The sequence below is a fragment of the Micropterus salmoides genome, unplaced genomic scaffold (genome assembly GCF_014851395.1).
Source record: "Micropterus salmoides isolate LMB-PRFRI ecotype aquatic unplaced genomic scaffold, ASM1485139v1 Ms_hic_scaffold_18, whole genome shotgun sequence".
NCBI lineage: Eukaryota > Metazoa > Chordata > Actinopteri > Centrarchiformes > Centrarchidae > Micropterus > Micropterus salmoides.
In genome coordinates this window covers 12,647,515-12,789,996 of record NW_024040928.1, presented here as the reverse complement: position 1 = coordinate 12,789,996, position 142,482 = coordinate 12,647,515, and the positions used below count along the sequence as shown (strand labels likewise).

Here is a 142,482-nt window from a genome sequence, read left to right as displayed (position 1 = left end):
GAAAGCACCAGAAAAAGCTAGTCAGTAGACCTAGAGTCAAGACTGTTTTGTCAAATAAAACCATAGTTGAGATGATCTGTCGTCTTTATGTCACGCTTTTGAAATCAAAACATATTCCAGTTACGTTTCTGAATAAACATGATTTCCACATCCTTACACTTGTTCCACCATCTACCACTGAGAAAAACTTTGAGGGCTTAAGGTGTCTGTGCTGGAAATGAACGAGTTTGTATGACATGTTGGCTTCTACAAAAATGGCCATCCTCAGTTTCAGTATCAGGAAGGTGTGAGGTTCAAGCATACGGACACCATTAGTTCTGTTTGACATTTGCATGCACCTTCACGTATATTAGTGTACCTGTGCACCTTAAAATGCATTTCAACATCTAATTCTATTTTAAGTATATTTCACTTCTCAGTACAGTAAGTAATTCTGATCTGTGTCCAAATATTTGATGGTGCATGTGTCAGTGCAATAGAATGATTGTTAATCACATCAACAGGCACTGAGCTACAAGGTAAATCAATTTGAAAATGCATACATTTCAGAGGTGCTCCTGTCCTTTCGGGCACCTCAAGGGTATTTAGCAATGACGAGCAAATTCAGTGAAACATTTTGTTGTGAGCCTCTGAGGGTGCGGTCAGTGTTGATGTAGAGGGTGTCCTCTGCGTCTTGTGTTGATTTTGTGTTGCTTCTTATCCAGGATGTGTCCGTGTTTGAACAGAGACGTCTCGCTAACATAGCCAATAGCAGATACGATCATGTATTTGAAGGCACACACACCTCAGGGTACAAAAGCGTTTGTGTTTGAGGGTGGATCAGTGTCTACTAAATGCCTTCATTTTACCTTCAGTGTTTGCGTAAGGGAGTGTAAGGGGTACATATATACAGTTTATACACAGGCATAGCTCAGTAGGCTATTATGGCTACATACAATACTAGTATTGAAATGGAATAGTTCACTCAATAATTAATATATTGTTCTACTTGGCCTCCTATTAATTGAAATACTGGGGAAGCTTTAATATAAAACAAAGTGAGGATTTAACACAGCATGATGTTATTGTAGAAAGCTAGCTGCACCAGCCTCTTGTGGTAACATAAGTGTTTACCAAGTGGAGATTAATGCATCACTTGATTTACACAGGTTGCACCACACAAACTATTGTTACATATAGATTAACTTAGTTGTCAATAAAAATGTATGACAAGTAACTGCCACGTGTGCTGTTGCTGTTAACTGACACACAACTGGCAAAGCTAATGCTAGCTGACATATAGCCGTTTAGAGTAAAATGTGGAATTTAGTTGACGAATCTGACCTGACCCTTGATAAAATGCTGTTTAATATTGATGAGAACTAAATGAGATTCTCATATTACATATAACCTAGTGATAACTTCAGCTCGGATAGCCGCATTGCTAAATAGTTTGAAACTAGCTTCAGCTAGCGTTCAGCTTTCTTTATATTCTTTGTGCATTTTGTTTTTATTTTCCTAAATGGATTTATGGTTTGGAACTTGGACTGCCATTAGTGTGTGTGTGTGTGATGTGTAGGAGCTTACACGCTACCACATATATTCAAGTGCATGCAGAGGCATACGCCACAGTGAGCGGTCCATTGCTCTTAAGTAATTGGCAGTGTCGGCATGTGCGCAGAATGATTTATACTACAACAACCACAGTCTCCCCTCCAGGAATTCACATGAAGAGAAGGAACCCATGATGGAGCAATAGTGTAACAAGAGCAGAAGGAGAGGAAGGGATGAAAGAAATTCGATGGGAGTCATATAAGCGGGGGGTGCATGTTCAAGTGAGGGATGAATAAGAAATAGTGGAGCTGAAATGGAAAAGATAGAGTGGAGAGTGAAGTGAGGTAAAAAAGTGTGAAAGAATGATTTGCTGAAAGCAGAGAGGAGATTGCTTAGACCTGACAGGAATCAGAGCTGAGGCGAAACCTTGCTTTTTATCTATAGGCTTCTGGATTGATGGTTTGGATGAATGGATGGATAGTTAGATAGGTAGATGAAACAAGAGGAAATAAAGAGGTAGGTCTGATTGGAGGGACTAATAGAATCTGAAGAACAGCATTGGAAGAGTTGCTAGAATAATGGAATGAGAAACTGCAGGAACAGGAAGCTCAGTTTAGGGTTAAAAAGGAGAAAACTACCTATTGTGTATAATGTGTATATTTTCAATTTAAACAAATGATCAAGAATATGAGGAGTATTTTACCAGGGTAATGGAGCTGAAAAAGGATTCAGCAACAGCAGCATAGCAAAGGACGACTATAAATAGCGAGAAAAATCAAAAGGGCAGGAAACAATACATAAGACATGGAACCCCACCTGCAGAGGATTATGTGGCGAGGCTTGCTGTGATACTCCAAATAAATTCCTTGAGCCCATACGCATAGGGCTCATTTTCAGAAAATAAACCTGCTTGGGCTCCTCTGTCCCCTCTACCTCCTGGGCCAGAAATCTTACAGTCGATTCTCATCAGGTAGGCTGGGCTCACTGCCCATCGGCAACAGTGGAAGCAGGCTGCATCCACTGTTGAAACTGTGTGGTATATACATACCTACCTACCTACTTACATAGCCACCCAACAAATATTTATATTCCCAATTAGGTATATTTATATTTGTAATAAAATAATAGTTATTGCGCAGAAAGCCAAATGACAGACATATTAACATCTGAGAAATAAAAACACACCAAGCTTTGCAAAAGACTACTGGCTTGAGCCGCCATCTGTGATCTGAGAGCGGACCGTGATAAATGCTCCCTTCCTCCCAGACCACCATCATTTTCCCTCTGTGTCCCTCAGCTGTCTGCCTTCCTCTTGCTTACTTCTCCCTGTTGGCATTGTCTGAATCTCTGCTCTTCCTTCTTTTCTCATCATCCTCTCCCTCCCTCTCTCTCTCACTCTGTCATTTTGTCCCCCTCCTCCTCCCTCTATTATTTCCCCTCCTCTGTCCCTCCCTTGCACTGTCATCCCTCACCGTGTTAGCATGTTCAATGTGCCTTCCTTGCATTGTGAACAGGGAGATGAGATTTTTCTTCTTTTCTTTATTTTTTTTTCTCTTCACACATTTGCATCCTCTCCCATTCTCTTTCTTATTCACACACGTGTGCCCATGTCCCTCACTCATACCCGCCGCTCTGTGACACACACAGATACACAATCACACTCACATCTCTCTCTCTCTCTCTCTCTTTCCCTGCAGATGTCAGCGAGCTAGCCAGCTGAGTAGAGGACTTCCCTCTCTGCCCGTGCTCTCCACCTGCAGCCATGAATGGTAAGAACACTTTGTTTTTGTCTTGTATGTGTGTATTTTGTCTGTGGGAGGCAAATATGGACTTTGGGAAGAGGGGTCAGGGTGGAAATTAACTTGAATATGGGAGTAGATCGATAAAGAAGAAAGCAGACGGAGACGACCAATAACCAGCAGATGTGTCACGCCCCTTCTTTGAACCTGAATCTTTCCCTCTGGTCATCTTCCTGTCAAGAATTAAAGGGGCATTTGTTTGAGTCTGTAATGATGTTTTGATCTATGAACTGTTTGAATGGGATATTGATCTGGCGCTGGAGTGAAGGATTAGAGGTTAAATGAAGCATCTTTAATCCCATCTCATTTTGAATTTCAATTATAGATAATTCTATGTATTATTATAAGAGCTTGAAGGAATATTAGATTATATTTTTAAATAAATTTAATGCAAATCATGAGCTAATTTGGTGTGCGGATTTTTGTGGGGGACTGCTTCTGCTTCTGTTGTGCTCAGTGCTTGAATATGATATGGACAGAATTGCTCAATAGCGTGCGTATACATGTGTTAATCCTCTTGTTTCCAGCCTTTGATCAAAGAACAGTTAGTTGCTGCTCCTTGAGGGCCCCAATGGGGAATGCCTCAGAGAAAGGGTTGTGTGTGTGTGTGTGTGTGTGTGTGTGTGTGTGTGTGTGTCGGATGCTTCTTGTCCACACTACTAATTCTGCAGTTTATCAAAGTGCCAAACCCCACAGCTAGACTCTGCTTTAATCCCATTCAGTAGATAGTCACGGGAGAAAGCAATTCAGACACACAACATCAGTATATGACGAGTTTCTCCGTTGATACGTACTGTATGGGAGGTTGAGCTCCGCTGTGTTATTGCACAGTGAATCTGAAATGAGGCAATTGTAATGTCATTAGTCTGTGAATTTGCAAAACAGGTGGACTGTATGCAGAACTCTCACAGACAGGGAAGGTGTGTTTGTGTGTGTTGACTAAAATGCTGCAGCGAGCAGACACTGTTAATGCACTGTACCCATCTGAAACACTAACTTGTCCTCCCCAGGTGAAGCGTTTGATATGTAAATAGTTATGAAAGCAGTGATGCGGTTTCCCCCCAGCAGACCGGCGCTGGGTGTCTGGAGGTTTGACTCCAGCGTCTCCTAAGGACTGTACAGCACCTAGACAACAGCACACAGGCTGACAAAGGGAAGAAAAACCACACAAGGCAGAGGCTCTTTGTGTCGCAGCTGCTGAGGAGGTGAACTGTGCTACAGTGTGTTTAAATTCTGCACAGGCGTTGTTGCTGTGGAAGCTATTCCATGAGTATACAGCTTTTTTTCTGTGGATGGACTGTGTGTTATATTGTCTCAGTATAAGGACTCTTGTGTATTCCCTGACAAGGTGTTGTCGGTCGCTTTGCAGGAAGCTGTTTTTATATGCTCAGTGCATGACAGAATTCATACATGTAGGTTACGGCGATAACTTTTTTAAAAGATATTTTAGAAATATATGTAGCCAGATAAGGAAGAACAAATTCTGATTTACATTGATGTAGTGCTGGGCATAATAATGATAATTATCGCAATATAATTTTCGCAATTTAATGTTCAGTATATTGTCAGTAAATATTTGGTTTAATTCATATGAATGAACAAATTAGCACTTAATTTTTCTGTTAAAATATTTATTTTGTTGCAGAAAAGGGACTGAAAAAGATTTACTAATATTCTAGTTTAGTCATAATACTAGTTTTGAATGTTCTCCCTCAGTTTTGTTAAGTGATTCACTGTTTAGCATCAAGTGTTTCTTCCATTCTGACCACAAAGAAAAGTTTAACCACATAATTAAAATCTGGTTTCTTAAATTTTCAGTCAGGAGCAAAAATCAGCCTTTAAACTTGAAAGAACTAATGACTTTACATTTATCGTGATAATTATATAGATATCGAATGATATGAAATGTTATTATCATGGTAACATTTTTGGCCATATCGCCCCAGCCCTACATTGATGGCCTGGAAGAGTCAAAATGTTAATATAAACCTGCTGAAAAACTGAGACAAGAATGCTGGTTTGCAAAAGACAGCAGAAGCCACATTTAAGAAATGGGGAAATATGTATATTAACTTTCCTGCCGAGAGTTGGATGAGAAAACGGATACCTTTATTAGCACATAGACTAAGGGACACTCTCAAAAGTGTGGTTCAGGAAGGAAGTCAGAAATATTAAGATATTCATATTCACACAACCCACATTTTGTTGTTTTTAGATTTATGTGGGCTATAGATTAGCTGTTAGGCAGATTTCCAGCACCAGGCTAGCTGTTTCCCCCTGTTTTCAGTCTCAATGCTAAGCTTAGCTAACGCGTGAGTGGTTTTGACAGTCTCGTTTAACTCTTAGCAAGAAAGCAAATAAGTGTGTCTCCCAAAATGTCAACAAGGTTACAGCTAAACTATTTTAAAGAATATGTAAAACAATTTAAGTATCAAACAACAGCCCTTTGTTCATGTCTTGGAAATACTAGTTAGTTTAAAAAAACAAAATTTGGCACCTCTTTATCTTCGTCTCACATTAAGTGGCCATATCTTTCCAATAACAAGTGTCAAGCCACAGAAGATCCCTAAGGATTCATTGCTGTGTAAGAAGCTTTGCAATGCCCCACTTATTCACGGAGCATCCTGCCCTCCCTGATACACACGCCCAATCAACTGACAGGCCTGTGGATGTGGCCACGCTAGCTACATGTCCCAGTGGCGCTGTGCTAAATATCGCCTCCCTTTCTCACTTACAATAGCTTCTAAATGAGGTCTGTCAAAGCTAACTAGACAATGTGAGGAATACTCACATCTCAGTGCGAGATTAATTACTTTCTCCTTTTTATGGCTGCATTTTGCTGACAATGCCTAAAACTAGGTCGGGCACTGCGAGCTGCTAACATTGGCTTTGTCAGGGGAAAAAGCATGTACTTGAACAGGTGTTGCTGTGGTGGTATAGAGTAGAGGGAGTTTGTTTGGATATTGAAACCAGCTCAAGGCAATCAGCCTGAGTGTTTCCTAACACACATCTCTGTGAAGTGAGTAGCTGGCAGTTTTCAGTTATATCTGGTCGCACATTTTGGAAAAAGGTTGAATCTTCCTGCTTTTAACTCTGTAGTTGCTCACATTTAATCTTCTGGCTGCATACAAGGGACTGCTGGGCTGCAACTTTGTGTCAGTCCTCAGGGATATGTGTGTGTGTGTGTGTGTGTGTGTTTGTGTGTGTGCGCGTGCGTGTGTGCGCGTGCGTGCGTGCTGCGGTCAACAAGAGCCAGTGTGGTGTTTGGGTTAGCGTAGGGGAGGAAGTTCCATCGAGGGCAGGCTGGTATTTCCTGAAGCTAGTGAATAAATTACACCCTAGATACCATGTCTACAAACGCATACACCCATAATACCACAAAGAATAGCATATTGAGTCGAGAATATTATGCTAATCAAATAGCATTTTGCTTAAAAACAATATTACAACTACTATATTAATAAACTGTAGTTTTTGTCCCTAGCCCTGTGACTTCATTCCTACTCTTATGCATCTACCAGAGATAAGGAAGAAAAGGGGCCCCACCATCTTACTCTGCCCTGACAAATTGATTTGAGAAGAAATGTTTAGAGACAACTTCCTGTGTAAGATGTTCTATGTCGCTGGCGTCTTAGGATGAGAATCGGAGTGAGAGTAGCTTTATACATATCTCAAGTACAGTCTTGCTAAAGCACTTGGGGTATGAAGAAGGAATGTTACATCACCATAAATAAAAGCAATCACATAATAATTTGCAACTATCATATAGCAAAAAACTACGTACCAAGGCTAAATAACAGCCATAGATTCAGCCCTTACAAAGAGCTGTGGGTGTTTATATGCTTTTGACACAGATTTTGTGACAAATATAGACCTAACTCAGGCACCTCTTGTTTGATTTCATCATTTGATAAGTATTTTCTTGAATAAGGGACCAGTGTGAGCTTTAAAACCAACGATGAGCTTGTGATGATGGGAGGCGAATAATTTGGATGACAAATTCTCAACAAGCTCAGTGTGTTGTCTTTATTTCACACTGAAGTCACTGTTGTGAGAAAGAAATCTGTGCAAACATTTTGTTTGTACAACCGTGATCACTATGGCAATAGCCAATGGCATCAGGGAGGGCCCGTATGTCGCTGAAGGAGCAGAGGAAGATGAGCTGCTTAGGAAAGTGAACTCCATAAGAACTGATAGTTTGCTTGTTTGCTCCCGAGTTGACTTCCGTTTGTAACATTGCAACTATCGCTTTTTACCCATGTGTTTCTTCTGTCTGTCTGTACGAGGATAAACTAGTCCGCCATTCAGCTTCTCTAGTGTGAATTCATCTTTTGTGCATCACTAACCCTTCTTTATCTCTGCTGCCTGGACTCATTGTCTGCCATTGTCTCCTTATCTACATCTCTGACATGCAATCACTGCCATATGGAGAGACCCATCTGTTCACAATGTCCATACAGTCAGTACTTTTCTTAATGATGGCTTCAGAGCTGTCAAGTTATGGAGCAGAAATGTAAGCCAGGAGGCACACCCTGGTCGTGTTATGATTAGATTAATTTCATGGATTCCCTTATGATTAATTGATTATTAGCACAGATGATAATCTTTCATCCCCCTTTTTTAAAAACATCTTATGAAAATGAGTAAGAATTGCATTTCATACCCCTCACACAGCACATTTGACATCATATTTAATTCATGGCCAACCCTGAACTTACCTTGAGAAATCCAAGAGTGGGGGAAGAAAAAGCTTACTGGACATTTTTATACATTAATCATTGTCGGGAGTTGGTTAAGAGTGGTTTCATCTGAAGGCGAGATCTCATTAGGGATGGAAATGATGCCGACTTTTTGGATGGTGAAGAAAAAGACTATATACTGAATTTGACATTAGCATTTCTGCTCTGGGAACTTGAAATGTGTTGCTGCATTTGTGTGTGTTGAGGAGTGGACCATTGCCCACACATTATGGTTCAAAAATGTAAAGTTTCTTCTTCTACGTAGAATGTTTTTTGTCCTAAGAAATGCCATATTTCTGAAAGTTTGGACCTCCAAAAGGCAGCTGGTATTTTAATAAAGCAGGAGCTTTTAGTATTCAAGTACCTTTTTAGATCCATGTACCAGTAACAACTGCACTTCTACTACAAGTTCTACATTAATTTACAGAGGATCAGTTCTAATGATTTTAGTTGTCCCCTGACTTTTCCTGTAATGCCACCATGAAGGTTGATTTATAGGTAATGCGGCATGATATACACAAGTTAATATTCTTTTACGCAAGTTTAGGGCGTGTACGGATGGTGTAAATATATCCCTGTTCAAGCATATTGTATACCACTTTATACTGCGCACTTGGCGTCAAGTTATACAAAAGCAAGTCTACAGAAACTTAAAGTAGCATGCAACGATGCTATGAGAATATTAATCAAGAGACCAAGATGGTGTAGTGCAAGTGAGATGTTTTTGGCTGCAGGAGTAAGCGCCTTTCATGCTGTCTTAAGAAATCTCATGCATAAATTCATGTGCCAGGTTAATGATTTAGAAAATCAAATAATTTTGGGCTTGCCAAACATATTCACACTACCAATCTTGTATGTGGAAACACTGCTACAATTGTTTCCTGGTAGGACACTGATTGTCTTTATATTTTTTATTTTGTTATATTTTCTCTTCCTTTTCTTTAGCTGTGTAAAGCATGATTTATTATGGTGGGTTTTTTATGTGTGTTTGCATGGGAGTATGTATTTGTGTATTTTTGTGGGTTAGATCTGGACCCTGAGTCTGTGATAGAGATTTTGATTTGATTGATTGTCTAAGATTAAAATGTGTTGACAACTATTGGATGGATTGCCTTGAAATTTGATATACACATTCCTGTCCTCTTCAGTATGACATGTAATAACTGTGGTGATCCCCTGACTTTTCATGCAGTGCCACCATCATGTCATGCACTGTGAGCAGGTTTTGCATTGTTAATAGCTCAAAGTACCATTGTGCCAACAGCCTCACAGAACAGTTAGCATAGCTATAGATTCTTACTTTTGTTTTTATGTGTTTTTAGATTTAAAAAATCTTTTCCCTCTCTTTAACCTGTTTTCTACACATAGACTTATTTATCAATGAATGACAGAAATGTTTTTGTATATCCTTCTTATAAAAAATCCTCTTGGCTGTCCTGTTAGTTATTACTTTATGCTGCATCAGCATTGGTAAATGATTTTATGTTAACTTTGAACAGCATATACACCAACTTTAGCAGGCAAGAGGATCTTAAGATTGTTTCTTGGTTTTGTCCAGGTGGAGCCAGTGTCTGGGCCATCGCTCCAGAGGAGAGGGGGAAACATGACAAACAGTTTGACACCCTTGCTCCCGTCCTCGGCTATGTTTCAGGTAGGCTGTTGTCCTAACAAGAAGACTAAATACTTGTGTATGCAGAACACCTAGAAGTTGTCATGAGAGGTTCTGAACCCTAGTGATTTTTGTCTGTCTTCAGGAGAACAAGCCAGAAAATTCTTCCTCCAGTCTGGCCTGCCTGCCTCTGTCCTGGCTGAGATCTGGTAAGTACTGACTGACCACTGCATCCTAAATAATGTGTTGTTAAGCCAAAACAATTAAATCAGCAGATCCAATCTTTGTTTTTGGGCAGTTTGGTCCTCTTGACCTGCTTTAAACTTCCTGTTGAGCGCTGACTTCCTTTACAGCCTGCCCCACCTAGTAAACTGTGAGTGTAAGAGTGGGGAGAAAGTGTGTGTGTGGGTGGGTGTGTTTTGGTGTTTGTGTGAATAACGCCACTGGAATTCAATCCCACTAGAGCCTTGTCCCTTGTGTAGCTCTCGACTTTCCTATTGTCTCCATAAAGAAAAAAAAATACCAGGAACGCAGAATTTGCTATAAAAAGATCATATTATACCTCTCTCTCACCTCCTCCTGTAGGAACTTGGCTGACATGGACGGCGATGGGAAGATGGACAGACTCGAGTTCTCCATCGCTATGAAGCTCATTAAACTCAAACTTCAGGGGCGGAACTTACCTTCTTCCCTGCCAGTCATCATGAAGCAACCTCCCGTTTCCACTTCTGCTCCAACTATCCCTTCGTCAGCACGCTTTGGTAAAACTTTCTCTGAGGATATTACAGCCACAATTCAGTTTCAAAACCCACTACATTTTTACTCTCTTACCACCTAACCACTTAGAAGTGTTATTTCATCCATGGCGCAAGAAAAAGAACATTTGAAGAGTTATTTCAAAATGGGAGGATTATGTATTAAAAAATAGCTGCTCTTACAAAAGGATTGATTTTTCAATATGATGGTAAATTTCACAGGCAGCTCAAGTTCTTGATTGACACAAATAATACTTTTTTGCTCAGTTGAGTTGCAGTAAATTCAGGGCATTTACAAAATGAAATGAACCCATTTTTAAATGTAACTTTTCAAGTAAGTCTGTTTTCTGAAACAGTGTTCTTGATCTCTTCGTGTTCACCTGTGTGTTTCCTCCTAATAGGAATGGGGTCAATGCCAAACCTGTCAGTTGGTCTGTCATCCATGTCAGCTATGTCAGCCATGCCCATTCTAACACCCATGCCGGCTAACCCCCACATGCACTCTGTGCAACCACTGGTGCCAATGGCAATGACTCTGCCCCTCATCACCTCCCTGGGAAACTCTGGATTCCCCAACAACAATGTCAACCTCCTCACCCCACCTCTCGTTCCCAACAACGCAGGTTGGTCCTGCAGTGGAAATGTTCTGATTTACTTGTCGGACAAATAAAGATAGATATTTATTAGTGTATTAGTACCAATTGACAGGGTCCTAAGGCCCTTGGACCCCATTGCTCCAGCTCTATGTACATTCAGTGTAGTCTAATTATAAGTTTACTAAATGGAGATTACACATCCCAAAATTTAAACAGATTACACCACACAAACTAGTTCTTACATAGAGTAAGTTTAGTTGAGTAGAGTTTAGTTGTACTAAACATTTAACTGCCAGGTGAAACTGCTACATAGCTGACTCAACCAAATGAGAAAGCTAACGCTAGCTTGCTAAGATACTGTATGACCCATTTTGAATGAAGAATAAAAGGGATATTATGATATAAGGTTGACATATTTGACCTGTCACTCAAAATTCCATTTAATAATGATGTAAACTGAGATGATTTTAAATCACTTTTCACAAAAATAAATCCATACCTTAAATTACAAAACGTTATCCAGAATTATTAAGTAGCGTCAGTTAGGTTAGCATAACTGAATATTTCCTTATGCTTGCTCCTTGGCTAATCTACATGCCTAAATTTGCAAAGGAATGTAACACATACAAATATTAGACTGTAACATATAGGTTAGCCCTAATATAATGCTACTGTATAGTTTGTGATTGGACAGTGCTACAGATGTTTCTTAGCATTTTAAACATTACATCTTAACTAACAAAGACATTTCTTAAGTTGTAATGGTGCAACTTGATTTACTATCACTAGTTTAAAACCAACTAAGAGATTAGGAAGGACATAATGCAAAACTTATTAAGTAAGTAATAGATGTGAATAGCTGGTGCAACCAGATCCTGGTTTGTGGGTTAGTTATTCAGGTCTTGCATGTTAATGGTGCAGTGTTAATGTGGTGTGGATTACAACATGAAAGGGCTGAACCATATCTACTTACTGAGGTATTGTATATTTGTCTTGAGGCATTACACAAGTATGGCTATATATATATATATATATATATATATAAAAAATATAATAAAATGTGTGTATGCATGTTGCGGTATGTAGTAAGACCTGCTTTTTAATCACCAAGGAGACGAGTCACTGCAGACTTTACTGCAGTTAATGTATCTATTAGATAAAAAACAAAACAGTCATTGATCTCAGGTGTGGGTGCACCTATATAATATAAATACTAATATCGTTTTTTTTCTCTTTCCTCTGTTCTTTTTATCTCCACTGTCTGTCATGTGGCTGCTTTCTTTAATCTCAGTCTGTATGTTCAAGCTAAATGTTTGGCTGTAAAATGAGTAATCTCTTGAGAGAGTGTAAAATTTTTCTATTATTTGGTGTTCCGGCAACCCCCCCCCCCCCCGCTGAAGAAAATGTATCCGTGTCACAGCTCTTGAGACGAACCCTCTGTAGCGCAGGGTTGCAGACAACCGCAATCACTTTGTTTTTAGCCAGATGTCAATATCCTTGCTGCTGGAGTTCTGTGTGCTGTGACTGTAAAGTATGAAGAGATAAGATTAGATGTACACACGTTCAAGGGCAACTGCACCTTGCACGTCTACAGCATGTCAGATATTGGTTGCATAAGAAGAGCACATGCACACACTGTATGTATTTACATGCATGCGCTAAACGATATTTAATTTGATTGTTTTCTATCAACCACCTGCCTCCAATCCCTTTTGCAGCACACCCTCTCTCTGGCTTCTCTTCTCCTATGGCGTTCTCTCCATCCACCGGCATGTCTAAGGCCAGCTCTCTCCTTGACCTTGGATCCAGCAGGTGAGGCCCAGAGTATAAATAATGGTATATTTAAGTTTCTCAAGCTCCTACAAATAGCCGGTAAAGACAAAATTGCTTATGTTGTACTTAAATGTAGTTCCACATTGTTTCCAAGTGTCAGGTGGCATTTCATGACGCACCACATTACAGATGTACAGCTGATCAGCTTAAGAGTCCTCATTTTAATCAGTTGCCATTTGAAAAGACAAATGCCCTCTGTCAGGATATCAAGTTCCACCTGAAACATACATTTAAATCAAGTACTCAATTTAACAGTAATGTAAGGTTTTCTAAAATGCCCCATTTATTATGCAGTGATTTTAACAGAACGGCTGGTATAACACACACTACCAGCCCATTAGTTCAGTGCTTACAAAGTAGCAGAGTTTTTGCAGGGGAGGGTTGAGGATCAGACTGCAGGCAGAGATGAAACACTAAGATAACAGTGAGAGCAGGAAGGGCATTTGTTCTGTTGGCTACCAGAGGACTTGTTTAGAGTCACAAACGTTAGAGGAGAACTGGAATCAAATGGCATTCTTATAGGAGGAGGTCACCATTATTGTGAAGTTTCCATCTATTTTTAGTAGCCATACATGGTCCAGCTCATTGGTGTTTTATCTCAACAAGGTTGTCATAAAAAGTTGTACACTTGTACATGGTTCCCAAAGGATGAAGCCTACTGAATTTGGTCAGCCCCTGACTTTTCCTCTTGCACCACTATTAAGTATGTAAAATATGTCGACATTTACTGGATGGATTGCCAAGATATTTTGTAGAGACTTCCATGCCCTCCTCAGGAAGAATTTCACAGCTTTGGACTTTGGACTCTAGTTCCACCATCAGGCACAAAGAGCATATATGCACTGTTGTTCATGTGACCAGTTCTAATGTCACAAGTGTCACCAGTGGTTACATTAAATACTAATAATGTCACATATGTTATTTGCCATGAATGAAAAATTAGATAGCGACTGAAGTGTTTCACAGTCCTACATCTACAACAGTGAAACACGCAATCTCTGTTTGGAATTCTTACAATAGTGGGAAGTAATAAGGAGTAAACAAAGCAGAAACCGGAGTCTGAGAGGTTTTGCAGATTCCCTTCAAAAAAGACAATAGCAGTATCTAATATCCTTGATCCTTCTCGTGGTGTTTTGTGTGGTTTGGGAAAAGGATAGGAGTAGAGTCTGATTTCATTTTGAATGTATTGTTTTGTGTGGCTCAGTGCTTCAGACAAAATGTCCTGACCTCAGGTGTAGGTGGTAAGGCAAGCAATAATAATGGCAGGAGGAGTGTATGGAAGTCAAATACCAGTACAGGTTGAGCAGCCATCCACATCACTTCAACAGTCATAATTGTGACATCCAGTTCTGTCATGCTAGACACCTTGTTCTTGTACTGTTTTTGTTGCCAGACCCATAACAAGTTTTAATATCAGTGAATTTTACAGGCCTACTTGGTGTCACTAATCTACACACTCACAGAGAAAAGGGAGGATTTCACATTGCATCTCCTCTTATGCTTCTTTTAGAGCTAGTGCAAGTTTCGACCCAGCTAAAATGACTGAAGAGAAATGCATTCTTCTCAAATGAGCATCTCCGACCCTGTCTATGCTTTTGCTATTCTTGCAGACGCATTGTTTATAATAAAAACAGAATAGCTGATTAGCATTGCCTGAGGGGACAGTGCTGTCTTGTTTCAGAGAGTCATTGTCTACGTGGTCGTTTGCACCAGTTTCCTCTACAGCTAATTAAGAGCCGAGAAATAACACGGGGGAGTCTCGACGCAATTACTGGTTTTAAGTCAAGGCTTGAATACAGGGGAGTAAGGGAACACTGACCACATAATATTATTGTGTAATTTCCCTTTAGGTGATATCTTGGCATATCAACATGCCTCTCTTTCTATCTGTTCGTAGCTCAAATTCTTCCTCGACCACGTCGTTGACCAGTAACTCTCCGAAGACGGGTGCAAGTGATTGGGCTGTTCCACAGGCCTCAAGACTCAAGTACCGTCAGCAGTTCAATACGCTAGACAAGCTCATGAGTGGCTACTTGTCAGGTAGGTCACACACACATACACACACACTACAACCTGAATAAACATTAGGTTCTCAGGGCTGCGTGGCGGCCCATGAGTGGTGTTCTCAAAGTTTGACAGAGCACACTCTGAGTCAGTTTCACTTCACACGCATGCACTCACGTACTCTTGTGATTGCCCTTAACCCTGCTTGACAGAACAGGTAGTCACACGTACACAAACGCGTCCACAGTTGGCGTGAGAATTCACTCGCTGTTATTTCTGATGTAATTTTAACCTTGTAGGACCTCAGGTTAGAAATGCTCTGATGGCGTCCAACCTGACCCAGACTCAGCTAGCTACCATCTGGTGAGTAAAAGGTGTGTGCATGTGTGCTTACCTATGTATGTATGATCCAGCAGGCAGCCACATCTCCGACGGCATGCCTTTTTAAGTTCATAAAAGTGTCTGTTGATCACTAGACAGACAGATGCATAATGCCATTAAATCTTAAATACAAAGCTATTTTTGCTTCTACACACCATGTGGAAATTATTTACATGATTTATAATTTATTAATATGATTTGATGCCAATTGGCTTGTCATTTAACATGGCTTACCAGTGATGAACTTTGCTCTCCAGTTTACACCACTGTAAATAAATAACAATAGCTATAAAAAATGGAAAACAAGAGTGAACATCAAAACTAGGCTGATGAATATTGTGGTTTTCTCTGGTGTTAATGCTGAAATCTGTAATGTTCCACACATTGTTCCATGACAGAGATAGGTAATTAAAATGATGTTGTTGGAATGATGAAATACAACAAACGTGGAAAATTATCCAAAATGGCACTTCTCACTTTGTCACACCTCATTTCAGTGTGTACTATAAACAGCAATCTAGCTAGCTAACTCTTTTAGCCAATTGTTGTGGTTTAGCGTTGCCTAGCACTAAACAGCAAACAGGCGAAGTTAGCAACTAGCTAGTGAACATTGCTAGTGGAGCATTTAGCAGCAAGAGAGAGAGATTTCCTTCAGGATTTGGTGGAGACCAAAACAGAGCTAAAAGGAGAGTAAATATTGGAGCCAGGTAGTCAGAAACATGACTGCAAATTAACTTTAGTCTGTATCTGCTGGATATGGTAAACTGTTTCCCATAACAACCTCATGAGGTGATACTTTTTACATCTTGTTCCCCTCTCTCCAAATTTGAATTTAAAGCTTAATCTCAATTAGACGCCTGTCCCTGGTGTGGCTACACATTTTGACAAATAAACGCAGGTCTCAATTAGAAGCCTGGTCTGGTTGTTATAGAAGTTTTCTGGATATATAAAACCTCTCAAAGCCCACTGGGTGGCCAGCTTGAGCTAATTCTAAGTTGATAAAATCGCACATATAAATATAAATGTTTAAACGTTTGTCAATGTGGACATCCACCACATCGTAAGATCAGTTAGATCCTCCGCAATTCAGACTTCCGCAAGACATACTGGTATGGTAAATAATCGAGACAAAAAAAGTCTAACCAGTAATATTCATACTGGTTGAAATAAACAATTTGATAGTAGTAGACAGAATTTCCCATCTTTGCTGAGCAAGACTTTTGTGCGAAAGGAATTAAAGGCCCATACAGGCAGAGTTTCATTGAAGCAAATGAAAGCTTGGGCTATTAATTGAAGTTTTAGGTATGCTGTTTTTAAAATGATGATATTATCACCACAAAAACTAAAGATTTGATCTTTACTTGTTTACGATGTGACTTACTGTGTTGTGCGTACATAGGACCTTGGCAGATGTGGATAAGGATGGTCGGCTACAAGGTGATGAGTTCATTCTGGCAATGCACTTGGTGGACATGGCTAAAACTGGCCGGCCTCTACCCCTCACACTGCCTCAAGACCTGGTACCTCCCTCTCTCAGGTAACACATCCACGCAGATTAGCACGTTCACTGAATTTATTAATACATCCATTATTACAACCACAGACATTCTTTTTTTTATCTCATTTCAGAGGAGGAATAAAGTCCAGTGAGCTTGTTAATGGAACAGGGCCCTACATAACTCCCTGTTTATTAGACACAACAGAGGTAGAACCTGCACAAAAGACCAAGAGCAGTGGTATGACATATCCTAGACTCTGGTTGTTGTGTTATAATGTCACTTTTAGGTCTTCGTCTGTGTCATACCTCTCTCTTCCTCCTCTTTGTAGTGTCCTTTGAGGACAAGCTGAAGGAGAACTTTGCACGAGGCAGCGCCGAGCTGGAAAAACGACGACTGGCCCTAGAGGAAGCACAGAGAAAGGAGAGGGAGAGGAGAGAGAGGGAGGAGAGAGAGGAGAGAGAAAGGAGGGAGAAGGAGGCCAGGGAGCAGGAAAACCGGAGGAGGCTGGAGGAGGAGAGGCGGTTGGAGAGGCAGAGGGAGATGGAGAGACAGAGGGAGGAGGAGAGGATGAGGGAGCTGGAGAGGAAGGAGGTGAGTGGGAGAAGTAGACTCACCAGTGAGAGGCTGAACATCGAGATTGCCCTGTCCAGTGACCACTTTCCTTCGTACTTCAGGCAGCGAAGCAGGAGATAGAGCGCCAGCGGAGGGAGGAGTGGGAGCGTGGGAAGAAGGATGAGCTGGGCCGGAGGAGAGAGGGGGAGCAGGAAGAGATCTCCCGACTTCGGGCCAAAAAGAAGAGTCTAGAGTTGGAGCTGGAGGCTGTGGTGAGACCGCACTAACATCCACAAATGTTCACAGATACAGTCTCGCAATGCCAATGAAAGCAAGGGGCCCACGCTAATAAAATTGCCCGGTCTCCCAGGGCAACAAGCACAAGCAGATCTCAGACTGTCTCCGTGATGCTCAGAGCAAGAGGCGGATTCTGAAGGCAGAGGTGGACCTTGTCAATCAGAAGAGGGACTCGCGCATCACAGAGATCAACACCTTGCAGCTTCAGTTTGAGGTTAAAGACATGTGTTTTGTCTTCCCTGTCAGATTTTTGGCATTTAAATGTTTTTTTCACTTCCCGTTCATATGCCTGTGTCTCTCTGTTTGGCATAGGACTGGCAGAGGAAGCTCTCACAGCTGGTCCCAGAACAGCAGAGGCTGACTGAGAAGATGCGAATCATAAGCCTCAACAAACTCCCCTGTGGGTGACAAACATCCGCTTAAACAACACACAGACAAAATATCGGTCCCTGAATTCTCTCGCTCATCCCTGACCTTTGACATTTGCCTTGTAGCGGTGGCTTTGACCTCTCTGAGCGAGAGCGTGACAGAGAAAGGTGTGAATTGCCGCAGGCTGAAGGACCAGCTTGACACTCTGGAGAGGGAGACCACAGACAAACTGGCCCAGATGGAGAAGTACAACAAGGAGCTTAAGGTCAGTGTTCAGCACAGACCAGATTCAGGATATGGAGAGTGGTAAGCCTGTCTCAGAGGAGTTCAGACTATTTGAATTCAATTCAACCCAAATTAGCCAAGGACAAGCCAGGTCAGGCCACTACAGAGTTGTTCAGACCACAGATTGTAGAAAAACATGTCACCCATCGATTTTTAGGGAACACTTTGTTGCTTTGAAGAAGTTTAGGCTCATTTGGTCACTTGTTGGAGACAGAAAATTAAGATTTAGAATATTGTGATATGCTAAGACACCTGTCAGTCAAGCAAACATGTCCCTAAACGTAGCCCTGTTTAAAGCAGCTTTATGTTTACATCAAAACTAACCACTGCTACTGTGTTTTAGACATTTTAATATATTTTGCCTGCCATTCTAGACATCGATTGGTTTTCGACTAAAAATTAAAAATTGGTTGAGTTGTGTAATCCATCACATTGAACATGAATGATGTATTACATTTTGTGTTTAAACTGCATTGCCACACTACGATTTGTGTAACACCAACAATAATAGATGCAAACTAGACTTATACACGGAAAATATACCACTACTACTAATGGATTTTCATGCCCTGTAGAAATGAATGGAAACCCATGGTTGCCTGCAATACATATACAACCTGTACAACTGTATAGCATACAGTCAAATTAGATCAGCAAATAAGTTACAACTTGTTAAGGAGCTAAAAGGTAGGTGATGAGTTTAGTATAACATAAAGACTGGAAGAAAGGGTTGCATGTAACTCCCTGTACAGCAAAGTGTCATTTTCCAGTTTGTGTTTGTGTACTGATTAAACAAGATATGACTTCATTAGTGAACTTTAGATGCTGCTGGAGTGTTTTTTTTTTTTTTTACTTTGGAGAGAGCCAGACTAGCTTCATACGTAACCCACAGAAACTCTCTGCAAGAAAGCAAATAAGTGCATTTTCCAAAATGTTGAACTAAACCTTGAAGAAAAAAGAAATTTAATTGGCTCTTGAGCCCTTAAACTTTTTTTGAGTTAGCATGAGTTACATTGCAGGATAGAAGTTGGGTATTTTCAGAAAAATATGACATTACAGCACAATAAAGCAACATCACTATAAGATAGATTACACCAATATTACGCACCAGAAGCTGGTTCAGCCTGATAATTCAATACCAGTGATGAATGATGTCATGCCCTCTCACAATATATCGTCAGTCCAATACTAGTAATTGCAGCATCAAAGGGCCTGCTCTTTCTCTTTTGGTCAGTTCATTTGTTCTTAACTGCTTTGTAAAGCTTTTGAAGCTTTTAACACCTTTCTTTTTCTCTTTTCCTCCCTTTTTTCTCTGCTTTCCGATACCTGGACATTTTTCTTACTAATTCACTTTCTTCTTGTCTCTGGTTTTCCATTTGCTTCTCTGAATCTTCTTTTCTTTCTGCTTTCCTTTCACTCATCCTTTTTCTCCTTTTGTCCTGATCACACAATATTTTTTTTTACCTTCTCTCTGTCCCATCCTCTTTCCTCCTCCCGTCATCACCCTGTTTATTTCTTTCTTAGCTTGGGGATATGGATGACTGTGTCCTGCGGGGCCTTCTGTCTCTGCTGGCCTGCCTCAGCCAGCTCTTCCTTCTCATCAAGGTTATCTTTCTTTCTCTCTGTCTCTCTCTCTCTCTCTCTCTACCTCCCACTGTGTAATCTTTTTCACCACCCCTCCTTTTTTTTGCCATCCCACCTCTTGTTTTCCGTTAAGCCACAATCTGCAATCTCCTTTCCTTTTCTTTCCTTGATAATGCGATCTCTTCGCTCATCCTTGCTTTTTTGTGTTTTGACACATTATTAAATGGAGCTCTGCTTTTGTTACCATGTCTTCCATTTTTTTGTTGTTTCACTGCATGGGATTAGTTCTAGTGTGTGTTTTTTGTGTAAACAGGATGCACCCGGATGGTAAAACACACACAGAATGCTTAACTTGCACAATTTGTGTTTTAGACAGAGAAAAAAGTCAAACTGTTATACATATACAGCTTATACACATACTGTATTTGCATGTTTCTGTGAATGGCTGCCAGTTTGTGGGCTGGCTCAGTCATCAGTTTTGCATGTTTGCAATGATAGTATTTGTACTATTGCATCAAACACTTTTTAAACCACCACACACAACTACTGTAGCTGCTTTGTATCAGCTGCTTTGTGGTTGGAGCAGAATTGTATACATTTGTATTGTGCTTTGTGGCTGATCATATGTGTTTCTGCATTGTTAAACTGGTTGATGTTTGCGTCTTCTGTATCTCTCTAATGGATTGCCTGTTCCGTGACTGCATCAGGAGCTGAGGGAGAAGCAGGTGAGGCAGCAGGCTGTCTTGGACGACCTGTACAGAGTCAAAGAGGAGAAAGTGAGGGAGCTGCAGAGACGCAGGGAGGAGGAGATAGAAAGAAAGAGGAGGGAGGAAGAGGAGGCAGCCAGGTGAGTGTGAGGGAATGCATGACTTATATTTGTCTGTGCTGGAGGCTAATTATTCATGATACATAACTTGAATCTGCTTTTGTTTCTCAAGACCTGTCTAACTAAACACATGTTCTCTGGGTTAAAGGGGCTTTAAAAAGTTGCATTTACTTCCCACAGACATGCAAAATTAGAGGAAGAGAGAAGAGAGCAGGAGAAGAGGGAGAAGGAGGAAGAGGAGGCGCGTCAAAGGAGGCTCCTGGAGGAGCAGAAGGCCAGACAGAGGGAGGAGGAGGATAGGGAGGCACAGGCTCGCCTCCGAGCAGCCCAGGAGAAAGCACAGGAAGAGGAGAGAAGAAGGAGAGAGCAGGAGGAGGAGGGGAAGAGGAAGAGAGAAGAGGAGGAAGAAGAAAGGAAACGGAAAGAGGAGGAAGAGTGGAGGCGGATGAAAGAAGAGCAGGAAAGGGGAGGGCAGCAGCTGGTGTTGGAGGCTCAGCGATCCTCCAAGCTGACCACGTATAGAGCTCTGTACTCGTTTGTTGCCCGAAACACAGATGAGCTGGGTATAGACGCAGACTGCCTTATAGAGGTACGAGACACACATTCATATTGTAAACACACACATTTACCCTTACAATATACTGTATACTAATTTCATATTCCTCAAAAAATCTTTCTTTTTATTTAACTCATTTGGTTTTTAAGAAAATATCAATTAAATTTAACGTATAGGAAGTGTGCAGTGCAAAAGCTGCAGGACAGAAATAGACAGTGTCATGTGAAAATAAAGAGCTGTCAGAAGTAAAAATGACATTAAAGCAAGCAGTTTGTATTTTAACTGCAATATGTCAATGTGCAGTGATCGTAATGCGTGTACATAGGCCTATTCACATTCCACTACCATGCCTTGTTTGTGTGATGGATATCTAAACACACTGCTTGTGCGTGATAGTTGTGCATTTGTTCCTGATTGGTCCAAAAGATCTCTGCAGTTGGGAACCAACATGTTTATCGCTGTCATCATCTTGTTATGTGTGATTGTGGTTGATTAGACTGTTTTCCATGATGCAGGTGGATGAACAGACCGTTGGTGAGCCTGGCTGGTTGTGCGGGAGTTACCGTGGAAACAGGGGCTGGTTTCCCCAGAGTTACGCTGAGAAATGTCCTAACCCGTCTGCTACTGACACTGCCCCTTCTTCAGCCGGAAAAACGTCCTGTCCGCCACCACCACCTAGCACAGGGTAAAATACAGGATGAAGAAGTACAGGACAGTCTCAAAGACATTTTCTCTGTGATATTTCCCTACGCTAAAAATAGTACATATTTGTGCTTTTTTGTGTTGTCTGCTAGGCTGTAACAGTCACCTTGGGCATTGTAATTTATGCCACAGTACTGTTTTTTTATTCTTGTATTTCTCCTTCCCTAATGGTTTGTCCCTCCTGTTTTACCCAGAGTCCCAGATGGTGAGGTGACGAGCGACAGCACTGTTCCTGCTCAATCAGATGCTTCACAGGTAAGGAGGAAAGCTCAGGTTTACTCTTAACTCCAGGCATTCAGTGAATTGGGTCTGAAAAGTCACTCCTAATAGGCAGATAAAGTTTAGTGACCTACTCCGGATGCAAATTCAAACCCTGTTGTGTTGCTGTGTCAGTTCAGAGATTAGCATTCACTTTCTGGATGAGTAGCCATGTTTTATTCAGGAGCAACATGGGAGTTGTCTGTTTTTATGGTTTCTGTGTTTACTCTCTTTTCAGGCATCACAAGGACAAAAAGTTCTCATAATCTCTTTTCCAAAATGTTTTGGAGCCATTAGTTTACATATAGCTCTTCTGTCATTTGATATCTACTGTCGAAAAAGGATCAGCTTTTCTAAGCTTTGAAGCTTCTTTCAGCTCATTGTTTTGGTTTTCAGTCCATAACTTTAGTTTTGGTACCCTCTCAGCACTCTCATCAACATAATTTCTAGCTGCAGCAGGCAACTATTTTCAGCAAAAAGGATGTGACATATTGACTTTATCCTACCTGACCAGCACCAAACAGACAAAGTTGGCAAACCGTTGCCAAACATAGTAGAGCATTTAGCAGCTAAATAGCCAGATATTTCCCACAGGGGTTGGTGATGAGCAAAATAGAGCTACCTGTTCATGCTTTGCAGGTCTCTGACTGAAAGCTGAAAGCCAAAAAGTGAAGCAGTGATGTATGCCTTCATAGTATATCTGAGCTAAAAACTGGCTTTGGCGGGCAAAGAACTAGGTCTGGCTTGGGTACTCGCACTGCTGCTGACACACACACACATCTTGAACAGCAGCATGGCTGTATATTTATAGTTTTTCTCTGCTGGGAGTTCCTCTCCTCTCTCTGCCTCTCTGTGGGTCACCCAGACATTTACAGATCTCCATCTCCCAATAGATAACATCAGTGTTAGTAGGTCTGGCATTTGTTGGTCACTTCTCATGGTCAGAAAGATTCAGGTGAACAGCCATATTCTAAGTTATATCTAGACAAGTAGCCTAGAGGCTAAATGTAAAAGAACTTTGCCTAATGTGAAACGTCCCTGCTCTTCTAATCTCACTCCTCAGCCCTCGGCTCCTCTGCATGCTCGAGCGGTCTCCTCGTGGTCAGCCACCTCAGAAACTCACCTCAACCTCTCCTCCGGTGCGGGTGACATCATCACTGCGCTGTTGAGCTTCTCACAGGGTGACATCATCAGCGTGCTGCAGCAGAGGGAAGACTGGTGGTTGGGACAGCTCAATGGGACACAGGGATGGTTCCCCAAAAGTTATGTCACCTTGGAGACGGGTGGCAATACAGAGTATGAAGACATACACACACATACAGAGACACACACCTCTCTGATGTTACATTTCAGTTGATCATAAGACTAAATTGACTAAGTGTTGTTCCTATTCTAGTGTGGATGCATCTGACACTTCAGACTCTGTTCAGCTAGAAGGTAAGTGTTAATCTGCGGTTTATCTCAATATTTATTCTTAAAAAGAAGTGAAAACAGGACAGGGCTCTGACTCACAATTTTGTATTTTTCCTAACCAGAGTACGTGGCCTTGTACACATATGAGAGCCCAGAGGTCGGGGACCTGACGTTTGTTGAGGGAGACGTTGTATTGGTGACAGAGAGAGAAGGAGAGTGGTGGCGAGGATGCATTGGAGACCAGACCGGTGTTTTCCCTTCCAACTACGTCCGACCTGTTGAACCAGAGGTGGGTCAAGTTGTGTTTATATGTCAGGCTGGCTGTGGCTGAAGAGTTAGAGCAGGAGGTCCAGTAAAGAAGGTCAGTGGTTTGAACCCTAGCTCTTCCATTCTGCACAACAAAGTGTCCTTACTGAACCCCCAAATAACCAATATTTTTGCTATTTTCAACTTGAATTTGAAATCTTTGTAATAATAGTTACCCATATTTGTGTGTGTATAGATGACTCTATATATTTACAATAATCTTAAACAGCATGCCTAACATTTTTTTTCATATTACATGTATTTGCCTATAATTTTGTATTTTGTTATTTATTTATTTATTAACTCATTAATTTACTACTGCTTTATTCATTTAGACAACAAAACCTGGAGTTCCAACCAAAAAGCCTGGTGAGAATATGCACAGCGATTCACAAATAGAGCACACACACACAAACACACACAAAGACTGTCATAGTCTGCTGACTAACTCTTTAATGCATGTGACATTTGATCTAAATTCATCATCAGCTACTTCTGTTTGGTCAACAGAGATTGCTCAGGCAGTCACCACCTCCGATGCCCCTACAATGCATCAGCTGCGTCTGTCTCCAGGGCAACTGATTGTGGTCCTGGCCAAGAACTCCTCTGGCTGGTGGCTCGGGGAACTGCAGGTCAGTCATTAGAGCTGCAGGGGCCCTTTTAAGCGTGTTTTTTTTTTTTTTTAAATAACAGTACAGGAATAATGTTAGCTCGCTGTTAAATGTTGAGCATGTTGGTAACAAGATTTCACTTCAGAATTTCACTTAGCTCTAAATGCTGAGGTCACCTGCCCCTTGGAGCACTGTATAGGCATGATTAATCTGTCGTAGTTCTTTTAAATCCACTGTCTATAGTTGAATATTCACATACACTGCCTTTTCTGCCTCTCTTTGAAGGAAACTAAGAAAATATACATATGAAATATTTAATAACATGAAATGTGTATTATGCATTGTTAACAGTGTTGTAGTGTTATACGAGACTTGGTCAGGTTTAATATATCATGTATATCATGTGCAAACAGCATTTAGAAATGACATGGTGTAAGAAAATAAGGTTCTTGTAGCACTAAAAAACAACTCGTACTGTTGATGTTTTTGTATCTGCTGACTTGTAAGATCAATGAACCGCTAGTGAGAGGTGGACAGGAGGTTACAGGCGTAATAATAGGGTTGTCTGATAGGTCACACATCTACAGCAGTGAGAGGTCATTCCTCACTGCCTGTTTTGTTCTTAGGCTGTCGCTATAGCTCTGGTTAAGCTCTCAGTGAACCGTTAATGAGACAGCTGTGCGGCGTACAGTTTAGACAAGACTGTCAAAATTTAAGTCAACATAGTTGGAATGCATATACAGCTCTGTCAAATTGTGCAATGCTCCCAGTAATGAATATGCGTATCTCAATTTGTATTAAGCCTGGAGACATTGAACAGCAATCTTTTGGTCATTCTGCTGACTTTAGGGTGAGCATTGGCATGATTTATGAAGGCAGTGAATATAAATTCCCAGTAAAGACCCATCATGATTCAGTATAGATTGTTGTTTGTGCTGCAGAGATTCTGGAGGTTCAGCTTTCTTCCCAACGAAACCGATTCATCGATTAATTTCTCGATTTAGAATTCAGAACTGAACCAGCAGGAGATTGATTTACTCTCACTGGCTCTTTCCCCTCCAGGCCCGAGGTAAGAAGCGCCAGAGAGGCTGGTTTTATTCCTCTCACGTCAAGCTCCTCGGTCCCTCCAGCAACAAGCCCTCCCCCTCCCCTCTGCCAGGTGATTGCTGATACACTTTTTATTTTTTTATTTTCTTACATATTCGTGGTTGGGTTTGTATCCATCCATCCATCCATCTTCAACCGCTTTTCAATCCACATTTTCTTATTTAGATTGCTGTGCTGATAAATTGCCAAGCAAAATCAAGTATAATTTTAAGTAGATAAATTGATAATTCAAGGTCAAGATTATTTTAACAACCTTGCCAATAACTGCTTTCTAAGTAGTTTCTCTGTCTCTGATTTTACACAAATATGTGTATTAATGTACGAAATATGGTGTAAATACCAAGATGCTATTAAAATTACTGTAACTACCTGTATCAGTGACTGACTAACCTTAATTGAGTGTTTCATACAGAATTATATAGTATGTCGGTTTATCTTACATTTTGTTAATTTTACAATCAAACTGCTTTATTGTCATCCATCCATCCATCCATCCATCGTCAACCACTTATCCTGCATACACGGTCGCAGGGGGCTGGAGCCAATCCCAGGTTACATTGGGCGAAAGGCAGGGTACACCCTGGACAGGTCGCCAGTCCATCGCAGGGCCTGCTTTATTGTTAACTTTACAAATAGCCAAATACTGCTGTATGTTTTTCAGTAATTATTCCAGAAAAGCTTGTATTATAAAAAGATAACATTTAACAAGACAAAGATTCTACAGTCATGATAGCGGCTCTGTGAGGGTGTATTTAGGCACAGGGGTGCTTGGAGCTAAATGCTGTCAGCATGCTAACATGCTTACAGTGACAATGCTAATATGCGCATGTCTGCCATGGTCACCATCATATTTTAGCTTGTTAGCATGCTAGCATTTTCTAATTTGCACTAAAAACACAGTACAGCTGAGATTGACGGGAATGTCTTTTGCAGGTGTTGGGTCAGAAACTAAAGTATTGTACAATTTGACTTCTGATGATGGGGCTATATGACTGGCTAATTAAGAAATTTGACCTGTTGATGACGGTAGATGCAAAGTTATTACAATTCATCCTCTGGTGGCCATGTAATGGATATTCATCCAATAGTCCAAATATCCATGATTGTTGAGATATTTTAGTGTAGAACCACCCTTAAAGCATGAATAATGTACACTGCTTAAATAAATAAAGGGAACACTAAAATAACACATCCTAGATCTGAATGAATGAAATAATCTCATTAAATACTCCTTTCTTTACATAGTTGAATGTGCTGACAACAAAATCACACAAAAATTATCAATGGAAATCAAATTTATCAACCCATGGAGGTCTGGATTTGGAGTCACACTCAAAATCAAAGTGGAAAACCACACTACAGGCCGATCCAGCTTTGATGTAATGTCCTTAAAACAAGTCAAAATGAGGCTCAGTAGTGTGTGTGGCCTCCACGTGCCTGTATGACCTCCCTACAACGCCTGGGCATGCTCCTGATGAGGTGGCGGATGGTCTCCTGAGGGATCTCCTCCCAGACCTGGACTAAAGCATCCGCCAACTCATGGACAGTCTGTGGTGCAATGTGGCGTTGGTGGATGGAGCGAGACATGATGTCCCAGATGTGCTCAATTGGATTCAGGTCTGGGGAACGGGCGGGCCAGTCCATAGCATCAATGCCTTCCTCTTGCAGGAACTGCTGACACACTCCAGCTACATGAGGTCTAGCATTGTCTTGCATTAGGAGGAACCCAGGGCCAACCGCACCAGCATATGGTCTCACAAGGGGTCTGAGGATCTCATCTCGGTACCTAATGGCAGTCAGGCTACCTCTGGCGAGCACATGGAGGGCTGTGCGGCCCCCCCAAAGAAATGCCACCCCACACCATTACTGACCCACCGCCAAACCAGTCATGCTGGAGGATGTTGCAGGCAGCAGAACGTTCTCCACGGCGTCTCCAGACTCTGTGACGTCTGTCACATGTGCTCTAGTGAACCTGCTTTCATCTGTGAAGAGCACAGGGCGCCAGTGGCGAATTTGCCAATCTTGGTGTTCTCTGGCAAATGCCAAACATCCTGCACGGTGTTGGGCTGTAAGCACAACCCCCACCTGTGGACGTTGGGCCCTCATACCACCCTCATGGAGTCTGTTGCTGACCGTTTGAGCAGACACATGCACATTTGTGGCCTGCTGGAGGTCATTTTGCAGGGCTCTGGCAGTGCTCCTCCTGCTCCTCCTTGCACAAAGGCGGAGGTAGCAGTCCTGCTGCTGGGTTGTTGCCCTCCTACGGCCTCCTCCACGTCTCCTGATGTACTGGCCTGTCTCCTGGTAGCGCCTCCATGCTCTGGACACTACGCTGACAGATACAGCAAACCTTCTTGCCACAGCTCGCATTGATGTGCCATCCTGGATGAGCTGCACTACCTGAGCCACTTGTGTGGGTTGTAGACTCTGTCTCATGCTACCACTAGAGTGGAAGCAGCATTCAAAAGTGACCAAAACATCGGCCAGGAAGCATAGGAACTGAGATGTGGTCTGTGGTCACCACCTGCTAACCCAATAATTTCCACCTGTTGTCTATTCCATTTGCACAACAGCATGTGAAATTGATCGTCAATCAGTGTTGCTTCCGAAGTGGACAGTTTGATTTCACAGGAGTGTGATCGACTTGGAGTTACATTGTGTTGTTTAAGTGTTCCCTTTATTTTTTTGAGCAGTGTAGTAAACTGAATTCAGTAAACTTATCAACATGCCAAAAATCACTTCCTCATAAAACCTCATTTGTGTTTCTGATCCTTCAGTGTGCCAAGTTATTGCAATGTACGACTACACTGCTGCCAATCGGGATGAGCTGACTTTCTCCAAGGGTCAGCTGATCAACATCCTGGACAAGACCAACCCTGACTGGTGGAAAGGAGACGCCAATGGGGTCATAGGCCTGCTGCCCACTAATTATGTCAAGATGACAACAGAATCAGACCCCAGCCAGCGATGTGAGTAAAAATTGTGGGTACTGGGCACAAATGGAAACTGACAAAACATGTTTATCAGCTGTAGAAACCAACTTCTCACTTGTTGCTGAAAAAATCTGATTGGTTGACTTGGCCCACTCCAGGTACAGTAGATTCCTTATCAGTGTCAGAGCATGGAGAGACTGATGGTAAGCTTGAAAGAATTGGATTCACTTCAGTCAATCACTGAAGGATCACTGGTGAACCCACTGCACTTAAAAGGTTCAAGTACATATTCTGGGTATGACGCTTGTTGAAATGAATGGTGTCTCACACTTTCTTAAATTACCATAAGAAAAGGTGAAGTCATCGTTAAATTTAAGCATAAAGGATCGGGTCTTTTAATTATCCCTGAACTGGGTGCACCAACAATTAAAAATCATTCAAAGGAATAGCTTTGGGAACTACGTCTTTGCACCTTCTTGCCAAGAATTACCGCCTCCCATGTGACTGTTAAATAAAGGTAGAGCTAGCAGCTGGGTTAGCTTAGTACAAAGAGTGGAAGCATGGGGAAGAAGTTTGCCTGGCTACATCTGAAGGTAAAACTAGCGTAAAAATCTGCCTACCAGGACTTCTAAAGTTCGAAAAAAATAACACGTTATATCTCCTTAAACCTTACAAAATCTTACAAAATGTAACAAAGCTAGCTATATAGGCCTGCTGTTTCCCTCTGTTCTCACTTCTTTATGTTAAGCTACAAGCTAACCGTCTCCTGGCTGTAGCATCACCTTTAGCATACAGACATGAGAGTGGCATTGATCTTCTCAACCAAGTCTTGCTAACAAAGTGAATAAGCGTATTTCCCAAAATTTAAAAGTCTTGCCAACAAATTATTGGGTCGCAGAACAAAATGCAACAACCACTGATTAGTTTCAAATTAAACTCGCACATCTCTTCAACTTAATCAGTCACTTTTGTGGAAATTTCAGCTTCATTTTCACTGGGAGGTTGATCGGTAGAGAGTATACATACTACTGTGTGTATAGTGTTCTGATCACTGCACTGTTGTGGGAAGAGAGTGATTCTAGTCATATATACTGTATATGCATTGCTCATCTACACATAGCTGGTCCAATGATTTAAAAGGGCCCATTTTTTAAGCTGGTGAATATGTGTTGTGAATTAGTATTCATAGCTTGTGGGTTCTACTCGCAGCAGTGGATCTATGTTAACAAGAGTGAACACACTGGACGTTTAATTAGGATGAACTCGTTAAAGCTGCAGACACAAAACACAATGAAATTTTAATTCTAATGAACATGTTCAGACTTTTACACACCCTTAGAACACACAAAGTCTGCGCTTCATCAGAGAAATACAATTTAAGAAATTACCATCTTGCTACAGCGGATAGGATTAGTAACGACATTTACATTTCCACAAATACATTATTAATGCACCTGCATGTATGAGTCTAGCATTAATATTAAAACGATATTAATGTCTCCTGTCTCTCCGTCTCTCCTTCATCTCACTCACCCCCTCCCGCTCCTCCACTTCATTTCTTTTTTCTTTTTCCTCTGTAGGACAGTAATGCTGGCTTTCCTCTCTCCTCCTCCTCCTCTTTTTCTCCTTCCTCCTTCTCTTCTTCCTTGCCTCTTCTGTCTGAGCCAATCCGAATTGCCCTGTCGCAAAAGGAAGCCCAGCCGCCAGCAAGAACAGCCCAGCTCTGCGCTTTCCACCTCACTCGTTTAGGACTGTGGTGTTCTGTGCTCCTCGGTTTTTGATCCCTTTTTAAACATTTATTTTGCTTCTTTTACTTGCTCTTCTTTAATTTCTTCTCCTCTGTCTCTTTCTCTTAAGGCATTTATTTCTCAACCTTATCCCCCTCGCACTCTCTCTCCTCTCCTGTGTTTCCCTTGATGTTTCTTTAACTAACTAATTAACGAAGGGAGCGAGGCAGAGGCAGCTAGACATGTTTTTAGGGGCTTTTGTACCTCTGATAAAAAGGCATGAAATGAGTAATGTATTGCTAAAGATTAAAGGAAATATGGATTATAAGAGTTTGGTTACACAGTATAATTAAAAATAATATGTAAATGGAATCAGACTGAAGTCATTTAGTTTTCTAAATTAAGGCCAAGAATCAGTAGGATTTTAAAAAATTAACAGGGTCACTCATTCTTGCACTAACCACATTAAACCTTGCTAAAATGGACCAATGGGAAGAATCACTGTTGCTTAAATGACCAATAACCTTGATTGCTGCTTGCTAGTGCATTGCTCATACTAAAACTAATTTATTGTTATTTTATTATTCACGTCTTATGCACACTTCCATTTATTAATGCTTCCAAATGAGGTTGAGATTCATCCTGTACAGAACTGTGATATCACCAGCAAAGAAAGAAAAACACCCAGATATTAGAATACCCACTGTTAGGAGTAGATTCAGAGATAATGACAACCCACTGCTGACATTCATGTCCCAACTTCTGGCAAGTTTGTACCTCAAAGACTTGAACCACTGACTGAGTCTTCCACTCTTTCGCTCAAGCATTAGCTACTCTGCTCATTCACACCTATGCAATCATTTGGAGTGAGCGCTCCACCATGAAAGGTGCTTTGTTTGTCTTTAATTCAGCGTCCTTGGTAGCACTGTTCTTAGCATTAGCATTGCCTGATATGTTCCCCGAGTACATGTACTGCAACTACAACGTGCCTCACTCTTGTCTGTGCATTAAATGTAAATAAACTATCATAGAACTTATAATAAAGGGAGATTTTAAGATGCTGGTTTGTGAAGTGTTTTCGACAAGCATGCTTGCCGCGTTTTCTCAGACACTGTGCTCGTGATTGACAAGAAAGTGTTTGTGCGTGTTGCACATGCTTGTGTGTTTCTGCGTTTGTGCATGCATGAATGCATGCATGCCCGCATGTTGGCATGTGTGTAGGGTGTGCTGACCTGATGACGCTGGACACCATGACCCCTCAGGAGAGGAAGAGACAGGGTTACATCCATGAGCTCATCCAGACTGAGGAGACCTACGTGGAAGACCTGGAGCTGGTTCTAGAGGTACACACGCACACAAATGTACAGGCACATTCAGAAAGCATGAACATTTCTCCGGAATTAAAACCCCTGCTATTGTTTATAGTGTTTCATTTGTCTTTCCATTTGCATCCGTCTGCCACTCAGGTCTTCCACAAGCCCATGTCTGAGTCAGGGCGTCTAACAGAAGCTGAGATGGGAGTGATCTTTGTTAACTGGAGGGAGCTGATTATGTGTAACACAAAACTACTCAAGTAAGTAACACACATCACCTTTATGAACCATTCTGGTAAATGTTGTGAATCTGCTCACCTTTTTAACACTGAAATGGAATTTTCCTGCTACTATGTGCCAAAATTATGGAAATAATTATTTAAGGGAAGAAGTGTTTCTGTATTATACTGGATGTTCATGTCATATTTTCTTTGATATTTGTTGTGTGTTAATATGCCTGCTGCAGCATAAATTGCCCATTTGGGACAAATAATACACTGATTGATTGATTGATTGACAACCGCATTGACAACATCGAGATTTGGCCCACAGAGTCAGTGACCATGTAAAACTGTTGTTTGAGTAATTCATTTCAGTTTTATATCTGGCTTAGCACATACTTGAAACTCCTGTTTTACATTGTCAATTTCTCTGTTCCCAGGGCACTGCGAGTCCGTAAAAAGACCGGAGGAGAGAACATGCCGGTCCAGCTGATAGGGGATCTGTTGGATTCGGAGCTCGCACACATGCAGCCCTACATCCGCTTCTGCTCCTGCCAACTAAACGCCGCCGCCCTGCTACAGAGCAAAACCCACAACCAGCCTGACTTTAAAGACTTCCTCAAGGTACGAGTTGTGAGGGAGGTTAGATAGATAGGTGGAAACAAAGGGACAAAATAGACACATGGTTTTGTGAGATGCAAAATAATCTTTCTCTCTCTCACTGTCTGCCTTCTCTGGAGCAGAAGATAGCCACTAACTACCGCTGTAAAGGAATGCCACTGTCTAGCTTCCTCCTCAAGCCCATGCAGAGGATCACACGCTACCCCCTGCTCATAAAGAATGTATGTGGAGAATGCTCTCTATGTCTGATTACAGTATTACCCACCCAGCACTTCTGATTTTCTTTGTATGATTCCTGGTCTCTCTTTAATCTCTTTCCTTTTCCTCGCCCTGTCGGTCAGATCCTGGAGTACACCCCAGATGGTCATGCGGACCGCAACCCACTGAGAGAAGCTCTGGAGCGAGCAGAGGAGCTGTGCTCTCAGGTCAATGAGGGAGTCAGGGAGAAGGAGAACTCAGACAGACTGGAGTGGATACAAAGCCACATCCAGTGTGAGGGACCTATAGAGGTAAACACATGCAGACGTGACTCATATCAATGTATATTCAAACTTTTAATCATGGTATGTGTAGTCTGTAAATCCCGAAAACAGTGATGCACACATTTTTGCAGTTTCACCATCAGAATTTATGTTAGTTGTTGCCAAAACACACACATTCAATAGCAAAGCCGGGGAGCATCTCCCCTCGGTCACGCCTTACTTTCCTCCTGTCTCTCCTTCAGCACTTGGTCTTCAACTCGCTGACTAACTGCCTCGGGCCTCGCAAGCTGCTCCACAGCGGGCGGCTTCAGAAAACCAAAAGCAGCAGGGAGCTGTGGGCTTTCCTCTTCAGCGATTTCCTCCTCCTCACACACAGCGCCAAACCCTTCTCCTCCTCTGGACCAGACAAGCTATTTAGCCTCAAGAGCAACATACAGCTGAAGATGTACAAAACGGTAAGCTAGACGCTACGCACTTTTCTTGGACTGGACTGTAAATACCATTGGGGTGTTGAAGTACTTCCATTGCTTGGATTATGTATGAAACGGTACATAGGTAAAGGTGTAGGTGTCCATAGACAGTATTTGTTTATTGTTTTCATTCTCTCTCTATCACATTCTGCAGCCACTGTTTCTAAATGAGGTTTTGGTGAAAATGCCACCCGACCCGTCCAGCGACGAGCCGCTCTTCCACGTCTCGCACATCGATCGCGTCTACACACTCAAAACCGAGACCTTGAATGAGAGGTAGGCATGCACATGTGCACCGTCACACGCTTCGCCAATAACCCTATCATACCGTGCAAAAGGACTGATGTATTCATTGTGTCGGTAGGACAACGTGGGTCCAGAAAATCAAAGCAGCATCCGAACATTTCATAGAGACAGAGAAGAAAAAGAGAGAGAAGGCCTACCAAGGTATGGGTGGTTTAGTGAGACACATGAACATGCTGTGCACACACAACTTCAACTACAATAGATCCTGCTTTAAAAACTAGTTCTCCCTATCCTCCCTTCAGCAACAAAAACAAACAACCCATAATCCTCCTCTCCTAACATTTTTCATTCAGGCCCTTACTCAAATTGTCTGCACATTATTCACAAGAACAGCTGTTTCAGCTTGCAAAAATCTGTAATGGAGTGTTTTAGGCCTTCATCTAATGGCTGTGTGTTTATTTTAGCACGTTCCCTAAAGACCAGCGGCATCGGCCGACTGCTGGTAACTGTCACTGAAGCCCAGGAGCTCAAAGCCTGTAAACCCAACGGTAAGGCCTTGTGAAGGAATACAGAGCCTGTCACACTCTCTGTTGCCCTGTGTCGATCCATGTCTTCACTGTTAAATATCTTCCAGTAATACTAATAATATATAATTTCCCTCCAGGTAAGAGTAATCCCTACTGTGAGCTGACGATGGGGCCTCAGTGCTACACCTCCCGACCAATCAGTGACACCCTGAACCCAAAGTGGAACTTCAACTGCCAGTTCTTTATCAAAGACCTCTACCAGGATGTCCTCTGTATCACTGTGTTTGAGAAAGACCAGTTCTCACCAGATGGTGAGTGGATGAGAGAGACACACAAACAACAAAGAGATGCTCACACAGACCGGATTATTAGGCTTTTGGTCCAATTTGTCCTGCTTGTACAAAAGGAAGGGAATCAAGGGTTGCATGCCAGGGTCTGATATTATTTTTTATTTTTTTAAAGCAATAGACATTCCCCTTTCCTTGCTGACTTGTGTTTACTGCTGTCTCTTTTTTTCTGTGTTTTTGTCATTACTGTGATTGTGTTGGGGCCATGTGAGGGGCTGTAGTGCAGAAGACAAAGATGTATTGGCCGTTATTAGCTTACCACGTGTATATATATAACTACATGCACACTACATGTCGGACGGCATGTAATGAGAAATGTCAGTACAGAAATGCCAAAGAAACTGTATGTTAGAGGTACTAACCACTGACTGGTTCATTTTGTTTGCAGATACTTCTTTTTGACACAAAAATACCTACATAATTATCCTCTAAAATCCAGTATCTATCAGGCTCTACTAAGATTTTAAATGCCTTGAAGAAGTGTGTTATTCTTTTTTGCAGTAAGTTACTCTTTTCCGCCTCTTCAGATTTCCTGGGTCGCACTGAAGTTCCTGTGGCAACTATAAAGAAAGAGATGGAGAGCAAAGGTGCTGCAAACCGTCGCCTACTACTGCATGAGGTCCCTACTGGAGAAGTTTGGGTCAAACTTGATCTACAGCTTTATGAGCCACCCAAATGAGGATAAGACACGCCCTAAGGCACACACCACTTAATTTTATTGTAATTAAGAGAAGAAATTTTATATAAGCATAAACAGCCACACACACCTAAAAGTGCCTATTTTATCGTCACTGCCTTTCGTCCCGCTCTGAGCCACCCAGACCCATTTAGGTGACCTTCAACAGAACAGGAAGGATACCTTGCCAAAAATCTAGAATGTGGAAAAAGGGTGTTCTTGTCACCATCAGCCTAGCTAAAATGTGATTATATTTTCATGTGCACTACTTGGAAATGCAATTATAAAAACATGACTTAAAATGTGTAACAAGTTAGATTTGCTGATGTGGTTGAGTTTTGTCATTCATGTTTACAAATTCCTACAAATACTGTTTTACTCTTAATGGAGGAATACCAACATGTTAAATGAAGACATACTTCAAACACCCTGTTATACAGTTGCACACGGCAACACATATCCGTGCTAATGCTGTTCATTTCAAATGCTGCACGCTACTGTACAATGTAATGTCACCCTATGATGTAACTATGGGGTATGCCTTTAAATCCTGCAAATGGCATGAATTAAATGGAAATACGGTAAACAGTTTTCTTTGTTGTGGGTAAATGTTTCACTGCTTTCTCAACACAATCCTGGTATCCCTAAAGTCGCTTTTATATATGTATATTACCTGGAAAACTGAGGTAATTAGAAAGGAATAGAGGTGACATTTTCTTTTGGTAAAGATCGATTTTATTTGGATTAAGGCAAGGACTGATGGTAACTTGCTGGTTGTTGCTGACATCCACATCTGGAGAGCCAGCAGCCGCTCTGATGGCACCTTCCATCTGGTGTGGCAGCTGCACTGATGTGGTATGGTATGGCGCTGAGCCTGGATGAGACACATTTGCACGTTACTCACATTAAACTCATTTATAAACCATTACATAGTGATGTGTTGCAGCTGTCACCGCTGATCCTACAGAGTTATAGAAAATTGGGTTTGCACCTGCTGGACTTCCTCCTTTCGGTCTCATCCTGTGCTGGAGTTTTTACGGACACAGAGACTGGACAATTAAATGAGGCCTGTAGGAGTATGTCAGCTTGAGACGTCACAGACTCACTAAGAGGACGGTCATTCTGAGTTAGCTTGTATTTACGTCCTAAGATAGAAGGAAAATTGGTTTAGAATATGAAGAGTGATCAAAACCCATCACAAATATGTATCAAACTTGACATCTAATTAGGATTTACTCTGATTTGGGTTGAGAGAAGCTAAAGTAGAGAAGAGTCATAAAGTCAGTACACTGACTCAGTAATGTGTGTTATACAGCAATACTTACTTTAAGCTTGCCAATATAAGCTAACATTAGTCACCATAAGCTATTGGTCATACCAGACCAAGTAAGGCTGTAGCAGCAAAACCCCTGAGTGTACTGAACGGACACAAGGGTACGATATATTGCTAACTGAAAGAATGTGGTATTTTTTCTTTCAAAAGTGAAATGGTCTCATTTTAATTCCCCCAAATGTAAGAGAAAATGCCACTGTGGATATCTTCACTCAAAGCAAAGCATTCATGTAGGTCTTACATTTCCTTCTGGTCAAAGAAGGAAAACACCCACAAACCTGCTTCACAAGAATGTGCCGTTCTCTTTTCCTTCAATCTTTCATAAAGGTTTAATGGGTCCTTTAAGTCCGCCGTATTGAGCTAGGGATAGAGCAGTGAATATATTGTCACTAACAGACAAGTGGGATACTTCAACATGTCCAACGCTGTTTTTTTAATATATTAAGTGAAAAATTTAAGTCACAAAAAATCACCTTGAAGTAGTGTGTCTTTTTGAGAAGAAATGGGTTGTATTCACTTAGATCGTATGTTTCTAGAAACACAAAACCCTGGAGATTCAAGATATTACAGCAGTTCGAGTAAGTTCGATAATTACACGTCTGTTTTTGTCTGCTTATGTAGTGATAAGCACAACAGAAACATATCTGTGTGAAGTCTGATACAGAATAAAAAGCATCATGGTAAACAAGACAAACGCTGTTTCCAACACTGACATTTTCTGCATTCGTAAGCAAGTATAAGACTGAATGGTGAGCTTAGTATCACCTTGGTGTTGCAGTGATGGAGGTAGTGATTGTATAAGTTCTTGGCTTTCACACCACTACCGCTGGACACATGTTCCTCCACTCTCCTCTGGAGGGGAAACCATACACGCTCAGACCAGCGCTTGTGCAGCAGTTCCCTCCTCCTCAGCTCTGTTACGTCCCGTTGGCTCAGAAACCTCTCCAACTCCTCCATGAAGAGGCACATTTCAATCAACATGGGAGTTACAGACACAAAGACCAATGTGTTTACTTGAGAATCAAAGCATTTCAAAGAATCAAAAATGTTACACAGAAAAAACAACAACAAAGATTGGGCTGTCACATTCGGCATCTTACCTTTACAAAACCATTTTCTGTATCCAGTAAAGGTTGGATTATTTCTTTCACCTGCTGATTTTCAACCTCCATCTTTGCCTAAATAGTAATATGTGCAGTTAAGTGAATTCACCTCATCTTTTTGTGCAGGTGAGAGTTTGGCTGAGTGTAATACCTGCAGTCGTCTGCGAGAGGTGTGAGAGAGCCGCTCCTGTCTGGTGCCCGGCTGTTGCCCAGAGACTGAGGACTCATCCCTTTTCCCTGCTCCTACACATTTACCGGTGCTTCCTGTCCTCGCACTCGGCTGAGACGGGCTCTTTTTGCTCTGTGTAGTGTCCTTCACATCTACCATGCACTCCTGAAACACCAGTAGGGTCGATTCTGTGGTCACTCACTACTATCTTATGTAACTAACACACTGCAGATAACAGCAACTAATAACAGCAGATCATGTCACTGCCTGGAAACCTGAACTATGTCTCACTGTTATGCAAACACATAGGGTGGTACATGTATGTCAGCTGTTCTGTAATGTTTTGACATGACTGAGCAACTTTAGCATCAGTACAAAGATGTCAGAGTCCTTCCATGTTGTGCTATTTGTTGGGACTGACCAAAATAATGCCATTATCTTCATGTGCAGTTCATATTTTTGGATGCTTGGCTTGGTTTCTTCATTTGAATGTCATCTGATCCCGCACCAGGCGTTTTTGTTTAGGATTATGGTTGCTACAGTATCTGTCTGTCAATAACCTGCAACCTATCTATTCATCTGTCCTCTTAGGATGCTGATATTCCAGCATTGTGATATGACACTGTACAAACAGAGGAGAAAGAGGGGCAGCCAGGCATTCAGGCAAGCATTGTACTCCCTGCCCGGGCTGGTCATGGTGCACATACTGTTCCTTTGCAGCCTCCCTGACATTAAAAGACCAGTGATTAATTATGAGTTGGCAAGTTCACAGTTTCACTCTGGCTGTGGAGAGGGAAAGGCACTGAGTAACTGAGAGTGCACGTAGGAGAGAAATATGTCCTGATCCTAGAATTGAACTTGATTTTCAGAGCTATACCCACATTTAACCTTTGGCAAAGGCAGTAAAGTGAAGGTAACCCTCTTGTTCCTTAATAACTACTGAAATGCTGTTGAGCAGTGCACTCAAAAACCCTATTGTAAAGCTAACTTATTATTGTAGTGAATGTGAAGCAGGGTGATATACTGAAGTACTTAATGTATGTTATGTGTGCTTAAAAAGCCTTTGAAAAGCAGTTTTTACTGTAATATACAGTCCATGGTGTATTATTTTTCCAGTTTTTTTTCCAGTTGCAGAAGTATGTTGTTGTTTTTTACCTCTGATTTCAACAGGTTGACAGGAAAATGTGTGTGGAAGGTGATCACACCACTGGCTGTGTCTTTCTTCTTGGGGACCATCCCTAAATCATGACAAAAGAACAGTATTGAGCCATCAGTGATAACTTGATTATGGCCAGTGGCCTAATTGGCCCCAATAAACCTGAATCACAATCAGTTAGTAGGCTACCGTTAGTCTAAGTTAAAGTTACAAGCTAAATACATTGTATCACTCAATGATTGCTCTGATAAGAGCAGCATGCACTTAAGTTAAATCTAATGGTGTCTTCTACTGTAGACTTTACTAGCCCTGTCTCCATAAAGATGTTGCGGTTCCTTACCTTTGTTGACTTAAGGACGTTTGGGTCCAAAGTTCGTGAGAAAAACAGCCAACATGAACGTTCACCAAAACGTCCTTGGTTTGGGGTCAGAAGTTCGTCACATAAAACACATGTTGTTAAAAGTGTGGCGGCTGTTCTCCCTCTCAGACTAGCTTCAGTTTTCAACACATGAAAGGGGGGACAGGCCTCCTCCAGGTGTCCTACCTGTCTGAAGGCTTTCCGTTACCATGGCACCCCGTGCGTCCCGAGAACGTCTTTGCTCGCTTGACGCACGGGGCGTTCACCGCGAGACGTGGACAAGAAAGACATGAGTCTGTATCTAGCAGTGGTGGACGAGGTATTCACATCCTTTAGGCTACTTAAGTAAAATACCTAATATCACACTGTAAAAAACAGGGCCTACTCTTTTACAAGTAAAAGTACTGCATTGAAAATAAACTGGAAAATGTCGTCTACTACTTAAAGTAGACCTATTAAAAATAAAAGTAGGCTACTCAACGCAGAAAAAATTGCATGGACTGCAACTAATAATTATTTTTATTATGAATTAATCTACTGATTATTTTCTCCATTAATCGATTGATTGATTGGTTTGTAAAGATTCTGCCGTCACAGTTACCCAGAGCTCAAATTGACAACTTCACAATGCTTTTGTCCCATCAACAGTCCAAACCTCAACATTATTAACACTACATTCAAATAATAAAATAAATAAAATAAGAAAAAAACATCACATTTTATAAGCTCTTCATGTGTTTTGTGTGTAAAAAGCTTAATTTGTAAAGTAACTACTAAAACTAAATGTAGGCTACAAGTAAAGTACAGGTACCTCAAATTTGTACTTAAGTACAGTACTTGAGTAAATTTACTTAGTTACTGTTTACCTCTGGTATCTAGGTTATTAGCCTATATTACACAAAACTCCCTAAATTTCTTTAAAAGTGCAGAGAAAGATGTCCTGACATTCAATGAACACATTTCCCCTGTGTAACCCTAACTCCCAAATTAATGTCTTTAATTTTATGGGGGGGGGGGGGTTGTAATTTTTTTGTCTGGAACTCATATGGACTGGACAAACTTGGTCACAGACTGAGTTTATCCACCCCAGGTAGGCTATAAACCCATGATAGGATATATTTACTACTGCATCCAAGTGAGCCGTCGTTTGTGAGAACCGCTCGCCAGCAGTTCCCACATTTTGAGTGCACACGTATTCTGACTTTTATGGTAAATGCATTCAAACGGCCAGGCCGAGCAGACAGGGTTTGCGACTTTATTCTGCCATTTTTCCACTTTCCAGTGACAAGGGTTACCGTATTAAAGTCTGAAGAGATGCTACCACAAGGGTGTAGCATTTAGTAGGGACTGTAGATTCGTAGATACATGCCCCGACCAATATCCAGCGATTACTGAAATGTCCCTAGCAATAATTAAAGCAATGAATGGCGCTGTCCGTGGTGCTGAAGCAACAGGTGGATTTGATGCTTGTCTACTTTTGTTCTCGAAACTATATCCTTTAATTATTATAGCATAGCCTATATGCTCTATAGAGTAGTGTCACATTCCTGATCAAAGTGACAAGTTCATTCAGTTAATTGCTGCTGAAACTCACCCCCTCAGACCAAAGCCTCTTCAATAACAAATAGGGGGGGGGGGGGGCTTCATAGCTTCATATTAATTCAGTTTATTGCCGGGAATAAATAATGTGAAAGTATATCTGTAACATGTATCTCATACTACGTAAAATTGTGCATAAATCTGTTTTTACAGCAAGTTTCACATTCAAGCCATTTCATGGTACAAATGTGGGATTTTTACTTTGTAATTTCTCTAAATTGATACAATAAAACTGCTTTATTATTAGTTTGTAAGTAGTCTCAGTTATCTCTAATCAATCAGTCATTGCCACTATGCAAATTATTTTTTTTACAGCATATGAAGGATCAAACTTCTCTATTCTCTACATTGATAGTATAAACCCTTTTGATTTTTAGTATGTAGGCTATGTAGTCCTTTTTGTCCTGAACTCAAATCAGTCATTGCCAGAAATAGTTTTTCCAGCAACCCAAAATCAAAGAATAAAATACTTTCCCTAACATTTTAGTGGCTTTTTTACTTTTGAGGAACATAGGTAGGCCTAACATGCTTACTGTGAATATAATCCAATTAATCCTATTTCCATATATGCCTACATATGTAGGCAATTTAGGATTTACTTTGTGTTAACACCTTATTTTGAAAACCTGACGTAGTCACAGAAATCCTCTTCAGGTTAGACTTTCATACTGCTTTGAAAAAGTGAGAAAATGTACAGAATAAAGTGGCCAACCCTGCCTGGCAGCTGGCTCTTGGTCATTTCATGCATTAACCATGAAGGTCAGAATACTTACTCAAAATTTAGGAGTGAAAGAGTAAGCCATTTCATGCCCTTAATATAAAACACTAAGACAAAAGCACTTCGCAAACATTTCCCAAATATAACCCGAATTCAAATTTATATCAGACACACAGAAACTCCCCTATATACTGGGAGAAATGCCCAAATGTCAAATAATTGCTGCAAAATATTATTATATATATTATTATTTTGATTGCATTTTAGTATTTGTTTTGTTTTTACATTTGATACCGATTTCTTTCTTTTTTTAATTATTATATTTTTAATCAATTAATAAATTTTTATCTTTTGTCTATTAATATACACACACGTTTACTGTTTTATTTATTTATTTTAATATATTTTTATTTTTTAACACACACACACAGTTTACTGTTTTATTTATTTATTGTATTTTAATTTTTAATATATTAAAATTTTTTACACACACACACTAATTACTTTAGGCTTTAATTACTTGTTTAATGAAATGTATGGGGTTGATTGTTCTTAAGTAGTTTGTATGATGCTTTGGCAATATTGTTGTTACACATTCATGCCAATAAAGCTAATTTGAAGTGAATTGAATTGAGTAATCGGGCCCTGATTGACATCAAATCAATTATCTATTCAGAGAGACTGTGAGGTAGATAAAATATTTAAACTTTGCAACCGCCTATAGGCCTAGGACTATGCAGAAAGAAAAATAGGCTACTGCACGTTTTAAGAAAAAGTCTGTCTGTAGGCCTAAATGTTTTAAACAATCTGTTATGTTTTGGATTGCAACTATTTGGTTCTCTACTGAAGCAAAGGAGTGTCTGTTTCTAAAAAGCTCGTCTTGGCTGTGAGACACTGTAAGGTGCAGTGAGTAGTAAAGAGTTGTAGTCTGTTGGTCTTAATGCGCCTGTTGACACCTCAGGTGCACTTTCAAGGTGTTCCGCAGAGGCTGCAACACTCCGACACCTGCGGGGAATGCGACTACTTAATGTTCAGGTATTAGCTGCGTAAAGGAAGGGCAGGGCTTGGCCAGATCATAACTTTGCATGTTCACTGCTTTCTTTCTTTTCGTTGCCGGGTCCAGGACAGGGGGGAGACTACATGGATTGGTGGACTTCGTTGGCAGCGTGTATTGCCCTGCTCTGGATTTTCTGCTTTATAGACGGTAAGGGGAAATGGTTAGTGGAGATTTAGAAGCTTTTCAGGAACTTCGTGGCACCGGTCTACCACATATGTCGGAAAAGCTTTCATACATTCACAGCAAAATCTCTGCATACAATGTAAAGTAGGCTGTATACTGTGTATTTTGCTGGATACAAACATAAATTATCTTTACTTAGTGTAGTTTGGCTATGATTTGATTGTTAGTTGGATAAAATGATGCATGCCACACTGAGACATCTTAGATCAGGAAATCATGACATTTCATTTTACATATTGTTTTTTTAAGAAGTTCAACAAGTTACTGTGATGAGACAATTCAAACATTTTAAAATATGGCGATTTTTAGACCAAGTACTCTAATGGTCTGTCTGCTTAATTGTTTCAAAACACAATCTTGACAAATGTGAAACTGCAATAGAGAGAAATGACATTTTAAGCCTCTAGCAGCCTAAAGGATTTGTAATAGGCTATTTGTCAGAGGATGGGTCCCGTGCTGAGGGGCAGGCGTAATGACCCGCCAAGCCAACCACATTGCGTGCTCAGGTGATACCCGCTGCCCACATGGCTGGTGAACAGACTAATCCAGTAGCAGACGCTTGTTTGTAATGGTTGCTGACATTAGCCACAGTGTTAAATTAGACTCCAGCTGACCCCGTTACCCTCTTGTCTCCAGGCAATGCCGTGCTTGAGCTGCGCCTGCTCTTCCATGCTCTGACCAAAGCTGCTTGCCACCTGTACCTGGCCCTGCTCCCGCTGCGACGAGCCGCCACCCACTTCGCCGACTGTGCAAGATACATGGTCAACCATGCCCAGCAAACCCCCTCTGCTCCCGGCTACCTCCAGCAAGGCCAGCCCCTGGCCAAGAAAGGCACGCTGCACTTCCTGGAGGGCATGTGTGTGGTATGCGAGACGGTGCCCAACCTGCTGGGCGCAGCGCTCAGCGTGGGCGCCGCCTTCAGCCACATGCTGCAGGGAGGTTTCTACGTCTTGGCTGCCACGCTACGCACCATCCAGGTCAACCTCTTTTCCCAAATGAACGGCGAGAAGGATAGATGGGACAAAGAGCGGCATAGAGCCAAAGAGGGCGAGAAAAAGCTAAATTCTAAAGTGTTGGAATACATCTCGGTGTTTTGTCAAGACCCTGTCAGCGCTTTACGCATTAAAGTTGACGTACCACCTGTGTATAGATAATGTCTGTCCATGTTAAACAACATATGGGTTTACAGAGATTACAGGAGGTTGAACTCTGGTTTTCACTCCCTGTTGCTGAGGGAATAGTACCAACAGAATCAGAGAAGAAATTAAAGTGTGAAAAAAAGTATCTATGGTGCATTTTGTTACATTTGTATTACATTTATTGAGATGTAAAGAAGTTAAAATAAATGTCTCAAACAAATGAAATCTCTCATTTTTGATGGGTTATGGTGTTTGACATTGTTATGATATTTATTGGTATATTAATGTACATACAATCGAGTGTCATAATTTAGACTTTACTATCTAATTGCACATACTATACCCACAATCAATTTTACTTTAAAGTGCTCTATTCATTCACTAAATTACACAAGTCAGCCTTGTCAATCAACTATACAGCTATAAGACAATGTTACTGACAGTTATAGTTTGGTATCTTAATCCACAGGCATCACCAGTGCATCAGTCATACGTAAATCTTTCTTCATCACCTTATTCTGATAAAAGCCACCAAGCAAAAGCAGCAATACTGTCACCTTTGGGGTCACCATATAAGGTCTTTGTAGCTTTATCTTATCCCTGTCAGATCTGTAAGGGATGAGAGCGAGGACACAGAGAGGGGGAGGTAGCAAGTGTTCAAGAGCAGAACGCTGCCAGGTTAAGTCTGGCCACTGGCATCCAGGATAGAAAGTATTTTGTCTGATTGCAGAGTTAGGGTGCAGCAGTATTGCTGCATAGAAAGGCACAAAAGGGAAGAAGATGAGAAAGAGGGATGAGAAGTGGGAAAAGACGAAAGGGTAACGTAGGTGTGAACAAGACTGTGAGCTGATACTGAAGATGGATCTGTTCCAATGGAGACTAAAGTCTTGCGTCAGGTGCAGTCTGGAGCATCTGGGGAGGGATTGTCCCGCCTACAGAGAGAGGGGAAAAGGAAAAATCCCTCAGGCTGCTGTTGGTTGGTGTGGTAAACAAGCAAGGGCAACAAACAAAATCTCCAAGTCAACGTATGAGTTCTTTAAAAGGCTGCATGGTAAATTACACACAAAACCACTTTATCACAACTTACAAAGTATGTCTCCAATTCTTCTCACAGCATCTTTGTTCACTCTGTATTCATTCTGCTCAGATCTGTCATGAGGAAACAGATAGAGAATTAGAAAAACATCCGGCTTATCAAACACCACAGAAAATAAGCTTAAAACCAAACAGATTTGCGGGGGCTAATCTCGTTACTCACGCCTGCAGTTTTGTCACAGTCTCCAGCCTCCGCAGAGCCGACAGAAGGTTTTTTTGCGTGTCAGAGGAAAGGGCTTCATAGGAGCGAAGCTCATCTGAGACATGTAGAAATAATGACCAGGAATGATTAGCTGGGGGTAAGAGTTTAACAGCTGGAGGCGTTTCTAGAAGTCAGAGGTAATTTCTGCCGCTTTCTGTTTTACCTGACAGGATGAGCTTTGTGGCCAGGTTTCGCACAGCAGTTTGGAACTGTTTCTCAGAGAAGACATGAACTCTCTCCTCACAAAGGTGCTTGAACATCACCTGGACATAAAAAACACACAAACAGACCGCAATTTTTTACCATTTAAAATCCGATATTGTAATTGTAGTTAGAGCCTAAAATAGTAACTGTAAGGGCAGAAAATTGTTTTATTCTTTACTTATAATCCTTTATGCAAGTACTTATAAGACTGCTATTTTTCTCCTTTATTATGTCTTATATATTGTTTTAAATCTTTAACCCGTTCCCTTTTTTATTATTGTTCTTGTTATTCCAGTCTGTCCACATGTGTGGGGTGTAGGTCAGGGATGTGGGGTTGTTGATTGTTTTCCTCACTAGATGTTCTTCTCCTTCCTTGACTGGGACCAGTCAAGGATCTTTTTTTTTTCCAAAACATAGATGCTCAGACTGTGTAAATGATCATGCAGCCCTTTGCTCTGGGCCAGACAATTATTTGCTCAATTTCTCACCAGGAATATAATTTCCACGACAGTAACTAAGGTAATAATAACATTAATGCAGTCTCACTCTCTCCAGTGATGACGATGAGTGTTTGAACTATAGCCAAGATTGACAAAGTTGTGGACGTTGTGTAATCTTTGTATAATCAGAGACTGCAAGACGTGACAGATGCAAAGAGTAATTCCAGTTACTGAATTTCAGTAATTGAGAATCTAGAAGAATCCATGGCATGTTATGGTACTGTCAGTCAGATGTGACCTAACAACCAAAACAGAATTTTTCAGTAGCGGAGGGAGCGTCTCCAATCACATTCATAACTCCACTATGCAGACGGGTCTATTTACAATATGTTAATTTAATGAAACATAAACATTACAAATACCAGGTTTAAAGAGCATTTGGAGGAAAAAATCTAGCATCTAACCAAAACAAAATCATCAAGTGTTTCTGCAGCCAGGGCTGTATTATTACTGGGAAATTAGAGTCTGTAATAAAAATCAATTCTGTTTCAGTGCTCCATGCTGCCAGGAAAAACATTCTGTTGAAGAAATACTGAATCATTTATTTTTTGTTAACTCATTCATTTTTGTTTAACTTAAGTACTCAGATTTTAATATACTTGGTGTAAAAATACTGGAATCATAGAGGCCATGACCTCAGACTCCTCAATGGACAGAGATGGAGAGTAGCGGTATCTGGCACAATTTCACCTACTTTCAAGGTATGTGGAGAAGGTAAAAAAAAATCTAAAGAGGTCAAAACTCCAGCAACAATAGCATACAGATATGCGTTTTCCAAATCAGAGAAAGCTAAATTCAAAAAGGACCTGATAAGAGTCTATGAAGGGTTGTAGAAGTGCCCGCAGGAAGGATAGCACCTCCAGCCCTGCATCTGACACCGTCACTTCCTGGGGACTGATGTGGACAGCTCCACATTTCTTCAGAAGAGAGCATGCCTCCTCAAAGTCCTGATCAATGGAAAGACAGATTTCAGCAGGCAGATAAACAGCACAACAATCCAACAATATTTTGTTGAATTTCTGTTTGTAGATTAAGATCTCTGTTAAGATGAGGGCCCCGCATGTGCAACGTTAATACATAATATGAAATTAATAGTTTATTTCTACAGGTACATCTAAAAAAATTTGAATATCGTGAAAAAAAAAAGTTAATCCCCCCCCATAGTCAAAAGTTTCATATATTCTAGATTCATTACACACACACTAATATATATATATATAGAATATTGTGATAAACATTTTTCCTCCAGCGTGACTTAGGCAGTTTGGGTTGGAAATCACCAGTTGTCCAGTTATCAGGTTTTCGTTTAGGTATAGAGTTAAGGGAAAAACAGCCCATAGCAAGGCTGGCCCAGCGGTTTTCCTATCTTTTGTTCATTCATGAGTATGGTTATCTTTCTTTGTGGATTCTCTCCTGTATACAATTTTTGGAGTCCTGTCATGTTGTGGTCTCCAGTTGAGACTTTGAGTATTTCAGGAGGCCGTAACAACCTTGTGCAACTCAATTCCTGTTTACCATTTTTTTAAGGCTACAAATTTACTGCTTGCAAATGCACCTGGGACCTAACCTGGGAGTCTATTCTGACTTCAAACATTAAGCCTCAACAAGCCCAATTTGTCAGAAGCAGAGCGGTTATCATACGTGCACTTATTCTATTACCAAGATTGCTTTCATGGTTTGACAGGTCAATAATCAAAGTAGGATTTGCCTGAAGCAGGCCAAGCCCTGAAGGATGAGGTTGCTACCTGAGACGACTTTTCAGGGATGAAGATAAATTCGTTGGAGAAGACGTCCTGTAGGAAGCTGAAGAAGGTGAAGAGCTCGTCTGTGGACAGAACAGGGAATCACAATGAAGCAAGAGGACAACATGTTCTTCCTGTGAGAGCTTAGAAAATCTCAGTGAGTTAGTTAAGAAATATATCGCGTCTGACCCTCACCTCTCCGTGTGGCCTTTGTGACGTGTATGGCCGTCGCAAGCATGGCAGGACGCAAAAAAACGTGCAGAGACTGATTCCTATAGGAAGCCAACATCAGCACCGCCACCGCTGTCCTGATCACACCCTCCTCCTGGCTGACTGGATGTTCCCTCGCGGGCTTTTCCTCCTGAAGCAGATACACGCGGCCCGCTTTACGGCGAACTATAGAGTGATGAAGGGCCACAGCGGATGACATCACATCTGAGTCAGGGACTTTTCCTGCAGGAAACAGTCACCGCGTTGTCCAAGGTGCAGTTTAAGAGGGTTGCATCAGTCTAGGAATAGTTTCATCCATTTCTATGTGTGTGTGTGTGTTTATGTGCCTGCATGTGTGTGTCTGCACACACACACGAGACCTGTAAAGGGAGACAGTTCAGTGGAGTCCTCTTAGGCCAAGTTACTTAAAGTGCACTAATCCATTGAACATCTCCTAAGTGAATCTGAACGCTTGTGCCAACTCACATTCACCTAATCTGTCTGATCTACCTCAGACCTTCAGTGTCCCGAGGTGAGACGCTGACAGCCTCAGCTGGACGGAACTCACTCAGGGTTCCCAGAGGTGGAATGTAACTAAGCACATTAACTAAAGTATTGTACTTACAGAAATACAAATTTGAGATACTTGTGCTTTACTTTAATTACATTTCAATGGGAAATAGTGCTTTTTACTCCACTAAAATTACCAATAAAGATTGTAAGATGCTTTGTTATAAATTACTACAGTTCACGGATAAGACAATTGATTTATCAGTTGATTAACAGAAAATGTGTCGCTGCATCACACTAATTTCTGAGATGTTGCTGCTTCACCTGTGACAATTTTAATAAATGTTTTAATACTTCTGAGGTTCTGAATACACTGAGTTACTTTTCTGTATTAACTTTGTCTGGTTCACTTGTAATGTAACATGCAAATGCCACCTACTGGTCATTTGAGGGACGTGAAAATAAACCTCATCAAAGCACTTCTCCCAATCATGTGCTCACTACATCGAATTGAAACAGACACAATATTTTCAGCAAATATATAAAATCCACCCCCGTCTCACCCACCAGGCCAGTTCAGGCGGGCCCCAAAGTCCAGCGCCAGCTTCCTGAGCCAGAGGGTTTTCTCTGTGAGCTGATGCCACAGAAGGCCCTCCTCTGTTAATACTGCAGTAGGAGCCTGAAGCAACAGGCAGGCCATCAGAGACCAAGGGCTGATCAGAGAGCCCTCCTCTTGGATTCGTACCATCAGATTAGCCAGCCAATTCACGCAGGCCTGAGTCTCTGCACTCGGCTTCTGAGGAAGATCTCTGTCAGCAGACATAAAGGGAGAGAAGAGGAGGGAGTGAGCAGGAAGAATGGAGAGATGCGGCCACACATGGCTATGTTGCAGTCAGATGGCTTAAAGCTTACTTTATTTATATTTTTACTAAATTTGGTAGGTGGCTATTGGATGAGTATGGCACGTATGCAAAACAGAATGATTTAAAGTGTGTTCAAAGTGTTTCCACCTGGGTATGAGGTTGTACTGGCAGCGGTTTATCTTGCCCTGACACAGACGCCGGACTGATAGGGGGCGGCCAAAGTTCACATTCATGCTGCCGTAATCTTCCTGGAGCACTTTGCTAGCCTTCAGCAGACCCTGCAGATAAAGAACAAGGCTGAGTCACGAGTAAGAAGTAATCAGCTTTATTGGTGCCTGAACCCTTCTGACTTAAACTAATGAGTTTGTGAGATTAGACAAAAAATTATACAGTTAAAAATGCATGTTTTGGTGAGTTTTTGACTGAAAAATTACTATGATCAATTCTGTTTATGATTGTTGGTGAAGTGAGTAATGTGACCGGGACGTACCGTGGTGCTTTCTTTGGGCTTGGGGACGCCCAGTAACTCGTGGGCAAGCAACGATTCCTCCAGCACTCGGTCGTAGCTGATACTGATGGGAACCAATGTGATGTCATACACCTCACCTTTAAAGTAGGGCTCCAGCACCATTTGCATCATACCTGCGGACACAGGTTGGATTTTATCAAGATTTCAAACAGCAATGAACGAGTACAATTATCAGTCATTACAGTTAAACTGCGTGAGAAAAAGTTTTTAATTGAATTAAATGAACACATGGTGCGGGAAAAGGAGTGGAGGAAAGACCATTATACTCGTCTGTAAGGTCTGTCATGAGCTTCAAGCAGCGAACACCACAATGCCCCAAAGAATCAAATGCTGTCTGACGAAGAGACGCTTTCCTACCCTGGGACACAAACTAACCACACTTACCTAACTTGGGCGTCAGAGACTTCAGCGTACGACTCCGCAGGCCTTCCACATAAAACTCCACAGGAGCAAATCCTTTCTACAGAAGATATTTGATTGAATATTTGCAAGGCGAAGCCATTTCCAAAAGGGCTTTGACAGTTTGAGTTTGGTGTGGCTGATGCGGCAGATTATTGTCTTACCTTGACAATGGTTTTGACATATTCTGACAGCACTGCCCAGTACAGTTTGTCAGACCCAATGGCACGTCGGATATAGAAAGCTCCAGAGCGGCGCAGTATCTCTCCGACCATCTTCATCCCTGCAAGAGCTTTACAGTGGAGAGAAAGAGAATTAAATGGAGGAAGAGAGAGAGAAGTGAGCATCTGCAAGCAAAGAAACATCATAAAAATGTTCCAGTATAAAATATATATATATATATATATATATATATATATATACACATACACACACATATATATACACACACACACATATACACACACACACATAATATCTTGTTTTTTTAATATCAATAGATACTTGCGAATGCCTGCAGCAATAACAGGTACTGGGATGTCATAGGTAAACAGGATGTAGGAGATAACCAAGAAGTCCACATAACTCCTGTGATTGGGCATCAGGATGACAGGAGTCTCCTGTATGGCTTGTTGGAGCTGTGAGGTGACAGAAAAATGATGATGAGTGCATCAGTAGCAGTCTCTTGGTATGTTATTGGTAGTCTAAGTCAACACGTTGCAAAGAAAATGAAAAACATTGTCAAGGGATCATTTTCTGTTGGAATGAAACATTTTCTTAAGATCAGCTGATCAGTTTTATTGTTGGAAAGACACTGGTAAATTCAGCATTAGCTTTCTTGCAAAGAGTTAGATGAAAAGATTGATACCACTCTTATTAGCAGCTGTACATTGTAGTGGACAGTGGTCAATGGCTCTATGAAAGTGGTGGATATATTGTGATGTGCTGCTGTTCTGAATACAGCACTTATGTGTGTTCCTGACCGCGTTGAGTCCTTCCATGTTGACATTGATGCTGGTGAAGAGTCTCTTGAGCACCTTGGTGAGCGTGTAGGCCATCAGCCTGATAAACCCCAGCTGCAAGTTTTGAGACATTTCCTCCAAAATCCCACACGCCTTCTCTCTCACCTCCTCCACCGATGACCTCGTCTCCATGGCGATCTGAGGAGGAATACAGGACAAAGACTGACTCCGTGATGCTGGAAGCAACAGTGTGAAACTTCTTTCGCTATATCTTTTCAAAATCACCCCACCTCCTTCGTCACGTAGCAGAGATACTGGGACTCCAGCACGGCTTTGTTGAGGTCAGCCGTGGAGCAGGACGGGGCTCCTTTGTAGGGTTGGGGGTTGAAGGTCCTGAAGGCATGGCCAAGATCACTGCTGTGCCTCCTCTCCTCCAATACATCCACAAACTCCTCCTCGTCTTCCACGCCTGCTCTGCCCGAATCCCTGTACTGGAGGAGGAAGTCACGCTTGAGTTAAAAGGCGTTACATTTAAGTTTGAAATAGTTAGAAAAGTAGCACTTAATCATAAAGTTAAAAAATGGCGTTAACAAAAATAACAGTTCAGTTCAAAACCTTTAAGAAGAATCAGAGTAACTACAAATGATAATTTTACAGGTTGTCAAAACAGTGGGAAAACAAATTAAGCAGGGCCAACACAAAAACATGTATAATGTGTCACAAACTGCATCCTCAAAGGCTGTGGCCATTTTAATTTCATTTCCCCCTCTGCTCAGAAATGAGCTTTGGCTCTTGTTACATCATTTGGATCTTCATTATGCAGAGCTTCTCTGTGCTCACCTTAAATCTGAGTTCAACAGGCTTTCAAACAAGCATGATTTGGTGACATCACAACTGGAAGCGATTCACGGTCCAGTATGCAACTTTTACATGTAAATGTGATGTGAAAACTTTGAACCTCAGGTCCAAACACACTCTCTCTCTCTCTCTCTCTCACTCTCACACACACACACACACACACACACAGAAAGGACTTTTCTGTGAAGATGGAGACATCTTGTATGCAGCAGTTAAACTTTTGGAATGAGAGAGTAGGGGTAGATTTTATTTTTTGCGGGGGTGGTAAACGTACATACATTATTTTTGTATGTCTTAAAACATCTTAAAAAATGTTCCAGCTATGACCTGATACAACACACGGACTCATTATTAGGTGCAGTCTGCGCTATCACCCTTTAAGGTCGGTTAGACAACATTCCTCCTGAATATGTTCAGGCCAAAGTTTCAGCCGCTTATGCCTCCGCTCTGTCAGACAGCTCAGTGTGGCCTCAGTTTACAGACCGACAACAACAAACACACCAAATGCAATTTTCTAATTCACTCCCCATGTCAGCACTTGCATTTCATTTAAAGTCACCGTTAACTTTTAAAGCGTCGACAAGCTCACACTACGTGCAAGGACACGCGACAAAGCGGACTGAAAGGATGCACCAAGCGTTCTGGACGTAGACAAAAGTAATTTGAAAAGATCTTACCGTGTTCGTCATTCTTTACAGGAACAAACACGGCCCTTGCAGGCCGGTGTCCTCGTCGACTTTTGTTTTCCGTACTTTGAAGCTTGCCTCGATGCACGCTGCGTAGAGGACAGCACCCAGGGGCCCAAGCCAATGGTGTCGCTGCGTTTTGGAAACTCCTCCCGCATATTGTGATGCGCAGCCCTTTGCTCTCTAATAACCCCCACGCCATTGTGCACGACAGTGTGTGTGTGTGTGTGTGTGTGTGTGTGTGTGTGTGGCAAAGTGAAACTGGGAACAGCTGAGTTTTGCTCTTTGCAGAAAAATGCATACAATGAATTGTTGAGGAGAATAGCAGTTTGATGCAGATATGTGAACAAGCAAATGTCTGACACAGGTCTGGATAAAGTGTGTCAACAGAACCGTGACTCGCACAGAAACACATACCCTAGTATGTGTTTCTGTGCTAGTAATTAATTATAGGTGTGCGCTCTCTCTCTCTCTCTCTCTCTCTCTCTTTTTTTTTTTTACCAAGGACTAATGAAAAAAATTCATATATATAAAAACTCATCTGATATTCAGGCAGTGGTGTAAATCTATTTGCTCAAGTACTGCACTTAGTAAAAATTTGAGGTAATTGTACTTAAGTACTATTTACTGTATTCCACTACATTTGTCTGACAGCTTTAGTTTCCAGTTACTTTTCAGATTACAATTTTTCATACCATTCTGGTCCAGTGAAAACCACCTATCTCCATATTTGGTGATTTTGAATTTTGTATGACTCAAAAGTGTTCATTCACGGGTTAAAAAAATTCTCTTACAAATTACTGAACCCCCCTTGCATTTGCTGGAAATGCATTGTTACAAAGCAAAGAAAATAGAGTAGCAAAGAAAATAGGCTTTTTTTCTTAGCTCATGAAAGATTATGAAAAAAAAAATATTTTTAGAGTTATGTGGTTCTCCCAGGACAGCGATGCTGCAAACATATGATGATCTTGTAGAATATGATGCACTGCTGTAGATTAAACTATTCAAAAGTATATAAATGAGGTCTTCATTAAACATCAACTGCAGTAAAATACACGTAAACACACGTACACATTAATGTAGCAATAATATTAATACAGAAACATCATATATTATGGTAAAAAACTGAAAATCCATTGCATGATGAGTACTTATACTTTCAATACTATCAGTACATTTTGCTGATAATACTTAAATAATCTTACCTAATGAATGCAGGGCTTTTACTTGCAGTTGAGTATTTTCACAGTGAGGTATTAGTACTTTTACTTAAGTAAAGGATCTGAATACTACTTCCACCCCTGCATTCAGGTGAATGTGATAAATGAAAAGTTGTCACCGTGCTGAAAGTTAACAGAGAGTGTCAATGGACATTTTCGCACAAAGAGATGTACCAAGGCATGTTTATTGAGTTTTGAGGATTACACAAATTTAACAGTGAACTGGTCAAAAGAAGGGGTGGAGGGAGTAAATGAAACAATTATTGATCATAGTGTTCACAGTTAAAGCAAAGATAACACGCTTTGGGGCTATTTTAGCTCTTTCATGGAAAGAATAATAACCAAGCACTATATACATACATCGTACATAAACTATACGCTTACTAACACCTACTGTCACTCACACTTCAGGCAGGTCACCATGATAGCAGCTGCTGCTCATATACTGTATATGACCTCATGTTATCTGTGATATTGTTAAGAAATGCTTCTGAAAAAGGTCAACCATTAATTTTAATACTGTGGCCCGCTGTCCTCTCTAAGCTGTGGACAGTGTGAAAGGGATTTTCAGATTTGAGTTTTCCTATAAGTGATATTACAAGGGAAATGACAGTTATGTTAACACACAAGTGTAAGCCACATATATCACTCAGTATCTAATCAGATGAATAAATAAAACATACTTAAAGGCATTAATGGAAATAGGCATAAATCATAGGAAGCAGAACAGTCACATAGACGAGATGATCAATGTGTCACTGTATAAACTGTAACTACTGGCCACCACAGAATTTACATTCTGACCACAACATATACACAGAGTGTGATTACAATAGAAAAATAAACATTTTCAGCAATTCATCTCACAAACACTGTTGATTTTTTAGACAAAACCAATTATTATGACTATTAAAAAGGTTGTGCGTTCTCCTCCCTTGTCAGAATTACTTTGTCTCAACAACAAATAATAACGTTAAAGCATTTTTATAGTGTAACTTCTGCTCTAAAGTAAAATTAGCCTGCATGTATATATATGTGCATTTCCATGTAGACTCAGGAGCTATAACAGTCTTGACTGGGAAGTTTCAGGGTAAGAAAATAAATTCTACATTGAATATTTGGCACAAGTTGACGTAACTTGCTCAGTATGGTTGTGTTCTGTATGACGCACTTCTGAACAGATGCCACAGGTATACTGTCTGTTAAATACAGCATGCAACTCTCTGCATGAATAGCCTAGAAAGTCTAGCTACTAAAATGATACTAACACTCACTCAAAAATAACATAATGTGCTAAGCTGCCTGAATAAATTACTCATATACATACATCTAGTCAGAAGGCTACAGAGGCCGTCTTTTCATAAAAGTGCGCTTCCATCTGTCATGTGCTTTATTAGCTGCAGATTATCCTATTTAAGTTGCTCTCTGCTGTGCACTCAAAGTGCTCCATCTTCTACAAATATCTACAAATTCATATCACACACATGTAACCATCCAAATGACTGCTACATCTCAAGCATACCACCAGTCAGTGCTCTGCCTGTGAGGAGCCGCTCAGCAGGCCACGGGTAGTCAGCTGCCGGGGCTGGGAGTCTGTGGAGGCGTAGTTCCCTGATGTTCCACCCGGGGAAGCTGCTGTCTCCAGTAGGTGAAGTGGCTGAAGGTGTCCGAGCAGGGGAAGTCTGACGAGTAGGCTCGCATCTTCAGGGGGAACACGTGGTCCACCACCTCACCCAGACGTACATAACTGAATAGAGGAGGGGGGGCGACCACAATCAGAAATATTAAATGAGCAAACAGAAAACTTCTCCTGAATGTCATTACGATGTCACCTCCTAGAATAGATAATCGAAACTGGATGCAGGACTTACGATGAGATATTGGTCTTGGCATGCTCCTGCACTAGCTCCCCTTTAGGGTTCACGGTAAAAATCCTGTTGAGTGGCACTCCTACTTCCTTATAGGAATACACATCCTACAATTATAAATGAGAAATAAATTCAGTGTTAGAAATACCAAGACTCCATTCCATAAAAGGCTTTTTTTACAACCAAAAAAACTCCAGATGAACAAAGATTTATACTGAGCACCAGTATTAACCTTTAAATTACCTAGTGTGTTTGATAAATTTTTAGAATCAAATACCAACAGTACTGTACTGTATATAAAGTGTGCTTACCGTTGGTCTGTTGCCAAATGCTGCATAGAACGGCTCTGTGTTGGGGTAGAAGAGGTTCTTTATATCAGTGAGACACTCCACCTTGAACTTCTCTGGTTTCTTCTCGATCACTTCCCTATCAAACACACGCACACACACTGCAGAGATGTAACAGCAACCGATGATCAGCACAGTAAAACAGTGCTCAAGTGACAGTGTCTTCTGCATTTTCTTGCACATTGTTATGTGACTGTAGAGTGCTAATTCATAAAAAAAATATGTGTGTGTATGAGAGACCTGTGCAGAGCTGAAAAGAGGCTGCTCGGGCTGAGAAGGACGGGGCCCATAGGAAGCATGGTGCCTCTCTCGTTGACCCAGTGGAGGTAACCTCTGGTCATGTCAGCCATGCCAATAGCTCGAGCCGAACAGTACAGGAACTTGTAGCCATTTCTGACAGAGAGAGAGAGACTTTGTTTTACCCAATAGAGAGTAATAATAAGGTTTGGAAATTATTTCTTCTATTTTCAGAGCTTGTCTTTGGCCCGTCTGGTGTAAAATATGTAGAGGGTTGTGAAGCAGTATGAGCATTTTATGCTGACAGTGTGTTAATAAATGAGTGCTTACTGGCTGACTTTGTGGTAGAGCTGTGCAATGCCCTGGTGGGTCCAGTCTTTCCCCAGCGTGGGCAGGATATGACCCAATGTGTCTGACCTAGAGACAAAAACAAATAAGTGACATTGGGACATGTGTGTACAGGCCTTTCTTTATCTTGAAAAACACAAAAATATACGTCCTGGACAAAAACAAAAGCTGATAAGATATGGAAGAGTTTTGAAAGGTACATTAATGGGAAAGTTATGACCACCCGTTAACTTTCTCTCTGGGGACAGTTAAAGGTTAAATAATAGCATGCAGCAAGGTGCATATTTATGTTCAGAGGGAAATAAAAAATTGTCTCATGATCAACAGAGAATGAATGTGGCAAATGAAACTGCTGTGAAAAGATTATTTCATCATACTGAATCCTCTTAGCCATTAAAAAATAATTAAGGCCACAGAGGTGCACAGCTTACAAATAGTTGTATGTATCACACACCTGGTGATGGTTCCATCTATGTCTGAGATAATGATCTTGTCGTCCCAGTTCCAGAGATAGATGGTGCCCTGACAGCGACAGGTTCCCTGGTACTGAGTGGTGACACTGAACACAACATCGTTAGGACCATCCTGCAGCTGGAGAGACAGCTGTTTGTGTGTGTGTGTGTCAGAGAGAGAAAGAGAGAGAAATAATATATGAAGGTAAAAGGGTTAACTATTAAAAATTCAAACATTTCAAAGTCTGCAGTGTGTATTCAAACCAAACTCCTCACCAGCTGCTCTGATGTGAGTCGGAGTGTTTTCTTATAAGACACACCCCCTGGGGTGAGCCCGGACTCTGATTGGATGGCAGGGGAGCTCTGTTTGTTTGCCATGTGGTCTTCGTCACTAGAGGACGAGTCTTCTTTGTGTCTGGCATAAGACATGAAGACATTGACATGTTTAAAGGATGTTTAGTCCCTCATTAACTCTCCACTAACACTAACATTTTCTTGCCTGGTGAGGCTCCTCACCTGCATGTCATTTTGCCAGCCTGCTCAGCAGAGCCACAGGCCCCACGCTCAGAAGCTGATTCCTACAAGCAGAGAAACAATGTTAATTTGCTCCTGAGGAAAAAAAAACACCTTCTGAAAAATTTATCAACCAATAAGAAGAAATTACAGATTTGGCACTGCTGTTTCTGCCTCGCCAGGAGAACCACCACCTCCCTCCTTTCTTGGGCATCTTCTCCTTCATGATGTTCTCCACTGTGATCTGGAGCACACACAATGCCAAACAACCACAACACCGTAAAATAAAAAGCCAAAGTTTGTAAATCAACAAATAGTAGCACAGAAAAAACAAAGTATCTGCGGGAGGAACAAGGAAAATAAAGCATATATGGGTGGGAGGTGTTTGGGACTTCAAGCACTCGATAGGGGACAAAGAATGAGGAAGGTAAGAAGATGAGAAAACAAGATAGTAAGTGAGTTAAAATGAGTGTCGTGTCTGACATACACAGCTGTAGCTGAGCACGCCAGTCAGACCACAGAGGAGAAACTCTAAGGCTGAGTGAATGTAACCGAGGAAAGAGGACTAATGAATGGATGGATGAATAGATGGAGTAGGGAAGGAGAGAGTGATGAAATTGGGAGAGGAACAGAGGGGAAGACAAAGTTTAAATTGAGTGCTCAAGGAGGGATAGATTCAGTGCATGTTATTTTGGAAAAACATAAGGTCTGTCTGAGGTTCAGGTGTGAGGTTGCATGTTTATAGCTTGCATAGTACGCAACGTAATGAATATAAGATGGGCATATGTATAAGGTGTTTAGGGATACAAGCTTTGAGGAGGCAGTACCAGATTCGGTCAAAAGGGGGAGTGGTATTCATGTGGCAAAACCAACCTACTGCTTGAGTCATTAGGATCTGTGCTATGTGTATCAATTTCTTACCTTTGGCAGCGGTTTCTGAAAGGCTTGCATAGCGAGCATAAGTGGCGCCGCAGTGCTCCAATTATAGTACCTTAGGGAGAAAACAGCATATATTTTTATCAATTCCAGCAAAAACAACTTGGTCTAACAAACTTCTTTTCAAAAGTGAGCCCAAACAAGCCTGCACATACTGCAGTTTCTGCTGCAATGTATGGTAGTTAAATCCATACAGCATACAGTGGATTATAAACTGCTGTGTGACTATTATATTTAGACACAAACATGTTCTTACTCCAGAAAGTGCCAATGTCTTACTTGGAGCCAATTTTCACAACTAAGTTGGGGTCGTCGATGATGGAGGGGTTTTCCGCGAACTGCTGGTAAGAGATGATCTTCTCGTGGAACTGCTCTGTAAGGACACACGCACATTTCATTCTCCCCTTTCCACAGTTTACAACACAGTGTGTGAAGCGGGTCTTGCAGTCGCTGCTGTTTCAGTGTGAGAATCTTACCTTTCGTGATCTCCCTGTTGTCGGTGAGTCCTCCACACAAAGAGATGGCGATGGACGGCAAGTCAGCCATGGGGTCGCAGAAGCTGTCCACCCCGCTGTCTCCTCCAGAGCTGAGCGACTGTGGGGAAAGACTGGAGCTGTGGAGGCCCGGGTCGGAGATGCTCCTCACCGCCGCACCACCGTCGCTACAGTTTATGAGAATGGACCCCCAATTATTGCTTAGCTCGGCTATTTAAATGTGTTCAAAGTTGAAAAGCAAAAGAATGTGTGTGTGTGTGTGTGGGGGTGTACACATACCTCTTAGGGAAATAGAGGGCCGCCACTTCAGGCTCGAGCTCTGTGATGTCGTCCAGGTAAATTCCATCAGAACCAAGATGGCGGCTTCTCTTGTCTGCAACAGAGCAACGACTCCATTGTAATATACTGTCTTTACTTCTTTGTATTTGCTTTCCCCTTGAGGAAATCATCTGACAAGCTCGGGTTTGACTTAGTGACAGGCAAAATGAACACAACTTGTCAACTCAACACTATGAAGAAAAGCTGTGGATAAATGCTTATAGTGGCTGTCAATAGACGGCTGTGGAGTCTGAGTGAGTGAGGTTTTATTGCAAGATGCATGTCTTCAACAATGTATTATTTAACCCCAGTACAAAATAAAGCTTATTTTTCTTTCTAGCCATCCAGATAGTTTGCTGAGTTTCCGTTTGGAGTTTCACTCTTACACCATGAATGTAATGATATTTGGTATTGGTGGTCAACCTTTTTTTAAAACCATAAATGCAGAGTCCTGGGTTGGCTAACTCTCCAAATGTTTTGCTGATTTTAACACCACAAACCAAACGCCATTGAGCTGTACAGCTGACAGAAAATGAATTGATGGCTGGATAGAAAAACAAGACTCCCAACAGAATGATACATTTTGTCGTGTTGTTGAGTGAAACGTTACCTTTTCTCTTGGATGGAGAGTCTGTCTTGCCTTGTGGACGAGGCATTGTCATTGCAGTTGACTCCATCCCGACTGTTTCCTCAGCGGTCTCCTCTGTCATTTCAGAGCAGGGTCCATACTGTTCTGAAGACATCTCATGTGTTATCACACGGAAGTGCGTGCTTTCAGACACAGGGATGGATACTGGGCAAACTGGGGAATGGTCGGATTTGACTTGGAGAAAGGACGGCTAGGAAAGCAGGGAAGAAGATGAGATATGAAAACACCGTGAAACAAACTAACATTAACATACAAAAAGTGGACACACTGGTTACCGTGGCAGCCTGTGGCAGCTCTCCCCACGCCCAGTGCATGGCTGGATTCTGATGGTTGGTGTCTGACGGCTTTGTCATTAGTTCAGAGTCGCTCTTGGGGGAGGTGGGACGAGAGTTTCCAGGGCTGAGAGAGGAAGAGAGGACAAACAAACGTTAAAGAGCTGCTTCTCCTGAACAGCAATGAGGTGGTCTGCATCATGAGTGAATGAAGCACCTCTGAACAGGGCTCCAGTCTCCGTCTGAACGAGTGTACATGCCAGTCTGTTTAAAAGAGCCGACTGTTGTCTCATCTCTTAAGACATCTCGAGATGAAGTCCTGAAACACACACAAATATTGCATATCTATAAAATATAATTGTATATTAATAATCAGCATTTTTTTTAAATGTAGTGTATCTTTTATTTTGCAATAATCTGTAATTTCCCTTTCCCTTTTCACCCATTTTCCAAAAGGACTTTCGACACCCACAGAGATCATGCCTGAACTTGTTGCACTCTGTCTGCACTCAAAACATAACATGTCTACAATGCTGTCACAACACCAGTATAGCCATGTTCTGACTGAACATTTGTAAAATGCTAATTTTTGCTTGTGGTTTAGTGTCTAAGGGTAGTTTGTTCCTGTTAGTATCAAAGAATGATGAAAAAACGCTGCATCCTACCATCTTTTTTATTACAGGCCAATAACTAGGCTCATTGTAAGCTTACATGAATGAAAACACCAGCCTGGTGTTGTTTTACAGTAGTGCACAGTAGGGATGAGCCAGGCTTTAGATGTAATGTATCCACCACTCACGTGCAGAGATGAAAATAAATCTGTTACGTGGCTGTTATTTACTACCGCTGCTGTATTCACTCATGATAGGCAGACTTTAACACCAATAACATACAGCATGGCTCTGAGCAAGCCTGACCTGCAGCTAGTCTGTTTTAGCTCAAATACTGCAACGCACACCACATTAAATGTATGTATACATGTGTTAGCACATGAAGACACACTGAAGATATTTCCTCTTTTCATCAGCAGAGCTTCTTCTTCTCTAGGCAGTAAATTTCACACGGCTGAAGTTAAAACCTTTTCAGTGTGTACGTGCCAAAGTCACAGCTGGAGGCCTCACCACTAAACTGGTGTGCTTATTCTTGCATGACAATTCCAATACAGCTGCTCTAAAAGCTCATTTCAGTGATGGATTATGCTTTTTATCTCACTGCCTCACTGTCTACCCCATTCCCCATCCCTTACTCTGTCACATGTATCTCTTTTCCTCATGTGTTTCAGTACTTTACCACGATTTCCCTACAATGTTATTCCATTATTTCAAATGATTTATTTTTGCTTTCTTTATTCCTCTTTTTCTCCATCTCCTCCATCCCCCCCGTTTCCTTTCACTCTCTCCACATTCTACTGTTTCTAACCTGTTGCTCTCCATCTCCTCCCCTTCATACGAGCTGATGTCTATGGTGAACATGTCGTCGTCTTCGGAGTAGTCCCCGCTCTCCTCCCTCCTCATGCTGTCTGCCCGAGCCTTCCTCCTCCTCTTCCTCCTCTTCTTCATCATCACAGCGCTAGTCTCTCCGGCGCTCCCCGTGGCGCCCAGGGTCAGTATGGGTGGCCCAGAGCTCTTCCCCATCAGGGAGGAGCTCATCAGGATGGCCCCATCTGACAAGATGGGAGAGGTGGCTAGGTACGAGGGAACCACTTCCTGTTTTTGACAAGAAAGAGATGTGAAATGATGAATGCTTTCTTTGAAATTCATACATCGTCATGCCACCATGTGTGAAAGGAGAGTGGTGGTTTCTCAAGTAAATATGTAAGAAAGTAAAACATTATATAGACTTTCTAAAACCAGAGTTAAAAACTAATTTTGCAAGTATGGCTGTTATTTAAACAAGAGAAGATTAAAAAGATTAGATTTCAAGTAAATCAGCATTTTCAATTCATAAATCCTGAAATATGTGTGCTCAAATGAATTGTTGAGTGCATCTGCATGCAACACAAAGAGCCATTTGTGTTGGAACACATCCAGGCAAATAAAAAGTGACACTTAATACACACTGAAAAACAAAATACTCCATCCAAAATATCTTCTCTGGCATCCACCCCGACAATTTCTGTAAGCGAGAAAATCTGAAATTTGAAACGGCTCCCACTAAAACATGACTCTGAATGTTTTTTCTTGCTGAATTTTAGTGTGAGGCAAATATGTACAATCACAGCCAAACTGTTTTCAGCCACTTCTGCTGTGAGGAGACCCATTGCCAGCCAAACAAAGCTGCCAATCCCCCCTAGAAAACAGAATATATTGTTCCTCAGTTCTGTGAATGGAGGCAGTTTTATAATCCTTATTTCTAGGAAAAGAAAAGGCTTTCCAGGAGGGTCTCCTGCGGTCAACGCAAGGGACTGTGTGTGTGTGTGTGTGTGTGCGCGCAGACATATGGAAAAAAGAAAGGGAAAGAGAGAGGGGGAGAAAAAAGCTGAGGGATAATCACATGATTTGTGGTCTGACAATATTCCCTCACGTTTTGCTTCCCTGTGCCAAGAAAAAAAGGGTTCAGACACAATCCTCCTCCCCTGCCTATTCGTCCAGGCCTGGGAATCTGACACCACTTTGGGGAAAATAAATCACCCACTTCCTCAGTAGTTCCCTGCTTGTTTGTATCTTTCGGCTGAACACATCCTCATGTGCATACAACAGCGAAGGAACATTTTATAATGACTGTACACGCGATTTGCAACTCTAAATCAAATGAAATCACAGGATGTTGAACAAAATCTGCTTTCCAAGAACTGAGGAAAAACTGCAGCTTTTTCTCATAGTTTTCCATGAATTTTAATTAAATCATATTGTATTTTACATTTTGAATGGTTAGAAATGGGATGTATAACTTTTTTGAAAGAAGAGGGTATTTCTTACTTTCTATTCAAGTTGTCAACCTTTAACCATTCCTCTAATAGTATAACCAAATTCACACGTCCTACTTCAATTGACATAAGCGTATTCATTTGCCAGGAAATTCCAATCCTGGTTTATCCTCAGTCATAAGGCCACAGCATTTAATATAGGTTGGAAAGCCTGAGCTAGTAAATGCTGTATTCAGGGCTCACTCACTCACCGATGAACAGAGGAATGCTTTTCAGCCAAAAGGGAAGGAAAAAAATTCCTGGCCCCTGTGCCAACTTTGCACACAGCGTGACCTCGTTCAAACTACCACGACTGTGTGTAAGGAGCTAAGAAAGTTTGGATAATGCCTTTCGGTTTTAAACATGGGTGTGTCTGGGTTGGGGGGGCGGAGAATGATGCGTGTTTTCACTTAAATCTTTAACGGACGTTGTGCTACACTTTGAATTAATAACAGCCTGGAGCAAGCCACTCACAGCTCGGGTACAATTACGGTCACACATACCTGATCATTTTCTGTTTCTTGCACAAAGAAGGCTTCTCCATTGTCCCCAAGCTTCATGTGTAGATCCACTGGTTCTCCATTGATCTCCATGTCCACCTGTAGGAGAAGAGAAAGGGGCAAAAGATTGGAATGGATGGAAACAAGACTTAGCCTCAATCCTCAAGCATCTACAAAAGGTGCTTGCCCTGTTTTCATCTCCTTACCACTTTCTCTCGGGAACGTAGGACGCCCATCTTGCCGAAGCGAACATGGAAAGGCGAGCACTGCAGGGATCCATCGGGCTGCCTCACTACAATGACATCAATGCAGCCGGAAAGGGTGGCGGGGTTGAGGCCTCTGTACAGCTCTTTGACCTGGACAAACACCTGGCCTGCCAACTGGCCCACGTAGTTCATGGTCTGACGGGTCTGGTGGAGAGGACAGTGAAGGAGAGGGAGGTAGACAAGAGAGGGACAGGGGAAACGATTTAGCATTAAAACGACATCCATACCAGAGGGTCTAAATTTGCTACTTAAATCATAGTCTTGATCGCTAAGCTCCACAGCGCAGGACACAACCATGCCTCGAACTCAGCCAACCTTCAGACCAGGACGTGTTTATGAACCGACATCTGCTGTGCCATTCTTCAGTTGCTCAATCAAACCACCGGTGATGTATAACTCGCCTTCAGGTGAATGGGGTGAAGTTATTCTAATACTCAGTTATGCAAGGCTGCACTATGACTGGCATGGCTATGGAAAGAGGACGGCTGGTTTCTGTACACTGCTCTTGTAATTTCTCTCAGGACAGTCTGTGGCCTACATACATGTAAAAAGAACCTGTTGCCGCTTTGGACTCTGACCCCACCCTCCTCTCCCCTTCCTGCTAAGTCTGGAAATCCTGTCAAACTGGTTTCCATTCTGCAACCCAAGACAACAGAGGTCAGAGGACAAACTAAGTCAGACCAGCATGTAATTGCGTAGCGAAGGTGATTTTATAACTCTCCATGGCGTTTGTTGGCTGACGTACAGCAGCACACCTTTAAAAAAGACAGGGAGTAGGACTGTGAATGTCAAACAATGCAAATGTCTTTTGAAGGTAACGGATATGGTTACACAAGAACTAGACTGTAAGTGACTGAGTGCATTAGTCTGAATATATTGACTGTTCTTTCCATTGTTTTCAGGGTCCGATAGCCAACAAATACATAACACTCATCATTCGTGTCGGCACGTGGATTAAATTCCTAACTTCTCCGTTCTAGTATTGATCCAATGTTTATGTGCCTGTCTGCATCCTCTCAATTAATCAATGAGATATTATGTGGTCAACAATTCGGTATCTTTTTCTGCCCGTAGCCTTTGGATTAAGGAGCATTATTAGCATAATGTAAAGAAGGTAAGGGGAAAAAACAAACAAAAAACCTTTCAAGAACATCTATTCAACCTTATATCTGATGGCACCATTGATTATTTGGGTTTCTGTGATGCAAACACCAATGACCAAACGTGATAAATCCCATTTGTACAGGATACACGACTCCTTGGAGTTTTCAGCTGTCTAATAATAAGGAAGGCGGTCTGACCTTGACTCAGTTGGCAGTGGGCCCCCAAAATTATTGCAGCAACAGGGGAGATTTGGAACGATGCCAACATGCCCCCGACCCCACCCCACCCCATTTTTCAGCATGTGACCAAGAGAACATGCCCCTTATATAAGAACAGGAGTTCTATTTTTAAAGCAGCAGATTAATCTGAGCAGCCACAACCATGTCTGCATCTTCAAATACCTCTTGCAGATGACCTTCGCCATCTTTAATTATTCATTTCACTTTTCACCAAGGCATTGAGTTACAGAGCTGCCAGCAAACCCAGCTGGTTTTCGAAACAGAGGAGCTGTTGGGGTGGACACTGCTACATCCTGCAGAGCTGCTTCATCCAAAAATAGATTTTCTTGTGTTACAGATAGGACCAAAAGAGGAACAATGTCTCAAAACACTGACAGCACTGCTTTTTTTCATAAATGAGTGGTAGATAAAATCACACACCACTTTTACAGCCCTTTGAGGGATCCTGTTTTTAAAAAATCATTAGCTTAATGGATTTACAAGCAGCAGTTGAGAAGATTTCCTTCCAGGCTGGAGTCTGGCTGGGCCACTCAGCATGCAGTGTGTTGCCAGTATAGACAGAGTCTTTTATTTTCACCATGTCTCATTAGTACCACATTAGTAAACAGACATAACTCATATGCCCCACAAAAAGACATAATCTTCCCCCCCTCCTGATAATTTAACAAAATAAAAGCCTCAGCAAGATGTAAGCCATGAATTATTAGTTACTTTAAAAATACCGTATACATTCTCATAACAACAAACAGCTACAGTTTCCCTGAACACACATTTAAAAGAGCTATTTACTTACATCCAATAGATGTACATCCAATAGATGTAAGTAAATAGCTGTCTCATAGCATCCTGACAATGCCATGGAAAATGATCGTTATGAATGATACATGAATAATAACTATAGGGAGGCAGTATTGATCATAAGAGTAGCCTACAACAGTGTGAAAAACAGTTATAGGACATCATGAGGACAGACAGGTGGAGTCAAACACATCATCAAAACAGGCTCATACCTTCTGTAGCTGAGAGTGCTGACAGCTATTACCAATGCACGGAGGCTGGCGTTTCCTTAGCGGTGAATGGCAGCGCAGCAAAACATTACAGAAGCGAGGTGATGTTGGAGTGTCTGATAAAGCACCCAAGTTGCTGTCACCGCCTTACATCGGCGTAAAAACGGACTATTTAAGTAAACGCGATGCTGATTTCACCCCGGTACTCTCTCGCTCTCTCTGTCTCGGGGAGCCCTGTCAGTTGACGACATCATCTGCAGCGTAAACCCGCCCGCTGACCAATCAGCGTCGAGCTGTTGGGTTGCCAAACGCATCGTTTCAGCTGCCACAGTGGCAAAAAAAGAAAGAAACTTAAGCTACTTGCTGACACTTGACTGGTTACGTCAAATTGGTATTGTGAAAGTGAACGTTTGCCCTGTTTTATAGCTTGTATATATTAGCGTTTTATGTACAAAGAGCCTCAACTGCTACACATTGCATTAAACCTGTAACTGGATAGCTTAAAGATAGTTTTAAAAGTCCAAAAACTACAAAATATAGACACGTGCTTTATGTTCATGTATACACGCACGTGGGTTAAATGATACATTGTGGCCAGGGCTTATTATGTATTATATTTGATATACGCAGTGATTTTAGCAAAACCATAACACGGTACAGTGTCTCAGTTTAAAGAGCACCGCAGCTATGACGGCGGGAAATGTGGGACTACGTCAGAGTTTGAAGTCACCGTATGCAGTGAGGTGATCTCTCTGGCCAATCACAGCCCTGCATGGTAGCACATGCGATGGTAGCAGTTTAACCTGAGACCCTGTAGGGTGACTGTGTGTCAGGGAGGATGTGGTTGATTGGTGGTGGCGATTTATGTCTGTCGTGTAAGGCTAATGTAGACCCATATTTCCCTTAGGCTACTTGTGCTCTCAAAGTACTATAAAATTCAGACAAGCTTTATTGATGTGAATGTTAAAGTTACATTATTGCCAAAGCTATTGGTACAAAGCTGTGTGTGTGTGTGTGTGTGTGTGTGTGTGTGTGTGTGTGTGTGTGTGTGAGTGCTCGCGCTTCTGTGTGGTGGGAACACAGCCAACATTTTCACAGTAAAATATCACTCTCTTCATGAAACGTGGACACTGGTGTGATGTTCACACTGTGATGGGAGGTGAGGCTATTGTAAATTAAGTGACTGAAATTAAGAGATAAAACCAATGCAATTAAGTAAAAAACACATGTTCCACTCACACTTTTGAACAATCTGATAATTTTTTTTAAGTAGCAAGCAATGTGTGTCACCATGTCACACTGTTCAGTGTCACAGCTGCTGTCTCATCTTGTTTTGCTCCGGCTGAGTGTGTGTTTTGTGGTTTACAACCTTGTAGGTTCAGTGTGTTTAGTGTCACTTCAACTTTGTTGACTTTGTCAAACTGCTGACTCTGCACCAACCTGCAACCCCAGCTGATATTAAGCAGTTTTATGAATGGATGGATTGGTGGAATTGTTATTCCTTTTACTGCATAATATGTTACGTGAAATGTCCTATCATGTGATTTCCACTTTTGTCCTGTGAAATATGAAGTGTGGTCTTGGCATTTCTCCCACAAACTGAGCATGTTTTTCCTCATTTCCACTACTCCAATTAAATAACTATTTATAAAGGTGCTCTTCTCTCCTGTTTAGCTAAAGATCACTTTCATTCATCGCAGCCACTGCTAGTGTTGTGTACACTTTTGTCACACCCTGAATGTACTATGAGCATCTCAACATTTCCTTTTTTACATCACATTCGTCGCATTGTACTAAACAACTTATAAATGTGAAAGATACAATGACCGTACTTTCCTTTACATCCTTTGTGACATTAAATGTCTAGGCATGACCACATACTTTTATATTTCATCACTAGCAGTGGTCAGCCCATACTGGTACCCCTAAATATGCAGGTGGTTCTCACATCAGTCTTTATGTCAGCTGCCCTTAGACATGTTGTTTTGCCATGAAGCGCTAAATCAGCCGATGTGATCTGGACACAAAAACATCACAATAGCAATTTCATTTTTGACATGTGTGGTCAGTGTCATGACCAGTATCAGACAAGCAGACATATGACAGTGTCGCTAATCCACTCAGTAACAGCAGAATAAAGACAAAAGCGTCCAGGTTTTTAAGTAGTTGAATTTTTCTGAAGCCCATTTATCTTCTTTTTAATGCATTCACACAAAATTACTACTGCCCTGATTTGGTACCTGTAGGTTGACCTTATGTAGCACTGGATCAAAAATTCACCCTCTCTGGTGGGAGGAGTGTCTTGGCTCACGCTCAGTTCAGCCAGTCATAACTGTGGTTGTTTGGCTGTGTAGCTATGAGTTGCCTATGCACTACATCTCAAATTGTAGAAGGGCAACGTTTTGTTTATTCTACATTCATGTATATGCCAAAAATAGTGAAGTGTTTTTTAAGGATGTTATTTTGAACGTGTGAGAGAGAAAACATCACCTTCTTTGCACAAACACTCTCCCAAACCACCCAACAACTACCAGTCGTTGATACTGCCACAGCACTGCATTGCATTCTCTTCAGTCTTATTGAAAAGAAATATAAGCATCCACAAATATCTTTAAAGGTGTTTTGGTAGTTTCAAAAGGTTGCACAATTAAGAGCTTTCCATGTTCATTATATCCAATATAGGTTGCAATCAGGCAGAGGCCCAATGTCATCCCCCTTAAAATCATGATTGCGTGAGAATTTGTGTATGTGTTATCTCACAAAATGAGTCTGAGTTGCAAGCTGTCATTTTGCATGGCACATGTTGTTTTCTTCCACCAAAGTAGAATCCCTTCTTACCAAATAACCTAAACTCAGAGGGAGTAGGAAGATCACTCACTACATTTAACTGTGATTGTACCTTATATGATTACATGTGGCAAATAAACTTGATCGATTGATCAGGCTATCCCTCCACCCTGCTTTACCCCTGGCCCCCACTCATGCCCCCCTTCACACTCTTTTTTTCTTCTTCTCCCTCCCATGTTTCAGCCGGAGCAGATCGTCTTACAGAGGGGGATTACTGAAACACACACCCCTGGTCTCACTGTCTCTGCTGTCCTTAGAACCTGCTACAGGACCTGTCACCTTAAAACACTGTTTCTAATACTTAACTTATGTTCTGATTTAATAAAAACAGAATACCATTTTGAATGACATAACATAATGTGCGTGCATAAATATCTCCAGAAACATGACATTTCACCTGCATGCTTTTTTCTCCATCCATGCTGTAAATGAGATGCATGTAAACACATAGTCCTTCACCCCTTTTCACTTTTACATCCACTGATTGTGTTCATCAAGATGTACTCACAATTCATGCTTCCACACATGCAGATGATCTACAAATCACTTTACCCAGCTCCAGGTAGTGTCAGCCTCATCAAACTCTTCACCATCCTCTGCTGATATCATGATTCCATAATGTGTCTGATCCTAGCTGCAGATCTAAACTGATGTGAATGTATAAAACTCTGGTCCAGTCCAGAACTTGTGTCTTCCCTCTGCGAGCATGGCAAGCGTCTGACTGCTGCGTTCAAGGGAACAGTGTCTTACTAAATCTTTCTGGGCACCCCGGTTAGAAACCTGAGACGATCCTAGCGTGTTCATCATCCACTGACTACTTACGCATTTGAGGAGGGGACGGACACCTGTTAGGATTGTCTGTCAGAATGTTGGTCTAAGTGGACTTCCTCACAAACATGATTGCACACCGCTCAGAGGACAAATTACGTTGGCACAGAGCTCACCCTTCCTAATGCGTGCCTGACAGTTTCTTCAATGTGTAAACTTCTCATTAGTTAACACAGAGGCTGGGACACCTGTTGTTGCCATTGATCCCATGTTGACCGTAGTAGCGCCGTCACTGACATTCAGATGAGAGCAGAGCACCTGTTGCATGGGGTGAGCTCCAAGTCTCTCTGGTACCCAGTGACTCTTAAAGTGACCACTGTAATTAATATGACTCTTTTGCCACTGATGTGTTTGAACTGGTGACCTTTGGTGCATATTTGATAGGCCAGCTGACCGCTTGCAACCATGACATCCACCTGGAATGGGAAGCCTTTCCAATAAAAGCCTACACTGCCCCCCAGAGGTCAGAACAGGTAAATACACGCGGTGTTGGAATTGACCTGAAAGTTGCCTTCACTCGCTGCATTTAAACTCCGACTTACAATACATGCTTCGGTTGTATAGAATTGTTACACTACTTGTATCTTTGGTAATAAATCATTACTAAATATTTCTAGAAACAACATGCAACCTGCTAGTCATGCCTTCTACATATTTTCTGTGTGTAAGCGTGTATAGATATATGCAGACGGGGGACAAATTATAAGGAAAAACCTAAATAAAATAGTTGAGAAACATATCAAATGCAGATGCTTCAGTGCACCAGGCATCGCTGACTCAAAGGTTTGGTGAGTATGCAAATGACATGAATACAATTAATGCTACGTCCTTTACATTCACCAGATATCAACCCAGTTGAAAGCCAATGGAAGATTTTAGAACAGTGTGTAAGACAATGCTCTCCATTACCATCTCCACAAGACCAAATTATATAATATAAACATTAATCTTTAAATCTATGGTGATGTCTGTGACTGTCTTTGATGCTGTATGTCCTTTTGTTAAGTCTGGCTATGTTTTTTTTTTTTTATCTGTTGGACTCAGGTCTCTCGTGCAAAAGAGATCTTGTTCTCAATTATATTAACTGATTAAATAAAGGTTTTATATATAAATAAAGAAGAGGGACTATCTTGTGGAAGAATGGTGTACATCCCTCCAATAAAATTCCACAGACTTGACAAGGAGCACTGAAGCTGTTCTGGAGGGTCGTGACTCCTTATGAAGACAGCTCATGTTGGTTTTTCCTTTAGTTTGTCACCCATCTATATACGTCACTGTATATCTTCATTTTAAATATAATATAGTTTTCCTTTTTATTCCTACTTTTATCTACAGTGTGCAATTGTATTGTGTTATTCTATTCTAAATTAAATATTTGTTTATACATATGTGTAATGTGAAGGGGGCTACAACTGTATTTCATTCAGTCCTGTATTAGATAATGACAATAAAGCTGAGCCTTGAACTTCAACATACCCCATGTAAAACAATGGTCTATTTAAATCAATGAACAATAAAATTGCCTCTAGTCTACACTCATAATTAGCCAAGATTTAGCTCACTGATTTGGGTTACAATTATTTTACATGGTTTGATTAAGGTCATGTTAGATTTTGTTTGATAATTTGACAACAAAAAACCCACCTCAAGGTCTTTGTAGTTTTTCTAGAACTTCTACTACAGTCTTCATAAGAAGATGGAGTCTGCTTAGTTACGTTTAGGTTTGTTAGGTAGGGTTGCTATGGGTTTCATGTCTGTGGACAGATGCACATACTCCCTTTTTTGGACAGGGATGAAAACGTGACATTGATTTTCTATAAAAGTAATACAAATTACACACTGAAGAACAGTAGTGTTGCACATAGTGTTAAAAATTTTTATTATGAACCATTTGGCTATGTTGTTGTGCTCCCCTGTCTCAAGGCAAGCAGAAAATATTCTACAGCACTTGAAGGCAGCATAATACCTCGTTCACGGCCCCCTGTCCTCTTGTCGCATATTGATCCAGCTAGCTGATCGTTAGCTTTTGTGTCAGAATGGTGTCTGTGGTGTGTAAATGTTTGTCCGCTGTTTCTGGCTAAAGGTATCTGGCATTTGGCGGCTTTAATGTTCCGTGCAGCTAATCTAAAAACCATCGGCAAAGCGGGAACCGGCTGGTAGGTGGTCTTTCAAATCAATGACACGTAACATATTGTTCACGTCCACTCCACTCTCGTGAATCAGCCGGCTAGAGAGCTAAAGCTAACTGTGCTAACTTTCTAGCAGCAAAGCTAATGTGAATATCAAAGGGTTTCGTTGTTTATTTTCCGGCGACAGTCGTTAAACTTAGGGTTAGGGGTTAGGGGTTAGGGTTATCTACAATTTAAAACTGCGAACCTTGGTTCTTAACATTAGTTAAGTATCTTTAGTGATAACTTAGTTGGACGTTTGTTGTAACTTAGCTAACGTTAGTTGACTTAGCCAGCTAGCAAGAAAACGTTACGCTAGCTCACGAATCTAATAACCAAACAGCTCATTTAAACAGAGTAACGTTAAGTTAAAGCTAATTTCAGGGGACATCGCAGGCAGATTTATTAAGTAAGTTGACGTTATTGCTCAACGAACTCATAAGGTCCTGTTGTTTTCAACTTTACTCGACGACAAGAGATGAATAATGTGTAAAATGTGAATAAATATCGGGCTAATGTGAGTTTAATGGCTGCCCATAGCCACTCTGAACCATCTTATCGGTAAAGACAAATAGATAAGCTAATAGTTATGTTACGAGGCAGGGATTTATTTAGGTCTGTAATGATTAGGTAACTGTTTGTCTGTTGCTTCCTCTACCAGTGGCGAGCTAAGTTACAAATCATGCCTACATACATCCTCAGACTTTCTTACGGCCTATTATGCCAAGTTTCCCAATAGCACCCATAGCTTTCCCACACACACCGTTGACAGCTCCGATACAACACATGTTGCATTGTTAAATGTTTTTAAGTGTCCAGGCATGTAACAAAATGTGTGAAATAGTATCGCCTTTATTTGTAAATGAAGATTCTCTTTCATCCAGGTCATAGTTACCCATCCTCAACGTATCCCCCTTTTTTTTTGCACCTCAGGCACTTTCGCCGGACAATGGACGAACTTGTCCATGACCTGGTGTCAGCACTGGAGGAGAGCTCTGAGCAAGCAGCGCGCGGCGGTTTTGGTGATGGAGGAGACCATGCACTGGCCGTGGGCTGTCTGCTGAAGAGGCAGGCTCGGAAACGGAGGGGTAGAAAACGACGCTCGGACAACCCACACCCGCCTTGGGAGACAGGCCACCTCAGTGAGGGGTCAGAGTCCAGTGTGGAAGAACACAAGGTGAGTTGGCGTTTGGTTGTTATAGACACAGCTCTTCACCAAACACACCTTTTTAGTAGAAACAAAAACCTTGTGTCAGCTAAGAGGTCCTTGAGCAAAAAATACTTATGGAAGTCTTAAGACATCAAGAAGTGCTGTTGTTTTGCTCAGCCTGTTCTTTTAAGGGGTGCAAAAAATGATGTCATTACTGATAAAGGGTGTTATAACCCGACACTCATAACTTGCTCCCTTCGTCTTTACAGATATTCACACCTGTTGCAAGAGTAGTAAAACCTTAATCAGATCTAATCCTTTGGTAACTGTAATCTACTGGTCTCCACATGAGGTTGGAATTGCCCACTTAGTACGGATTATTTTGCAGTTTAAGTGGCAGTTGTCTTATATGGGACCTTAATGCATAACGCATGTGGAGTTTCCTCTCTACCATCCAGTTGTGTTATGTGTTGCATAAATTCAGCCACACTCAAATATCACTTTGGCCTAATGAGCATTCTCAGGTTTGTTGAAGTTTCTTAATTTAGCGTCAGAATCACAGTCTGGTATTTAGCACATTGATGTTTGTTGCAGGACTACCGTGCCAGTACAGGGGGTGTCTCTGCTGCCAACAGCCATGCCCGTGACAACAGCGACTCGGATGAACAGCTTGGCCCCAAACGGCGCACCCCCTTAACAGCTGACATGGGACGAAGCAAGCGGCCGCTTTGGCCAGACGACTTGGGTGTCCTGGGGTCTGCCGAGGGAACTCGCAGCCTTAGACGGAGACGTAAGGTCAAACGTATGGCTGTAGACCCACCTGTAGAACCCGAACCCCCCTCCTCCACTATACTAGGGCCCCCACCTGTCCCCAAAGCCCGTGCTGGCGGCAGGCCGCATAGAATGGGTGCAAGTGAGGGCAGGGGTGCCATGGAGCTCTGTATGGGTGGACTGGTAGGGCCAGGGGGAGGGAAGTGCAGGGTGAAGAAGAGGAAACTGGCACCCCACAGGCTGGGAATGGAGGCTGCAGATGAAGGGGTGGTGGTGGAGAGTGAGGACCCCATCTCTTCTCCAACTGAAGGGTCTAAGGACAAGATGGAGTTGGAGGAGCAGAAGGGCTCGGATGAGGACATGAGTGACAGGTGGTTAGTGTTTTGACTTTTTTTTTCTCTATGCCCTGCTGTTTCCAGATGTTGCAACTCCTCTGTCTCTATACTATGTATACTGTTTTTATAAGTATGTGTGTGACACAGTTGGCCAACATGTAAGTAAGTACTCTGTTCTGTGTGGGGCTGGATATCAAACCTCACTTTTTTTTCATAATTTACCAAAAGCTGGTAAAGATTTTGGTCAGGTTCTTATTCACTTATTCTTTGATCAAAAAGTTCATGATTTTTAAATAGAAACTTTGCCATACATTCGAAAACCTTGGCTTCTGTGGTTAATTTGGGAAAAAAGCGTATATTTATAAGGTTTTAGTATTGATACTAAAACTCAGATAGCTCACTCACTGGCACTAGTATCAAACAACTTCAGTAATACCCCACGGTGTGTGGGAGAGAGCTAGTTTTTCTTCTAATAGACAATTATTGACTTCTTGTTGACCATTTATTTGCGGGCTTTCTAATTAGTTTTTTCATTTATCTTTCTAGCGAGACCAGCAGTGTCAGTAACAGCAGTGACGGAGGCCTCTACACCAATGACGAGGGGAGGCAAGGTACATACTCAGATGTGTTTTGAATTATTCTTCATGCTCAAAAGCAGTGTACACACAGTAGCTAAACACTGGTGGAACTAAAGGAATATATAATAATAATTATAAAGTCGCCTAATAGACTGAGAACTCGTCTTTTTCCCATATATTTCCACCCGCAATCCGTTGTCACAGCAGCAGGTGAGCCGCATGTTGGCTTATTAATGACGCAGCCTGTCAAACAACTGAAACCAACACCTGCACCCTGTGTGTTCAATGCTGCTTTACCTGCTCCGTGCGTAAAATATCCACCGCGACTTGTAACGTAAGTTAATAGTCTACCAATTTTTTGTACTCAGTGAAGTTTGTGCGACAACACATTTATGCACGTAAGACGACTGCTGCCCCCCGTGTGCGTGCGCACCCGATGACATCGTCCATTCCAATGTCTCATTGCAGACATTGTCCGATGGAAATTTTGTAGACATCGCCCAACCCTAAAACATACCCGATCACTACTGAGAAATGTTGGCCCACTGCTTTCGTCTTATCAACTTGTCCGTTGTTGTATTTCACTAGGAAGTGTAAGTGTTCCCAAACAGAAAACCTTAACAATAAGGGAGGGTCCTAAAGCAATGGCTTCTCTGCACTGGCCATGATGCTGAAGTCACTAGTTAGTAAGCGGCTGGGCTAAAGCGGTATAGCTTGTGTAGCGCTGTAGAGCCACAAGGCGGAGATTTGGTCCGCCACTTAATATGTCCGTGTGGAAACTTGGAATTTACGTATGTCCCACACACAAAACAAGCCTAATATATGACGTTAAACGCATTCGGTGCACATGTGCACCGTTCTGAAAGTCCTGTACCAAAACGGTCCGGTACGATTACATGTACCGTTACTCCCCTAATATTGAGTGTGCATTAACAGTAAGGATGTTAGAAAGTATATGCAATTAAAATTTAGTCTTAAGAAGACAGTGATAGTAGTTGTATATAATTAGCCCTAAAATTGACATAAATACAGGAGCCTCCAGTAGTTCTCCTGTTGAAACACTTTTACAACCAATATGACGACAGCCCGATATTAAATGAACAATGTTGGTTGGGTGACAAAACTACGTATTGTGTGCAATGGGCAAATAGAGTCTGCAGAGACACAATAGATACAGCAGCTGTACGAGCCAAATGGGGTGTTTTGTGCATTCAGACATTGGGTAGTGTTTCTTATGTTATAAAGGTAGCATTCAAACTGTTGTAGGTGACCGGAAGGGTAAGGGTTTTTGACCGCTGTCGCGCATTTTGGCCAGGGAAACTGGGAACCTTTTGTTTGACAGTCTATTGTATGTATATGTAGTACAGTATATGGTTTTGTCATGAAACTGGACAAATTGACATTTCAAACAAATAAACTTACTATTCAGCAACACAACAAAGCCTGGAGATTCTTAAGAATCAAACAGTAAGGTAACAGAAGTACAGCGCATCAGCCACGGCACTCCTCAGTAGCCAACAGTATTAGACTGCGCTACTACAGCAGCAGAACAGCGTGTAGTGTGAGAGCTTCAGTTTACAAGCTATTAGCAAGTTGGACGACAAACCTTCCACTGAGCTAAAAATTAACCTTGTATTATTACCTTATATTTGGGTGGTGGTCATGAAAATGACTCATAAGATTTGCCCCATTTTGCAGCGATTTCCCTCAGCGCTCTTATAAAAAACAAAATATGACCACACTTCAGAGTAGACTGAAGAACTAGGCTGAAAAATCTCTGGAGCGCTGTCACTTCTACCTCCATGTTGTCATTGACTCAAAACAAACCCACATTGTATGCTGCGCCTGGGAGATTGTTGCTAGCTTTGGTTCTGGACAGTATTTGCAAAGCGCGGTGACCGAACACAGTTTTAATCATAAGAACATTTGAAATAGTAATGCTATCCATTGGAAATTTAACCGTGGTTTATCATTACACCGTTAACCTTTTCATCTGTCAGTGTGGCCATAGTAGAGCTTCCTTTATCAATCCTGGACACCACCATTTTCCAAATAACTCCTGTCATGTAAAACAGTATGTCGCTAACAATGTTTACAATAGAAAATGACAGCTTTTGGTCGAGTGCAGGCTAATCAGTTAAAAGTATTAAACTGTAATTGAGTCCCTGTAGTCCAAATGCAAGTAAGGTTCCCAAGCTAAAGTCTAAAAAGGTTTTTTTGTTTCTGTGGTGGACAAATTACACGATGAATCCATCTGTAGCAGTGCTCAACTGGGGTCACATTTTCTGCCTCTGTTCCCTCTCTTCCAGCTGATGACGAGCAGAGTGACTGGTTCTACGACGGCGATCTGGGCTCTGGTTCAGGTCCTGGAGGTGCTTGTGGGATCGCAGGAGTGGTTCCCTGGTGGGAGAGGGAGACCGGGTCAGAGGAGCTGGACCTAGCTGACCCGGTCTTCAATAGCATCCTCACTGGATCCTTCCCCCTCATGAGCCCTGGAGCACAGAGAGGTAGGCTGGAAACATAGACGACATACTTGACGACAGCAGCAGTATCATTGTTTAGAAACTCAGAGACACTGGCATTAAATGTCTTTTGAAGGTGGCTTGTAACAAATTTTGGAATGAAATGTAGGTAATACAATAGGAGCGAATATATTTAGATTTTACAATATGATCATAGTGGTTGGGGGACGATGGAAATTCAGTCGCATATTTTACAATGTTATTGCAGTCTCACTCTCGACCAGTAGAAGGCACTGTCTGCTCAGCAGTGTGGCTACAAAGTGTTACTGCATACAGTCCATCAACTTGTTGTGTAGGCATAATATAATCAAGCAGGATTTTAAGCAAGCCTTTCTCTTACTCGCTGATGTCCCAGAGGACCCCTCCCTGCGTTGTATCCCAGGGAGATTGATGGTGGGACATACTGGGCTCAGTTGCCTCTCATCCACCACGAACCGTCTGCGGCATACGAATCTTATCATTTCAGTAACATCCTGAGTTTTGAACCCGTACTGTGTTTGTTAGGGTTCCAGGCCAGGCTGAGTCGTCTTCATGTAAACCAACAGGCGTCTGAGGCAGGGCTTCAGGGCAGCTCCAGCCAAGGCTTCAATGACAGACTGGGCAGACAAAGCCAGGACTCCCATGAGTGAGTCCCCAACCAAATTAAAATTACTATTAATTCTGACTGTTCTGTTATCTATTTATTCTGTGTTTTTGCGTTCTTACTGTTGTAAGTTGCATTTTGAAAGGTGCTTTACAAATAAAGTGGTTTAGAAATGCAAGCCACCGTTTTCATTTAAAATCAATTTAGATCTAGAATTGTCTAGTAAACAAGCAGTGTGAAAGCAAAGTAACCTGGAACACGGATCACAGCAGACACTATACAGACATGCAAGATCAGACAGTGAGTCATTCAGTCTATTTAGTAGTAAGATATGGATTTCATCATTTTCATATTAATGGTTCCGCATATATCCCAGCTTTTGGTTGAGTGCAGGCTAATCAATTAAAAGTATTAAACTCTAATTGAGTTCCTGCAGTCCAAATGCAAGTAAGGTTCCCAAGCTAAAGTCTAAAAAGGTTTTTTGGTTTCTGTGGTGGACAAAGGCCAACAATTCACTTACAGAAATAAATGATGAGGAATTTGTGGTTTTTGTCTCTGGACCACTGCCTTGATGGGAATTTGAGGGCCCTTATGACACTATTATATCTCCAACAGGCCTTGGTTTAGCTCGGGCTCAAGGAGAGAACATGGACAGGTGAGCCAGGTTTCTTTACTTTGTTTTAATACCTTTTAATATGGGTTGAAATGCAAAGTTTAGGTTTTGGTCTATTACAAGGAACCATTGTGGTTAGTGTATCATACTAACATACTGGCATCGCGTTTTTGCAAGGATTACTTTGCTGACTGCTTGAACATCAACTTTTGTATTTCCTCTTCTTTCCCTCACTGCCCACTTCAGTTGCATTGGGACCCACGGTCAGACAGAGGGCATCGGAGAAGCTGTTCAGTAAAAACAGCCAGCAGGTGAGAACAACAGTTTAAACACCAGTGATTTATGACCAGAACTCATTAATTTCCTTTAGTACCTGTTTTTGTTTCTGCTGCATTGGTTTCACAATGTTGAATGGTGTTTTTCAAATGAATAAGATAAATTTCTGTGGCTTTATTTGAGATAAAACTAATATGCTCATATTTTGTCTTGCTTGGCTGGTTTTGCAGACAGACCAGCGGGCACCTCGGCTCTCTATGTACAGGGGATGTCAAGCGGAGGCGAAAAGCAGCCCCCCTCGGTTCCACCGCCCCCTCAGGTATTGGATGCCCACCTAGCTATGCCTCACACACCATCTGGCAGGTTTTACCAACTGCCCCCTTTTTTATTGTATATTTGGCTCTCACTTTCTCGCTTGTTTTCCCTCCCCCCTCTTGGGTTGAGCTCAGTATGCTCACCAGCCAGCTTTTCTTGTTGCCTTCTGTCTGGCACACAAATGGATGTAAACGCAAGGGACTGGGATGAAAAGTGAGGGTTTCACTACATATTTTAAAGGAATTAATTGAAGTTCCTCGTCCTTTATATCACCCCTTTCTCTTCCTCTCTCATTATCAAACTGTGCTTTAGCTCTTAACCCCCTTTTTCCTAAGCTTTGTTGGACAAGAGTCACCTGGCTTGGCATTGCTGTCAGAGCCGAAATACTGGATTAGCTCTTAGCCCCCCTCCCTCCCCTCCAAAGCACTTGTTTTACCTCTGGGCCAGCTGATTCTTTAGGAAGAGGAAGTGGGGGGGGTAGTCAAATCCTAATGCTGTAAAGTCAAACCCCCATTATAATATGTTCAGTCTGAAGCAATATCTTATTTTTGATCATAATTTACACCTTGATGCCAGAATTATATGCACAGCGGATTACCAGCTAAGGACATTACATGATGCAGTTTGTTGTGTGTTGTGGGTGCACCTTCTTGTTCGAAAGTGAGAAAGAGCGGAGAGTGGGCAAGCAAAAAATTAAAACTCTCAGCAGCACTCGGGTCGCAGTCACATGGAAATTTTATGTATTATAGATTTCTGAATTTTTATTGTCCAAAGTGACACAATCAACGATGCGTAGCAAATGTCAGGCACATTTGATACCTGTTCCTGTGCTCAAGAACAGCAGGTGCCGACCTCACAGCAGGGCGGCGCGGAGAGGGGCTGCCAAGTTCACATCCTGACAGTTTGGCTCAAAACCCACCTGGGACAAACATGTGTAAATGAGCGTGCGGCTTTGCCCTGTGCCGCAGACAAATAAAGACGGGATTAAAAGGAGTAATAGGTCGCTCTCTGTGACTGGACCATGCACTTCCAGGAAGGCCGGGGACAAAATGACCAGTGTCTGTTTTGAGGCAGACGTGGGTTGTGCTGCACGACTGGAAATGTGGCTAAGTCGATTACATGATTACATTACTTAGATGTAGCTTAACAATTTTAATGGAGTGATGATGTCACTGGAGGAGAGCCTTCAGTGCAACAAGTTTTACAGGTTTACATGGAGGCAGTACCAGACAGTAGACGGAATCACAAATGGGTAAAACAGGGATATTATATTTGAAATAGGTAAATTACAAACACTGCTCAAGATATTCGTATTTAGTTTATTTTATTTTTTATCCAGGAGAAAGCCTGTTAAGATATAAGCTCGTTTTCAAAGTTGAGCTGTCTAAGAAAGGCAGCGAAACAGCATTTAAAAGTTACATTTACACACATTTAACAATACATTTAAACATCTTCCAAGATACCTATACATCTGCAACCAGGTACCAGCCAGGGCTCCAGACTAACTTTTTTCACCTTCGTTTTGGAACCATCCCATAAAACAATTTGAGCCGTCCCAAAGTTGATGTAAAGTGTCCCAAAATTAAATGTTGTTTCCTTACTTTGTGATTTTCATTTTTAGTTGTTAATAATATTTATTTTGCTCCATTCAAAGAAATAGCGTTAAAAACGTTACGAAACATCATTAAATTAGAATTCATAATATTTTTTAGTTCCCTATAACCCACTCTGCTATGCATTACGTATTGCTTGCTGTTAGGAGGATCCCCTTCAGACCGTGACCGACACAGATCATTTAAGACTGTAGGTTACTAGATGAGATGAGTGCGCTGCTCTTCATCAGTGGTAGAACCGAAACGAAAACTTGTGGCATAAATCTCATCATAAATCCACACACGTTAACTTCAGCAACTCCAATTAAATGTTGCCCAGATTGTGCTTCAGTTTTTAGATGTTTATAATGCTAAACTCATCAGCTGGGTGGAGATGATTTTCGCTGCTAGTCGATGTTATCAGAATATACATTCATTTTTCACTGCGTGAAAGGATTGATGCGTGGCGCTCAATGCATAGGCATTGCACAGTGCGATTGAGAGGTCAGCAAGCTGTTTGTGATTGAGTGTATAGATGGACCCGTACGGTGGGAACAGTTGAGCAGCCAGCTCGTCATAGTAGCCTAACTATAGTAACAGCATGAGAAGACACGCTCCATTGTAGTCAGCACTTAGTTGGGCGAGTTTGTCATCTGCGAAGTGATAGTAATAAATAAACACACATATAATCGCTTTTTTTTTTCCTTTATTTTTATTCGACGACGGGACGGCGTTAGTCTCAAGCCCTGGTACTAGCACCTCTAACTGGAAAATACTTTGTCAGTGAGTTCCATGTTGAGGGTGCGCAATATCAAATGTTTTTCCTAACTTCAAAGATGTAGATAAAAATGCACAAATGTAGCTCTTACCCGTGGCGAGAGAAAGCCATTCCACCGATTTGTATAAACCACAATGATGGGTGGAAGATCTGGCATTTGTGTTAAAGCACAACACCACCGCAGAGATGATGCTGCATGCATGTACAACACAGCCCCATAGTCTATCTCAGATAAAAAGGAAGCTTGAACACGTTTCTAGCAGGGGAAAGTTGTTACTGAAATAAAAACCTAATTTTGCTATTTAAAAAAAGTTATATAATAATCTTTTTGTGACATGGCTTGGACATAAGGGTGGACTAATGAACCTGCAGTTAGCCTTTTTGAGTCTCTGCTAATTGTTTTGTTGCTTTCAAAGCTTACGGATCAAAGAGCTGCATTTCTGATCTCCTTTATAGGTGACAATTGCTGCTATTTAGCATTCAACCCAATATTAGACACCTTTTTGTTGCCGCATTTCTAAATGTGATTAAATTACTTACCACTCCCGTCTCCACATGCTAAGCTCTCAAATAAACAGTTATTTGTTGGGATAAACCTATTTTTGACTTGTGTTGTTCTTATGTGTCTTCGTATATGTTATAGATATTTTCACACACACTGTTGAAATCTCCTTCTTTTCTAACCTGTGACCTCTCTGTTCAGGAGTGGTCGGGGAGAACGCACCTCCCATCCCTGAAACAAACATGGGCAGCCGCATGATGCAAAGCATGGGCTGGAGCCCGGGGATGGGCCTGGGACCAGAGGGCAGAGGCATGACCGAACCCATCCGGGCCACACAGAGACCCAAAGGCACAGGTCTAGGTTTCAACTGAACAACTGGTTTCTGGATCTCGAACCTGGGCCAGGCTGGGACATGATGTCCAAAGCCCTACATAGAGTGAGGGAGATGAAATGGGTGATGAAGAAAAACAAAATGTCCAGAATAATCCCGTCAGTCATAAGAAGGGAAAGGAGTGATGCTTGTCTTGGCAACAGAGTCTGTGATCCCCATATTGGGGAAACCTCAAGGAAGCCAGGGATATTCAAAGAAGACTGTTCCCACAAATGGACAGAATACCACCTGAAAGTGAATGATGTCCTCTCAAGAAACTCCCATGTTGGAGAAAATAAATGACATAGATGCCTCATTGTTAGTGTGTTAAGCCGGCATGCTGCCTCAGCCCTGTTACCTCCGATGCCATTATTATAGGCAAACAATCTAGGATGATGTTGACCATATACTGACGGCACAAATGATGACGGTGTTTTCGTTATTTCAGTCAGCGGTGTTGGTTAGTGAAAAAATGATAAATGGTTTTGTCCGATATTGCACAAGAATTTTTGAATCAAAGACGATATTATTAGGCCATACCTTTAAGTCATTTTAGGTTCCTTTTTAATGCGGTGAAGTTAGGGTACACTGTATGGATGTGTTTTTCCCCATCCCTTTTATTGTTCATTTCATGGAAGAAGTTGTGTCATGGGAATGTTTTTATCTAACCAAAAACAAAAAAAGATAAAAATCAAAAACACATTTTAATCTTTATTTACCACCACTATGTATGCATGTGCAGCCGCGGCTGCTGCAGGTTCTGCTGATGTTTACTTGGAAAACTCATTTGGACACGTGAGGTTAAGTCTTGCCAACAACGTGATTGACTGTCCTATTTTACCCAGTTTATTTTTGTATTTTATCCTAACAAATGGTTGGACCACAGTCTGCAGTATTTAACCTACCATAGCCATGCTCAGTGATGTGACATACCGTATTAGACAAAATGGCTATGATTGTCAGGTTACGAGCATTACACTGTCTCCATACAGGTTGTAAAGAATTGGAACTAAAATGAAGAAATATTGCTGTCAGGACACGCACGAAGATCCTACATACCATTTGTTGTGTGTAGACTGTGCTTCTTGTCTAATCAGACAGAAGTGAAAAAACCTGTGACTACAGGGCCTATAACTACAAAAAAAATTACATTAGAGGAAGTTTAATTAAATATTTAAATTAGTTTTAGATGCATTGTCATACACTTAATTGTGATTCTGCTTCTTGTGTTTATTTAGGCTACTGGGTAATAAAGTTCATCTGCAACCATAGATTGTCATGGAAAACTGTTCAGGTAGAGAGATTAAAATCGAGAGGAAAAAAAAATTTTTTAAAAATGTGCAGGAATTTGTACTGTAACATAATTTTTTTCGTGTACTCATACTTCAACCCCACTAGGCCTGTTAGTGTGAGATGACATTAAACTCAGAGACTGTCTAAACTATGTGGTAGTTATTGTCCTATGAGGCCAATCCCTCTAGTTCATCAGGTGGTTTAAACCAAAGGCTCATTTCATTTTGATTGTAGCCTAATTGATGTTTGAAGCCAATATTAATATTACAATTTGAGACTTTAAAAACATCTGATAACTACTTATATTTCTTTTTCAATATGCACGCATTTTTCATAAGCACCCTATATGATGATATGATGTAAAAACTCTATCTCAGAATTGGATGATGTGTTTGAGCTTTCGACAAAGCGAAGCTAGCTGTTTACAGATTTTATGTTAAGCTAAGCTAACCGTCTGCTGGCTCCAGCTTCATATTGGATGCACACACTGTTTGCAAACCCTTTGGAAGAAAGCGAACAAGCATATTTTCCAAAAAGTTTAACAGCTTCTTTAAAAAAATTTTTTTTTAAGTAATAGTGACCAGGAAATGTGCTGAACGGTACATGTCACTTGACATTGTTCTGTGATGGACAAACTATGAAATGGGGACATTCTAAATAGCCTTAAACGGATATATATATTTGGCATTTCTGTACTGCAATGTCTTGGTCCTTATTAAGCCAATGCTGATATCCCTGTAAAATCAAATTAGCTAATTATATTAGCTATGCCAATAATTTGGGTGGGCAAAATTTTTACATCATGCCTGCAGAATATCTGAAAAGAACAGAAACGCTTTGTTACCGCATTAAAGTAGTTGTTCACACTCATTGTCACTTATCAAACTGAATGACAGCAGTAAAATTTAACCCGTAGGAAGATATGTCAAGTCCAGTGTGAGTGAAGCCGACTCATGGCTGTATGCCAACGTTCGAGCGTCTCATCATGACCTCCACTGATTAAATACAAACCAGGAGAACTTTCTAGTCTTGATGTTTCTTAGACACATGCACAAACACACTCACAGCTCCCTTTCGAAGACAGCTTTAATCCATTACTTCCCAGAAGAACATGCCCTCTAAATATTTCCAACTCTATCAACACATGCATCACATTCACATCATGCTGACTCAACATCACTGAAATATGATGCTCCCTCTGTCTCCCTCCCTCTTTTCTCTCCCATCTTTGCAAGGCTGCAATAGAAATCCCTCCTCTGTATCTATGGGAATACAGGAGCGCTGTGTGTCCTCTACCCTCCCTCTTTACTCACCACCTCCCTCTGCATATAAGGGAACGCTGGCTGTGTCCTCCACTCCCCCCAACACACACACACACACAGTCTGCTCCCCTGTACCACCCCATCTCTTAGACACACTTTCTGTCTGAGACACACTCTCAGGACTCCCCTACGAGCAAGCTAGGCAGGTAGGTAGGTAAACTCAGCACTGGATCAGAGTGAGAAGAGAGAGAAAGAGGGAGAGGGGAGTGTGTGTGTCTGTGTGTGTGTGTGCGTGCGTGCGCGCTGCTGCATCGCTGAGCTACGGAGACCGGAGGCGAGGGGAGCTGGAGCGTTTGTCCTTGAGACTGACTGACTGACTGCAGCTGTAGAGCGGAGGACCAGCCATCCAGCCAGTGGATGAACCTGACAGTGAGTACTGAGCACAAGCAGTAAGACGAGCGAATGGGGAAGAAGTAGGCGCTGGCTTCTTTTAATTGCATCAAATGTGCTTTTGTTCCATGTCTGCTTAGAAACAGTTCAGTGTGGTGTTTGACTGGAAACAGAGGTGTGTATGATATGCGCGTGTGTGATCAGGTGAAGGTCTACTCTGCTCCCAGGTGAACTCAGTCTCTGGCTTTTTCATTGGCTCCCATCAATACTTGGTTTTCAGCCCATGTAGGACTTTATGAGCAGTTCAGCAATTGTTCAGCTACCCAGTCTGTGTCTGTAGCAAAGCCCACTGTGTCTGTACGTGTGGCATCAAGAAAGATGTCAGTAAACATAACATTATGGCACAATCTTTACAGCTCTATCCCTCCTCTCCTCTTTCCCCTCTCCGTTCCCACTGCTTCTGTTGACAGATCGATAGTTATGCATCTATAATTGGAAGTCATCATTTATGGCGACCCTCCAAAGCCAGTCATTATCATGTGTAATCTTGCAGAAAATTACATTTTGACTGGTGTACCTTGGCGTGGCCAGGAATCAGTGGACTGTGTAGAGGGGGCAAACTGAGCTGAGGGATGACCGGAAGGGGACCCCAAAGCCTGGAGAAGGGTGGTTTAGGGTGAAGCGGGGGGGGGGCAACAGGCCTGGTGTCACATTTTGTCCGTAAGCAAGGAAGTCCCAGCAGTATCCCTGGGTGCATCTGTGTGATTAGATGAGGAGGGACAGGAGGGAGTCGTAGACAGAAGGAGAGGATGGCAACACAGTGTGAAGGATTAGAAAGCAGAAGGGAAGGGGGTGAAGTAATCTGAGAACGATAGACGAGAATTGGTGTTAGCTCTCCATAGTGTGAGACAGCGTCATGAGCCGAGACTGGCTCACCTGTGGAGTTGCTGACAGAATGTATGAGGCCATGTTAGAGGGGTTGCTAGATGGATGGGTATACGGATACAAGCCCAGAATGTGAATACGTAAAGCCGTAGACTTTGTTTTTTTTTTACTAACATGACAGGGTAGCACTTTTAGTCTCTGTGTATGTCTGTGTGGATTTGTTTATTGTAGACATGCTGACAGTGAGCCACAGGGCTAAATTTGCCACCTGTGGCGATAAAATGATATGATGAGATAGAGTGCATGCTGTTTTGTTTGTGTGTGTGTGTGTCTGCGTGGTTATACGAAAGTGTGTATAATAGTTCCTGACATCAGCAGTAGGTTGTGGTGCTGACTCCCAGGATCCTGTGTGTGTTGGGCCCGCACTGACGGGTATGGGAACCAGGTGTGTGTCCGTGTGTATAAAAGGGGGGGTAAACCTGTGAAAAAGCATGTCTGTTCAAGTAAAGTACATTTTATTTATATAGATTAAATTCATAAATCACAAGTGGTAGAAGAATGCTCAGATCCTTTAGTTAAGTAATAGTACCAAAAATAGTAAAAATACTTCATTACAAGTAAAAGTCCTGCATATAAAATCCTACTTAGTACTATTATTAGATAGTATTATGTTTTATTATATTATATTAGACTGTAATACTGATGTAACAGTGTATAAGCAGCATTTTACTGTTGTAGCTGGTTGAGCTGGAGGTGATTTTAAGCGCATCATATACAGTTAGGTAGTTTTGCAAGTGGTTTTCAACATAGGGGTCAGGGCCCTCCAAAGGGGTAAAAGATAAATCTGCAGGGTATTGAGATGATTAATTGTGCATCAAAAAGAAAAACAAATTGCTGCAACACAAATTTGTATTATTTTTTATTTTAAATAATCTAATATTTGCTGTTTTTAGCCATTCTAGCAGCATGGCATCCAACAAGTATTGGATGGATTGCCATGACATTTGGTACAGACATTCATGTTCTCCAGAGAATGAACTATAACAATTTAGTGATTTTTAATCTTTTCCTCTAGTGTCTTCATCAGGCCAACATTTAAGTCTGTACAATACTTTGGTTTATGACAAAATACCTGCAAAACTAATGACAGTCCCATCAGCCCCATCTGTACTTTTTATTTTGTGCTAATTAGCAAATAAAGCATCCAAACATGTTAAGCTAAGATAGTGAACATGGTATGCATTAATCTATGTGTTTTTGTTATTGTGAGCATGTTAGCATGCTGATGTTAGCGTTAGGCTTCAAGCACTACTGTGCCTAAGTAAGTATCACCTCAGTTATTCAAACTCATCTGAGAAGTTTAGAGGGGATAAGTACATCTTACCATAACATCTTAATATGCAAAGTAACTAGTAGCATCTATGAGTACATTTCCCTCTGAAATGTAGTTGTGTATTTGTATAAAGTAAAACAACGATACACTGACTTATTATAGGGTGAATGGCGTCTCTGACATTACCACCCCAGGCTACCCATGCTAGATACTGTGCTATTTGACATTTAAATCCTGGGCAGGACCATTACCATGAGAACAGCGTAATGTTTTATGGCACCAACATGACTCTTCAGCAAGCAAGCTGTATGAAGAAGCACAAAGTATATAATGTACAATGTAAGTTTTTTGGAAGAAGTGGGATCAGCAGCCTCGATGGACGTAACGTTAGCTCATGGCAGATGCATAGAGACCGAAGAAGACTTTGACGGACAAAGCTTAGAAGAGAAATAAAGAGTAACCAAGACGTTGGCGAGAGATTCATGAACTAAAAGCTGCAAGACAATCGTAAGTAATATTCCATTTTCTTGTGCTGTTGCACTTGCTTGATGTCTGGCTGTATTAGCAATGTTGTCGACTTTCTTGTTTTTGATCATTAAAAAGTAATGTAATCATAACAAATGTGCATGTACAGCTGTCCTCATAGCAGCGGTGAATTACACCCTGAAAGTAGGGGCGCCAAATCTTACATAACGTTGCTTTAAAGAGCTTTAAAATCTGTACAGCATATGAATAGTCTTAGACCTTTTGATTTAGATAAGGAAGATTTCCCCCCAAAATCTTTAATGGGGAAGACCATATGACGAGGCATTTGTCTCTCAGGATGGACAAACATGCATCAGATGGCGAATGCACTGTGTGGTGAGAAACTATTGGTGTATTTCATTATCATAAACATAAGGTAAATAAAGTGCAAACATACATGAAAAATACTGATCAGAGAAGATGTTGAGCTACTTCCACAGATGCCACCAAGCCCTGGCTGGACCTGGACCACAAACATCCTCTGTACCACAAAGACCTGGAAAAAGGACAGACAGAGAACATACTAAGAAAATGACATGAGTGAACTTAAGCTAATGTCAGATCTGGAGACCAGAAGCTGACCAGTTAAGCCCATACTGCTGTTGGAGAAGGGGCCCTGCTGGGGTAATCCACTTATCCACAATGTTGTTCAGAGAGGCTTGGTTATATAATCGCCCTAAGAATCCCCCAGATGGGCACCTGCCAGAAGACAGCATGGCTTGATGATGGGACAATGCTTTTAAATAATCAGCCCATATCAAGCTTGTGGTCATTTCAAGGCAAGATGCTGCCCTCTGAAAAGCTACTATGAATGTCAGAAATCTGATCACTAGGGGGCAGTCCAGCCCCTTACTTATTAGGGTATGTAAACCAATTGTAAGAGCTTGCATTTCTACTGTTTTTCTCTGTGTATTAAGTCTCAAATATTCATAAAATGATCTCAAATTAGTCCTAATGAAATCCTGCACGCATAAGTGCCTTCCTGTGCATGTACACTATGTTTCCCAGCACTGACTCACTTTCTCCCCAGTGGGACCGGAGAATCTCCAGATAAGTGAAAACCATTTGAAGACCATTGACCCTCCCAGGATATAGCAGCAGCAGGTCCCAGCAGCTCTAAGTGACATTTCTATGGTTACGTTGCTTTAAGCTTCTCCCAGTGGCTTTCTAAGGTTTCTGGCAAGGACGTTTGTGACCTCTGATCCCTGTACAGTGCGCTAGAGATCAATACAGTGAAACTGATCCTATTCCAAATGCTCTTCTGTCAGTCAGTCCATCTTTTTTATGTTTATCATTTCCCATCCATCCATCTATTTAAAGACATTAAACTGTAAAGCATGCATTTGGAACAAACTTTTCTTCCATTTCTATATCATATTTCTCTCTTCTTCCTTTTACGCCCCCCTTTCCTTTCTTCTGTAAACCATTTAATGTAAACATTTAAGTCTCTGTGAGGTACTGTGTCGGTGCAGCGATACAATGGTGTTTGCACATAGTGTCAATAGTCTTTCCCTCTGTCTCAGTAATTGATGGATGACTGTGAGTCAGGCATAAACTAAGCAGATTACCCTCTCTAGATCTGAGGGCTGATGGTTTGTGTGTGTGTGTGTGTGTGTGTGTGTGTGCGTGCGTGGTGGGGGTTGGAGTTGCAGAGTGACTGTCCTGGAAGCCAATCTGACAGCTGTCCCTGGAGACCGAGATTTGGTGGTTGTGAGTTTAGGGATGAAGAGAAAGGGCTGAACACACACGTGCGAGAGTGTATGCTTTACCCGTACTTTTGCTTTTCTTCAGAGAAAACAGGATGCATCTGGTGTGTGGGGGTCAATAGCTGGCAGCTGGGTGCTCTGTTACAGAGTCCCTCCGGAGCAGCTATTGAACTCTTGTCTTCGGTACAGCCTCAGCAGTGTAAAAATATGTTTTTGATGTTTAACTGCAGCCCTGCATGTTCAGTATCATTTGTTGCATTTGGCGTGTTTCCTTTTCTTGTACGTTCGTCTTTGCTTTGGTTCATGTCATTGTCCTCTCTATTCAGTTTGCTCGTCATTCGTCTTTTCAAGTTTGTAGTTTTTGTTTGTTTGAAGTTGTCATGTTGAAATTTTTTTTTCATCCCTTCGTTATTTTTGAACTAAATACATTTTTGACATAAAACAGGAGGTTTCAGTAACTCTAACGCTCCTTTGACTGATAGTTGACTTTTGAGGCCAATATTGAAATTTAAATGTGTAAGAAAATGAGATATCAGCTCATTTTTAAAAAACTAATTATACACAATTAATTTTGATAACCATCCATGCATTCATATTTTTTAAAGAATTGTGACCACAAATATGTAATGAGAGACATTTTACTGACAGTAAAAATAAATTTATCAGTGTTCTCTGGTGGACAAACTATGTAATAGAGACACTGTTTCTATATGATCTCAGACAGATCTTTATGTTTGATTTCTGTCCTATGATTTCTTGTTTCTTATTGACTGACGTACACCAATATATCTGCTCTAAACTAACACAGGCTGACCTTCATAAAAGGGCAGTATTGGAGAACTAGGCGAGATTTGAAATTTGGTTTTCTTTAAACGGTCCGGGGGACCTCCCCCAGGAAATTTTAAGCATTAAAGACTTAATTTCCTGCATTCTGGTAAATATTTCTGCATCAATTTATGGTTAATCTTCATCTATATAAAGCGAAACACAATATTCAGGCGGTATGTGACAATTCAAAATATAACAATTTAATAAAATATAATGCAGTAAGGCTTTCAGGCATTCTGCAGATATTGTTTTTAAATAGGTATGTTTTCTCCTGTAGATCAACTTTTCTAATGTAATAAAATCCCTGCTGAGTCAGTAACATACACATGCTGAGCCTTCCCTCCTCTTTTGAGTCTCAGTTTGGGGAAATATCCTCTTTTAATAGGCCTATGTGAGACATTTTCAACTCAGTGATAAATTAATTCATTTTAATTCAGTTATGAATTCCTGGACTTTAATAACTCTGTTTCAGCAGGTTTTCTGCTCATGTTCAAAACTTTCTGCACATTCTGATCTGATTTTTTTTAATGAGACTAACGTCCTATTTAATTAAATAAATTAAATAAAAACGTTATTGATCCGCTGGTATATATCCTATCCCCTTTAGACCGTTATTCCGACACAGTCTGGGGCTGCATGAGAAACCAACACCAACCAAAAACACTTCTCATCAGGCAGAAATCTCACCACAATTTGACACGTTAACTTCAGCAATTTGGGCTTCTGTTTTAAGATGTTTATATTGCAAAACTCTACCAGTTAGCTACGTTACTGTCTGGATTCAGCGTGGGGTGCACATGATTAAAATCGCATCAGCTGGGCGGAGCTGATTGGCGCTGAGTCAAAAACCTTGTCTTGTGGCGCCCCCTGACATTTCGCGCCCTAGGCAACCGCCTGTGTCGCCTATGCCACGGGTGGCCCTGCATACAAGATTTATTTGCTGTCTAAATTGGATACTTAATTGATTAGTCGATTGAAAGAAAATGTGTGGACATCAGTAATAGAACTGTTAAGCCGCTTACCAAGCAAATATCAGACAAACATGTCTGCTTCATATAATTTTTTAATGGAATAAAATTTTGTTTTGGACTATTAGTGGGGCAAAACTAGCAAACTGGAGATGTTACTTTGGATTTTGGGACATTTTAATGAGTAAAAAAATAAAACAAGACTTATAAGAGTCTGCAGCCATGCCAGTGGCTGTGTGAGGCTGTATACTTTGGTACGGTGATGCTTTGAGCTAAACGCCAACGTCAGCATGCTAACATGCTCACAGCGATAATGCTGACAGGCTGATGTTAAGCAAGCATAATGTTGTTCATGTTCACCATCTTAGGTTAGCATGTTATCATGCTAGCATTTGCTAATTGGCACAGGACAGGTGCGACTGATAGGAATGTCATTAGTTTTGCTGGTATTTAGTCATAAAGCAAAGTGAACTTATGATGGTGCTAGAGGAAATGTTAAGGGATCACCAAGTTATTTCAAGTCACACTGTGGGAACTATCCCAGTAGTTGTTGAAACATTTCATTAAAAAACACAAATGTTGACTTCATGGTGTCCCCAAAGAATCACCAAAGCCAAATTCATCCTCACCATGAATTTCTGTGCCAAATTTCATTGCAATCCATTGCAATGCAATGAATTTGTTGAGATATTTCAGTCTGGACCAAAGTAGTGAACTAACCTACTAACAGACCAACATTGCCAAGCCGCTAGCTAATTTGACATGAAAATCTTTCTTTTCAGTCTTTTCACATTTTAGTTATATCAACGGCATCAAACTTTGAGAGAGTGCCACTGCAAAGTAAAACAAAAGGCTTTTGTACAGTGGAACACAGTGATGAGGAAATTATCAGAAAAAAATAAACTACTCCGGAGCGTTCCGCCGTTCAAGTTTTTCACCTGACGCCAATCTGGCTTGACTCAAGTGGGCCTTACTATTGTTGTGGTGCGTCTCAAGACCACTCAGCTGGTGCCAAGGAAAATATCAACCATTGATAAAATTATTAATCTCCGTTGGCTCAGCTTTGTTTGAGCAAATAACGAATCCATTGATGGCAGCTCCCAAACTAAAAGCCGCTGAGAGATAAGAGCCACTTCGCTTTAATGTCAACATTCAGTTTCCTAAATGGTTTATAAAAGATAATTTCTCAGTGTAGATAATGTTTTATGTGATACATTTAACTTTAGGAGATTTGTTACGATAGTAGCACTCAGTGTCTGGCTTTTTGTATTTTATGGCTGAGATAAAATAATCTACCATTAGAAATCAGACTCTCCTTATCTTTTATGGGGTTTTGTATGTACTCTCTCCTTTGTGCTTGCATGTGCTTACGTACGTATGTTTGTTTACACATGTGGCTTGTTTTAATATGGTGTATGTCTCTGTTGGCGAGCTGTTTCATGTGGTGTACAGTGAGATACGGCCCACTCCATGCAGTCTGCTGTCTGGCCTTTATCTGAGCAGCAGATTAGTGCAGGTGATTTCATTCCTGTGGAGATTGGTTAGGTGAGAGGTCAGCGCAGAGCACGGGTGCAACGTCACATCGATGAGAGAGTGAGGAGACTGACAAGGAAAGAGCAGAAATTCTGAGGTTTACAAGGTTTACAAGGTGTACAATTTTGATGCCACGCTATTATTTCAAGCATCATCACCATTTGGGGATTTTTTTGGCTGGAAATGATATTGTTCTTCCATTCCTGTGTGTTTAAATTTTAATGCGGATGTTAATTTAGAGAATTGGGCAGGAAAACATGATGAAACACGTATGCACTCTATTATGCTTTGTTCCTTTGAAAACTCGGGATGGGATTTTCTAGTCTTGAATAGTGAACTGTGCGTTCCTGTGCTTCTACATTGATGGAGAATGCTTCATTCATTTGTGTATGTATCTCCACATAGCCAAACACACTGAAGGGCTTGAAATGGGTGTTCTTGTGTCTTCACAAAGAGGGATTTCTGTTGACATGGTCTCTCGTGTGTATCTGTCTTTTAAGTGGATTAGGAAGTAGTTGCATTAGACTCATCTAACCCAGAGCTACTTACTGTAACCCCACTCTCACTGGAGAAATGACAGTATTCATTAGTGGACTGATTAGCTGAATTACCTTTTTATTATTGTTATTATTACAGTTATCATTTTATAGATCTTACTGTATATTTACTGAATTCTTATCTAATCGAATCCGATTAAATTGTAGAATGCAACTTAAAGAGCACTTTATGCGATCAAAATAGATCTATATTACACATTTTGTATGCAAAGTCACCCATACAATTCCTAAAAGGGAGTGCCACACCAACAAATTTTTTAATGAAAATCTTTATATATTTAAATATATTTTTATAGTTATATATATTTTACTATTTTGTTGTTCACCATCTTGCTACACCTATTAACCTTTTTTGTGTGCCAAGCACTTAGCGTGCTTCTCATTGTGCGTGCACGTGTGTGCTGTCAGCGAAAGGCGAAAAAGAATTAACTTAGGCACATAGCCATAGTTGATTAGGTCAGATAAGAGTACTTTACTCGCAATAAGTCAGTTAAGGCTTGGCTACAAGCATATGTGCGTGTGTGTCTCTGTGTATACAAATCTGAGTGGGAAGATGCAGATTTTATAATGTCACTGACTTCAAACGTGTAGCTTTTGGAGGAAATTATTCAGCTCATTACATCCAGCATTTTGACATTATTTGGCCTGACTCTTGTCTTGGCCACTTGTATCGAAGATCTTCTTACGGATCTGAGTAATGCCACAACAAGCATTATTGATTTTTTTCTATTATTCGACTAATTGATGATAATAATTATATTTTCAATTAGTTTATGAAATGTTTATTCTATAAGATGTCAGAAAATAGTGAAAAATCCAAATTTTCCAGAGCCCAAGGTAATACCAAATAATTTAGTAATACCAGTCCAAAACCCAAAGATATTCCATTTACAATGATATAAAAGCTGCCTATTTTCACATTTAAGAAGCTGGAACAAGACATATGCCCTTGATAAATGCCTGTAATTGATCATTAAAGTAGATACATTTACTCTTGATCAATTTATATATTAATCAACTGAGCATTAGAGCTGCCATTACTACTAGTTACAAATGCCAGATGGTCTTTCATTGTGTTTTTCCTTACAACACACACTGCATAGATAATTATACTCTTAAACTCTTAAAATAATTTGAATTGATTAAATGTGTATTTTTTGGGCTGTATATGAGTCTAAAAGTGACCCTTTAATTCATATATTGATACAGGTATTTATTTGTCCTTTTTTTCTCAACCACTATGATAAAAACAAGATTTGGTGCTATTAATTGAGAATTCACCTTCCCACATTCCCATATAAAGTTCTTTCTAAGAACTAAAACCTGTGAAACACCAAACATCCTTTGTTATCATATCCACCTGCCCCTGTGAGAGGCCGGCTCTCAGTGGCTCAGAGGACAGCCAATCAAGCTGCCAGCTCATCATTCTGGGGGGAAGGCCATTCAAATGGTGCAGCTGAGTATTCACGAGGGCCAGCTTTTGCTTGGAGACCCTTGTCACACACAGCCAGGACTTCAAAGACAGCCAAGCGACCGACAAGCGCAGGGACAATGAGAAGAGCTGAGAGTGTGACACGACAGAGGAGAGGGCAGTAGATGGAGACAAAGTTTGGAGGCAGAATAAAGAGAAAGTGACCAGCAGCGCAGTGAGAGATACAATTTTCTGAAATCTGTAGAGGAGACGGAGAGAACAGGATAAAGAGAAGGAGAGGCAGACAGAAACAGACGTCCCTGGACAAACCATTTTTCTCTTCTCTGGAGCATGGTGGCAGAGAGCACATGGATTTAGTCGACCTCTACCTCCCAGAGTGTTTCACCTACCACTCTGACACAGAGTAAGTACTTTCACTCTGCAAAATGACTCTACCGAGGAGTGTGTACTCTTAATATGACCAAGTGTCACACAGGTGTAGCAGAAAACTGAGCCAAAATGTTCTAGTAATAATAATAATAATGTGTGTGTGTTTCTGACTCAAAAGTCTCACATATTTTCTTTGTTTCTAATTTGTGCCTTTGGTTTTCAAGTTAATTTGAATACTTTAGAGAATCAGTTTCATTCACAACAAGACACATTAAGAGGGCTGGAGTGTGAGAATAAGGGTCACAAGAAAACAAGAAAATCGAGTGTGATGGAGAAAGGTTAACACAAGTGATAAAGTGTTTCAGCTGCTGTGCTTAAGCATCAACACTACACCTTCTACCTTCACAGGAAAACTGTAGACTTCTACTTTTACAATATGTGCTCATCCACTTGTTGCAAACCAGTCTGATTGTTTTTTTATATCAATGTACATAATTATGCCACATAAACATTAAAATGTATCCATATCTTTGCAGTTTATCTTCCTTTGAATATAACTGGTGTAAGTATTTGCCATTAATTGCCAGTTATAAGCCTGCAGAGTTACTGCTGATGACGTTAACAATTATTTTCATTCTTGATTAACCGGATGCTTGTTTTCAGTTAATAGTTAAGTCAATAAAATGTCAGAGAATAGTCTTTAAAGCTCATCACACTTTCCTAAAGCCCAAGATGAGGTCTTATAATTGGTTGTTTAGTTGAAGAAAAAACAGAGAAAGGTACATCCTCACAATTTAGTGTGTAAAAGTACAGAATTTTTGTCAATGTTTTGCTCAAAAACTTCTGAAATTATTCATCGCTGATCAAATTGGTTGCTGAAAAACATTCTGTTGATTGACTAATCAATTAATCAACTAATCGTCTCAGTTCCATTGAGGTGTAATTTTTTACACAAATTTTATTTACACAAGTGTTTTTCTCTTTGCTTTGGGGAGGTTTTGGGAAAAACTCCCAGGTGTGGGGCTTTGTTTGCGTTGCTTACATTTGTTGTTGTCCAGCCTTGTTTGTTGATAGTGAACGTGAGTCATCCAAGGCTGGTGAAAACCTTCCCTGGCGGACGCACAGACACGAACAAAGCAAATGAAAGCCTGTGAAAAAATGTGCGAAGCAGCTGTTTGATCACCCCGAGACTGCTTTTTGATTGCCTTCCCTTTCTGCAATCATAAAAAATCATGTTCATTATCATCACTGCTGCGCTTTTATCAGCTGTCGCATAATCACTCTACTGTGGGTACACATCTCATTGTGCAATTTAGGTTTGGAATTAACTTTCCCTAGCAGAGAAAGATTAAGAGAATTCAGATGGAGGCAGAGACAGACAGACAGACAGACAGACAGACGGACGTGGACCAAAAAGACAGTGAGGCAGAGGATATATGGATGCACAGGTTGGCTGATTGCTGGTGACAGAAGCAGCCAGATAAAGAATGAGAGAAAAGGCTGCAGATGATCCCTTGTATGGCACGCTATCCATGTTTCCAGAGCCTGCGGGTCCAAACTCCAGCCACAGGCACCTCATCTCCCAGCGAACAGCTTCGTCCAAAGCCTGACTAAGGCTCTTACGGCTGGCTGGGGGTGCCACTGATCCCTGCTCATCTCCTACTGGCTCATTAGTAAAAAAAACTCCACTGAGACCCCACTGACCTAAATAGCTGCTCCTCAGGGTTGGGGTTAGAGCTAAAAGGTTAGTCAACAGGACCTCAAAAGTATTTTTGGGGACATTGCAGGGAGAATTTCTGTCATGTTGCATTTTATTTTCCATTCCCCACTGCCTGTAGATTACGCCATTTTCTTTATATCTCTTGGTCAGTTCTCTCTTATTTTCTGTATTTCCTTCCCTCCTTGCTTTCTTCTCAGCCTCCCTCCCACCCTCCCTCATCCGTGGGTCATTGTCTGCATTATGACTCTGCCCATTTGAAAGTGAGTGTTGCCTTCTCGCTTTTCTTTCAACACCCCCAGGTTAATGAGCCACAGGACTGCCCCTTTCTTTCTGGCCCTTCCCGGCCTTTTCACACTCCCTCTATCTGTCTGCCTCTCTTGTAATTTCCTCCCACCTCTCTTCTTCTTCCTCTTCTTCTTCACTTTTTGTCTCCTTGTCGTTTCACGCTGCATTTTAGCCTTTGTTGCCAAGGTGCAATTAGAGTTGTTTTGGATACTGGGACACAAAGGGGTAAGGTATGATAACTTTGAATAGCCATTGACACATACACACATATTTATCCCTGCATGCCGCTGTAGAAACAGCACCAACAGTCTTTTGATGGGCTTTTATGTGGAGTTGTAGATTAGTAGTCTGTCAGAGTGAATATTGCATCACATCTGATCAGCCCACTCTAATGCCATTTCATTATGAAAGCAAAACGCCAACAACCTCATCCTCCTCCCTGTGATGCATTATAATAGGAGAACAAGAAGAGTATCTCACTGTACCTGTCATAGACTTGACACGGCAATATGGACGCCTGTGATGGATAGCTAATAAGTAAACCAGTGAGTCATTTTAAAAGGAAACTGAAATCTCCTCACTGTACTGTTTTTATAGTCTTCAAAGTGGATTGGAGAGGTGAGAGAAGACATGAGTTATAATGATATTGTTCATTGGTTATTGAGGTAAACTTTCCACAAACCCCATTTATAATTTAGCAAATGCTCCTTACATTCTTATTAATATAATAATAATAATAATAATAGATTATATAAATAATATTTATATTAACAAGTGATCAAATAACTAGGTGTAATGTGGAAAGGATCACTTGTAGTAACAAACCCACAGAGAATTATCACCACAGTTCCCCCCCAACTCTTTTTGGCATCCTTAGGCTAATTGTTTTGGTTTTACAACCCACAACTTTTCTCTCTCTCACCACTGTCATTGATGTCGTTTCTGGTTGTAGAGGGAAGCAGTTTTCAGTGAAAAAGCTTTGATAAACCAACTGTATGCTACCTGCCCAGTGCCCATCACCACAGACAAAATTATCAACTAGTGCAACATTTAGCAGCTAAAGAGCCAAATATTTCTTTCAGGAGTTGGTGGAGACCAAAACTGACCTAAATGACCATTGGACTTACATTTGTCAGAAGACCAGAAATAGTACTCCAAATAAATGCTTGCTCTGTGAATGTTGGATGTGTAAATATGCAAATGTATGCTAGCATGATCGCCCTTACACCTTTATAAGGCCCATAAATGTCCAAAAACATTAATTAATTCCGATTTAATGCTTTTACCAGCGACAACAACAGCCGGGTAACATGCTTCAGGTCTTCAGAATCACAATCAGAAGACAGTGGGCTTTGGAGGGAGGGGGGGCTTAAAGAGACAAGAGCATCTACAGCTTGTTTCAGACAGAGGCTGAAATGAAGGCCTACATGAAGAGCCAGTATAAGACAGAATTTTATTATTTTTTTAAACTTTGAATCATGCAAAGCTGCCATACAGGAATCACAGAACTGCAATATAGGTCTGGAAAAGCAGTATAATAGGTCTCGACAGAGAAGATGGATGGTTTGAAAGAGGTGTCAAGGAAGCCATCTACACCCGGGTCGAGAAGCCGTCATTGAACAGAGGAGAGGGTCTACGCCACCACTTATCCCCCACTTACAATGCTGTCCTTTCATCACTTCCCAGGAAACTCAACAAACGTAACCTATTGGCCTCAGGTGAAGATACCAACGATGGTCGCTCAGTCTTGGCCACCGGTAGTCCTAACGACTGTAACGACTGTCGTTACAGCAACCAGGAACACTAACGAACCAGCGGTATCAATGACCCTGGCAAACAACCCCACTGAGGTTAAATAGCTGAGTTTCCCTGACAGTCAGTCAGAACTGAAGAAGTCCTTTGGATGAGTATCTTCAACCAAGTCCAGTTGCCCTTGACTTTAACCTTCGTTGGATATAATAGGTCTCCTTTAACTTTAGTGGACGCACTTTTGACAGGTGTAATTGCCCCCAAAGATTACATTGTAGCTATTGCAGCCTGTTTCACAGCTGTTGACTGAGGTGATCTACCGGACCAATTCCACATCTTTTCTTTTATGTAAAAATGGGGCCCAGGAAGTCTCATTAGAGAAAATCTTACAAACTGCTTGTCCTATCTTAAGTTTCACAGATATGTATTACTTTAGAGAATCCTATCTTCCTGCAGATCAATTGTTTATGGATGTTTCCTATCCTATCTCAGACTTCATATCGTAGGAAATCCTATCTAGAATTGTAAACTTGATTCTTCAATTTGCACTTGTTCTGTCATGCCTTTGTCTGTACACAAGACTGCCTTTCTTCCAAATTATTGACCTAGGAAAAATATTTGAATGGACGTAGCACATTGATCATATTCAAAATGAATCGTCTTGGCAGTTGATATATAACCATTAATACATGGTCTGGGAAATTGAAAGCATCATTATATGAATATAATAATAGCCTTTCAATTATAATTTTTCTGTGTTCATGTTGTTCCCCGTCTTCATTGTAACTGCCATACAGACCTAACGGCATAGGTACTGCCATTTTTGGCAGTTATTTTGAATTTATGGCAGGGTCAATGCCATCTTAACTGAGGATTCCTAGGTTCAGATGGTGGATTCCCATTCTTTAGTTCGGACAGTTCTGTATTAGCTAAATCCCACCCTAAGATAAGATAGGATTTTTTCCAAAATGCATATTTCTGTAAAATCTAAAATCTTAAATGTCATCTTAAACTGAAATAAAATAGGATTTTAGACTTAGGAACTTTGTGTAATGAGGCCCCAGGTTTGAAAATACCAGAATAACCCTTTAAGATGACAGATGCTGTGATAACATTGCTACAGTTGCTTGGTTTTCTTATACAGACGTTTATTGTTTGCTCTCTCGGTGTCCTGTTGTCAGTTTGTCTCTTGCTGTGCGTCTGTCTTTGTGGGTTTGTAGTGGTAGGTCAATAACGCGTGCCCATGGTTTACTCAGGGGGTGGTTAAAAGCAGCCAGTCTTTTTGCCTACCAAATGACTTGTGGCCAAGAACACACTGATTTACATGGCAGGAAACCGACTGGCTTTGACGTCTACTTCACCAGGCCAAGATTAGAGTGGGAGAGATGTACGGCTGTGTGGATCCTGTGTGCATTTTTCTCTGCATGTGGACATGCGACAGAGAGTGAGACAGCAGAGCGCTTTTCAAAGTTGGCCTGGCGACAAACAGTTGCATGCAAGTATGTGTCAGGGTGTTAATGAAGACACTTGCTTTAAAATGTGTCTGTAAGTGTGTGTGCAGGGAGCCTGAACATGTTCCTGATCACGTGAAGCTTAAGTGTATGTAGAGAAGTGGGAGCCTGTCTATGACTTTTATTTTTACATCCACACATGAACGCCCGACGCCACAATGTGAGTCTGTTTGATTTCAGGACGTGTGTGTGTGTCGTGTGAGAGAGCGCAGATCACATGCCTGTGAGCCTACTGTACACCTCGTTTCAAATCCTTTTTTTTCCTCACCGTGGTGACAGAGAGTCTGTTGTGGTCACATTGTAATCCAACAATAAATTATACACACTTTAACATGCAGGCCTAGAAGATTTATGTCAGGCAGTTATAATGAAGGTCTTCATATAAAGTACCTCTAAAAGTATGTTATAATGCCAATATACAGGGCATGTCTGTATTTTTGTCATCAGAACATATTTATATAATTATCAACAGAAAGAGCAAAAAGTATGTTGTTCTTAAAACCATCCTTTTTAAGGTATTTTTGGATTGGCTTTCCACAAATCTTAACATTTTATTTCAGTTATTGCATTGCAAAGACATATTCTAACATTTCATAACTGTAAAAAAAGAAGAAAAAAAAAGAAGCTGTTAACTGTTGGAATGACCTGCTATCTGTTGTGGACTGCAGAGTGTTTGACAGGTCGAGTATGATGAGTAACTGAGAGACATAAAGAGACAACAGAGAGGGATAAAGAGGCAGGAAACAAATACGAGGAAGAAAGACGGCTGTGTTTGGACTGAAAATGATGGGCGATGATGATGTGGATGATTGCTAGTTTAGCCATTTCCCTAGGTTTGCTTAAGCAATCTTCTTCTTTGAAAACAAAGCAGTGTAATGGACAGCAGCTTTGCATATGTGGGAAATCACAAACGGCTGGTTTAGATAGGACTGGGATGGATGGATGCATGAATGAAGGGGCGTGGAGATGGAGAGTTGGAGGTAGTAGCAGCATTGGGAGACTGATGAGGGGGGGTATAGTTTACATTAAATATCATGAGCTTAGCCTATGTAATTCTGTATGTGGTTTGAAAATACATACATGGATCCATAGGTTAATGCTAATGATTTTTCCAAGGTGCTTATTACATGATTACGTCTGGATAATGATGCCTGCCTTAATAAAACGAATCAAATCCCAAATACCTCAAGGTAAATTACCATTCATTAATATTAATAACAATACCAAGGTGTCTCATAATATAAAGCTGACCTGAAAGTCAAATCTCTCACCATCATGAATATGTATTACAATCATATCAATAATTTATCCTCTTTTTTCCCCCTCTCTCCTCTCTTTTCTCTAGACATCTCAGCAGGATGTCAGTGAGGGGCTTGGACCCCACCTGTCCCTCGACTATAAAGCGTGAGCCCCCCAGCCCCAGCTCTCAGGGCGATGTCAGCCCGGCCCAGCCCAGTCCTGGAAGCTCTTCCTCGGACACAAACTCCAGCTACGGGCCCCTGACGAAAGGCCTCAATCACGGCAATGGCCTGGACTCGCCAGGTCTCACAGTGGGACTGGCCAACAATGCAGGAACAAACAGGTTGGTGGATGCGATATTGTACCTCATTATGTGAGTTTCAGATATTAAATAAAAGTTCTGTTACTATCTGAGCACATTCCTCTTTATTTCTTCACTTCCTCTCTTTCCCTCCACCTCTATCCAGGAGGTTTGGGGAGGAAGAAAGCCAAGTGAAGTGTGAATTCATGCTGGGCACGGTGGCCAAGCGGCTGTGTCTGGTGTGCGGAGACGTGGCCTCTGGCTACCACTATGGTGTGGCCTCCTGCGAGGCCTGCAAGGCCTTCTTCAAGAGAACCATCCAGGGTAAGACAGAGACAAACACACAAAACACACATTCATGCACAGGAACATGCTCAGTTTTATACTAGGTGACAGAGTTTATTGTGCATGGCTGATAATGCCTTCCTGCATCATATAAACCTGTTTTACGAGCAACATGGTGCAGATGCAGTTGTACCCTGAGCGTTTGTTTTGGTATAAACAAGCCCCGATCAGTTAGCTCATAGCTTCCGCCTTCTGCCTCTCAAACTGCAGAAAGGTTTTGAATAAAGACCTGTTTGCAAACAGCTGATATGCAGTTAAACTTACAGCGCATCATGTATATAGTCAACATGTTTGAGTTTAGGCATTAAAGCTTCAGATAACATGTGATGCTGAACGTGTGTGCATTTGCTTCAGCCCCGAAAGTCATTAGTGGCAAGAGCCAGTGGCATTGGAAGGATTGTCGACTCGCCGCTCAGGTCGAGGTCTTGGCATGCTGCGTTGTAGTTAGGCCTTTAGAAGTTGGCTACTGTAGAGGGGTTCAAAGGGCAGACAGGATGAGCGTCTGTCAGATCAAATGGGAGATCTGATGTCTGGCTCATCAGATACTTCCTGTTACTGATTGAGAGTGGCAGCTGAGAGCGCTGCAACTGGCCGAACGCCATCTGGCTTAACGTGCACATTTGGCTGCCATGGTTATTACTCCCGATTAGGTGTTGGGAACATGTTTTGGCGCATGGTTGCACTGATTGTGAAAGCAAAGATCTATGAGAGCATTTATCATAAGAATTTAAAGGTGCACTCCACTGATGACTGTAGCTATGGAGGGAGATTTGTCAAATCCCTGATGTGATGTGATATCATCAATTTCTGCTACAGATTACAATTCATAACAGAAAGCCTGAGCACAAAAAATGGTGGTGTGGAATTTGAAACCTACCAGACAGGGATAGTCTTATGAAATACTCCAGTTGCATTATGGGACATAGGTTTCCTAGGTTTCAGGGGTGTGACCCACACCAGTAATTAACAAACAAGATATCTTCTGCTACTTCAATTTTGACCATTGTTTTTTTGTAAATCTGTCTTTCATGACTTTTCACTGGACTACCCCTTTAAGATCTCGTGCTATGACACATTTTAATGAAATGTAACTTTTGGAATGAGAACTGTGAATCTCAACGTGAATTAAATGTAAAGATGGTTAATTATTGCTCCATTGTCTCCACTGCAATTAAAAAAAATGTTTCTTATGTTATCTCTTCTCCTCCAGGTAACATTGAATATAGCTGCCCAGCATCCAATGAATGTGAAATCACCAAGAGGAGGAGGAAATCCTGCCAGGCCTGTCGATTTGTGAAATGTCTGTCTGTGGGCATGCTGAGAGAAGGTCAGCTATACACCGGAAATCACTTTTAAAACCTTGGTCAAATCACTGAGTTGCTTTTTCTGGGATTGATCGGTCGGTAGGCTTGGCAGAAGTTCAAACCCGATGCTTTAGACAGCCCAGACAGAGAAAAAGCACCTGGAAAGTGACGGCTAACACAGTTCTGACTGCAATTTCTTTGTTATGCACTCCTGGAAACAATACCCTGGTTAGAAGCTGAGATTCTCTCAGTGTCTCACCTGGTAAACTGCTGATGGCATGTACTGTTGTTCTGTAGAGTCCAGTGAAACCTAAAACCTTTGACAGTTAAACTTCAGCCCCCCCAGCTGTGATGGGTCTGTGTGTGTAGGTTTGTGTATGTGTAGTAAACACAGGGCTGAACAATGCATGGCCGTGTCCTTAAGAGGGAGGAGAGGGCTACTAACTGTTCAATTGTGTCTTTGCTTCACCAGTGTTCCTCCGAAATAGCTTCTGGAAACCTGCCAATGTGTGTGTGTGTTTGTGTGTGTGTGTGTGTGTGTGTGTGTAACACTTCAGCAACAAGTGCGATAATGGAGTGAGTCGTTTCTAGGGGCTAGGATGAGACTTTCCTAAAATTAAAATATATGGCATGTGATACACGAAACCTACCAGCCTATTGCTTTGAGATAGACAATAAAGTTTTATTTAATTTCCGAGGTTGAATAGATAAAAAATACAGAAAAATACAAAAAAGCTTTCACATTCGAACAAACTAAACTTAATTACATATGACCAAGGGTGGTGACATGTATACATACCACACGGACAGTCTGTGACCGCAGTCAGGTGCTCCTCCTTAGTCTGACTGTGTGCCTGTCTGGTGACATATTGTTGTCCAGATTTAGAAGTGACTCAAAAAGGAAAACATTAGCGACCCCCTACAGTACCGGTCACTTGCTGCATGCTGTGTAAGGCCAAGAGATAATAATAAAGAGGGGAGAGCAGATAAAATGTGTGTGTGCGTCTGTGGTTGACCGAGGAGATGAAGCATTTAATTGCTTTAATTGTTTTCAGGATCTTACACCATTTTATTAATTACTGAGTTATTGAAGAGGGAAAGGGGTGGCTTGATTACCGCTTGCTAACAGTCAGCTAGCATCTTGTTAGCTCGGTCACAAATGGGACAACAAGTTCAGCCAGTTTATTAAAAAAATGTATTTGTACCCTGGACTCCTGTCTCATAATGGCCTGTAAAAAGTGCTTCTTTTGTGGAGCCTTTTGGACTCTAACAGAGGAGGTAAAGTGAATGGCACAACACAATGAGCTAGCTAGCTTCCTCTGTTTTAGACTCTCCAGCTCTCTGTTCTCTCAAAGGTCAGCGCTGTCAATGTGGCTTGCTAACTGTCAACAGTGTGAATTTACAAAGTTCTTAATTAAAGTTGAACTTGAAATTGTAGGATTTTTATGCAAAATGGCAGCATTTTAAATGCTGGTGTGACCACGCCTTTATACAAAGCTGTATGTTAGCCTAGCTTATTCGGAAGAGAAAATGAAAGGGACTCATAAAATTAGTCAATAAGAATTATAATAAATGTTCTGTAGGGGGCAACCTACAGCACATATCACAATTGTGTACGTCTGTGCAATGTCAGTTTATTACCATCATTTTGGGTTGATTTTACTTCCAAATAAGGTGATAATGTGGCAAAATCCTTGTTTACAAGCTGCGATGCCTCGCTGCTCTTTTCTTGCCCTGTCAGACTTTGTTTTAGAGATCACCATAATGCCTGATCTCAGCAATTACTTTCACGAGTATAATGTTATCATAACCAATAGAAATGGTGGCCAAAACTATGAAATAAGATCCCAGTTGTAATAAACTGGAATGATCCTTTAATGCCACCTACTCATCTCTAAACACACAGCAGCATTTGTTTATTGCTGTGTGTGTGTGTGTGTGTGTGTGTGTGTGTGTGAGTTATTAATACACAGAATCATAGCTTCTTTACAGAGTATCAGTTTGTGTATATGAGTTTGTTTGAACACTTGTCTGTCTGCACTCACCTTTATGCACACACCTCTGTGTCTTTTTGTGACTGAGTGTGTGTCTGTCTTTTCTCTAAATTAGCTGTGTTTAATAGGGTTTGGGCATCAACAGCATCCCAGTGCGCCTCTCAACCCCACTCCTCCCCTCGCCACCCCATTTGCTTTCCCTCCCCCCTCGTAAATTCCTCCAGATGCCTTGTGGGATTCCTGGACCTCCGTGAAATGCGAACTGCCCCTCGTAACTCCTGTCGTAAGCGCCCTCGTAACGCGCTTCACCGTGTCTCGTAATGCCCCTCTTCCCCGGAGAGGCCGCAGTAAAGGCTGAGACAGAGGAGCTGAGAGGTTTAATGGGGAGAGTCAGAGCCGTATTAAATACACAGCTAAAGACATATAGACCCCGGGCAGGATTTAATTATGCCCTGTTTAGTGCTCAATTCTTCAGTTGCTGTCGCTTCTAAGGGCAGTAAAAACATGTATGTTAGCAAAATGTGCGCAATATTTTATTTATCATACAGATGTAGGCCTAATTGTGTGATCCTGTATTTTAACGGTTTATGTTCCTAAGAAAGTGGTGCAGCAATACCTCTCTGTAAAGTACCTTCCTCTTCCTTCTTTGTCTTTTCTTTGCATCTTATCCCCACCTCCTGCTGGCCGAAGTTATTTGGTCCGAAGTGTGTTAATTGTTAATCTGTATTCTGAGAAAAGCATCGGAAGGGAACGGAGGGACTATTTGCGCGCTTCACTGCCAACTTTCCAAATCCTTTTCATTTGTTGACTACAAGCAGTGTGCAGGGAATGTAACGGGGGCCGCCATGAGTACATTTGTCACAACATCTGAGAAGTGTGGGATTGTTTATAGTGAACACATGCAGGTGGTGGCTGCCACAGAACACAGTAACCTGGAGTCCTGATCAGCGGCTGGATGTCCGTGGTCCTGATCCTGCTGCGCTGTGTGTGTTTTGGGAACCTGTAAAGCCTCCCATGTGAACATCCAGACACCGTAAAAAGAAGGCTGAGAGATGAAGGCGGCAAAAAATAGATCAATGTCTGAGCAGTCCGTGTTTATCGAACTCTGATGGGCTGTACAGAGGAGCAGGGAGGAGGTGTGTGCGTCTTTTCTGTTATCCACCAAAGCTATTCTCGGCCTTTTGGTTGTCAGCACATTCCACTGTGTAGAGTTACACTCTCACGCTCTGATGTGTGTGTTTGAATAACTGTCAGATCCGAGCACAAACACCCACACCCACAAATATACCCGTATAAAACACACTTTTTCTACACATGGAACAGCCAGAGTTGTTCGATTTAATCCAGTGTTTGCAGACGGTTTTTCTTAAATCTGATGACAACACACATGAGCGCCTTCATCTCACACCTTGGAGTGGCACCTGCCAAGTGACCGGGATAATCCTGTCTTACTATTGGCCCCTCATGATATCACCAGAGAGTCAGGGATATTGGGTTTATCAGTGCAATCTCTTCTTTAATTCCCCACTCATCTTTTTGAGTATGAGCTGTTCACACTTTAACCTCAAAACTGCCCACTCATTTCTTACCATTGTTGGACCAAATGTGACACCCAAAAGTATGAAATAGTGCTTGATGATATGGTCTAAAAATCTAAATCTAAATGATGATTTGTTACATTCATCTTGATGACAATGATTTTTTTAAGACTTAAAGATGTGGGTTTAATGTCATTATTTGTTTTTGTACCTACAAGTTAAATTATTTTGACAAAACAATCCCAATTCACCAGCTCTCATTACAGCGTCTTCATAGGGAGGGGTCTGTTGACATCTGAGCTCAGTAGTTAGAATTTCATCTGTAACACTTTCATGACTTTGCCTCAGAGTTAAGGCTTGACCTTTGAAATAGTTGAAAAACAATTGCAACTCAAGATCCACTTAATATTTTTCTTCTTGATCGTTCAACAGTTCTAAACACATTTATTTATTGAGAGTAAATTTAAGTTTAAAACATTCACAATGTCTGTAATTCAATTAATTCGGTTTATTTTCCATTTCTAGTTCATTTAAAGCATGTCTGAAGTATTTCTTAAGATTTCTTAAATATTTTTTATTTTTTGAATTAATTTTTTGAATTTTTAAAAAAATATATTTTAGTTTATTTTCACCAGGACTGTGTAGGAGTGGTTTGACTTGGTTTTATTTGATTTACAGTGGCCTGAAAACATTGGCAAACAACCTCAGAACTGTCTTCAGATTTTGATTCAAATATTGTTGAATCCTGATTCAGTACAGGGAAATACCACCCTGTCCTAATTCCCAAGTCGTTTTGTCGCGCCCCTTGGTGTCACATAAAGACACACAAGGTAGCCTTTAGCATATAAGAGTCACCTTAGTGTAGTATAAAGTGCAAGAAGAAAACTAAAATACACAAATCTCTCATGTAAAACATCCAAAACAGAAAATGTTGTGGTTAGGTAGGACGCCATCACTCAGAGTAAGAAGCTAATTGAGAAAAAAATGCTTGTATACAGTAGCCTACTGTACTAGGAAAAGAAAATTGTCCTCAATTGTCATACCATCCCTGTGCATGATATTTCATTATAGTCCTACATAAGAGCCTGTTTGTTTACCACAAGGGTCACAGGCTACATTTCACACCATCGCTTTGTTTTGAGTGCCCCCCCCCCCCACAACCTTCTCCCATCTCATGGTACATTAACTAATAAAGCACAAATTCTATCAAATGGTTTTTGTGGTAATAGCTGAACTATAAAATGACACAAAATTCACAAACCAGTGATGCAAAAAACTAAGAACCTTCCTATAAACTACAGCACATTTTACATGCCTGATTAAGAGGACATTGTTTTATTTACTATTTAATGCTGTGGATGTTCATGCATGCTCTCCATAATACACCCTAAGTTAAAATACATACAGGAGGCAGAAGGAATGGAGTGAGGGCTCAAGTGGGCAAATTATACCCTCAGAATATCTCTTTCAGACCTGAGTGCCATTATAGATCTATTCAGGGCCACAATGGCCATTCACACTGTGTACTATAGATCGGGTAACCCAGCACCACTACTAAAGGCTCCTGAGTCACGTTCACACTCGCTGAACACATTTTCTTTAGGGATGCACCTGGAAAAGGTTACTCCCAGTATGTGTCTTTCTCCTCCATAAACATGAATCCAGTCAGCTTTACCTTATCTAACTGCCCCCTATATACACACACACACACAAACACACACACACAAACACACAAACACACACACAAACACACAAACACACACACACGCACACACACACACACGGGGCCTGCATTGCATATTTTCTTCTTGTGCAAATAAACCTTTCTCAAAGCATTTTCATTTGTTAATTAACATTTCTTAACATTTTAGAACATTTTTAAAAAATGCTTTCAAAAAGTGGTGGGTAAATGTCCCCAGCATTCCCCAGTGTAAATTACCCTACCTCCCTGCTCCCTGCCCACAGTTTGAGCTACTCCATGCTTATCTTCACCTCCACTCTCCTCCTGCTCTCTCTGTTCCTCTGCTTCGCTGTCTAATGCCTCCTCCTCTGCCTCGCAGTGGCCACGGCTCTCCTTTACTCCTTCTAGTACTTGTGTTTGCACTACGTCGGGTACTACCGATGATGTTGAAGCTACTGCAGCACAAGTAGCAAAGATATCGTTATTTTCACGCATTTGGTGGCAGCCATCTGAAGATTTATTTTATTTTAACCCCAAGAAACGTTGGCCCCCCGGGCATTTGCCCGGTATGCCAGCTAACCAGTCCATTCCTGCACACCCGCACGCTTAAATTCCCATCAGCATGGTGACAAGGTTACCACAATGCTCATTAAGATGAGCAGTTGTCAACTGCTGCTCTAAAGTTGTTGGGTATCATGTTACAGGATGCGTGCTGCTGTGCAGGTGTCCCATTCAGTCTCCTTGTTGAGACACATGAGAAGATGATGGGCAACTTTCTGATGGTTGACCAGGTTCAACATGAAACCTCTGATCATAAAAGAGATTACTTGTTTGAACTAAAAAAGTTAACGTCTGCATACTGACTGAAGATCCAAGTGGGTTTGAAATGTTGTCTATTGTTATACAAGTCTGTTTGTTTGGAGTCCCTTTGTAGACATTACTCTGTTCATCAATGCTGTTTCATCAGTGCTAGTGAAATATGATCAATTATAGTCCTTGCATTATAAATACTCATCTACCCTATTATAATTACTTTTTGATAACCTTGTTTCCAAACTCCACAAATTTTTCAAATAAATTAATTATAAAATTGAACCTTTATTTAAAAAGGTTGACAATGATTTTACTCGATAATCATACAGTCTAGACACAAGAAATGACATTTTCAACTGTATTTGAAATTACTGTGAGTCAATAAACGTACTTAAGAAATTTTTTTTGTGTGCATATGTATCCAGTGCATGGGAGTGAAAGCGTTGAGCACTCCATCATGTGATATAAGGACACCCAGGTGAGTACGTTTTGAGCGTGACTGTTAATGCCAAATGCAACATTAATGTCCCGTGTTTGTTTTTCTGTAGGGGTGCGTCTGGACCGCGTTCGAGGCGGCAGACAGAAGTACAAGAGGAGAATAGACGCTGAGAACAGCCCTTATCTGCATCCACAGAACACCTTGCCTCAGAAAAGAACATGTAAGTGTACAAACAAAAGCTTATATTAAAGATGACTGTAGATAATTATTAGGTAGTGAGTCTATATAAATGGATTCCTTTATTGTACAGGCTCTGATTTTGTCTGTATTGTGGTCTGCGAGTTCAAAACAGTCAAATCATGCTCTCTGTAGTGTTGTCTGTCATAGCATCATCATTTTTATAGCTACTATTTGCTTCTGAGTTGGCATTAATAGTTTTTGAAGGGAGAAATGGGAAGGTTTGAATTCCTGTAATGAACTTTGTTGCTCTCTAGTGGAAACAATGGATCTCCAAAACTTGAGCTAAGAAAAACAGCCCCATTTTCAGCATATCATCCTGTGGGATTTGAAATGATTTAGCTTTAGAAGTAGGGCCATTTTCTCAACCCATAAATAAAACTCTTATCTCTTTTGATGCAAAAGCACCAAATTTGGGCGGCAACAAAAACATTTTCATTGCAAAAGTCCCAAATCCCAATAGGTCGGGAAACAATTCAGCACAGATTTAAGTAGTGTTTGAGATGAACTTATCTCTACTCCCTCAGACATTAAGGACATTAGTAATTTCTATGTTGCTAGCTTATTAGATTTTCTTCAGTTTGTGAGCTTAAATCATTTTTTGTAACCAGTAGATCCATTATGTTGCATCATATAGTCTATATGGAACGAATAACAAAGGATTTTTGAAACTTGAACATCTCATGCTACTGGGTGACCATTGTTTCTCATGGTTCATGTGCTTTTGTGTAACTGGCCATGTTAACTGGTTAAATTATGCATAATCTCACTGAGATCACCTGATTAAAGAGAGGTGGTTATGATAATAGAAATCTAATTTTACTCTCTCTCCGTCTCTCTCAGTCATTGTCGGCGGTGTGGTAGAAAACAAGGTAGTGTCTCTGCTGCTGGTGGCCGAGCCGGAGGGCATCTTCGCCATGCCGGACCCCACTGTACCTGAGAGTGATATCAAGGCTCTGACCACACTGTGTGACCTGGCTGACAGGGAGCTGGTGGTCAACATCAGCTGGGCTAAACACATCCCAGGTACGATTCAGGCTAAAACCCCTCCGCTATAAGTCAGTCAGAGGTCCGCTCACACAATCCACCGCACACATTAGCTCACATTAAGTCTATAATCAGATCACAGGAGGACATTGTTGTGACTTGTGGTTGCCAAGACACTCGCTGGATGCCCAGAGGAGAGAGAGCATGTTGGCGTGGCTGTGTGTTAACTGTCAGTCATTCTGTGTGTGTGTGTGTGTGTGTTTGCATTAACGCTGTGTGCCATGCCCTTGCTGACCAATGTGTGTTCCTAATATATCAACCAGATGACCAGTGGCCACCTGGGAGTTTTAATTCATTTCCTGGGCTGTGTCCGTCTCTGAATTACGGATATCCTCCTGACACTTGGAACACACTTAGCTTCTCCTCTGACACAGGAACAGCAGAAGGGATGTCCAGAGTTGTTTTTTTTTCTCCTTTGGATGAGAGGATGAAAATATGAGGGGAAGTGCATTCTGACAGATTAGTGGGGATTAAAACGCTGGTATGCTGCTATGTTGATGGTTGTGATCGTATGCCTGCAGGTCTGCTTTTGATACATGGCTTTGGAGACATTTACAACACTTACAACTCCCCTTGCACTTATGGTGCATTCCATTTACCTCGGAGGTTGACGGCGTTCCAGTAGAACAACAGATTTAAGTCGGAAAACCAAGATGGATGCCTCTGGCCATTGTTAGCAATATCAGCTGATAACAACGCATTACGCGGTATTTTGCACATACAAACACCATAGCAACATGTTTACAGATATAAGTTGGACAGGACTGTGTGTATGATTTAATGAGACACAAATAAGACATAAGTGCGATAAACAGTAAATTAGTACAGCTTCCACTACTGTTGATTACGGTAGCAGCCATCTTGGATTTTGAGGTTGGGGTCTGTGAGGTTCTCCCTACTTTCCGAGTTGGAAATCCGACTTAAGGGTGCGTTCCTGTTCCTGCAACCTACGATTACTTTCATTATTAAACAATCTGCTTAATCATTTAGCCTTTGAAATAAGCAGAAAGTTGATGTCTTTAAATCTCTTGTTTTATTCGGGCCAATAGTTCAAAACCCAGTGGTGTAAATCAGAAAAAAGATGCAAATTCTCATGTTTAAAAAAGCTGGAACAAAATAATTGTTGGCTCTTAAATTTCTGTTGATTGAATAATTGGTTCAGCAAGTAATTGTTCCAGCGGTATAACAATTTTGACAACTGAATAACGCTTTTACGCAATTTATCAAGCAAAAATACCAAATACTCGCTCCCAGCTTCTCAAATACAAAGAAGGAATCATAATTTACCCTAGGATAGACACAGGCTCCAGGGATGATCAGTTTACTAGAGGCATTATCATCTCTTTCGATTTCTATTCTGTCCTGTTCTCTTATCGCCTTTTTTCCTCCAACTGAAGCCTTGACTGCTTTATGAGCCGTGGTTATCCACACCCAAAACATCCCCAGGGAAACACCTGGGTTTTTGTTGATGTCTTGTCTCTGAAATGCTTACAAAACAAACAAAGCAGGTGTGTGTGTGTGTGCTTGTAACACTGCTATATTTGCTCCCCCCCCCCCATATTTCTTCCTACACAGTGGACATGAAGCAACAATTTCAGTGTGTCTTGGTGTCCCTCAACAGCATTTCCATTGTTCTGTTAAAAAAGGAAGAAGAGCATCACCCCCACAGGCTGCTGCTGTCTGCCTCGTTTCTCCCATTGTCGGCTCTTTACTGTTAGCGCACGAGACAGACTGAGTCCGACTGATGGGTGTATTTGTAGCCCTTTGCCAGTGGAGGGTTTGGCTGGGAGAGTGGAGCAGCGGTGAGAGGCGGCCATACACACAGCAGATACCCACCTGAGGGGAGAGAGAGAGAGCCAGGGAGCAATGTATTCATCCATCTGTCAAGCAAATTACCCTCAAAGTTTTGAAATCTCACAAAAAGGAAAATAAAATCAAACAAAAGCTTTCATCAAGCGAGTTGTGGAAAATAAATAGGCCTTTCGATAATAGGACAATAATTCGTAAGAAAAAAGCTGCCAAATCCAACGTGTTTCTCGCTAAAACATTTATAGCACATTTAACTGGCGAAACTAACCCAGAGATAACTGCTGAAACAAGTAGTCAACATTTGTTTAAAGCAATCGTTCAGATTTTGTGAAATTTACTTACCGTATTTTCCGCACTATAGGGCGCACTGGATTATAAGGTGCACTGTCAACTAACTTTTTTCATATATAAAGCGCACCGGACTATAAGGCACATTAAGCGAAACAAAACAGTCAGATAAGTCAGTCAAACTTTATTAAAACAGGTGCAGGTACACCGTGAACAAGTCACCAGTTCATCACAGAGCACATAGAGACAAACAACCAAGAAGGCCCGCCTCGAAAGTCATTGGTATTAATGTCCTGTGCTAACGCTGTTGCCTTCATTCGAATCAAGACTGTAGAGACGCTTCTACCTGCTGCTCTCTGTTCAATAACCCACTGTTCAATTTTGTCCTCTAACTGTGGCCATCTCACGTTGTTCCCGCGGAAACTCTGTGTGGTCTTCTTTACTTGGCGCAGGTCATCTTCTTGCTTCCTCCACTTCCGTACCATTGATTCATTAATGTTGAATTCTCTCGCTGCTGCTCTATTCCCGTGTTCTACTGCATGAGTGATAGCCTTGAGTTTAAAGTCTGCGTTGTAAGCATGTCTCTTGACAGGTGCCATTTTGGGTTCACACTGTAATATTATGGTGAAGCACAGTAGGCCTACTGTATGTATTACTCCGCAACGCTCATGACTACGAGCGCCGTTTACCACACAAAATCGCTTTGCGGTCATTAAGCACAACTAGTCCATATATAGGGCGCTCCGGATTATAAGGTGCACTGTCATTTTTTGAAGGCTTTTAAGTGCGCCTTATAGTCTGAAAAATACGGTATTTCCTTTCTTGCAGATGGCTAGGGTACATGAGAAGATCAATACCGCTCTACAGTAAAAAAAGCTGGAGCAGCAGGTTAGCTTAGCTTAGCATTAAGACTTGAAACCGTTAAATTACAATTTGCAATTTTACCGTTTTTGTTGTCTTTGCTGGTAGGTGCAGTTGCCTGCTGACACAGGAATGCTATCTGTTTCCACTCTTTACGTTAAGCTATGCAAACTGGCTGCTGGCTGATGATTGATATTCAATGGACTGATGTGAGATTGGTTATCAATGCTCTCATTTAATTCTTGACAAGAAAGCAAATATGCATATTTCTTAAAACGTCAATCTACTCCCTTAACAAAATACAAATTGAACAGCTTTGTGGCAACATTCACTTGTTATACCTTTACAAACTCTGTAATGAGCTTTGTAATCATAATACAATGTTACGTATTTTTGGTTGCATGTCAGACTAAATTTAATACACTGTGCTCAGATAATTTTCTTTACTTTCAAGATTCTATAGACAAAAAAATCTATCTAATTTAACTTTATTAATCAAAGAAGGATTTTATTTGGTCGGAGAGAAAAACAGACAGAAGCAGAGAAAGAAAATGGCAGATAAAGAGAAAAAGATTAGAGTGACTTGAGATGACAGAGGTCATGAGACAGAAGACAAAAGGAAGGGACAAAAGCATAATTCAAGGAACAGGTTGAGGAGGTAAAAGAGACCAAGACAGCTCAACCGGCGGGAGACCAGGAAAGAAAGGTAGATAGAAGAGACATACACAAAGAGAATGGATATTTAAAAAAAAAAGACTGGCCCCCCTCCTAGCAACGTAAAGGCCATGTCACATCAGCTCTGGATGAGTGGCAGGCCACACGGCCCCCATCGCTGGCAGGACCAGGGTCCTGGGCAAAGTGGCCCAGGCCATCTGAGTTCTTTGCCCAGGGGGAGGTGAGTGTGATGGGGCTACTGTCCTGGCTACTCCCCCTCCTCCCTGTCTGCTCTTATCAGGCAGATTGACAGTGATGTGGTCTGAAGTCTGAGGGCCAGACTGGCAGATGAGCTGGCTAAAGACCAACTGCCCTCTTTGCTTTTGGCCGTTTTGAATCTGTGCTGCAAGTTGGCTGTCAAATGTGTGTGTGTGTGTCAGCGCGACTGTGTGACTGGCTTTGTGTTGTTGTTGATATGATACAGCTAACACTGGCAAGACAACATTCCTCTCCTCATTGTCCCCAGTGCCCTGTGCTTTGAAAAAAGAAAAATCATTTGACCCTTTAAAATGTGGTCTTTTCTCTCTATTGAAGGTTTAACCTTAAAATCTATCAATATATTGCCTGAGATTTCATCACACAGGCCCAAACACATACACTCACACAGGTCTCTGTCCCTGATCGATGATCCAGTGGCAGAATACTGATCCCTATCGACCAATGAAATTGTGCACAGACAGCGTTTCCAATCAATCAGGGAGCGATAGTGGGGAAAGGGGCGCCACTGATGTCCCCATGGTGATTGTAAAGCGCAATGGATCCTGATAACAATCACTGATGGTGTCAAAAATACAAACGCCTCCCCTTCCTCCTCTCGCTCTGTAAAATCATCTATTTAATTACAGTAAACATGTGTGTGAGTGTGTACATGCAGGTTTATGCGGGGCACGTGAGCGGGTTTAATCATGCTCCTGTGGGGTGTAATTGTCAATCAAAGTAGGTGTGTCCAACAGAGTGTAATTAAATTCACCACCTAGTCACTCCCTCTGTCCTTTCTTATGCCCTTTGCAATGTGGTCTTACGAGGGAGTCATTCTGCTGCAAGAACATTCTGTCTCATCAATGCTATTATACTGCATACAAGTTATTTTTATCATGAAGACCACCAGCCTGTTAAAGTTGTGTGGTAGTTATCATTAAACTAAACCGCCATTGGCTTTAAAAATAAGAGGAGAAGAAGACAGAGAGGCCCATGTAAACTTTTTTAGTGCAGCTACAAAGAATTTTAACCAAAAAAAGGTAGATGAGAGGACTGAAACTTCTGTTGTATCTTAGATTTGAGACAGTTAGCTTAGTTTAAGCATAAAGACTAGAAACAGGGGGAAATAGCTAGCCTTACCTCCAAAGATTACAAAATCCACCTACCAGAACCTTCTAAAACTGGAATAGGTGGATTTTGTTTGCTTTGGGGGTATGGCTAGCCGGTTTCCCCTGCTTCTTTACGCTGAGCTAAACTAAGCTAAGCTAATTGCTTGCCATAGCTTTATATTTAATGGACAGATAGGACAGTGGAATTAACCGTCTAATCTATCTGTTGACCAGAATTGAAAAAGCGTATTTCCCTAAATCTTATCCCTGCGAAAAGCTATTTCTGCTTGACCTAAACAACATTTGCAGTTGCTACGCTAATGCTAATAATTAAATTAAAATAATTTGCATCTAAATACTGTACTGCTTTAAACACACATTGACTATACTTGGGGACTATGGTGAAATCACTAAATAGAAGTAGCACAATGAGGGAATATGGATACAATATCATTTCATTTAACTCAATTATTTAAAAGGGGTACTCTAGCAATTTAAGGAATTGCCACTCCTTAAAGGGGACAGATTAAAAGAAGAATTTGTGAAACAAAGGCAGACATGATTGAATGATTTTTTTGTCCTTAGTATGGCAAGTCTTAAAAAATGCTGGATCCTATAATTTCCATTATGCAACTAAAATCATCTTAAATTAAACTTTTTAGGACCTTTAAATGATCACTTCTTTCAAACTCAGTGCCCTCAGTTTATAAAGCAAGTTTTCTGTAAAGTATTTGTAGTCTCGCGCCCAATCCAAGATGATCCTGATGAGATCATCAAAGGTCAACTTCTCCGACTATAGAAAGCTCCCTCCAGAGCATTTTACAGCTGTTTTTACAGGCTTAAAATGACCATGTTTATTATTTCATCTTTCCAGGCTTCCCCTCCCTCTCTCTGGCTGACCAGATGAGTCTACTACAGAGTGGCTGGATGGAGATTTTGATTCTTCGTGTGGTGTTTCGCTCGCTGGCCTTGGAGGACAAACTGGTATATGCTGAGGACTACATCATGGACGAAGAGCAGTCGAAGCTGGCCGGGCTGCTTGACCTCAACAACGCCATCCTGCAGCTGGTGAAGAAGTATAAGACCATGGGGCTGGAGAAGGAGGAGTTTGTGGTCCTCAAAGCTATTGCGCTCGCTAACTCAGGTATAAAGTAATTATTACACAGATTAGGCTCTTTGGCTCTGTGCCTGCACAATCTTTAGCCATGCTAGTGTTGAGGCTCTATGGACGGCAATATCAGTTGGTCATTCCTCCACTGACATTACATACAAGACATTCATGGTCCCCAGAGGATGAAACCTAATCATTCCTCTAGCGCAACCAGCAGGTCATAATTTCAGTTGTTGTTCTTTAAACTTGGCTTTGACATTCACATCAGCCTCAGTTGTACATTGTGTACATGTGCGATAACTAGCACATGTTAGCGTGCTAACATGTTAAACTAAGGTAATGAACATGGAAAACATACCTGCTATATATAAGCATTGTCATTGTGAGCATGTTGCCATGCTAATGTTAACATTTAGGTCATTGCACTGCTGTGTCTAACTTTAGCCTCACGGAGCCACTAGCTTGGCTGTAGACTGTTAGTGTTCATTTCTCTTTACCTCCACTCTTCTGTATTTTTTATGTTTTGTGAAATAAAATTAAAATCCCAGCTTTTTTTAATTCTGCTCTTGGTTTGTAAAAAACAAAAAGTACAACTTGTTAAATCCGTTGACCTACCTTAATTCCTTACTTTTACCTCTCCTTACAGACTCCATGCAAATTGAGGACTCAGAGGCAGTTCAGAGACTCCAGGATGTCCTTCACGGGGCCCTACAGGACTACGAGGCCACCCGCCACCCAGAGGACCCTCGGCGGGCAGGCAAACTGATCATGACCCTCCCTCTCCTCCGTCAGACGGCTGCTCGTGCTGTCCAGCACTTCTGCAGCATCAAACAGGACGGCCGTGTGCCCATGCACAAACTGTTCCTCGAACTGCTAGAGGCCAAAGCCTGACCTAAACACAGACAGCCATTAGCTTTTTCCTGACCTCCCGACGCAGGGGTTAGGATGACAGGAAGTGAAGGGTCACGGGTAATGTTGGGGTTTGACACCATGTATTTGTCCATTTCAGCTTTGACAATAAAGTTTTGAATCTGCAGTCGCCGGGAAGTATTTTTAGAGCAACGCCCTTGCTTCTCTCCTTGAAAGTTTGAATAGAAGTGAATGAAGCAGTTTAATTTGCATTTAGTGTCTTGACGATAAGGACATCTTTGCTGTTTGTGACTATAATCGAAGAGCGTCGACCTGCTTCGAAGGTTGAAGACAAATGGACAAACAGCAGTAAAGCAGAAGAAGTCGCCTTCTAGAGATATTTACAGTTACATGCCAAAAGTAGAGCTTCTTTTGTCAAAAGACCACCTGATACTTGAAAATCCTCATGGATTATTTCATCCATCTTGAAGCCTGTTAATCTGCATTCTAGTGCATTTAGAGAGCCTTTTGATGATTTGATTTTGTTTGTCATTTTTGTATAGAAAAGGTATATGTCTTACCAAAGAGTAAAGACTCATACTATTGAATAATACCAGCATAATGTCCAGAATACTATAATGTGGCCTGTAAAACATTCACATAAACCTCCATCTCTGCTGTGTTGTATATCACAAAAGTATCTTATCTATTCTCTACATTCATATATAGGTGATTAAAAGGAAGCAATTAAGTGGTCAGAATCTTAGAAAACAATAACCGGCCTCCTGATTTTAGAAGAACATTTCAGGGAAAGAGTACTTAATGTCAGGATACAACAGCAAAAGTGATATTTATTTAAAAGTGGCTCTGTTTATTTGCTTTTTTTAATTTACTAATGTGGCATTAATGAAGAGTAGATTCAAGCAATTACAGTGGATAATAATTTTGTAAAAGATTTTTAAATGATATCATTGTAAGATAATTTTTTACTAGCTTCTCTGCTACAGCACTGATATCATACCATATCATGAAATTCAAGATGATTATAATTGGAGTGTGTACGTGATGATCATAATGTTGTAGAGTTGTTGTAGACCCATAGACATTAACTTTAACTATGTAAAATGGCTGCCATACTGTATAATCTGGATTAGGGAGGCATTTAATGTCGTTTCCACGGTATAAGTCTATGTGTAGGATGAAATTTGTGCACTACTTTTCCTTTTAGCCATAAAGTTTGAGGGAACTGGTGATGGCTCTCTGTTAAATATGTTTGTGTGTTTTGTGTGAAGTTAGTTATATCTGAAATTTGTCTTTTTCCGCACACGTTAAATGAAGGGATTAAAATCAGAAGGAATCTCAGTACATTGAATAAAACAACCAAGTCTTGCTCCTTATTTTACTCAAGGTACTGTGACACTATAACGTGCATATTTGTGTGACAAGATGATGGCAGCAATATGCCAGTTTAAATGTATCTACTGTACGTTTTGCTGTATATACTGTACGTCATGTCTTATGCCAACAGAACTGTTTAAAGATGCAAATAAGCTTAGTTTGGAAGAGCTGTGCCGTGTTATTTCATTCTCAGGTGGATTCTTGGGCAATAAAGATGAACCCCTTAATGCAAAGCTCAAATCATTTGCGTGTCGTCTTTCTTAATAATAAAGAGATGATGGACAGGAAGGCTTTGAAACAAATTCATTATGAGCTGGTTAGTGGGTGCAGTCTATTCTGCACAGTCTTAACAATGCATCATTTCCAAGTAAGGCCCATTATGGCACATTTAGGCCATCAGAGCCCAGTTGGATGGAGATTTAAAATTAACAGCTATAATGTAATGAAGTCGAACAGGGGCTCCGAGGAGTGCCAGTCATCAGATGTCTTTTGAGGCTGATAGAAGCAGAGGCAGTCGACTCATCGCTTCATCATACAATCATCCTGAGAAACAGAACCCCCCCTGAACATGTATTTATAGTTTTAGGTAGAAAAGTATATATTTTGGTAGTGCTTTGCTTTAAACCCCCCTATTCAGCATTTCCAAGGAGCATATAAACACATAGGATTTGATATATTATCAAACAAACAAGAACAAATCCTTACAGGGTGCATTTATTAACTGTGTACAAACAACGTGCGGTCTTAAAGCTGTTAAAAGAAATATGTTTAAAACTCATGAAGACATGTTGACCTTGAAGGTCCACTTACTAGATTTCTTCCCAGGCTTTCAGCAGCATCTTGTGGCCTTCATTCGTGGATAAATGGAGTTTGCTCAGCTGTCATGGAGCATGAAGACGTAAGTTGTTAAGTTATTAAGTACTTTGTTAATAAAATGAATGCATACATATTTATCATTATCATTATCATCCATCCATCCTTCGTCAACCTGTTATCCTGTGCACAGGGTCGCGGAGAGCTGGAGCCAATCCCAGTTTGACATTTTATACAACTGTGTTGTGTTGTTACAAGTGTTTTGCATTATAATGTCAATCATTTATTATCTGTAACATACTGTTACCGGTATACACCAGTTATTCTTACACACTGCATGAGCAGTTATAGTTGCTGACAAATACATTAATAAACATTTAAAATATCCTCACCATTTATTAACCATTATTAAAGCAAGTCTTCTTTTGAAAGACACATTATTCATACAAATGAAAAGTTTAATTTATAATTAATAAAAAGCAGCAGCAGCTTATGGTGGCTAACGTTAGCTAACTTTAGATAATGCTGTCTAACTGATATTAGAGTTGTTGCCACTGTTACTCTGCAGGTTTTAGCATTAACTGTTTCTATCTGAAAATACCCATAGTGCCGGCTGCGCACAAGCTACAAAGTCTCACTTTAATTGTTCATATACTGCTAATAAATGCTAAAAAGGGGGTTAAAATGAAGTGTCACCAATATTTTTTACACTACTCATTTTGAAAATGTAATTGGAAATTATTGCGGTGATGAGCAATGCTCTACCTTTGTTAGACTGGTGATTGAACCAGCAGATATTTTGTAGGATTACATGGTTTTAGATTGAGTTTACAGTCGATAAAGGAAGTATTAACTGGAGAGACATGCAGCTTTCAGTGGCAATCAGTCACGACTGGTTCTGTGACATGAAGCATGTGATTTTGTTTGTAAGTACAAGGAGAGGAGACAATGCAAGCAAAACTTGAAGAATAAAGATGGATGAATAGATCCTAAGCAACCCATTTGTCCTTCCTCCCTCCTTATCTGTCAGCAGAAGCCAGAAAATCTCTTTATTTACTTGTGGTTAAAACTCACGGGGCACACCAATGGATTTGGAACAAGCTGGAGATGTTTCACCACATCAGCCGTCAGTAAGTGAGTTAGTGATCTTGAGTGATATATCCCCGTATGTCCCTCTGCTTAAATGAGTTAGTATGTGTCTAGCGGCTGTAGCGCCCAGACACCTTGGTGATGGATGAGGCCCTGAGGAGATGGGCAGTAAAAAAGGCTGATTCTGGCACTCAAGGGTGAGATCACTTCCTCAATAAAAAAGCATTGTCTCGAATCATCACGGCTAGGTATGAATGCTGATTAGGGTATTAGGCGGAGGACAGCTCGTCTGTAAAATAAATCAAATGAGCTGTTAGTTAATGTGGGCCCCCCCCCTCTTATACAAAGTGGGGATTTCTGGAACTGGGGACCAATGGCTTCAAAGAAAGTGTTAAATAATCACCTTTTTGGTGGAACAATTATGTTGCAACATAACATTGTCCTTGTTGTGTTGCAGATAATATGTCTTAACCCACGACTATTCCAGTTGAGTTTCTCCTCATGAAATAGTCCTGAAATGGCCACAATGAGCGCATATATTTAAGGTAATTTGGTCCTTAAAGATTATGCAGTGTTAATACTTATGATTTCCTAGTCCACTCAGTTGTGTTTTTGTTCTGAACAACATTAACTGATTAACTTTCCTGTCACCTTGAGGACATGTAACTATCCTAAAGTAATTAAAACAACTTTATCTCTACTGGACTTTTTCCGTCCAGGACACTGTTGCCACCACAGTGGTCATCCTTCACTGGACCAGGAGTTTGAGAAATGGGGCTTAAATAAGTTACATCATTCTGCATGAATCTCAAACATCCAAGCAAAGTCCCACAGAGAAAAAAAAAAAAGACTTGAGAGGAGGGGGTTTTTACCATTAAGTGGGAACATCATACTAAAAAATGACAGGGGCCCTATTGTCCGGTACACCATGGAAAATAATGTTAAATTTAGAAATGTTGAGGTAGAATCCAGCCTCCCAGGATTCTGCTCACATGTTTAAAAGTTGCATGCGGACCTACCCTGAACAGTTGAACACCCTGACAAACTGTTACTAAATCTGTTGCTGTACCTCTTGCCTGTCATTCTCAATCATTCCCCAACAGCAGATGGACAACTGTACATACAGTTAGAGGGTACATGAGGACAACAGTGAATAGTGACTTTTGTTTTTACACATCAGGGCCTTCTGCTTATTGCTGCTGTGCTGCTTTGTGCTCATGTGGAAGACAAAAGGAGAGTATAGGTGATGTAGTTTTGATGTGCAGCTGTTTTCCGCCTTAGCATCACAATACAATGATAACAGGGACGGAGAATAAGGGGCATTGTAGCTGTACTTGCATACTGAGTTTCTCCTCTGCTGCTGCTGTTGAGTCATTGAACTGGACACAACGCAACCAGCAGCTGCTGCTTAGCGCCATCATGTGGTCAAACAGCACATTGCAAAGAATACCATGTGATACACCTGGTTTGAGAAGAGTTCATGTTATGCTCCACAGTTAAAGCCCAATTTAGGTTAGAAAAAGAGGGCTTTTAACAGGAGCATTTACCCTTAAAGTAAAAATCTAAATTTCACCCATAACTTTTAATATAAATATATGAGCTATCCATGACTGCCATGCTTAAAGCAAATTTTAATTTAGATCCAACAGGCAGATATACAAAAAAAACAAAAAAAACCCAAAGATATTTCCCCGCATAAATGACTTCCAGTTATTTCAGCAGGGCTGTTAGAGCCCAAGACTTATTATAAAAGCATGGTAATACTGTAGTAACATTAGCGTTTTTTGGGTCATTACAGGGGCTTCAGACACTTTGTTATAAAATATTGAACAGCATGCATAAACACATAAAAGCTAAGATAGTTGCGTTAGAGAATTTCCATCTCTAAATTTACAGACTCATTATAAGATGACTGATTTTGCTGGTGAGGTAATTAAGATAATTAATGCATTAACCCGAATAGTATTTGTAGCCGTTGTCACATAATATAAAAGGGCTCAGTTAATTGAGGCACAGCCGCAGGAACAAAGTGTTTCTGCCTTCAATGTGTGCTGTGCCTAAACTCATTAAATCACATCTTTTTCTGTTTTGTGTGCAGATGAAAAAACATTAATATTAACCCACAGACCATCTACTTAATCTGTTAAGTGTTGACACACAGACAACAAAGAACCATGTTACTGTGATTATTTATAATGATGGAAAGTCTAAAATATAGCAATATCTCCAAGGTGACACTTGAATTCGTGAATTAATGTAGGGAAATCATCTGTGCTTGCTCACGGACACTTCAACAGGAAAGACACTTTGAACTCAAATTGTCAGTCTTTTTATGCTGCAATATGCTGTCAAGGAATGTAGAGTGTTGTGTCATCTCAGCCAAGACTGTATCAAATGCCAGACCAGTTCAAACATACAGGATGAACATACACACACACACATTTTAAAAAGGCAAATAAGTGAACATGATCACTGTAAATCCGACTAAGTTCAGAATACTCAAAATATTTGTGGAAACTGATTACCTAGAACTTTTTAAGTAGAGGTAATAATATTTGAGTAAATCTTAACTTAAATATAATACATTTTTAAAAAACCCTTTATTACTGCATACTAAATTACATTGATCCACTGATGCTTATTAAAATTAAATTCCACTTTCTACATTTGATAAGGCACATCTTGCATAAAGCTGAATAGACTAAATAATTGACTGCTTGATTGAATTTTGATAATCAATCTGTTTTCATTCTTTTGTGTTCTTCTTTACTGTGTTTTGTGGAAAAAGCGACTGCAGCACTTTTACTTAAATATAAAAGGGAGGTTTAAATGTGAAATTTTATGGAATCATAAGCAAATAAAGATAGCTAATAAAGATTGTTTAAAATAAGAAGTTTCACACTATGCAAATTTTTAAGTCAGGTAGATGAGGTAATAGAACAATCAGGATTTCTGCAGGTTTCACCTGGTCAAATTTAAGAGTTTTAAAGACCATTATGAATGACATTTAAAAACACACAAAGGAAAAGCAGTCACAAAATTAATTAAATCAAGTAAATTAAGTAAATCAGTGTATTCAAATCAGGGTTGAGTGATGTCTCCAAAATTGGCATTGGACAATGTCAACAATGAATCACCGATGGATGATGACATTGATAAACTATGTAATTAACAAGCTGGCATGCGGTGCACCTGCTGACGTGAAAAAAGGATCACCGGTAGAAAAACCCAGACCCCCCCCCCCCCCAAAAACAAACAAACAAAAAAACAACAAACAAACAAACAAAAAACATAACCTACTGCTGATGGATAAACTGAGGGGAGCAGACAGGGAGACAATAATAAACTACACCCCAAAAGCTAAACTTGCTAAATAAGTCTACTGGGGTTGAATTCTAACCATTAGATCTGGGAAAATTCATTTGATTGGTTTTGATGCTCTCCACAGTGATTTTATATACATTGAGCATCACCAAGCAGTTTTGAGCCTCACCACCTTATAATGGCAGGAAAATACTGTTAACATGACCTCAGAATCATTACAGATAGGACAGTTCATGTTTGCCTTTTGTGTCTTAATTTACTGCTTTATACATTTGTAGAAATTAACATAAATAATAGGCAACATGAGAACCGTCTCCCTTCTGTATTATTACAAGCATTACATTTGTACATCAAAATCCAAAAGAATAATCTCATTAGCTAGTTTGCATCCCTAATTTGCTTTAACGTTACTAACCTCAGCTCCTCCGTGGTCAACACAGCACTTAGATTTAACTATCAGGATGTACAGTAGATGACAGAGCTGTAACCTGACAACTTAATGTTGATCTTATTCTCCGCTAACTTTCACTGTCACTTTCTGCCACTCTCACATTCGCTCATCCTTTGCGCTTGTTCATTAAGCAGGACAGCAGGTGGAGGTGGGGCTACTTACTGACCCGCTGCTGGAGGCGCTCTCCTCGTTGTTGGTGGGCGGAAGCGAGGAGAGGATGCCGGGGCCTTACAGCGGGACTTCGGAGGACCGGTCTGGGAGTTCTTGTACTCCTCCACCAGGGCGAACAGGTTGCTGACCCTGCAGGAGGAGGAAGTGATATCATCAGCCGCCGCAGTGATGTCACCTGTGTGTGTGTGCGCGCGCATGCCTCATCTTGTGGACCTCGTCACAGCTGGCCTGAACGTGCTGCAGAGCCTGAAGGATCGGGGGTCTGAGTGAAGACTGGCAGAGACAGACACAATCATCTATCAGTTTTCAATCCCTCCTGAAGCGATCAATAAGCCTGTCTGTCCTCCCCTGTGTCTCTTGCGGGGCTGATTGTTGTTGTTCTTTATCAGCTTGGCCTTGACGCGTTCTCCCAGCCGCAATTATTCAATTATTGTCGTGATTGGACGCCCAGTGTCTCAGGATGCTGGTGGTGAACTGGTCCTCGGGGTGACAGGGACGACTCAGGACCATCTTCACCATCTCCTCACTGGGCCTGGGACACACAGACAGAGACGTTAACGGGGACCCAGGAGTCTCTCAGACGAGTGTCCAGGTGTGTTCCTGTCATACTTCTCTCTGCGGAGCAGCAGACAGGACAAGGCCTCCAGGTGTTCTAGGAACACAAAGAAAAAAGGAGTCAGAGGACTGATCAGACTGGAGGACAGGGACCCTTTCCTAGACACCGCTCACCTTAATATTTAAGTTGCTGCAGGATGGGGAAGATGGTCTCCAGGGGGATGCTGTGAGCCAGGAACAGGTGCCTGGTGCTGTACTGCTCGAAGGACTCCCAGTCTAGAGACTAAACTGTGGACACATGAAGTAGAAGCTGCCACGAGGACAGGTGGACACATGTGGAAGCCGCGAGGACAGTGTCCTCTGAGAGTGCCTCACTGAGGATGTTGAGCAGAGTCCTTCCTGAACATCACCAGGCTCCCCATCATCATGTGACACATCAGCTCTTGCAGCTACAACACAGAGAGACCCGCTTACAGAAAACAACCTGGATAAGAACTAGGGGTGTAACAATAAATCGATATGGCAATATATCGTTGTACATTTTTCCATGATACTGTATCGATATTCCAGCCCATCATCCATCCATCGTCAACCGCTTATCCTGCATACAGGGTCGCGTCCGGCCCATCATATCGAAACATAATATTAATTTTAAAAAAGCGCTTTGACAGTTAGCTCAATGCTAACATATAATGGGAATCTCCATTAAGTATTAGCATCACAATCGTGAAAATACAATCTTAACATAAACTACACATTTTGCTTCACATGTAGAACATCCTGAGTGACATACTGTGCAAATACTTAAGGTATGTGTTTCCTGAGCTCTGCGTGAAAAATAAAAAAAAGAGCTGCTAATTTCACTGTCTTGATCTGCTACTCTACTACTTCTCCACACAGCTACAGCAACCCCAAAGGGTCAAAACTCAAACCCAATATTCCCAGTGGCCTAAAAATACAGCTTTCAGTAGGAGGAGAAAGGGCAGCACAATGCTGTTACTGAACAGTTATTAATATGTGATTGGACTCAGGTGGTATACAGCAATTTGTATTTGCAGTAAATAATTCAGTGAATTTGCATTTTATAAACAAATGTTTTGATAATAATTTCATAGTTGCTCTGTAGTTTTATTTACAGACTGAGCAGAATTGTACTGTTTTCTAAAAGTTTGGATTTACAGCAAATAGTACTTTTTGACAGGCATCTTGTATTAATAGTTAAGACAGCTATCGTGATGCATCACTTTAGGATTGTCAAGCAATATATCGATTATTGCAGAATTGCTGTATCATGATATTATCGTTATCGTGAGCCACGTATCGTGTCGTATTGTAGGTACCCTGCGATTCCCACCTATAATAAGAACCAGCAGAACCAGACTAAAGGTTCGGCAGAGGGAAGTCCTGATCAGCTGTTACCTGTGTGGAGTCGATGACAGCTACGATCATGTTGAGCAGCTAAACACTCCGTGGCGTCTTATCTGGGAACTGAACCGAGATAGAAACATTCAGATCTGGATCTGTGTGTGTTGGTGTAATTGGAGAGGGTGAGGTAGCAGAGCAGCCTGATATGCCTTCATGCTTTTGACTGGATGGACAGCAGGAGAGTCCAACATGGAGGAAGCTATCATAGCTTATTAGCTGTCAGCATGCAGACCTGGTTTACACACACACACACACACTTAGCACTAGGGATGGGGATGGGGATTTTTATTGATACCCTTATTGAGACTGCTTAACAATCATATTCTTTAATGATACCACTATCGATACTTTAGTATTATTTGGTGATGGTTATTTGGTAAGACCAGAACCAAACATATATTGAAGTGTGCATATTAAATGCCTGGTTGTTTTAAAATTATTTATAGGATTACAATTTAATATTTTAAACAGCTAAATGCTGTTTCCAGAGCAGCAACATTAATGTTTACATCATAATACTGAGTGATGTTTAGAAAGAATAAAAACTCACTCCTCCTCCCCTGTGCTGGCAGGTAACGATACCTGGTTACCTTGTTTTTAAGATTTCGGTAATTTCCAAGTTAAATTTACTTGTGCTAGTAAATAACATAGCCTACAGGATGACAGACTGAGGACAGAGATGATTTACCTTACAGACAAGGTGTGTTGATTTATTTATTTTATTTTATTTATTTATTTGACAGGGACATTGCAAACAAACAGTGTCAAAACAAAGCTTGTCACTGAAGTGCTGCATATAAAGTTTATAGCTAATGCTAATTTTCAACTCCTGTCCCTGGTTGGGCTTTTATACACAATAGAATTTACATACTTCACTACTTCATTTAAAAAAATATAAACATGCATATCATATACAACTCTTACCTACTTTTTAATTAAAAATGAGTACACTTTTGGTTTGTCTTTAACCAGTTTTTAAGCCTGGAAGTAAACATTTTAAAGTCAGGTACAGTCTTGATGTCAGATGGAGTTCCAGAGTTTAGAGCTCTTCACGGAGAAGGTCGTCTGTCCAAAGCTGGTCCTGCAGTATGGTATTTTACAGTCATGATTTGTGGAGCTCCTAGTGACTCCAATGCTGTTTTGTCTCTCAACAAATGAACTTAGTGGCTCAGGTGCTAAATGATTAATGCACTTGTGAATCAATTTAAGGAAGCAAAGATTGCTAAAGCTATCAAAATTCATTAAATTATATTTCTTAAGGATGGTACAGTGATGATGGCGTATTGGTTTTTTATCCATAATTTTTATTGCTCGGTTGTATAGAGAGCCTATGCGTTTGGTTGCAGTGGGAGCAGCTTGTGCCCATGCTGTCATGCAGTATGATATATGAGAAAAAATCATAGCATGCATGTACAATATTGTCTTTTACTCGGGAAGGTTTTATTGCATGTACTTACAGTAGGCCTAATGAGCGAAGGTGTCAACAACTTGAGTAGTTTGGAGTGAACTTAACGTCACCGTCTCCACCGCGACGGCGCAGCATCTCGCTCTGCTGGCCGCTGTGTGTGTGTGTGTGTGTGTCCCGACAGAGAGCAGCAGAGGCTGCAGCCTGATTATAAACAGTCCTGGGCCCGTCACCGATGTAATGCAGTTACTGTTTGTACCAAACTCCATTTAATTTAGAGCAGTGGTTCTCAACCGGTGGGGGCGCGGACACTCTCCCAGGGGGCGCGAGTAGGCATGATGGGAGGGAGGAAAGAAAATCTGAAATAAAAAAATGGTAAATGGAAAATAAAAACAAAATTTCACGAAAATTCCCCCCATGTTGAAATGCAAGTGGTTGGACTATTATAACACACAAACAAATCATCCTCCTGGCGACTTTTTTTTGTCAGAAGTGACTAGCGTCAAGTCTAGCGACTTTTGTGGTGTTTGGAGACCCCAAAGCACGTATCACTCTGCAGTTACTGTGCTCAACGAGCAGCGGGTGCTGCCGTGAGCCCCTCCCCCGTCCAAAAGCACTCACAGGTGGTCAGTCTCTCAGTAGCCTCGCGCAGCAGTCCCAGCCTGCAGTCAGAGCAGAGAGGAGACACACACCACTCGCGTCTAGGCTGCAAATGAATTGCGCATGGCCGCCGCTGTTCCCGCCCTGGCTTACGGAGCGGGGCGTAAATGTAAATGTTTCTTCACTCACTCTCACACAAAAATAAATCACTGCATTTGACTCACATAGCTCCATTCACTCTAGTCTAGTTTCTTGCCAAGTTGTGCCTCGTGTTAGCTTTCGCTAGTCTATCTGTTATCAATCTCGATTTACTGAGGCCTATACTTCAAAACCCAAACAGTCTTTTTAAAGACTAATCCCACAAACAGTCTTTTTTTTTTTTTTTTTTAAAGATTATCCCCAACTCAGCCCTAGCCATTATTTTTTAACTGTTAGGCAGTGCACTTAGCTAACTACCCTTTTTCACTGTGTTGCAACACCCACACGACTAAGACACACACACACACACACACACACACACACACACACACACAAAGGACTAACGTTACAATCGTTAAGTCTTAAAATAAAATCTGTATTGCCAGCAAAATCTTTATTATTTATTTACTAGTCTCTCAACATAGCCACACGCACACATCGTTACATCATAGCCTAAACTTTATTGAAAACACAATTAATCCACATCCAAATTATTTCAAAACCAAACAAAAATGGAGAGATTTCTAGTGAGGACCAACAGGGCAACCGACGCACCACCAGCTGCAAAAAAGCTTCGAAGGTACGATGAAGCATACCTGCAGTTTGGGTTTACAGTTACGGCTGATCTGAGACCTCAGTGTGTTGTGTGTGCTGAGGTGCTGGCAAACGACAGCATGAAGCCCTGCAAACTTAAAAGGCACCTCGAAACAAAGCATGCTGGCATTAAGGATAAACCGGCTGAATATTTTAAAAGAAAGCTTGATGGCCTCAATCAGCAACAGGCAACCATTTCAGTGCACAGCACTGTCTAAACAGTGTTTGGAGGCATCGTATGTTGTGGCCAAAAGAATAGGTAAACCACATACAATTGCCAAAACTCTCATTTTGCCGGCCGCGCAAGACATGCAGAATAACGATAGCAGATTGTGCAGCAGCCAAACTCGGTGCAGTACCACTGTCCAATGACACAGTCGCTAGGAGAATTTCAGACATTTCTAATGATATCAGAGAGCAACTGATACAGTTCATTAAAACGAGTCCTTACTACACGCTGCAGCTGGACGAATCCACTGATGTTGCTGGGCAGGCACAGCTCCTCACCTATTTCAGGTATCTGCAGGACAGGGCAATTGAGGAGGATGTCCTGTTTTGCCGGCCTCTTCAGTCGCACACTACAGGAGAAGCCATCTTCAATGCCCTTGATATTTTTATCTGGGAAAATGGTTTGGCTTGGGACTGATGCGTTGGGCTATGCACGGATGTTGCGCGAGCAATGATGGCCAGTGAGCGTGGCCTAGCTGCTCGCATTCAGCAAGTAGCTCCACTTGTGAAATGGACACATTGCATGGTTCATCGCGAAGCACTAGCTGCTAAAAAAATTCCGGTTCCCTTTGACTCCGTGCTGAACCAATCCGTGAAAATTATAAATCTCATCAAATCATGACCGCCAAACTCTCGCTTGTTTGGGGTCCTCTGCCAGGAGATGTCAGGAGAGGAGAGGTCAGGGCACAAACAGCTGCTTCTGCACACTGAAGTTCGCTGGCTCTCCAGGGGGCGGGTGTTACAGCGGTTGTATGAGCTGCGAGAGGAGGTGAAGTGGTTTTTGAAAGAAATCAAATCCGATCTGGCAAAGCATCTGGATGACACAGTGTGGCTTGCGTCTCTGTCCTATTTGGTCAATATATTTGATCGCTTGAATGGCCTCAACCTGTCTTTTCAAGGCTGCAAAACTCATATTTTGCTTCTTGCAGACAGAGTGGACGCCTTCACACAAAAACTTGAACTCTGGCATGACCGCATCAGTCGAGTGAACTGCGACATGTTCCCCAGCATTGCAGACTTTATCACTGATGCAGGCACGTCACACGATTTCTCCTCTCTATTCCAATCAGCGTCTGAGCACCTGTCAGCAATGAGAAAACAATTTGAGACGTTCTGTCATGATTAGTGGTGTGGAGGCAGGTTGGAGGACCCAAACGCAGGACACAGAGCGGAGCAGGTATAGTTCAACGGGGGTTTATTGATGGAAAACAAACTAAAGGCGAGCAAACTTACTGACAGAGTGGCTGGTTAACAGAAATCCAAAAGTACAGGGAGACAAGACAAGACAAGCAAGGCTGGTTACAGGCAGGCAGAGAGTACACGCACGACAGACTGGAGGGTAACATGAACAATGACCAGACAAAGACAAGACAGAAACACCAGATATATATTCACAGGTACTAACGAGCAACACAGGTGACAGACATGAGACTAACGAGGCAGAGAAAGAGCAGAGGAAAACAGAGACTTGACATGACAAGCAGATCTGGGGCAGAGTGAATAAGCGACAACACAGAAACGCACACATTACAAAATATTAGAACACAGAACTAGAACACAGTACAGAGCTTAGCAGAGAACACAAGACCAGGAGTAAACACTAAAGACATGGACTAAAGTACAAGACTAAGAACATGACATGGAATCAAAGACCAACTAAATAACAGATAATGAACTGACCAAACAATAACTCAGAGGAACGCCACAACAGACTATATAGCAGATACTGGACACTAGACAGGACAGAACCCAAAACTCAACATACTAAGGCAGATACTAAACTCAAAAGTGCAACACAAAGCATGGCCAACTGGCAGGGCGTGACACATACTTTAAAGAGGATTATCGCTCTTTTGCATGGGTTCGAGATCCATTTGTGTGCACAGCCAACGATCTGTCAATTGATATGCAGGAACAGCTTATTGAGCTAAAGAGTGACAGTAGGCTGAAGGAACTCTTTACCTCCTGCCCTCTTTCGTCATTCTTGGCAGCGTTGATGCAGGAATACCCTCAACTCTGTGATGTCGCCTTGAAGATTCTCCTCCCTTTCACGTCGACATATTTGTGTGAGGCAGGATTCTCAAAAATGACTGCACTCAAAATGAAATACTGCAATCGTGCACAAATCGAGGATGATTTGAGGCTATTTTTATCAGACATTGCGCCACGAATTAAGAATCTTTGCAAGGCAAAGCAGGCTCAGGTATCACATTAACCTGCCTGGACTATCGCCTGCAAGTTTTTGTAAAAAATGCAGATGATATGCCTACTATTAGGCCTAGTAATAATAACAATAACCAACGCATAAATTCATATCAGAGATCTGGTGCCAATTCCCAATTAGGGGGGGCGGGGGGCCCAACTGCAATGAACCATCTTTGGGGGGGCCCAGCTTGCAAAAGTTTGAGAACCCCTGATTTAGAGAACACACTCACACTGGCATTGGACGATGTCAACAATGAATCACTGGGATGGACGATGACTTTGCTAGGCTACGTAATTAACAAGCTGGCATGCGGTGCATCTGCTGTATTGAAGCGAAATTAACAAGTATGTCGATTTTATTAAGAGTTGAACATGTTTCAAGAAAAGGTACCTGAAATAGCTTATAGCCAGCTAGCCAAACCCACAACTTCCTTATATTCTCCCTACTGTCTTCTGTCTCACCGCTCCAGCTGCTGACATCTGTCTTTTTTTCTTTTTTTTTTAAACGAGCTGCTCAAGCAGCCACCGACCAACCCACCCACCAGCGAGTTTCAACAACTCTCATTTGACTAACACCAGCTTGGCGTCGCGTCCTGTCCGCTACTCGGGGCGGGGTGTATAACGATTATCAGCGTAGCACGGCAGGTGGGATTATTGTAGGTTGTAGTTACGGTAGGAGCATATGCGAGCAAAATGGTCGCACTGTAGAGCCCTGAAAGGTTTGTGTGAGTGAGAGCAGGGAGAAGTCGAGGCAGGTGCAATGCAGGTACATTTAGAAATAATAAAATTAATATTTGTGAGGATTAAATCATGCTTTCGCAGGGTATAAAATGTACAAATTTTCCAAAAAAGAAATCACATCTGTGAATAACAAGTAGAGTTACATTTTGAATAAACTACACCCAAAAGCTAAACTTGCTAAACTACATACAGTAATGAGCATACTTATTGGTTGTGGAACAGTGGATAAGACACGTGCCTTTGGTGTGAGAGACCTGCGTTCAATTTCAACTGTGACACATCCATCAATGTGTCCCTGAGCAAGAAACCACCTTTAACATATATAGAAATTTCAAGTTGCTTTGGAGTTAAATGACTAAATGTATTTAATGTTATTGTATAAGAGGAATACATTCCACCTGGTTCAATTTACTGGCCCCACTACTAACATGAATGTCAAACACACTTTTGAAAGGGCTGTGAAAGTAAATCAGTAAGGCAACACTAGGCTAAATAGGCAGTTAATATTCATCCGACACTAATTTGCTAACATTACATCCTTGTAGGAATGCCCGCGAATTGTTCGGCAGGGAAGTCTACAGTACTAAAGTTAACTTGTTTAACGTTAGCCAACTCCTCACACGTGACAATGTTAACTTTACCTCTTGCCAACACGGTCTAGTTTGACATTAACTAGTAACGTTAAGTTACTTAGCTTCTCAAGTTAATGGCACATTTAAGCTAGCCATCAACTCGGTCACGCTAGCCCTTTAAAATTCTGTTTAAAGATAAAGCCAGCCAGCTGGATTTTATGGTGCACATCAATATCAAGTTATTCTACAGCACTGCTTCTGTTAAAATACAAAACAATGGTTCAATAAGTAGGAGAGACTTACCACAGTCCAATGACGTGACGTTAGATACACAGAACATCGATGCTCGTTTTACTTTCACAAAGCACACGTTGCCACTTATACATACCGTACGTGACCGATGACGTCCAAGCTTCGACGTTTTGGCGCCAAATGATGCTGAAATATGAAGGGGGCATGGCGTGAGCGAGGGCGCGACTGGAGGACCTTGATGTCACCATTGGATCCAGGCAGCAGACAAAAGGCTTTTTATATACAGTCTATGACAAAACGTAGCAAAACATATTTTTTTGTACGGAAACGGTGGTGACTGGAACACAGCTGTGTATGCAAGCGCTGATTTTTGCTGTATTTTTGTGTTTACAAATGTGTTGCAGCTGATTGGGTAACACCTCTGACACGCCCACCAAACGGGGAAGCTCGTTGCCCAATGTTGCACAATGTTTGATTGAATGATTGAAAAACTGTTAATTAATAACATTAACTTAATTTACAAAGTTGGAGAGAACCCAGTTTTCTTTGCAGCACTATAAAAAGTGTTTTTTCTGTTCTGTGACTTTATTTTATAACCGTACACTGGGATGACCGGAGGCAGTATGTGGAGTCAGTTTGCCGCATTTCTGTTATGCTAACATTAGCTAACGGTTGCTAACACTCGTTTTTGGACTGTGGTAAAGTATCACCAGTGGCTGAAACCCTTCCACACAGTCGTCAACACTTATCTGGGGCTGCTCCTTGTTACATGCGCTTTGGTCTGGTAAGTGAAAAAGTTCTCTTTTAAGGCGCAGTCATTTTAATAGAAAGGCTAAGGTTAACATTACTTGAAGTTAGCTGGCTATGAGGTAAGGTTAATGTTCACTTTGCACTGAACTGCTGTAATTTAGTTATTGTTACTTCAGTCCTATAACGTTACTTTGGAGACAGTCAAGCTCTGCCTTCATATAAGTTAAGCGGTTTCTGAAGGTAGTGTTTGTAGTAAGATGTACAGTTCCCCAAAAAGTAAAAATATTCATAATGTGGAACAATAGTATGGAGGGATTATTTGGTCAGAACTAAAACTAAAAGCCTAAAACTAAAAGTCGAAAATGAATTTGGTATTTAGGACTGGGAATTTAGTCATTTAGCCATTTAGGATTGGGGATTTGGTATTTAGGATAGGGCATTTAGTATTTAGGATTGGGGATTTGGTATTTAGGATAGGGCATTTTGTCATTTAGCCATTTAGGACTGGGGATTTGGTATTTAGGATAGGGCATTTAGTATTTAGGATTGGGGATTTGGTATTTAGGATAGGGCATTTTGTATTTAGGATTGGGGATTTGGTATTTAGGATAGGGCATTTTGTCATTTAGCCATTTAGGATTGGGGATTTAGGATTTGGGGATTTGGGGATTGAGGATTGAGTTGTGTATGCAAATGAGGAGGTCAGAACTAAAACTAAAAGTCGAAATCAAAAACTAAAAGGCGCAGTCGAAAATAAATTTGGTATTTAGAATTGGGGATTTGGTATTTAGGATAGGGCATTTTGTCATTTACCATTTAGGATTGGGGAGTTGGGGGTTTAGGATTGGGGATTTTGGGGATTTGATGTTTGAGGATTGAGTCGTGTATGCAAATGAGGAGGCGTGGCCCAAAGGCTGCAGGCAGGGTTTGGAAGGGCTGAGGCGCAGAGGCACTTTATGGACTGCAGGGGGAGCTCTGACTGCCAGCACACTGCCATGAAAGCAAGCAGAGGAAGTGAGCAGGGCTGGAGAGAGGACTATCATTTATAATACCATAACTAAAGGTGTACAGCATTTCTGTCCATGTGGCCTCACACACAAAGTCAACAGTGAAAGGAATGCTATCCATCTGACGAGAAAGCAGTGGACAGTACAGCAGGTAAGATATGATAACATTACCAAGTTAGCTATATTAGGCTAACTGTTGCTGACAGCTCCTGGCTCCCGCTTAGCTGCCTATTAGGGCCTAAAGTCTACACTAGAGGTGTACGCAAGCTCCACTGTTTTCCCCCACTGACTTGTCCTCCCCCCTGCAGACAAAGATGTTTCACCTGGACATGAAGGACCACTTGGTGTCACAGCTTTGGATCAGCCATCTGCAGCAGAGTCCCAGTCCACTTGGTCACACCACAAGTTGGAAATTACAGCTACAGCTTATTCAGTAACCTCTGGATCCACTCAGGACTTTTTCACCATATATAATTGCTGCTGTTGCACCTGAATTTCCTTTAGTGCAGTCTTAGCTTAACTAGTATACATGATCATACAGCCTATGGACTTGCACAGTTTCTATGATCAAGTGTTGTGCTACCCAGTCTATGGCTATACCTTATTTGCTTCTAGTTGTGGGTGCCGCGGAAATTAGAAAGATATTAGGGCTAATTTGGCTTAGTTATTTAGTTATGAGTTATTTAGCTATTTGTTCTGCGGTCTTTGGAAGAATTTGCAGAGGCAGCAAAATAAAAGTGGAAATAGGCATAACATTTCATTATACTTCCAATTTTACGATAATTAAATGTCAAAATCAGTGTTCTTCAATTATGTATAGAAGCTTCCTTCGCCAGGTAATGACAGATAGAGACAGCGACGTCACCTCACAAGGCCTGACCTGCACATGTTTATTTGACGTCATTTTTTTCATCCTGAAAACAAGTCTTTTAAAAACTATTTGTAAGATATAAATATTTACCTTCTGAGCCATGACCCTCTAATTTCCAAGTTTTGCAGTTTAAGAAGCAACATTATATATTTAACGCAGCCCTGTTCTTCCCCCATTTACATTGATCTGAAGTGGCACTGTTGACAAAACCTGGACCCATCACATGGAGACAAAACTCAGGAACTTTATTCCATAGGGCAGGAAAGTTTGTAGTGTCCTTATGCTACACACACAGAACATAACAGATAGTTAGATATACATTTGAATATGGTAACATAAAACATGGCCTATACAGTTATTACTTTATAAATATACATACACATATACACCCAAGAAGTAACTGTCCATTGCATTTTTTAAATTTGTGTCAGGGAGAATGTAAACAGCAGTAAGGTCATAATGGTAATATTGTTTTCTCCAACAGGATCTCAACCTTTTTTTTACTCGCAAAAAGTTTTTGATCATCCAGTACTTGATGTCACTGATACAGTTGTCGAGGTCATTAAAACGGCTGAGGATATCATGTGAAAATGAGCAACTGAGCCTTGTGGGACCTCAAAGAAAATGTCATAATTGCCAGTTTAAAAGTTGTCAAGAGACACAGAGAATGTCCTTCCAGTTAGATAGGAAGAGAGCCCCTTTAAGACACGGCCACATTGCCCAAATTAATTTTCTAGTTTACTGATTAAAATGCTGTGGTTGACAGTATCTAAGGCTGCAGTCCGTTCTAGAAATACTAGGATAGAAGGTTTGTTTGCAGCATTGTTGATCTTTCGATCACTGACTGCTTCAAAGCTGTTTCAGTGCTGCGGTTGGTTCTGAAGCCAGATTGATCCACATTATATAGATTGTGGAGGGACAGGTAATTATGCAGTTGTTTGTAGACATCCTTTTCAAATATTTTACTAGGAAAAGGGATATTGTAGATTGGTCTGTAGTTGCTTATCACAGATGGATCTAAGGGGTTCTTTGGAAAAAAATTGTGGAGGTGCAGGTGGAGGAGTTTAGCTGCTTTATCACCTCCTTGGGATCATAGTAGTAGTAGTAGTAGGTGAAAAATTATGCATTGTGCCCACAGTATTGTGATGGTGTAGGGGCATTAGATAAACGAAAGATGACTAGGGTTGGAGATCTGAAGGCATCTGAAGGAAGTCTGTGAATAATGTCAGACGAGATGACCTGGGCAGTGGCGGATGGGGGACGCATGGCTGGCTGTCCAGCAGAAGGCAAACGTGAGGCAGAGGAGCAGGCGGTGATCTTGAGGTACAAGAAACAAAAGGTTAGTCACAAAGAAAACACTAGGAAGCAAAGGAGAGATGATGAGGCAGGAGCTCTGAGTTGATTGAGCCTGAGATGTGAAACTGAGTTTTCAGTTCTTAAACAGCTGATCAAAACTAGTTCAATCAACCCTGAGTGTGTTCACTGAGTTAGTACGTGGGGAATGAAAAGAAAACTACAATTCACCATGACAATGAGTAAATAAAAAGCAAAGTCTCGATTTTAATCCAGTGGCACTAGAAATATGAATTCATACTAACACAGACCATTTCATTTATCTAAAACAACTGTAGTGGAGGAAGGACTAATGACTGAACACCATTACATTTGATTCAGTGAAGCACATTCATTGTTTTATAAAGTGCTGATATCCTTCTGTATGTTGCATTGGATTTATTTAGCTGATGGGCACAAAATGCAGGTGGCAATAACTGAAGATGAAATTATGAATCAAACAGATAAGACAGTTTACTCTAATACCTGTTAATGTAAAGTCACAGTCCAACCCATTAATAAAGATTGTGGTGATTTGCAGTAGAAAATTCGTCTAGGTTCAAATTGACTCTATTTTACATGCATTTTGAAGACTATCTGTAGATGTTCAAAGACTTTGGAACTCCATTTAGTCCATACCCAACATTAATCATGTTGCATACAATTTTGGTTACTGTTTTTGTTCAAATCTAACTAGCTGTTACTAAGCCTCTAGTGTCGAGTTTATGCCCTAACTTAGGAGAGAAGTAATTGTTGCACATCTGAATAAAAACTCAGTGTGGCTTTGAATATCTTTCCTAAATCTGCAACATACATAAACAGATCGAAACAATGTTATCACCATGGTCAGTTCAGACTCACGTTAAGTTACAGAAATGCACTGCCATGTTGAGGCTTCTCACATAACTCACTAACAGTATACCAATAAAGGAAAACATTGGCACAACTCCTACATTATACAGATTTGTATTGTAGCTCCTGTTTATTACAGCTGCATGTGCAGTCATGTTACAGGCTTTACAGACACAATTTCTTATATGTACCACCACAAGGTCTTAAGTGGGTGATACATGGACTATTTACGTCTACTTACTTGTGTACGTTCCATTCATATATTATGTCTGCTTGCAACATACCTGCAACATACACAAACAGATTGGTACATTGAGCATGGTCTGCACTGCCTTGCTGAGGCTGCTCCTAACATAACTCACTAACAGTATACTCCCTCTTGTGGTAAAACTGGGATCTATCACTTACTTTTTAACAATGCCCTGCTTGTGTACAGGACACTGGAGCACAATACATAATTAAACAATACCAAAAAGCAAAAGTATCACAAAACAATACATGAAGAAACACACTGACACTCTAAACAATATGTAAGGGGGTGCATGTGTTATGAACCTAAGAACCCATTAACCTTACATAATACAGAGCTAGTGCAACCCAGAACCCCAAAACAAACACTAGGAAATAACTGATGACAATCGCATTAATCACCATTCACTCCCTGGTCAAATGACATCTGCAGTGATGCAGGTAGTGTCCTCTGTTTCTGATTAGCAGATGTCTATCAGGCCTCAACGTTACATCCATACGTGTGTAGTAATAATACCATACTAGGTCTGCCGGCTGAGACTTCATAGCTGCGCTGTTGTGTTTTTCAGAGCACACAAACACTGTAAACACACACCTGTCACCTGCCCAGCACAATGCTATTACCCAGAAACACAGCTTCTACACCTTATCTTTACAGTTTATACACACAGCCCTCAGCGGGGTTAATAGCCACATTTAAAACCTGCATGTACCGACAGTAACGTAACTCATGCATGTCAGCAACAGTTGGCCTAATATAGCTAACTTGGTAACGTTATCATATCTTACCTGCTGTACTGTCCGCTGCTTTCTCGTCAGATGGATAGCATTCCTTTCACTGTTGACTTTGTGTGTGAGGCCACATGGACAGAAATGCTGTACACTTTTAGTTATGGTATTATAAATGATAGTCCTCTCTCCAGCCCTGCTCACTTCCTCTGCTTGCTTTCATGGCAGTGTGCTGGCAGTCAGAGCTCCCCCTGCAGTCCATAAAGTGCCTCTGCGCCTCAGCCCTTCCAAACCCTGCCTGCAGCCTTTGGGCCACGCCTCCTCATTTGCATACACGACTCAATCCTCAAACATCAAATCCCCAAAACCCCAATCCTAAATGGCTAAATGACAAAATGCCCTATCCTAAATACCAAATCCCCAATTCTAAATACCAAATTCATTTTCGACTGCGCCTTTTAGTTTTTGATTTCGACTTTTAGTTTCGGATTTCGACTTTTAGTTTTAGTTCTGACCAAATAATCCCTCCATACAACAGAGCCTAGTTTCACCGATATAGGTTAAATATGATATGAAAACCCCTCCAGTTGGGAGATTTTCAAGTCAGATCATTTGGGACTGTGTAATTACTATGTTTGTATGGTAAGTATTTAATGTTTTATATTTTACTGAGTTTGAGTTTCCCCCGAGTTTCAAAGACATTTCAGTAAGATGTATCCTGAAATATATGAGGGACTAAAAATGACATATCTATAAATGAATAAATAAATAAATAAATAAATAAATAAATGCAGAAAGAAAAGAAAAGAAAATTTATTTTGGAAATTAAAAAAGGCTATTTCTGTATTTATTTATGCATTTCTACATGCATTTATTTCTGTATTTCTACATATATTTATTTCTACATTTATTGATTTATTTATATATTTATTTCCACATTTATTTATGCTTGTGCGCGTATGCTAATTGAGTGGGTGGTGCTGACATCAGTCTGAAGCAGGATTGGTTATAGTGATGTGATCAGATCTACTACTACTGTCTTGACTTCACTGGAGAGTGGGCTGAAGCCAATTCTGTTCCGCTGCCACTAGGAGCGCTAAAGAAAGCGGTCAGGGCAACACAGTCACTGGTCCAAATGCATTATCACAGTAATTCATTATTGCATATATCACCAGTATACTTTTTATTTAATGGTATAACATTACATTAACACTAATTTATATTAGTTACTCATTCAGGTTGTGCCTCTGCAGTATAGCATCAGGATGCCACTGTGCTAATATTCTCCTTCAAGCTTCAAGCCAGCCTCCTCCTTGTGTGTACCAACCAATACACACGCCAACATGTGAACGTGGGAGTACTGGCAACTACTTTTTCAATTCAAGCACTGGATGTAACAGTTGAAACTTCCTGTTTTCAAGCTGGTCAGCCACATCCCACAGCAGGTCTGCCAGCAGTCTATTATACTACAAGTCAGCAGTAAGTCTGAACATTTAGAGTGTAAAGTTAACATTTAACACTACACCAGACTAAGACATGCAAATCAAGTTCTACACTAAAAAAAGATATAACATTCACGGTTATTCATAATTTACTCTTATTAATTCACTCTTCATGAGTGTTAAACCTTTTCATTGACTCCTGCAAATGCTAAAATTCACTAATATTTACTCACCGTAACGGTTATTCTGGCCAAACACCTTGTTGAAATAAAAATCTAGTGTTTTACAATTTTCTACTTTAGCATGTCCAGCTTACACTTAAAACAAGTAAAAACTTTTATGTTTGCAGGG

At 41.2% G+C, this 142,482-nt stretch overlaps 6 protein-coding genes and 2 long non-coding RNA genes across 15 annotated transcripts in view; 4 read left to right on the top strand and 4 right to left on the bottom strand.

The window, feature by feature from the left end:
• The window catches only part of itsn2a (intersectin 2a), a 38,406-nt gene extending 2,639 nt beyond the window's left edge, over positions 1 to 35,767 (top strand). For 2 of the 3 annotated variants that reach the window (XM_038726969.1, XM_038726970.1), the window contains exons 2-39: positions 3,231 to 3,302; positions 9,630 to 9,722; positions 9,826 to 9,889; positions 10,266 to 10,441; positions 10,837 to 11,058; positions 12,750 to 12,843; positions 14,762 to 14,904; positions 15,168 to 15,231; positions 16,649 to 16,786; positions 16,879 to 16,985; positions 17,077 to 17,339; positions 17,423 to 17,572; positions 17,671 to 17,811; positions 17,910 to 17,997; positions 18,092 to 18,231; positions 20,543 to 20,682; positions 20,842 to 21,250; positions 21,733 to 21,902; positions 22,114 to 22,174; positions 23,241 to 23,473; positions 23,574 to 23,614; positions 23,713 to 23,879; positions 24,232 to 24,265; positions 24,407 to 24,528; positions 25,570 to 25,666; positions 28,392 to 28,583; positions 28,706 to 28,750; positions 31,496 to 31,617; positions 31,741 to 31,847; positions 32,249 to 32,432; positions 32,552 to 32,650; positions 32,771 to 32,938; positions 33,154 to 33,366; positions 33,536 to 33,657; positions 33,746 to 33,828; positions 34,092 to 34,175; positions 34,292 to 34,465; positions 35,029 to 35,767. In XM_038726969.1, coding sequence (XP_038582897.1) covers positions 3,296 to 3,302; positions 9,630 to 9,722; positions 9,826 to 9,889; positions 10,266 to 10,441; positions 10,837 to 11,058; positions 12,750 to 12,843; positions 14,762 to 14,904; positions 15,168 to 15,231; positions 16,649 to 16,786; positions 16,879 to 16,985; positions 17,077 to 17,339; positions 17,423 to 17,572; positions 17,671 to 17,811; positions 17,910 to 17,997; positions 18,092 to 18,231; positions 20,543 to 20,682; positions 20,842 to 21,250; positions 21,733 to 21,902; positions 22,114 to 22,174; positions 23,241 to 23,473; positions 23,574 to 23,614; positions 23,713 to 23,879; positions 24,232 to 24,265; positions 24,407 to 24,528; positions 25,570 to 25,666; positions 28,392 to 28,583; positions 28,706 to 28,750; positions 31,496 to 31,617; positions 31,741 to 31,847; positions 32,249 to 32,432; positions 32,552 to 32,650; positions 32,771 to 32,938; positions 33,154 to 33,366; positions 33,536 to 33,657; positions 33,746 to 33,828; positions 34,092 to 34,175; positions 34,292 to 34,465; positions 35,029 to 35,180 — 5,109 coding nt within the window. In that variant the 5' untranslated portion in view covers positions 3,231 to 3,295 and the 3' untranslated portion in view covers positions 35,181 to 35,767. The remainder of the gene's footprint in view (positions 1 to 3,230; positions 3,303 to 9,629; positions 9,723 to 9,825; positions 9,890 to 10,265; positions 10,442 to 10,836; positions 11,059 to 12,749; positions 12,844 to 14,761; positions 14,905 to 15,167; positions 15,232 to 16,648; positions 16,787 to 16,878; positions 16,986 to 17,076; positions 17,340 to 17,422; positions 17,573 to 17,670; positions 17,812 to 17,909; positions 17,998 to 18,091; positions 18,232 to 20,542; positions 20,683 to 20,841; positions 21,251 to 21,732; positions 21,903 to 22,113; positions 22,175 to 23,240; positions 23,474 to 23,573; positions 23,615 to 23,712; positions 23,880 to 24,231; positions 24,266 to 24,406; positions 24,529 to 25,569; positions 25,667 to 28,391; positions 28,584 to 28,705; positions 28,751 to 31,495; positions 31,618 to 31,740; positions 31,848 to 32,248; positions 32,433 to 32,551; positions 32,651 to 32,770; positions 32,939 to 33,153; positions 33,367 to 33,535; positions 33,658 to 33,745; positions 33,829 to 34,091; positions 34,176 to 34,291; positions 34,466 to 35,028) is intronic. The other variant, XM_038726971.1, reaches the window with a different exon arrangement.
• A 127-nt stretch (positions 35,768 to 35,894) lies between these two features.
• fam228a (family with sequence similarity 228 member A) lies at positions 35,895 to 39,402 on the bottom strand. Of its 2 annotated transcripts, none has more exons than XM_038726972.1 (9): positions 39,279 to 39,402; positions 38,938 to 39,020; positions 37,765 to 37,947; positions 37,611 to 37,688; positions 37,276 to 37,461; positions 36,984 to 37,058; positions 36,789 to 36,870; positions 36,169 to 36,322; positions 35,895 to 36,051 (listed from the first exon to the last, which is right to left on the bottom strand). In XM_038726972.1, exons 2-9 carry the CDS (start codon positions 39,016 to 39,018, stop codon positions 35,922 to 35,924), a joined length of 969 nt encoding a protein of 322 aa, XP_038582900.1. In that variant the 5' UTR covers positions 39,019 to 39,020; positions 39,279 to 39,402; the 3' UTR covers positions 35,895 to 35,921. The 2 variants fall into 2 exon arrangements, with proteins under 2 accessions (XP_038582900.1, XP_038582901.1); XM_038726973.1 differs by having other exon boundaries at positions 37,276 to 37,458.
• Positions 39,403 to 44,235: 4,833 nt separating this feature from the next.
• Positions 44,236 to 52,882, bottom strand: si:ch73-21k16.5 (dihydroxyacetone phosphate acyltransferase). 2 transcript variants are annotated; one of them, XM_038726967.1, is made up of 16 exons: positions 52,744 to 52,882; positions 51,499 to 51,699; positions 51,230 to 51,406; positions 50,755 to 50,884; positions 50,411 to 50,538; positions 50,232 to 50,307; positions 49,809 to 49,960; positions 49,466 to 49,596; positions 49,023 to 49,264; positions 47,931 to 48,188; positions 47,739 to 47,818; positions 46,800 to 46,940; positions 45,453 to 45,552; positions 45,251 to 45,344; positions 45,080 to 45,141; positions 44,236 to 44,924 (listed from the first exon to the last, which is right to left on the bottom strand). In XM_038726967.1, exons 1-16 carry the CDS (start codon positions 52,753 to 52,755, stop codon positions 44,872 to 44,874), a joined length of 2,037 nt encoding a protein of 678 aa, XP_038582895.1. In that variant the 5' UTR covers positions 52,756 to 52,882; the 3' UTR covers positions 44,236 to 44,871. The 2 variants fall into 2 exon arrangements, with proteins under 2 accessions (XP_038582895.1, XP_038582896.1); XM_038726968.1 differs by having other exon boundaries at positions 47,931 to 48,131.
• Positions 52,883 to 54,137: 1,255 nt separating this feature from the next.
• Positions 54,138 to 70,002, bottom strand: LOC119908976 (phosphatidate phosphatase LPIN1-like). 2 transcript variants are annotated; one of them, XM_038726966.1, is made up of 20 exons: positions 66,431 to 66,695; positions 64,018 to 64,221; positions 63,815 to 63,910; positions 61,826 to 62,112; positions 60,624 to 60,725; positions 60,410 to 60,533; positions 60,096 to 60,324; positions 59,447 to 59,540; positions 59,150 to 59,334; positions 58,953 to 59,046; positions 58,659 to 58,728; positions 57,889 to 57,981; positions 57,741 to 57,802; positions 57,501 to 57,639; positions 57,227 to 57,375; positions 56,755 to 56,841; positions 56,428 to 56,580; positions 56,152 to 56,266; positions 55,844 to 55,947; positions 54,138 to 55,719 (listed from the first exon to the last, which is right to left on the bottom strand). In XM_038726966.1, exons 2-20 carry the CDS (start codon positions 64,207 to 64,209, stop codon positions 55,545 to 55,547), a joined length of 2,550 nt encoding a protein of 849 aa, XP_038582894.1. In that variant the 5' UTR covers positions 64,210 to 64,221; positions 66,431 to 66,695; the 3' UTR covers positions 54,138 to 55,544. The 2 variants fall into 2 exon arrangements, with proteins under 2 accessions (XP_038582894.1, XP_038582893.1); XM_038726965.1 differs by lacking the exon at positions 66,431 to 66,695 and adding an exon at positions 69,827 to 70,002 and having other exon boundaries at positions 55,545 to 55,719.
• Positions 70,003 to 72,077: 2,075 nt separating this feature from the next.
• gpatch2 (G patch domain containing 2) lies at positions 72,078 to 84,096 on the top strand. 2 transcript variants are annotated; one of them, XM_038726817.1, is made up of 10 exons: positions 72,078 to 72,258; positions 73,204 to 73,447; positions 74,015 to 74,565; positions 75,073 to 75,137; positions 77,414 to 77,611; positions 78,131 to 78,251; positions 78,825 to 78,864; positions 79,069 to 79,133; positions 79,329 to 79,417; positions 82,487 to 84,096. In XM_038726817.1, exons 1-10 carry the CDS (start codon positions 72,209 to 72,211, stop codon positions 82,654 to 82,656), a joined length of 1,593 nt encoding a protein of 530 aa, XP_038582745.1. In that variant the 5' UTR covers positions 72,078 to 72,208; the 3' UTR covers positions 82,657 to 84,096. The 2 variants fall into 2 exon arrangements, with proteins under 2 accessions (XP_038582745.1, XP_038582746.1); XM_038726818.1 differs by having other exon boundaries at positions 72,079 to 72,258; positions 74,015 to 74,562.
• A 1,206-nt stretch (positions 84,097 to 85,302) lies between these two features.
• On the top strand, positions 85,303 to 120,516 carry LOC119909132 (estrogen-related receptor gamma-like). 2 transcript variants are annotated; one of them, XM_038727211.1, is made up of 8 exons: positions 85,303 to 85,639; positions 102,347 to 102,583; positions 102,708 to 102,865; positions 104,097 to 104,213; positions 110,765 to 110,875; positions 111,736 to 111,918; positions 117,793 to 118,062; positions 118,676 to 120,516. In XM_038727211.1, the coding sequence occupies exons 2-8, from the start codon at positions 102,360 to 102,362 to the stop codon at positions 118,918 to 118,920; spliced, it is 1,308 nt and encodes a 435-aa protein (XP_038583139.1). In that variant the 5' UTR covers positions 85,303 to 85,639; positions 102,347 to 102,359; the 3' UTR covers positions 118,921 to 120,516. The 2 variants fall into 2 exon arrangements, with proteins under 2 accessions (XP_038583139.1, XP_038583138.1); XM_038727210.1 differs by lacking the exon at positions 85,303 to 85,639 and adding an exon at positions 95,282 to 95,770.
• A 10,232-nt stretch (positions 120,517 to 130,748) lies between these two features.
• Positions 130,749 to 132,428, bottom strand: LOC119908427. The gene is made up of 2 exons (XR_005445266.1): positions 132,363 to 132,428; positions 130,749 to 132,210 (listed from the first exon to the last, which is right to left on the bottom strand). It is a non-coding gene; the product is annotated as an uncharacterized LOC119908427 (long non-coding RNA).
• Positions 132,429 to 136,686: 4,258 nt separating this feature from the next.
• Positions 136,687 to 137,093, top strand: LOC119908535. Its single transcript, XR_005445305.1, has 2 exons — positions 136,687 to 136,807; positions 136,965 to 137,093. It is a non-coding gene; the product is annotated as an uncharacterized LOC119908535 (long non-coding RNA).
• The last annotated feature ends 5,389 nt before the right edge of the window (positions 137,094 to 142,482 follow it).

Coding starts and splice junctions, on each gene's coding strand:
- fam228a (XM_038726972.1), bottom strand. CDS start 39,018: ATGGTCCCCAAGAAGAAAGACACAGCCAGTGGTGTGATCACCTTCCAC. Junction 37,948..38,937: donor TCAACCTGTTGAAATCAGAG/GTAAAAAACAAC, acceptor CTGGTGTTTCAG/GAGTGCATGGTAGATGTGAA. Junction 37,689..37,764: donor CCTCTCGCAGACGACTGCAG/GTATTACACTCA, acceptor ATTACTATTTAG/GCAAAGATGGAGGTTGAAAA.
- si:ch73-21k16.5 (XM_038726967.1), bottom strand. Junction 47,819..47,930: donor CACAAAGGCCACACGGAGAG/GTGAGGGTCAGA, acceptor TTCTGTCCACAG/ACGAGCTCTTCACCTTCTTC. Junction 45,142..45,250: donor ACTGTGACAAAACTGCAGGC/GTGAGTAACGAG, acceptor TCCTCATGACAG/ATCTGAGCAGAATGAATACA.
- LOC119908976 (XM_038726965.1), bottom strand. CDS start 69,883: ATGATATCAGCAGAGGATGGTGAAGAGTTTGATGAGGCTGACACTACC. Junction 57,376..57,500: donor GACTCACATCAGAGCAGCTG/GTGAGGAGTTTG, acceptor ACACACAAACAG/CTGTCTCTCCAGCTGCAGGA. Junction 56,842..57,226: donor ATAGATGGAACCATCACCAG/GTGTGTGATACA, acceptor TTTTGTCTCTAG/GTCAGACACATTGGGTCATA.
- gpatch2 (XM_038726817.1), top strand. CDS start 72,209: ATGTTCCGTGCAGCTAATCTAAAAACCATCGGCAAAGCGGGAACCGGC. Junction 77,612..78,130: donor GAGCCCTGGAGCACAGAGAG/GTAGGCTGGAAA, acceptor TGTGTTTGTTAG/GGTTCCAGGCCAGGCTGAGT. Junction 79,134..79,328: donor TCAGTAAAAACAGCCAGCAG/GTGAGAACAACA, acceptor CTGGTTTTGCAG/ACAGACCAGCGGGCACCTCG.
- LOC119909132 (XM_038727210.1), top strand. CDS start 95,715: ATGGATTTAGTCGACCTCTACCTCCCAGAGTGTTTCACCTACCACTCT. Junction 102,866..104,096: donor CTTCAAGAGAACCATCCAGG/GTAAGACAGAGA, acceptor CTTCTCCTCCAG/GTAACATTGAATATAGCTGC. Junction 110,876..111,735: donor CTTGCCTCAGAAAAGAACAT/GTAAGTGTACAA, acceptor CGTCTCTCTCAG/TCATTGTCGGCGGTGTGGTA.